This window comes from Pinus tabuliformis, chromosome 8 (genome assembly GCF_031772625.1).
Source record: "Pinus tabuliformis cultivar Carrire ecotype Pingquan chromosome 8, CPIR1, whole genome shotgun sequence".
NCBI classification, from domain to species: domain Eukaryota; kingdom Viridiplantae; phylum Streptophyta; class Pinopsida; order Pinales; family Pinaceae; genus Pinus; species Pinus tabuliformis.
The window spans coordinates 2,073,447,277-2,073,591,455 of NC_142294.1; the positions used below are offsets into that span (position 1 = coordinate 2,073,447,277).

At 38.9% G+C, this 144,179-nt stretch overlaps 1 protein-coding gene across 2 annotated transcripts; it reads right to left on the reverse strand.

The window, feature by feature from the left end:
* Window positions 1-13,016: 13,016 nt before the first annotated feature.
* LOC149244799 (protein LEO1 homolog) lies at window positions 13,017-89,780 on the reverse strand. 2 transcript variants are annotated; one of them, XM_089375005.1, is made up of 12 exons: window positions 89,503-89,780; window positions 88,775-88,891; window positions 88,100-88,425; window positions 87,455-87,578; window positions 87,004-87,192; window positions 61,863-62,039; window positions 15,975-16,106; window positions 15,419-15,598; window positions 14,804-14,935; window positions 14,235-14,348; window positions 13,702-13,950; window positions 13,017-13,392 (listed from the first exon to the last, which is right to left on the reverse strand). In XM_089375005.1, the coding sequence occupies exons 2-12, from the start codon at window positions 88,883-88,885 to the stop codon at window positions 13,264-13,266; spliced, it is 1,863 nt and encodes a 620-aa protein (XP_089231131.1). In that variant the 5' UTR covers window positions 88,886-88,891; window positions 89,503-89,780; the 3' UTR covers window positions 13,017-13,263. The 2 variants fall into 2 exon arrangements, with proteins under 2 accessions (XP_089231131.1, XP_089231130.1); XM_089375004.1 differs by having other exon boundaries at window positions 13,702-13,953; window positions 89,503-89,777.
* Window positions 89,781-144,179: the final 54,399 nt, after the last annotated feature.

Consider the following 144,179-nt stretch of genomic DNA (forward strand, 5'->3'; position numbering starts at 1 on the left):
CCATTAGCCTCATAAAGGTTGCAGGAGCATTCGTCAATCCGAAAGGCATGACCAACCATTCGAAGAGGCCCTCCTTGGATTTGAAGGCAGTCTTCCACACATCTAAGGGTTCGATTGGTACCTGGTGATATCCTGACTTCAGATCGATCTTGCTGAAATATTTCGCCCCCTTTAGTTGGTCTAGGAGGTCATCAATCCGCGGGATCGGGTACCTATTACGGACAGTGATCTTGTTCAGCGCCCGATAGTCAATACAGAGTCTCCACGTCCCATCCTTCTTCTGTACCAACACTATCGGGCTCCCACAGGGCGAAGAACTCGGACGGATGTGACCTTTCTGCAGGAGCTCCTGAATCTGCCTCTTGATTTCATTGTTCTCCAGAACGGAGCGCCGATAAATTGGTCCATTGGGTAGCGGCGCACCTGGGGTCAGATCGATGGAGTGCTTGACTTGACAGTGCAGAGGAACCCCTGCCGGGGAGGTGAAGATGTCTTCGTACTCCTCCACAATCTTGTCCATCTGTAGCTGCCGTGCAGAGGGACCCCGTTTGGAGGCCGCGGCCACTGTCTTCTTCTTCCCTTGAGGGCGTATCATCAGGAAAACAAATTTCCTGGTTTTGGAAATGATCTTACTGCATTGTTTTGCAGTAATCAAAGAGATGGCGGCAGGTGGTGCTACCTCTGGTATCCTGAACAACTTATTTCCCAATGTAATAATAACAGCACGGGGCCTTGATTCATACACAGCATGTCGCTTCCACAAGTATGGTTGTCCTAGTAATACATCACAAACTTCAAGGGGAGCAATGTCACACAATACCTCATCCGTGAAGGGCTTGATGTTGTATGGAAGGCGACACTGCTGGCTCACGCGAAGATCTCGTCCTTGGTGAAGCCACCCAATGGTGTATGGTTGTGGATGTGCTGTGGTCGGTAAGCCCAACCGCTTCACGACCTCTGCCGAAATGAGGTTCTTTTGACTCCCGCTATCAACAATGAACTGTATCGGGGAGCCCTTTACCCACATCTGGGAGTGAAGAGACGCTCCTCCTCCTCTGGATCTTCGGGTTCATTTTTCTGGATCTTTGCGGTAGCAACAGTGGCGCTGGGGTCCGCATCAATGATCTGCTTCCCTTTTTCATACCCCTTATCGGGTTCTGACTCAGAGTCGGAACATGCATCTGATTCTGAAACCTTTAGCTCAGCCACCAGTGACTGCTTGGCCCGACACTCACTTGTGTTGTGAGTGGAGCTCTTATGGAACTCGCACCATTTTCCAGTGTCCTTTCTCGGCTTGCGGCGTTGTTCTTTGCTTGCAGCTTCGGCTGGTTGTCTTGGGCTGTCCCGCCTTGGCTTTGTCCTTTGTTCTGTGGTTTAGGGGCACCTTTCCCCTGCTTTGGATTCGCAGATCCAAAGTCTCGCTTCTTTTGTTTAAACTTCTGCTCGACCTTGACGGCATACCGATATGCTGCACCGAGCGAGGGGATGTTTAGGAACTGTATTTCTTCCTGGATGTACTTGTGCAGGCAGCCACGGTATTTGAGTATCAAATGTTGCTCCGAATCCTTGATACCCAACTTTGTGCGAAGGGTATGGAAAAGATTGGTGAACTCCGGCACGTCTTGGTCCCTTCCCTGCCGCAGCGTGGTCCACTTTATGTATTCATCCTCATAGCTCCCGACAGGGTAGTACTGCTCCTTGATGGCATCCCGGAACGAATCCCAGGTGGGTGCGGCTGAAAATAGTGAGCCAGTACTTTCATCCTTCTGCTCGCAGTAGGTTTCCCACCAGTCCTTGACGTGGGGGGCTGCTTTGAGGAGAGCAAAAACAATCTTTTCCCGACTCGAAAATTCATGAACAGAAAATAACCCTCTAGCAGATTTAACCATTTATCTACGGCATCGGCGTCTATCTGACCCTCGAATATGGGGATTTCAAAATTAACTTGTACCTTAAAGGGTGTGGCGTTTCCAGAGGAGCTGCTGGAAGCCGATGCGCGGCTTCTGGGTAGCCGCTGAAGGATCTGCGCAAAGCTGTCCATCATCGCGTTCCGTTGTCGCTCGAGCGCTTCTTCGAGCAAGATTTTGATGGGATCTCCTGCCCCCTCGTCTTTCTTCTCGTCCGCCATGGGAGGCCGTCGGGATTTGCGAGGCTGATCTTGCAAAGGTTCAACCAGTTCAAGCCCTAACTCCTTATATCCCGACCTTGTTGGGGACATGCAAAGAAAAACAGAGAAAAAGCAGACCGCTCTGATACCACTGATCCGGATTTAAACAGGAACGCAACAAATCACAGAGATAACCATATACACAAAGATGCAGCGGAAATAATACTTCATTTCATTAATAGGAAATATTGAAATATGCTTACAATCAGAAATGGAAATAAACTAGCTAGGGCGATGGTAGCTTATCTCTGAGAAGAGATGTGATGGCTACATGCCTCTGAACTGTGTTACAATGAGGCTCGAAGGCCTATTTATTGTTGAGAAACAATGGAAAACCCTTAACATTCCAAAACCTAACCCTAGGAGATGAAACGCCAAACTGTGGGCCCCGTTTGGGGGTAAGTTGGTACATCAACTTCCCGGGGTCGTAACTTTGGCATATGATCTCCGTTTGACGTGTACAATAGCTCATTAGAAAGATCTATCCGAGCACTATCATTGTTGGAATGGACAACACCAGTCCAGATTCCCCAAAAAACATCGTTTAGGGCCTCAAAACGGCTCCGGAAGTTCAGGACTCGAAAAACTGCTAAAAATAGTAAGTTGTGCTATAATTAAGGAAACTGAAAATGCTGAGAAAGACAATGGTGGGGGTCCAGGTGGACTTGGCAGGTGGCCACTAATATCCACCTGGATCACATACACAACAGATTTTAAAGCACATAAACAGCCAACAATAAATATAGGCATACACCTATAATTTCAAGCATTTCTTAATTCCGCATTCGTTAATCAATAAGACTTGGGAAAATTTAAAGCTTTGGAAGTGGGAGAGGTTCTTGTAAGTTAGACAAGAAGCCTGAGTGCCCCATTTTCAAATCATGGAATAAGTCTGTATCCTTTGACATCTTCAGAATATCCAAGAAAAATACATTTTTCACTCTTAGGTTCTAAAGCTTTATGTTTCTCATCTGGAATATGGGCCCATGCTTCACTTCCAAAAACACGAAAGTGACTTACATTTGGTTTAATTGAGCTCCATGCTTCTTCTGGAGTGATATTCTTTAAAACCTTAGTAGGAGTGCGGTTTATTATGTAATTTGCACAGTTAATTTCTTCTGCCCAAAAATTAAGACTAAGTCCTTTAGATTGAAGCATACAGTTAGCCATTTCCTTTAAGATGTGATTCTTCGTTTCAGCTACACCATTTTGTTGTGGAGTATATGGAACAGTATGTTGCATTTGAATTCCATTCTCAGTGCAAAAGTTGATGAATTTGTTGTTAACATATTCTCCGTCATTATCAGATCTTAGCTTAAGAATTTGATGTCTGGATTGTTTTTCAACAAAGTCCTTAAAGGCCAAGAACATGTTAAATACTTCACTCTTGAGTTTTAAGAAGTATACCCAAAGTGCGTCTGGAGAAATCATCAATGAAAGTTAAGAAATACTTGTAGCCAGAGAATGAAACAACTGGAAGTGGACCACATAAATCACTATGCACAAGCTATAAAGGGGTTGAGGCGTGCCAAGAGGCAAGTTTTTCAAAACTATCCTGATGATGTTTTCCGAGTACACATCCGGAACAAACACCATCTCTGCAAGATACCATTGGAAGACCTGTCACCATATTTTCTTTACATAGATTTTGAAGGGAGCGATATTTTAAATGACCAAATCGCTCATGCCAAAGTTTGTTCACTTCATCATTATGAGCAAAAAATACCGAGGGAAGATTTGATGACCCAAAGTTGTTAAACTTATACAACCTTGTAGAATCATCAACAATGCCAGTAGCTAAAATCTGTCTAGGATCTCTTAGGTCCTTAATTACAACATCGTAAGGTGAAAATTCAACAATTTTACCTTCACCTGAATGAGTTATCTGATATACAGATAGAAGGTTGCAGGATAAGGTTGGAACACATAATACATCATTAAATTGACCATTGTCTATATGAATAGTTCCAGTCCCTACAACACTAAGAGATCTATCATCACCAACATATATATTTTTGGTATTACAATCATTTAAAGAAGAAAACATGGCTTTGTTTTTGGTCATGTGACAAGAAGCTCTAGAATCAATGAGCCACTCATGAGAATTAGAAGAAGAAGATACATTTAGTGCATATCCAGACTGAGATGTTTGACAACCACATGCAGAAAGTGATATTCCTGAAGATGAAGTTGAAGTTGAAGAGTGCTCCAAATGGATGTTATGCTTCTTCATTGCTGCTTCCAAGGCTTCCATCTTCTTAAAGCATTTGGATTCTAAGTGGCCATCTCGATTACAAAAGTGGCAATGTCTATCAATCTTCTTCCCTTTGTTTTTATTTGCTTTATCATTTTGTTGAAATGATTTTTCATTTTGACACTGAAATTGCTTAAGACCCTTGTTTGGTTTAGGACCATTCTTTTTAAGATACGGCTTCTTAGGATTCTTTGAATTTGGTTGTTTTTGGGCGGCTAAGGCTTTCTTAGAAGAGTTTCCAAGATTAAGAAGACCAAGGTGTAAGAGTTTTTCTTGTTCTCTTATTAAAGAATCACAAAAGGCATCAAAGGAAGGGGACTTGTAGTCTTGTCCTTGAGAAATGAAGGCTTCTCTTGTAGAATGGAAGGTGGAAACAAACACAGAGTAGGCTGGTCCCAACTTAGTAGGAATAGAATAGATAAGGTTACCATTTTTTTTCTTAACCTTAACACATTCCAAGAAAAGTCTAAGGGTCTTGAACTTGGACAAAAAACTTCAGTGGAAGAAAAATTATTGGGGTCCAATGTAAGCAACTCATTTTCGAGTTGATGGGCTCTAAGTTCATTTCTAATTCCAAAAACTTTAGTGATCTATTTCATTGCTTCATTAGGAGTATCAAGTTCTGCGATATGGAATCTAAGGTCTAGAGAAATAGACATCCCTATCAACCCACATGCTTGATCTTACCTATTTTCCCATTTGGATGCCTTATCTTCATTTTTCGGTTTGGTTTCTTGGCCTGATGCTATTCTGTAAAGACTTTTACTTCTAAGTAAATCCACAATGTAGGACCACCATTGGAAATAGTTGGTGCTATCAAAAATAACTTGGCATGGACTTTCCATTTTAGCAGAAACTGAAGCTATAGATGTTGAAACTAAGTGTTCCAATAGAAAGATCTCGAAAAAATGGGCTAATTAAAAAAAAACAGCTTCCGGATTAAGAAATAATGGCTTTTTGAAGAAAAGTTGTTGAAGATGTCGACGAAGTGCGAGAATGTGCAGAAATGAATGATAATGTTTTATTTAAAAAAAAATCTGCCCCTTTCCAAACGTAATATAATTAGCTCAACAAAGAGAAAGACTTGAACTCAAGACCTCTATTCTCATAAAGTAACTTTGGACCAAGTGAGCTAGTTTAAAAGGTTAGTAATTTTTGGAAAAGAGGAAGGGTTTTTTTTTTTTTTTTTAGTCACTGAAGCTTTGGGGTGCATGCTTACTTGAGAAAGCTCTTTTTTGCCTACAAAACAAAAACCACAAAACCCAAAATGGACATACCAAAAAAAAAACAAACAAACCTTATGGTTTGAAGTTAGCTTTACTCGGAAACTAACAATTTTCCTCAATGTTTCTAATTTTCCGAGATCACACTAAGGCGCAGCGGAAAAGAGCATACGCATGAGAAAAATCCTTCATTTTTGTTTCTGATTTGCCCAAATCGCACAGAGTCGCGGGGCAAAGAGCATACGCAAAAATGAAAGGTATAGATCCGGTAATAAAAGACAGAGCTAAATAAACTGAAATAAATAGAGAAAAAATAACTTAAAACTGCAAATAAACACTGTATACCTCCAGATCTTAAAAATGACATAGCTAGGGCTACCGGAAACCTTTTCGTGTCAAACAAAAGGGGTTCCTCACTGTAATAGATGCTCCTAGCACAATAGAGCAATCCTCTCGGCCCGAAAGCAGTCAGTAACAGTAGATCTAGGAAATGACAGTGGATGTAGTTCTATCGGCTTCAGATTTGGATCACGAACGGATGCGGCCCTCAAATAGCTCTGATACCATGTAGGAATTTACAGGGTAAGTTCCTCAGACAGAACACCAAAGGACACCACTCACAAATAGATCACAAATCAATACACCAGTATTCTTGACATGGTTAAAACCCTCAAAGAGGGAAACAGTCCACGGCCTAAGCCAACGCGGCCACTTTAGACAATTTATTAATAAAAATTTAAAAATTTACATAAGCTTCTCTCATGAACGGTTATCCTACAAATGACCCTCCATGCTCTTTAAATAGAGATCATGGACCAATCAGGTGTTAAGCCACGGATCAAATGTCGGTAATACCGAGGAGAGAATGAACCGTCGGATCACTATATATCATGACCGTCGGATTGTAAGTTACAAAAGTACATAGTAAAGAAACACACTTTACTTAACTCTACACTAGACCAAGTTATACTTAACTATTTCCTATGTGTCGGCGGAATATCCTAACATTTATTTGCATCTTCTTTAATTAACTGAATGTAACGACCTTATTTTTCTTTCACTAAAACTAGTATTCCCCCGTACGCTTTGCCATTTTATGCTACCTTATTCCATACTGCTAACTTCAAATAATCGTCAAACACAGGAGTTTTGCAACCATCATGTTCATGAGTTTCCGTGAGACAAATTATGTCTCTACCTTCCGCGATAGGCCCTAACGCAAGTCCCCTCATCCAAGGGTAACGTCTACAATTCCAACAAACTAAACTTAGGTAGACCTAGGTAGGATTTGATTGCTACGCAGTTTGGCACATAAGACTCAAATTTGAGTCTTCACCCCTTTTCATCCATGTTGATCTTGTTGTTTTCCTCCCTATCATTGAATTCTCTATTTTTCTTCACTGCCAGCTTGCTGCCCTGTTTTGCTCAGAGGTCCAAACACTGCAATAATTTATTTACCATTGTACAACCATGCCCTTTTCCCTTCATTTCTTGCTGCTTTGATTTTCTCCACTTCTTCACTTCTCTCCTCTTGTTGTTTGCTGGTTAAATCTTCATCTAGGAAGAAGTGTGAATCTTTCAAGAGTTTCTTTTTGCCCAAGAGTTGGTATCTGTCTTGCACGCTTGCCATGGTGACTTTTATGGGTCGAGGCCTCTCTTCACATATCTTCCCCACCCTCCTTGCTTGGCAGATTTTCCCTTTCCAATGCAGTTTTTCTTTTAGAAAATCTCTTATGAAATTGAGAGTACTTTCATTCTTCCCATAATCTCTTATTCCCCTGATAATAAAATTTGTTTCCCTATCTTTTCTTTCTTTGTGTTCTCTTTCATGTGCTCTACAGGAACTTGCATCTTCTTCTTCCTTTGTCCTTATGTAACCATTAGCGTCTTCATCTCTAACTTTGATTTATGTTGCACAGTCTTTCCTATTGTTCTTTTTTGTCTTCTCTTTTGAAAGGTATGTTTGATGAGATACTTGTGTATCTACCTGAGTTGCTTTAGCAATTATCACATCCTTGTTTGCTACTATTGATTCTTTCATGGTTTGTCACTCTGCCTTTATGATTTGCCATTCTTGTTTTCCTGTCTCTAAAGCCTCTTGTAATATTGTTAGTTGTTCTTTTAAAATTCTATTACCTTCCATTAAACACTGATTTGCAACTATGATATGTGAAATTTTATGGTCCCTTTCCTGTTCTTTGGCTTCCAAAATCTCCAGCCTTGTCTTGGCCTTCACCAGTTCTTGGACATAGAAATTCGATGACCAAGTAACAGGTGTAGATGTGGGACTGTAAATGGTTGATTCTTCTTTGTTCTTGCTTGTCTTATTTAGTTTCTTTCTCTGGAACGGTTTTTTTCTTCTTTGTTCCCATTTAAGGCGAGCAAGCTAATGCCTTAAAATGCCTCGATATTGCTTTGCATTTACCCAAATCCACTTTCTTGTTTTCTCTGTTAAAGCAATTTTGACTTGACCTTACTGATTTGTTTCCACAAAACCCTCCTCTCCAACTTCTGTGTTGTTTTCTTCTTGTATGGTTGGTCACTTGTCCCACTTAAGTGCTCCTTTCGGGACTTCTACGGCTTAGGCATGGCCAAGGGCTAACGAATTGAAAGTGGTAGAATTTGTTGTAAGTCGACCAAAAAGCACTGAACAAAGGTCCCAATAAAAAAAAATTACACGCAACACTACATTGAATGCCGAAAACGTTAAACTAGCTCAAAACGATAGCTGAAAACCCTGAAGCAACTCAAAATGACGGCCGAAAACTCGAGAATTGCTCTGGCAGCTGCTGAAAACTTCAATATAGCTTGAATTCACTGCCTAAAATCTCAAAACAAGTCAAAATAGGTTTGCAACATCGACCGCTGCATCAGTTTCTACCACTCTCCCATTTGAAAACTAGTTTAGGCAAAATGATCAAGCCATACATCATATCCTCTTTGAACAAATGTAGCTTGAAAGACCATGAATGGCCACCCGCTGAAGACTGGGGATTCCTTTGTCGTGGCCTCCAAGAGAACTGTATGATCCAAGATAGGGGGGAACTAGGATTAGCCCATTGATAAATTGTTATATTCTTTCTAGGAGGCAATGAGAATAGCATTGGTAAAGCAAAAGTCGTTGATATCCCTGTCCCTGTAAAGAGGGAAATTGAGCTAAGTCTTCTAGGGATTTTGATCTTCTAGCTTTTATTAACCATTTTAGCGTCTTACTCGCTAGTTGCTCCCATACACATCTTCTTGTTGGTCTCACGCAAGCATAGTAAATCATGTACAAGCAATAGATTTGAGATATGAGTGTTATGATAGAACCAAATGACAAAGGTGAAGCTCTACGAACACGAACCGTCCTCCAATTACCCTGCATTCCATGTTTGCTCGTGGCCCATCACGTGCTCCCAACATAGGCAAGCTGCATTTTCTATCACCAGAACAATGACAAGAAACAAATGATTGCATTTGTTGACAGAAGAGTCGATTTCGTTGTTGGATTAACAACTATGGGCAAGGACAAAAGCATAAGGGCAGACCCTGAGCAATAAACCAACGTCTCGGGCTATGTTAATGGCTAAGCTTGCTAATTTCTAAGTCATTCCTTCCCTCAGCTTTGAGAACTTATATAACCCTGCTTGTGAAGCCATGTCGATTTAAGCCAGAGCACGAGATTCCATATGCGCTTCAAGCAAAAGAGGTATGCAATTTACTCCTTTATGAAGATGATTCAAGGGATGAGAATTCAAGAAAGGAAAGTGGAGGTTTAGATGATAAAGAAGATGAAGCCCATAATGCTAGTTCAAGGGATAAGGAAAACTTAGGTTAATATAATAGCAGGTCCATTGTGACCTTCGAATCCCAATGTGAACTAGTAAAGGTCTTGATGAGGGGTATATACAGTGATATCGACGAGTTTTCATGTGTTAAACCAAAAACCAAATGTAGGGACCTTCCCTATCATGCCATTTTTTTCTTGTTCTTCATTTGTTTTTTTTAATAAAATTCAAGATAAAGGCAACAAGTTCTAGATGTAAGAACCAACTCATATTTAACTAAATACCAAGTGATGTGATTAAGATACGACATTGAAAAATAGGTAGTTAAGCAATCCATTTTATACAAGTCAATATTTAACCACATCCTTTATGAAGTCACATATTACTAAAAAATACAACATGGAAAACACATCAATTTGAGATACATCATGAATAATCATAAATTACAATTCAACCATTATAGCATTCACTTTTATAATAAGGTAGTTATAGATACATCAATAATCATATAACTTACTTTATGAATACACAAGGTACCGTTCACTATAGTATAGAATTTTGATTCTCTACTTTGTCGTTGTTTGCGCTCCCTTGCTTTCGTCTGCATCCACGTCTAAAGGATAATGTGTCCCGACTGAACGTTGGTGACTCACTGGTTGACCTCCTAGCCTAGTACCTTGGATCTTTTTCTTCCTCACGAACCCCCGAGCTACAATGGCTTTGTAAGTAGAGGAAGAAATACTAGTCGATGGATGTGAGCACTCCTAGCTGAAGAGCTCCCTCTCTAATCACCTCCACCTCACCAACTCACTATTGTCTTTGTAGTCACAGACAATAGCATTATCTCATCCATCCAACAATAGTGCCAAAAATATCTATTCACCCATAGCATGTTGCTCCTCTTATAGGAGGCTTCATAGGTAACACTTGGCACTTTATGCAAAAATAACTTTTTCTATATGATCAAAGTGACATTATTTTGGGTTCAACTTGGATGGAGACTCTACAAGATGTTATATTGAAGCTAGATCCAATAACACTAGAAAACATGCAAGATCTTTCAAAATTATTTTTTCAAGGAGGTAAAAAATTACTACAAAATATGCAAAAGAGAAGTTGACAAAATTACCATTGACAAGAATGAAAAAGTTTATCGGCTTAAATACAATAGTGAAAAACTACTAACGCAAATCAAGAAGCTTAAGAAGGACAAGAAGTCGTTGGAAAACAAGGTACAACACTTTACTAAGAAGGGTCGAAATCTTCAATTGTAGAAATTCAAGTTGAAGAGAAAGAAATGAACATTGATCTAGTGAATATCTCAACTCAAGAAGAAAAGTCAGTTGAAGAAAAGACACAATTATATGCTGCAGTTCAAATGATGAAAAATCCAAGTGAAGATTTTGTAACCAACTCAACAACATTAGAACTTGAAGTAAATCCGAATATTGTCACACACATGATAAGGGGAAGACAAACCAAAAGAACTCCTTATCTACATCTGAATCACAAGAACAAACATCTCAATCAATCTACGAATATGTATCACTTAGAACAAAAGCAACAAACTTATGTTTTGAAGAATAATGATATGAACACAATCCAATCTAATGATAACAATTTTTCTCAGCTATCAAGTAATTGCAAAGTTCCACAGAAGATTGATTTGAGATGGTCAGATCCTTTCTCAGTTCGACAATTTTATTTATCACTCCATGGATTTTATCAGCGTGTATCAACGAAGATGACAAATCGAAGAATTCCAAAATATGAAAATAGATTATAAAGACAAAGAACAGATGACACGCTCTGCCAGCAGAAAGCTTTGAGAACAAAGTTTTCTGAAGACGAAGTTAATGTTATGAATAAAATTTCTAAAGATAATATAAATTATATAAATTATAATGATTATAAATAATGACAATAATTAGTTATGAAGAGGCATGTCTCTAAGGACATGACCGTTTGTAACAGAGCCTCATTTGTAACAACTTCATCATCTCATATTTCTTATATATATATATATATATATATATATATATATATATATTATCCTATGATGGATACTTTTATATTTCAGATATTCTGAATCTCTCTTATGCATATACGAACTCTGTTCGTAACACAAACCCAATAGGCGTGGGTGGGGCATTTTTGTCGCAGGTTCCTTTGATGGAGGGGATCGCCGGCTAATGTTACAATAACAAAGAACACAGTAACTTCACCAATGAAAGCCCTTAACTTCACCGACCCTATGATGAGGAGGGGGGGGGGTTGATTCTTAAGAGTGCCACCTTACAAACCAACTATAACCTTGCTGCTGCTAGACAAGCTCACAATGAGAAGTGAGAGGACAATAGGAGGGGGAGGGTTGGCTGTTTTTATAGAAAATTGAGAGGTTAAGCAAATTGCCCTTTTTCACTAAAAATAGCCTATAAAATCATTTGAGGTCTGTGAGTGTGGGATCCATGTGTCATGTGCCCTAGAGCAACTCGGCCAGTTCTAAACTGGCACAAACCAGCCCATCAATCCACTTTATAGTCCAGTTTGATACCATGCCCTGTCCAACCGGCTGGTTTGACCAGTTCCGGTTCAGACAGGGCTGGTTTGACTGATTCTGTCAGACCGGGCTGGTTTTGAAAACTATGGTTTATATGCTATGTATTATGTAATTATTATAAAGTATAATTTATATACTATAGTATCTATTTGATGTTATTTATTATGCATATTATATATTAAATTGTTATTTATTATATATAATATATAAGCACATATAAATTTAAATTTTGAAAATATATATGTGAGCGAACCTAATGGTGAATCTTATCTAAATCTCATTGGGAAATTGAAATTCAAACCATATTTTATTGTTGCCGAACTCAAACTCGAACCTGAAACATCTCTCTCAGGTATAAAGATATGCCACATTTCACAGTTAGCATGTGTTTATCAAGAATGGGAATAAAGTTCTATATTATTCAAAAACACAGTCAAAGAAACCAATTTGTCCTAATTGAAGTGAAGTTGATCACTGTTTCATAAAAAGTCCTATTAAATAGGGTAACAAAAAGAAATTTGCTGAGGTTGGTCCTCCATGACAATTTAGATAGCTCACATTGCTGTGGTCTGACATATGATTGCCATGTGGTTTGTCACAAAAATGCAATGTTGCCAGAAAATTTAGGGCATGGCGCACTGCTGAGTACAGTATACTTTTCGTTGCCCAACTTCATTGGAAAGGGATCTTTGGGGAGACAGGTAAATGTTTCCAGGCAGGCAGAAGCATCTGGGATGTCATCAAAGTTACGAAGAATATATTTACTACAGTAATAATGATGTCATGCGACCCTTCATGAGGTGACTAACTCATTCCATTTTGAAGAAGCTGCAGCTTTTAGACCAGAGTCAAATGTAAAAATTTCTGCCTGGCTTGGCATTTTTCAGAAAAGGTGTAGATTGTATTGAGATGGGAACAAAAGTGAGCATGCTAGCTCTCCACTCATGTAGCAGAGCGCGAGGGAATATGTGATCACACTTTGGCTCCAGAATGTGTCATTCCTGATGTATTTTTATCGTTTAGTAAAGAAATGTAAGATGCATTTTCTGAAAATACAAAATTTGCATTTAATTACTAAACATGAAAATACCAAAATTCTCTAAGCATCAAGCATTCATTTCAGTGGATCAAAATATAAATTATTTAGATACGATCCTGAATATCATTAAAAGAATTGATGATTACATTTTTCATACATGAAAACCAACAACGCTACATCTTAATTTATTCTGGTATATTGCCTGCAATTATGAGAAATATATTTTCCAGCATTTTGCCAGATTACTTCATTAATCCTCATCACTCTCGCTAACTACAACCCTTCGGCGCTGAGCAGGTTTCCTGGGAGGAGACTCCTCAAAAGGAGATTCTTCCCTCATGTGCCTTTTTCTGCTGCTACTTCCTCCCCGTTCTTCCTCCTGCAGAGAACAATTAAATCCAAACACCCTATGAATTACTGTACGCAGAGATATATACTGCACCAAAGCACTACAACCATCAACAGAGTACAAACTTGAAAACTATATCTACTAGATGCAAGTAAACCCAGGCAAAGTTGTAAATGAAGCTTCAGTTTCAGAACTGAATGTTACTGATGCTGCCATGTTTTATCAGTTTCTAGAAGAATTAATACCCAATGCACATAATCCAATCAAGGCTTTTGTAACAAGAGACAGGCTCCTTCCAAAAGGAAAAGACATAATGAATTGGGAAGAATAATTTCTTACCTCTGATTCCCCTTCGTCATCCTCCTGCATTTCTTCCTCCTCTTCTTCATCTTCCTCAGGCTCTTCTTCTTCAGGCTCGTGCTCTTCAACTTCTTGTCCGGGCTCCTCATCCTCAAGGCCCTCAGTCTCATATTCAGATGCCTCCCCTTCACTCTCATCTGAGAAAGCTTCCTCAGACTCACGTCTTGAAGGTCTTATAGGGCGTCTATCCTTGGTATATTTAAGGCCGTGTTCCCTTGGAGGTAGTTGCTGCTGAAAAACAAAATAAAAATTGGAAATATGCCATAAATTCTACAAATCTTATCTACAAACATGATAAATTATGACAAAAATGGACTCATGAAAAACTGAGATTCCTGTGTAACTGAGGCTACAGCTCTCTATATACAGAAGCAATCAAAACAGGACTCCATCAGTAGGAAGCTAATTCCCAACCATTGCCTCTTCACCTAAATCAACTTTGTTGCTCTAGTAAGACGAGATTACTTATGAGAAATTAAGACAGAATCTTAAAAAAACACAAGACAACAGACCTTCTTAGCATTGATGATTCTTTTCTCAGCCCTGCCTTCTGCTTCTATTTCCTCTTGGAAGCGACGAGAATGAACTGCTTTGCGATTCTCAGCATATCCACCTGCTTCATCTTCCTATGTACACAAACCAGTAAAGCATTCTTACTAAGAGAAACATAAACAGTAAACATCCAAAAAACAGCTCAAGTGAGATTCTCATTAACTAGGTTTACAAATCCTACAAATTATAGACCCCTGCAAGCAAAAGCTAGTGAGATATGATTTGAATGAAAAGAATATTCTTCTGCAGCAGCAGGAAGACTGATTGAAGTCTGACATAAATTGGCTCAAATTCGATGATTTAGCAAATACAATACTGTAACAGTGTAATTATTTAAATACACAGCATATACCACAATCCTGCCCTTATAAAGGATATTAATTAAAAAATAGAATCTAGTCATTGTTCCTAAATGAAAAACCACAAACTAGAGATATGCTAAAAATCCATTTGCTCAGAACACTTCCAATATATTTCTACCTCCAAAAACCTTGCAGAGTAATAAAACAAAAAAATAATATAGTATCACCTCTTCCAATGCTTCCTCCAAATATCCAGGTGAAAGCTGGGGCTCCCTCTCACGAGCAGGTGTATACTTGCGACTAATTTTTTCCTGTTTCCGATGAAGGTCCTCCCTGCTTCGGATTCTTTGTTCAAGAGCCTGCATGATTAACAAAATTTTCAGTTATAAAAAGTCAACCTAATTGAAATTTCCCATGTGCCTTGTAATAATCACTCAAACTTTGATAATTCCCCTATACACTTCCTTTTCTAGTAGGGTTGGTTCCACACTACATTTTCTTTACACATGGTTCAAATTTGCAAAATGAAAAGGAGACATCATATCTGATGTATAGCATATGCAGAAAATTACAGTGGGTAATATTTTCCATTTGGCCTTCCATCATGATTTGCCAATCAAAAATAAAGATTTGCATATTTTCTATTTTTTTTCTAAATGTTTAGAAAAATGCCAATCTTTTTGTAATATACATGAAAACAAAAACTTCGAAATTTCTGGATAAGAACTCCACCATGTTAATAAAATTAATATTTGCAACCAATGAAGATTGAACAAAGTTTATATACTTCCCAAGAAAAAAGAGCTCCTGTTCCTGATAGCATATTTGAATCAATCATATACCTTTTCTTTCTCCTCTTTCTCTCTTTCTGGATCAGTGTTTGTAATGACATTTTTTACTTTATAGCTCTTCTTATGGCGAGAATCAACAAGAGCAGTCAACAACCGATGTGACTTTGAAGATAAAGAAGATGGCATAAATCTCATCTTATGTAGTAATCGTCCTTGAGACTGTAGGATTCCCTAATTAAGTCAAACAACAGTATAAAATCAAAGTAATCAGTCAAAATGGATCTCAACTCTCCAAAATCCATAACAAGCTCAGCTGACAGGCTTCAAAGAAAACATAGTCAACTACATGCATAAACCGTTCTCATATAAGTTTTACTTTTATTGCTTCTTACAAAATACCAATTAATGAAAAAGAACTGCTTTTGTCGCTTGAATACAGGCAAGACACTGAACAGAATGTTGTGTCACATGTACAATGGAACACTCATAACCATGCAACCGGTGCTTTACTCTGAAGGACATTATATTGAAACCCTTTCTTGGAATGGCAACAAGTTGAAAATATATCAGAACTAAAAACTTCAAGAAAACCCACTAGAGAATATACCTTTCCATGACGTAAAAAGAGATGAGCCTGGTCATGTCTTGCATCTTGAACATTTAGATCAAGCACCTCATTCCCTATAAGCAATTGCAAACTGCCATCTGACCATCTCACAAAGCGAGCATTGCTTTCATACTGCAGTTGAAAATCATTGAATATAAATATAATCAACAAACCCGGATACCAATACTTCCAAGAAAAATGAGATAAAGGACAATTTTCAAATTATATTGCAAAACAAATCATGTGCCAACAATATATTATATATATTACTCGTTTAGACAGCATCATATGTAAAGATAAAATTATAATTTTCATCTGCCAATTCAGAAATGTAACACAGCAGAAAGATTGCATAGCTTTGAAGAATAAGTAGAGTATTCATGGATTTTGCAACAAACAAATTACAGCTCAGACTAGCAACCATAGATTCCAAAGCAATATCATTGCCAAAAACATGGGAAAATGGCATAATAGATAAGATAATTATATTAATCTCCAACAAATGACCACAAAAGAAGGTCAATGAGACTGCAGAGCACAATTATGTCAATACAAGCAGAAGTACCAAACGGTCTCCTATATAAAGAACAAGAAAATAAAGTAGAAACAAAATGTGCATATGCTAAAACAGAAAAACCCTCAACTCCATCCACAGGCCACTGCAGAAAGGAACAAGGGAGTAGGTCATGATCCACTAGATCTAGGTCTCTCTCTCTTGACACTCGAGTTTGAATGAAATAAAACATAAAATAGAATGGTGCCCCCAAGCAGAGCTAGGGGAATATGTGGACCCTCTATTGCATTGTTGTCGGGAAGAAATAACTCGTTGCTAGTATCTAGATGACCTCGACTGTCTACTGGTAAGAGAACCAGTCTAATGATGTATATGAGGTCTCTAGGGAAGGGGAAGGGTCCTTTGGGTTTACATCAATCTGTAGTTTGAGGCAATGTTGTTGTCAGTCTATCTCTTGGTGCCCCTGGCTAATCTGGGGACAAAAAAGGACATAATCCATTGAATAGGATCTAGTCGAGGGGGGGCCTAGAGAATGTAGGCACGAAGATTGAGGGCTTCCTGCATGTAAATGGCTAGACATCTCTAGTTCGAGCATCGAAAGAAACTAGAAAGGGTCTGGATCCCCCTTAATAAGCAAAGAAATCTCCCATGGATCTCATAATAAATGGGGCAACTAAAGATGAAATAATCCTTAGTCTCAATCTCTTAGAGATGGCACTACTGGAAACACTGAGAGGTGTTGGAAAATGCAATATGGCAGCTATTAATTCAATTTTCCTTAACCTTAATACTTGCTTGTGAAGTTTATTATTCTTCTTGTATTTTTTATTAGATCTTTTCATCAAACAAATATCAGGAGAAAAACAATAAAGACAGTGGACACAGAAATTAGGCTCCAAGTCAGCGCTTCCAAGAGAACCAACTTCTAGCTGCAACTTCGACCACAGCTTCTACCTAGCAATTTAATCTTGCAACATCGTTTTGCAATTGCAACCCTGTAGCTGCTACAAAAACCCTAATCCAACTTCTCCAAGAGATCCTTCCTTGAGCAAGACAAATTCTCCAACATCAACAAGGTCAAGACAAAATATTCCTTCTCCCAACAACTTGATACTGCAATTTGTCCTATTGCAATTCGGACCTACAATTTCCGGCCCCCCTTTGCAGCTGCAGAAACCCTAAAACTTCGCACATGTGAGAGAGATAGAGCCCAAAAACATGTTTCCTTCTTTTCTTCTTCTAGACATTCGCTCTCCTTTTCTTCTTGCTTCCCAACTAAAGATCGAACTTCTTCTCTTGAGAATGAACTTGTCAGTGAGTGAGGGAAAAATGAGGTCGAATTGCTTGTATTTATAGCCTTTCTAAGGGGTCAAATTCCCTCCTTTAGGCCAACTTGAAGCTTCCAGAGCCAATTTGTACATTGGAGGTTTCCAGGACTTTCTAGACTCAAAATAAATTCTTTTACAAGATATAATTTGCCCGGAAAGGGGTCTTATAAACATGATGTTGACTCGCTTGACTCATGACAATAAATCCTATGACCTGACAAACCCTAGAAGCGTGAAGAACATGCTTTTATCTAGAAACCATTAATAAAGAGCATGAAACCCATGCTTTATAATAATATCTTTTTTCTTTTCTTCTTCTATTCATTACATAGAATACATATTGAAATGAGTACAACAAAAATTATGAAGACCGAAACTAGTTACATTTCCAACAAGACGGGGGTGAATCAGTATTTCACTTCAATTAGTCCTATTCTATGAGCACTGAATTGAAAACTCTAATCTAGTAAGGCAATAAATTCTAGTAAAGGCAATCTATTCTTAAAGCAATAATAAATCAAGTGACTATAATGAGATTATTGATGTGTGCATATCCAATTAGAAATATTCATGACTAGAAATCTGAGACTACGCAAATTAAGAGAAACTAAGCAAATGTTTTTAATTGTTTTCAGTTTACTCAAGCGTTTGACCTGTGGAAAATAAAGAGAAACAAGCGAGTGAAAAATAAAATGAATCTAGCTAAGAAAGCAAAGCATATAATCTTAAAACAAGACAAAGCATGAATCTAAAGTTTGTGTGTGAAACAAAGTATAAGAAATCGAACAAAAACTATTGTATAGCTTGCACTTCTACAAGGGGGCCTCCTGAGATGTACAAGTATGTGGAGACTTCATATCACAAACTTAAAATCAACACCAGATATTATAGCGACACGATCATAGAGATTTATTTTGTATGAAATGCGTGAAACAAAGTTCTCTTTAATAACAATATGTCTAAAATGTATCAACTTATGCATTGTACATTCGCTTCCAAATGAAGCATTTATATAGAATTTTCAAACTAACAACTCGAGAGTCTGTTGGCTATTATTAGAATACAAATTCAACATCTCAGTTTCTCAATTAAAATAGGAATCTTCCTTCTCAAAATTCGCTATCATAGAAGTGAATCGTAAGAAGACACACTATCAACTTCAATCTTTCAAATCTTCATTCTTGAACCTCGCTCGCTTGATGATAGACCTCGCTCGCTTGATATTTTGACTGCTACAGGTGTGCCATAACTGCTTTGACCGAAGGTTTGACTTGAGAGATGTGTTGAACCTATGAACTTCCACCTGTGGCTAATAGGTAGATCACCATCTTGGCAACATTTGACCATTGTGGATGTGCTCCAGCTGATTTAAAACACATGGGATCCTATAGAACCTTCGAATCAGCTGCAAAATGTTAGAGGAGCTATAAAATATGCACAATTTGGTAGCTTATGTCTAATCAAACCAATTTAATAAAGCAAAATGTATAGATTTGAGATGATAATGGACATTTACCTTATTAATGTATTTGCATGGCTCATCTAACTCTTAACTCATGGTAGAAGTATAATGGTATGAGAAAACATGACAAACATGGGTGAAAATGAGAGATAAACTGTCAAAAAGAAGGCAATTTTGGAGGCTCAACATTCCCCCATGCTCAGGGTTTTGCATGTCCTCATGCACCTATGGTTGAAAAAAATCCAAAATTGCAGTGATGTTCTTCAGAGAACTACTTCTGAAGCTTGAACCAAAACATCCAAATTTGATTGTATTCCTTTGCTCTTCACATTCACTAACCATCTTGGTTTCTTCATTAGCAACTTAGCTCATAATCCCTTGATCTTTTGTTGCAATATCTTGTTCTTCTTAAGCTTTTGAATCTTCTTATATCAATAACATATAAGTAGAAGCATTGTCTCACTCTATGCCTTGATCAATTGATTTTCATCTTTTATATGATTATTCAATAATTCAAGTTCAAATATCTCTTACTTCAATGTTTTAATAACTTCTTGTTCCTTAGGAGAAGGAATACTTGTTTCTAGTTCAGATTGATCAAAAACTAGAATGTCATTATGCAATTTTGGTTCAAAATGAGACTTTACCTTTTCTTGTTTTGTTCCTTCCTCCAGTGATTCAAAGTAATCATACTCTTGTTGCTAGACAACATCTACCTTTGGAGTTTTTCTTGTAGAAGATTTTGGTGGTACCTTTGTCTCTATCTCATCAATCTGTATACTTGAACTGGTTTGTCTTGTCATGCTTCTCGTTAACCTTTTGTTCTTCCTTTTTTGTTGCTCAAACTCCATTGTTTCTTGGTCGCTTTTCCTTTTAATACTCATGTTCTTTGGCGGATCTGCTTGTTCAATTTCACTGTCTTTCTTCCTTATAAAATCCTCTGGTCCATTCTTCTTTTGTGCTTGATTTCCTTATTTCTTCTTTTGTGCTTGATTTCCTTATTTCTTCTTTAGTCTACCCCTGGAGGGTTTTGTTTGCATTGCCAGTTCTTTGAGTGTGATATCTTCCTCCATGTCTTCAATATTATGAACCTTTGGTTCCATTACACCTTGGAAACCAAATATTCATTTTCATTAACTGCTTGTTCAGGGTTAGGTTTGAGGAAACCCTCCTTCGACTTCTTTTGGTTTTCTTGAATTTTTCCTCATCTGAACTTTCAATAAAATGATTTCTCACTACGAAGTCTTTCCAATTATAATTTTTAGCCTTTAATTCCACCTCAACAAGTATCTTGACTAAACCATGATGATACATAGCTTTGTCTATGTTTCTTGAGTCTTGTTCAATGTTAAAAGCCATCTTCTTTAGACTCCACATGAGATAATGTAAATTCAATTCCTTCCCTTTTATAAAATGCATCAATAACCGGGCGCGATAAAACAATAGGGTTCCATATCTTCCTTCACAAGTAAGAAACTTTTGCAAAACAAACAATAGCTTTCGCCATTTTTATTTTAATGCAAAGACTGGAATGCCCTTTTTAAATGATGAAGTATCCATACCTGGGTTATGCAAGAAAGACTTCCACATTTCATCTTTTATCCTCTGATTCTTGAACCAATGTTCACCATTTCTAGGGAGCTTTGTCGCTTTTGCTATAAACGATTATGTCTACTTTAATCTAATATCCCCAATTTCGGCTTCGACCCCATCAAATCCCTGTGCAAACGCTCCAGTCACCTCTATGTCATAACCCTCAAATTTCTCAAAGAATTTTAACCAACTCACTTTCTGTAACTGCTTCTTGACTTTTGGATAGGCAACCAGGAATTTTGCACCCACAGGCTCATGTTGGATGATGACTCCCATTGTTGTGAAAGAAGTCTCGCCCTTGAATTTCCTATTCAACAATCTATTGCAGGGATCAATGGAGGAAAATGGGTGGTGAAATGAAATTTGGTAAGGGATGATGGTTTTTAATGGAAACGAGCAATTTTGGTGATGATATTATGATAGGACTCTCACTTTTAAATCATAATTTACCATAAATCATGTAGATATGATCCTCTAATGTCGATATGGGCTTTGGAGCTTTGAACTCTCCAGATAGAATAGGAAGATTTTCTAATATATGATGAAACAGAATGATAGCGAATGATTTATAATAGGTGTCATCATTGAAACATATGAACCTTTAAAACTTTTACAATCAATCCATCAACTCAAATATCTATAGTTTATACTTTAATAAAATTGATTGGCTATTCAAATAGTTACCTTCTTGCATTACCTCACTTTTGTGCTTTGATCTTGCTCTGCTTGCAAGTCCAAAGTAATTTTTTGATGAATCAACTACGAAATGTTAGTATTCTTTAAAGATTTGCTTCAATTCTTCAGAATACTTTTTGTTGCTAACGCTAATAATGTTAATAATCACTGATGATGTTGATAAATGCTAATGAATTTCTCTTTAAAAGAGAAACAAATTCTTCAAATTGATTTATTTGAACTGAAGATTTATTTTGCAAAGAAAGGGAAAAGAGAAAAGTAAAAAAGGAAAGGGAAAGGAAAATCCAAGTTGCCAAAAAGATTTGGTTTTCAACTAGGATTTTCTGCATAGTGTATGCCAGCAATGTTGGTTTTCATAACTATGCTTTTTATTATTTCTTTCTTTTTTTTAAATTATTATTATTATTATATTATAAAGAAATCAAGTTTCTTTTGGTAGAAGAGGAGAAGGATCCCCTTTTCCTACCAACTTCAAATTAGAACTTTCTTGCAGACTTTGAACAAATTCTTCTCTTATTGAGGGCTTATGATATAGCTTTAGTCTATGCCCATTGTTAAGAAAAGTGGTTCATTTTTCATCAACGGTCTTACTTCAGACTACTCCATTGTCAAAAAAAAATTCTATCTCATAGGGACCCAACCAATGTGTTTGAAATTTCCCTTGAAAAGCTTTAACCTTGGAATCAAAGAGGAACCAATCACCTAGTTTGAATTTTTTGACTTCGATGAATTTATCATGCCATCTTGTCCTTTGTTGCTAGATTATACTTGTCCTTTGAATGGCATCTTGTCTGATCTCATCCAATTCATTCAATTGTGCCAATTTTTGCTTTTGGGCTTCAGAAAGATCTAGCCCCAATTTTGTTGTTTTCTTGTAGGTCTCCACTTTGAATTCGCTACTGAGCTCTCCAGCGGATCATCTGCTACTGAGCTCTAGGTCCATTGGCTTGTGGATGATATGGAGTGGATTTGCAATGCCTAATCTTGTATTGTTCTATGATCTTCTACACTAGCTTGGACGTAAATTCTGCACCATGATCTGTTACAATTTCTCTTGGAACTCTAAAACGAGTGAAAATATTCTCAAAAAGAAATGTAACAACAACATTTTCAGTTGCAAAATTTAGTGGCAGTAACTATTAGAATAATGCTATTTAGTGATAAATGCAATGCTCATTCTTATTAGTTGTTTCTATTTTGCAGTTGCTTAGAAGAAACTGGTTGTTTCTATTTCCTAATAGAAACTTGATGTTTCTATTTCTGTAAATATCTCTGTATTACTCATTGAGCTTCATTTTGCTCATGTAAATTAATTCAATTCATTCATTGATTATGGTATCAGAGCTTAGGTATTTTTCGAAATAATTTTTCATTATCTGAAAAATTTTGCTTCATTTCGAAATAGCTCTCTAGGAATTTGGAATTTTTTTTGGGCGTTGTTGACCTCTACTGGTCAACTACCCATGCAGTGCACCCCGTTTTTCTTGACAGAAAGAAGCAGCACCTGATCAGCATGACCGTGCCATCCTGCCATCATCAGCAACTTGATCATTTTTTTTTTTTGTAAACCCAGTCTGCATGTATTAATTGTAAATAATCTTAGCAGACATGAGTCATGTATGTAATTTGCCTAGGTGGACCTAACTTTCTGATGATAATCTACGTCCCGGAAGGTTTTTTGTCTCACCGATCCACGGATCGGCAGAGTTTTCCTTCAAACCTGACCCCAAAGCCGGGATTGATTTTGTCATTAGAACTTTAGGAGAATCCTAGTGTGTTGATCTGCTAGATTATCGTTGTGTCGCAGAACTGGGTGTTTTTGTGAGGGTCTGTATTAAATGGGTTTGTCCCTTAAGATGTATTTTTGTAAAAAATCATGATGTAATGTGTCTTGAGGGTCGAGAAATGTTTTAAATCCCCTCATGAGTCCTAAGTTCTAGGTCCTAGGTGATGTTTCCAACGGCTTAGTTTGATGATCCATCTTAAAATGAATTAAAAAATAAAAAATTGAATAAAAATAATAAAATAATAAAAAATTAAAAAATGAAGCAAAAACCCTAACTAATAAAATAATAATATTTTAAGTTAATAAATCGACGGATGAGATCAAGAGATGTCTTGATCCTCATCAACGGTCGAGATCAGTTCTACATGGATCACCCAAAACTAGCCGTTGGGATCATTTCCTTTTTATAGGGTCTTAGGGAGTCATTTGAGATCATCTGATCTGTGAGTCTGTACTGAAAGCTCTCTTGTAATCTGATTTCTGATTAATAAAGAAGACTTTGGGGTTCAAACTGGCTGGTGTTACTCTCTGGGATTGCTGTGAGATCTTTAATTTTCTGCATATTCAGTTTTCAGCCATTAATCATAGCTTGTTTTTTTTGAGTAGTGTGAGCACAGGTATCTTGTTCACCTGCTAGGGTTTGAGGGCTGCTAGGGTTTCTGAAATAATGGCAGGTATCTCCATTATTTCCTGAGACCTAGCAGCTTTCTCTCTCTCTTTGCTGATGGTTGCTTGAGATGTGCAGGAAAGCATTTTTGAGGGAAATTTTGTGGGCGTTCGGGGAAGTTCTCGGCTGAACCAGCCAACTCCCGCAAGCACTTTCTGTGCAGAGCCCAACTGATTGTTCCCTGGGTTAATCATTAAGGGTTTATTTTCTGTTTTACATGGAGAGATTTTCTTTATGATTCACAGTGAAGTTCAAATTTTCTGATATTCTGAAAGCATTACTGCAATTATTGTTAAATCTGGCTGTGTAGGGGCCAAAATCTGTACATTAATTAGCTGTTCTAGGGTTTCAAGTTTATTTTTTGGCAGTCTTCATTAGGGTTTCTTCTGAAGATGCGATTAGGGTAATTTTTTGAAGGGCTTTACTCTGAAAATTTGCATATATCTGCCGAGAATTTGTTGTCTGGCTTTCAGGGTTATTGTACTGCTGCCCTGAGAATAAATGTTTTTGGGAGCTGGCAATAGCAGGAATTGTTTTGTCACCGAGTAAAAGGGACCAGCGCTAGATAGTGGAGCTCCCATCCGCCAATACTCGAAGCTGCCAAGTGTGTTAAGGGGAAAACATATCCATTTCTGCGGCTACCTGTCAGACAAAAGGAAATATATACATATATATCGCTGAAGCAAACGAGGAATTCCAGCGCAGTGGTTTCCAGGAAACCCAATTCGACATTTAAATGGCCATCTGCGTAACTACTTCATGACGTGGATCTGGCAGCATCAAAATTGTTTTTAGAGTTATATGAACTCAGCCGACTCGTACTCCTCACCGCCATTTGCTTTTCAAATACCCGCATGAGATTTTGTCAAAGCGTTCTCGGTCCAGGGAGTTTGGCGTTCGATCTGATACAGCTCCTCTGCTCTCACGGTTTCATCCCGTCACCAAGCCAGTCCAAATCATCCAAATCGAAATCATTTGCTGCAGAAACTCCTCAGGTGAATTGAGCGTTTTATGGTCATATAGACGTATTGCGGCTATGGTGAAATCGATTGACTGTGCTCTGCGTGTTCTCAAGCCCGCCGGATCAGTTCATTGTTCATAACGTCACGATTTTGGGCAAACCCGTGGAAGCTCCAGGTAACAAAACCAACTTCTATTCGATCCTCAACCCCTGCAATCCGTCCGCTGTCATTTCTCTCGGGTCAGGTATGCTGCGTATCGATTCATTTTTGTAAGCGTGAATGAAGTCCTGAGAGGTTACGGCTCAGTGTTTTTTTTTAGTTTTTGGTAGATTGTATTAATTTTTGACATTACGCTTTTTTAATATTTACATAGTTCGTGAATCTTTTAGATTTAAATTTTAATTGTGTTTAGTGTAGTTACGTTTTAGTCATAGTTTTTAGTTAGATTTTATTTCGTTTTGTTTTAATTAAGTTTTTAAATGTTAGCGTTAGTGCTTTAAGTTAGATTTTTAGTTTAGACTTTAGTATTTAGTCTTTAGATTTTATGTTTATAGTTTTAGATTTTAATTATTTTAGATTTTAATTTTAGACTTTAATATTTAGTTTTTTTAGATTTTCATTATTATAGACTTTAAGTTTTGTTTTATTTTTGATTTTTTTCGAATAAAAAATAAAAAATGAAAAAAATATATATTTTTAGTTTTAATGATTAGAATTTAGCTTTAGAATTTTAACCCTTTTTTTTGGATTTTTTAAAATTTCCATAATATTGAAAAATTAAAAAAAATAAAAAATAAAAAAAATAAAAAATAAAAAATAAAAAAATTCGAAAAAATATAAAATTTTCGTGGAAAATTATTTTTAATAGTCTCAGTGGTTTTCATGTTATATCTTTCATGCTGGGATCTAAGTTTTCAAGCCGAGATGCGAAATTGATATCTGGTTAATGGTTTATAATTCTCGTGGTATTTTAAGGCATTTATCTTTTAAAATTTTCAGTTGCTGGATATCGTTTTGGTCATTCTAAGAGCATTGTGATTTCGCTGATGATAGATGATTGTTGTTCATGGTCCATATCTTTTTTATATCATTTAACAAGTAATCGTTTTAACCACAATCTCTTAAGGCACTGGTCTGCTAAATTAATCAAATCAATCAAGTGCTTTTTCATATCGTATCTCGTGTCTCCCAACCAACTGGTCGACAGTTGGTCTCATCATCTCACAGGGTCTACCCCCCTTAGCCGCGGGAGATAGGCTTAAACGGAGGGATCGGGGTTCAGAGTGACAGCCCCCGGTCCGAGCGTTGTCGTGCCAATCCGCGCGACAACATTTTTGGCGCCGTTGCCGGGGATACTTTTTCTCGGTGTTTCAACGACTTTTCATGCATCTTCTCATCTTCTCATCTCTCATTTGAGCTGGCAGATTCAATATTTTGCATCTTTTCATCACGTATCAGCAGTACCTCTTGGGTTTGTTTCTTGTTTGGGTGGCGACTCCATTTTCTTATTTTTTCCCAGACAAGAAGCCTACCACATATCTGTTTGTTGACTGCTTCTCGGATCTTAGAATCAGATTCATTGTTCAAGTGGCGACTCCACTTCTTTCATCTTTTGATTTTCTTGAGCAAAGATCTAGTTCTATCATCCCTTATTGTTCATCATGGATTATTCGTTTAAACCATGTCGTTTTACTCACCGTCTCCATGATTTTCCGGAGGAGGCTCTTCCTGAATTGCCTATTTTTTCAGATGGTGATCCAATCGCTACTAAAAGGCATATTGACTTGTTTATTCGCTTCATGATCATATATTGCAGACCCCCTCAGTTTCATCATGGTGATATCAAAATGCGTCTATTTGTCCTTTCTTTAGAAGATGATGCTTTGAATTGGTTTAACAATTTTCCTAAGGATTCTTTCTCTTCTTTGGCTGATATTATCAATGCTTTTGAAGATAGATATGGTTATCCAAACAGCTTGCCTTCTTCCCCTAAAATTGTGCAACAGAATGTAAGTAATTTGATAGGAGGTCCAGCTGAAAGATCCCAGGACGATTCTTTATGTCAAAATGTGTCATCCACCGAAAATATTGCAAATCAAGTTCATGAAAAAGAAGAGCAAAACCAAATTATACGAGATCTAATGATGCTGGTAAGAAATATGGAAATCAATCAAACTAATTATGTCAATGATGTGAAAACTTTATGCACTCACCTGGAGAAACGTGATAGAGAGATTGAGGTCACGCAAAACCAGCATGCTAAGGAAATTGAGGCCATAAAAACTAATTATGAAACAGAAATTAGAATCATGCAAAGCAGGTTGTCTATCTTAGAGGAAAATATGGTGACCATGAAAGCTGATCATGATAGGGAAATTGACTCTATGCAAAACAAGCTATTAACCATGGATGAGGAAATGACCATCATGACGCTCAACCATAATAATCAAGTGGCTGACATGCAAGCGAACCATAAAGAAGAAATAAATTTTATACAGCATTGCTTGATGGACATAAAGGAAAAGAATGTTAAAGTAATAAAAGACATGCAAGAACACCATGCCAGACAAATCAGTGATATAAAGGTTCAACATTCTAGTCAGATGGATGCCATTAGAATACAAGTTCAAAGGTTTCAGCGATTGGAAGATGAGAGAAACCAGCTAACATCAACAGATCAGGAGCCTTCTCATTTGCTGCAACAAGATTCATCTTATTATTGGGAGGTTGTTGATTCGGTTGAAAGACGGTTGATTGAGGGTGATCCGGACAGACTTAAGAATGATAGAGATCAGATGCAAGATGAAGAAAGACATAGCATGCATATCTTACATACTTCATCTGATAGCTTTGAAACAGAAAGTACCAGGTCATCAGTAATTCAACCTGCCAGAAAGAAAAAGCGTAAGAGAAAGAAGATGAGACGAAGATTTGATGCATCAGACGGCCGTGAGCAGCTTGATTTTCGGATAGGAAGGAGTCCTACCATATGCAAAATTGGACATGGCACATCCGACAAGCAGCCGACAGATTTGCCTGAAAGCAGGCAAATGCTCAGTATGCACTATATTGAACACATCTGATGCCGTGAGGCATTTTTGTATTGTATTTCTAACTCTACTCCTTGTCTTTTCAGCATTTCATTTCTGTTTTAGGATTAGATTTACTTTTCATGTTATTAGATAGTTAATAAATGAAGAGCTTTTATCTTTCCTGTGCTTAATGTATATGCTGATTTATGGATGGACGCTACTTATTTTTGTGTTGTATGGATGCAGATTCTGGATTCTCACATTCCTGCAAGCAGCAATGTGTCCCCAAGTAGAGCCAGATGTTGACCTCTACTGGTCAACTACCCATGCAGTGCACCCCGTTTTTCTTGACAGAAAGAAGCAGCACCTGATCAGCATGACCGTGCCATCCTGCCATCATCAGCAACTTGATCATTTTTTTTTTTTTGTAAACCCAGTCTGCATGTATTAATTGTAAATAATCTTAGCAGACATGAGTCATGTATGTAATTTGCCTAGGTGGACCTAATTTTCTGATGATAATCTACGTCCCGGAAGGTTTTTTGTCTCACCGATCCACGGATCGGCAGAGTTTTCCTTCAAACCTGACCCCAAAGCCGGGATTGATTTTGTCATTAGAACTTTAGGAGAATCCTAGTGTGTTGATCTGCTAGATTATCGTTGTGTCGCAGAACTGGGTGTTTTTGTGAGGGTCTGTATTAAATGGGTTTGTCCCTTAAGATGTATTTTTGTAAAAAATCATGATGTAATGTGTCTTGAGGGTCGAGAAATGTTTTAAATCCCCTCATAAGTCCTAAGTTCTAGGTCCTAGGTGATGTTTCCAACGGCTTAGTTTGATGATCCATCTTAAAATGAATTAAAAAATAAAAAATTGAATAAAAATAATAAAATAATAAAAAATTAAAAAATGAAGCAAAAACCCTAACTAATAAAATAATAATATTTTAAGTTAATAAATCGACGGATGAGATCAAGAGATGTCTTGATCCTCATCAACGGTCGAGATCAGTTCTACATGGATCACCCAAAACTAGCCGTTGGGATCATTTCCTTTTTATAGGGTCTTAGGGAGTCATTTGAGAGGATCTGATCTGTGAGTCTGTACTGAAAGCTCTCTTGTAATCTGATTTCTGATTAATAAAGAAGACTTTGGGGTTCAAACTGGCTGGTGTTACTCTCTGGGATTGCTGTGAGATCTTTAATTTTCTGCATATTCAGTTTTCAGCCATTAATCATAGCTTGTTTTTTTTGAGTAGTGTGAGCACAGGTATCTTGTTCACCTGCTAGGGTTTGAGGGCTGCTAGGGTTTCTGAAATAATGGCAGGTATCTCCATTATTTCCTGAGACCTAGCAGCTTTCTCTCTCTCTTTGCTGATGGTTGCTTGAGATGTGCAGGAAAGCATTTTTGAGGGAAATTTTGTGGGCGTTCGGGGAAGTTCTCGGCTGAACCAGCCAACTCCCGCAAGCACTTTCTGTGCAGAGCCCAGCTGATTGTTCCCTGGGTTAATCATTAAGGGTTTATTTTCTGTTTTACATGGAGAGATTTTCTTTATGATTCACAGTGAAGTTCAAATTTTCTGATATTCTGAAAGCATTACTGCAATTATTGTTAAATCTGGCTGTGTAGGGGCCAAAATCTGTACATTAATTAGCTGTTCTAGGGTTTCAAGTTTATTTTTTGGCAGTCTTCATTAGGGTTTCTTCTGAAGATGCGATTAGGGTAATTTTTTGAAGGGCTTTACTCTGAAAATTTGCATATATCTGCCGAGAATTTGTTGTCTGGCTTTCAGGGTTATTGTACTGCTGCCCTGAGAATAAATGTTTTTGGGAGCTGGCAATAGCAGGAATTGTTTTGTCACCGAGTAAAAGGGACCAGCGCTAGATAGTGGAGCTCCCATCCGCCAATACTCGAAGCTGCCAAGTGTGTTAAGGGGAAAACATATCCATTTTTGCGGCTACCTGTCAGACAAAAGGAAATATATACATATATATCGCTGAAGCAAACGAGGAATTCCAGCGCAGTGGTTTCCAGGAAACCCAATTCGACATTTAAATGGCCATCTGCGTAACTACTTCATGACGTGGATCTGGCAGCATCAAAATTGTTTTTAGAGTTATATGAACTCAGCCGACTCGTACTCCTCACCGCCATTTGCTTTTCAAATACCCGCATGAGATTTTGTCAAAGCGTTCTCGGTCCAGGGAGTTTGGCGTTCGATCTGATACAGCTCCTCTGCTCTCACGGTTTCATCCCGTCACCAAGCCAGTCCAAATCATCCAAATCGAAATCATTTGCTGCAGAAACTCCTCAGGTGAATTGAGCGTTTTATGGTCATATAGACGTATTGCGGCTATGGTGAAATCGATTGACTGTGCTCTGCGTGTTCTCAAGCCCGCCGGATCAGTTCATTGTTCATAACGTCACGATTTTGGGCAAACCCGTGGAAGCTCCAGGTAACAAAACCAACTTCTATTCGATCCTCAACCCCTGCAATCCGTCCGCTGTCATTTCTCTCGGGTCAGGTATGCTGCGTATCGATTCATTTTTGTAAGCGTGAATGAAGTCCTGAGAGGTTACGGCTCAGTGTTTTTTTTTAGTTTTTGGTAGATTGTATTAATTTTTGACATTACGCTTTTTTAATATTTACATAGTTCGTGAATCTTTTAGATTTAAATTTTAATTGTGTTTAGTGTAGTTACGTTTTAGTCATAGTTTTTAGTTAGATTTTATTTCGTTTTGTTTTAATTAAGTTTTTAAATGTTAGCGTTAGTGCTTTAAGTTAGATTTTTAGTTTAGACTTTAGTATTTAGTCTTTAGATTTTATGTTTATAGTTTTAGATTTTAATTATTTTAGATTTTAATTTTAGACTTTAATATTTAGTTTTTTTAGATTTTCATTATTATAGACTTTAAGTTTTGTTTTATTTTTGATTTTTTTCTTTTTGAATAAAAAATAAAAAATGAAAAAAATATATATTTTTAGTTTTAATGATTAGAATTTAGCTTTAGAATTTTAACCCTTTTTGGATTTTTAAAATTTCCATAATATTGAAAAATTAAAAAAAAAATAAAAATAAAAAAAATATAAAATTTTCGTGGAAAATTATTTTTAATAGTCTCAGTGGTTTTCATGTTATATCTTTCATGCTGGGATCTAAGTTTTCAAGCCGAGTTGCGAAATTGATATCTGGTTAATGGTTTATAATTCTCGTGGTATTTTAAGGCATTTATCTTTTAAAATTTTCAGTTGCTGGATATCGTTTTGGTCATTCTAAGAGCATTGTGATTTCGCTGATGATAGATGATTGCTGTTCATGGTCCATATCCTTTTTATATCATTTAACAAGTAATCGTTTTAAACACAATCTCTTAAGGCACTGGTCTGCTAAATTAATCAAATCAATCAAGTGTTTTTTCATATCGTATCTCGTGTCTCCCAACCAACTGGTCGACAGTTGGTCTCATCATCTCACAGGGTCTACCCCCCTTAGCCGCGGGAGATAGGCTTAAACTGAGGGATCGGGGTTCAGAGTGACAGCCCCCGGTCCGAGCGTTGTCGTGCCAATCCGCGCGACAACAGGCGTCATAATTTCTACGTTGCAAGAGGTTTCGTTCTGATTAGCGCAGTAATCGAAGGTTTTTTCCGCTCCTATCTCCAGTGCCTGAAGGATAAGTCGTGGGGATCGAACCTGGGAGTTTCATTGTTTGCTGTATAGGCGGTATTCCTTCTTTTTCCCTCAACTCGCTGCTTAATTCGCTCAATTGTATCATTGGGTTCAATATCAAATCTCGATTTCTTTTTTTCTGCAAGAGTGCGCCCTTCTTCTAGCTGTCTCCTCGCAAATATTAATCTCTGTTGATCTGGAGGGATAGCTTACGGGATAGCTGTTGATTTTATATTATCAACGGTATCGTTGCATCGAGAGTGATCAGTCTTTCCTGTGATAGTCTTCGCATCTGCCAAATTTCCGAAATCAGTGTTCCAACCAGTCTTTAGTTCGCTGCCGTCTGCTGATCCCTTCGACAGTCGCCCCTTGCTGACTTCTCCATCATTTCGAAAATCTGTATGCAATTTTAATCTTTCACCAGTGGTTGTTGTTTTCCTTGGGCGACTCACCCGTACCGGCGATAGGCTCGGACCCACATTCGTAATCGTAGTTGTGAGGCAGCTCGAGAACACTTCGATGGAATATCCAGGGGTTCGATCTAGGTGCGGAAGATTATAGATGGGCTCCCACTCTCATATTCCTCGTACCTTGACTATGACTTGCGTCCATTTATCAGCAATCGAAACAAGAATGAGGATAGAGGGGAGTCTATCCAATCCTACTTCATGAGGATTACCGAAATCAAGAATGATCTTCTATCTATCGGAGAAGTTGTTGTTGACAATGAGCTCACTCTCATCGCTCTTGGAGGTCTCACAAGAGCATGGGATGTGTTTAACACCACTATTCTTAACAATGACAGGATTCTGAGTTTCGATGAATTATTGGCTAGATGCACACAAGAAGAGACAAGGATGATGGAGAGAGACAAGCCTTCAAATGGAAATGAACCTACTGCTTTCTCCATTCATGCAAAGAGGAAGAACAATGTTGGTTCAAAAAGACAAGGTCAACGATTCAAGCAGGGATTCAAAGAAGAAAGAAAAGGAAGGTGCTACAATTGCAACAGGGTTGGCCACTATGCTAGAGAGTGTCCTCACAAGCAGGATACTCCACAGGATGACGACAACAACAACAACAATTTCAAAGGCAATGGAAATCAAAGCAACAACATGTTCAACAATAAAGGAAAGAGGAATTCTCCCGCTACTCGATATGGTAATGGTCGACTTCCCAAAAGGATGAGAAATTTTAGGTATGAGGAATCTAATGTTGTAAAAAAACAAAAGGAATTTTATCTTATTTCCGCCCTCACTATTGCCTCTCCTCCGGATACTCTGGATCATTGGTTGATTCATAGTGGAGCCTAAAGGCACTTCACTGGGTACAAGGAGGCCCTCTCAAATTTGATTGAAAAGAAGACTAATTTGGAGATCATACTTGGAGACAGTGCCACCTATCCCGTGAAAGGAATAGGGACTGTCACTCTTCACTTAAATCAAAGTCAAACTCTTCATCTACAAGAAGTATTGTATGTACACGATTTGAAGAAGAACATGGTGTCTATTTCTGCAATGGAAGATAAAGGCTTCAAGGTAGCATTCATTGATGGAAAGGTACGCATTTGGGAAAGAAAACCTAAAGATGCATTTACACTTGGACTTAGGGTTGAAGGTCTCTATCAAGTTGGAGGAAGTCCTTTGGGAGCTTTGACTTGTGATACTTCTCTTCAGTCTGAATTATGGCACCAGAGATTCGCCCACGTTCATTACAAAGCCTTATCGGGGTAAGGAATATGTTCACAGGTATGCCTGAATTCAACATAGATCATGAAGGTGTTTGTCAGGGTTGTGTAGCTAGAAAACTTACAAGGGGACCATTCCCTTCAAGTGAAAGTCAAACTAGAGACATCCTTCAATTGGTCCATTCTGATCTATTTGGTATGTTGCCCATAACATCATTAGGAGGATATTTATACTATTCAATTTTTGTGGAAGACTTCTCTCACAAAACTTGGATCTACTTCTTGAAGAAGGATGAAGTGTTCAAATGGTTTTGTTCTTTCAAATCCTTGGTTGAAAATCAAACAGGGAAGAAGATCAAGATATTGAGGACCAACAATGGAACCAAATATGAATCAAACGAATTCAATGACTTTTGCAGAGAGGCTGGCATTAAGAGGGAGACAATCGTTGCATACACTCTTGAGAAAAATGGTGTTGCCAAAAGGAAGAATCGAACAATCGTGGAAGCCACCCATGCTATGCTCCATGATCAAGGTCTACCGAAGTTCTTATGGGAGAAGTTACCAACACTGTCGTGTATGTTCAAAATAGGAGCCCGCATCAAGCATTGGATCCCAAGACACCTAAAGAAGTTTTCACTGGTAAGAAACATGATGTTTCTCATTTTAGAATATTTGGTTGTCCCGTGTATTTTTGTTAAAGTTGGCAACTAGGGCCAAGCTCCATATGGGTCACGTTATTTATGATAGTTGATATTTTTCTTGGATTCCTCTCTCTGAGAGGTGTAGGATTGATCTAAAGATCATCCAATTCTGACATGTAAAAATGAATATATGAATTTATTTGTATTATTGACAAATTGTCAAGGTCGGCCAGCAAGCAAAACAAGCATTTTAACCCCCAACTCATCCTCAACGTTGCATATAAAAAGAGGAGACCATCAAGTCATTATTTCATCATATCATCTCATGATCTCTCTCTCCACTCGTTTGGGTATGTCTTCTCCAAAGGAGGACTTGGTGGAAAGAAGGATCTCAAGCCCTAGCCGCAGCAAGAAGTAGCCCTAGACGCAACAAAGAAGAAGCCCTAGCCGCAACAAAGAGGAAGCCCTAGCCGCAGCAAGAAGGAGCCTTAAGGACAGCGTGGGAATTTCGGTTTGTTGTAGGTGACAGCATGGTGAAAGAGGCTGCTCTAGGGCATGGGTTTAGGTGTGTTTGCTAGGTAGGGAAGCCACAACCACAAGGAGAAGAAATTCGTTGAAGACAGGTCAACATAGAGCTGGATATGCATGCGGTTGGGTGTTGGCAAGTGCAATCAGCTAGGCTGAGTTCATGAAGCCCTGATGATGGATCCCAGTTGGGATTTGAAACGTTGACGAAAAATGGTTTTTGTTGTCGCGCGGATTGACACGACAACGCTCAGACCGGGGGCTGTCACCCTGATCCCCGGTCTCTCCGTTTAAGCCTGTCTCCCGCGGCTAAGGGGGGTAGACCCTATGAGATGATGAAGACCAACTGCCAAACAGTTGGGCTGGGAGACACGAAACACGATATGATAAGCACTAGATGGATTTAGAAGTTAAAAAGACCAGTGCCTTGTGGAGAAAATATTTAATCGTTAGATTGTCAGATGCTGCAACAATGTAAACCATGCAGAGCAAGCATTTATCATGAAAGCTAGAATGACACCGGATATCAATTGAAACAACAACGATTACCAAAACGAGAGAAGACGCTTAAACGATGATCCAGGGATTAAAGCTTCAAAAGATAAAACTTGATTTTAAACACTAGCCAGATATCACATTTACGTAGCAAAATTTTTTAAATGGTCATTCAAGCATACGCAAGTAATAAACATTAATCCCACATCATAAAATTTCCCGAGAACAACAGCATCTCGCTGACAAGAAAATTTTCCAATTTTTTTTTTTTTTATAAAAGAAAATCAAACAAAACCTAAGAATTAAAAAAATAATCTAAGCCAATTTTTTATTTTTTTTTAAATAAATCTTTTTATTTTTTATTAATTTTTTATATTAGAAAAATCCTAAAAAAAAAAGGGAAAGCGATTTATTATAAAAATTAAAATCTAACAAAAGTTAAATCTAAACACTAATTAAAATATAAAACAAAACTATGCAAATTTTAAATTTTAAATCTACGTTAAAAATGAAAAAGGCAAAATCGCATTTTTATTTTCATAATATAATTTTAAAAGAAACAAAAACAAATCTAAAATCTAATCCTAAAAACATCATAACGTTAAAACCAAACCTAAAATCTAAATTTAAGTAACCTAATGTCACACAAAATCTAAAACAACGAAAATCGATTTCAAAACAATGGCACTCTACGACTTACCATAGCCGCATACCTGAAGGGAAAACAATATTAACTTAGCCGCCGAAAATGGAAACCGAATCACCTGAGCATTTGCTCACGGGCTGAGAAGACTTTTGCAGGTGATGGCATAGCAGGGTTTTGCGTGATCGAGGGTAAACGTTATGCATACAATGACCAGATGCGTAGAGCATCAAAGCCCTGTCAAACACCAGCCATAACGTCTTTCTGATGCCCACGCTGAAGACTGATGCGACTGGGGCTTCCACGCGAAATATCCACAGCTGTTTCACTGCTCAAGCTGGCCACTGAAATTTACATGTGCTGCAACCGCTGATGAAAATTTCGATGCCGTACGAGAATGCATAAAAAGACCAGAGCATGACCTTCTCCAAGGTAATGCATGAAAAGGATTTGCATAACAATTTTAAATGGCGTGATCGATTTGAAACAAATGTATGAACAGGACTTGCGTAACAGCCTTTTTTTTATGGCGTGATCGATCTGGGCTTATGGCTGGACGCCTGCAATGATAAATTCAACACGTGAAAACTCTTACCAGAACCCTGACTGCGAGGGAAATAAATCCGTTGATTTCTTTGGGGGATTTCACGCTAATCACGTCTGGAACCACCGTCGCAAAGACCACCCTTTGGAAAAAAAAAAAAAATTGCACAGATATATGAAACGATGTATAGTTTAGGCGATGCTTGAAAAGGCTCAGAATGGCATTAACAAACAGTTGATGCATGTAGCAGAATAATACGATCCTCCGAAAGATAGAAAGTCTTTGAAACAGTAGGGCTTCTCACAGACTTATGCTTGGCAAACCCTTGAAGAAAAACCCGGCTCCTGCAAGTTGCAAGGAAACAAAGCACTGATGATATATGCCTCAGACCGAAAACTGAAAACCCTAAACCCTAAATGAAGACTGCATAAAGCAAAAATTTGAAACCCTAGATCAGCTTGATTAATTTACAGATTTGGCCCCTTAACAGCCAGATTCAGCAATAAGAACAGAAATATTTTAAAGAATAAAAATTTCAGGTTTTCACTGTGAAGAACTTCAGAAAATCTCTCATGCAAATTAGAAAAATAAACTGAATGATAGACCCAGGATCAAATCCGACTGGGCTCAGCAAAAAATGCTTGCGGGAGTTGTCTGGTTCAGCCGAGAACTTCCCCAAACGCCCGCTAATCTTCTTTAGTAAGGGTTTTCTGCACAGCTCAAAACAACCATTAGTAAAGAGGGCAAAAATGCTGCTAGATCTCAGAAAGTAATGGAGATACCTGCCATTACTTCAGAAACCCTAACAACACTCAAACCCTAGCAAGTGAACAAGATACCTATGCTCACAATACTCTACAATTAGCTATTATTAATGGCTGAAAATAAAATATGCAGAAAATTAAACAATCTCACAGCATTTCCAGAGAGTAACACCAGCGAAATTTGGACCCCAAAGTCTTCTTTTATTAACCAGAAACAGTTTACAAGAGAGCTTCTTCAGTACCAGACTCACAGATCCTCTTATCTGAAATGACCCCTAGCACCCTATTTAAAGGAAATGATTCCAACGGCTAGTTCGAGTGACCCATGTCGAAATGATCTCGACCGTCGATGAGGATCAAGACATCTCTTAATCTCATCCGTCGAAATTGTTAACTTATTATTAAAAATAATATTTTGCATGCATTCACTTAAAATATTATTATTTTATTATTTTAGGGTTTTTGCTCTATTTTATAATTTTTTATTATTTTTTATTTATTTCATTTTTTAATTTTTTAATTTTTATTTATTTTATTATTTTATTATTTTTATTTATTTTCTCAAATGGATCATCGAACTAAGCCTTCGGAAACATCACCTAGGACCTAGGACTTAGGACTCATGAGGGGATTTAAAACATTTTTCAACCCTCAAGACACATTACATCATGACTTTTACAATTTACATCTTAAGGGGACAAACCCACTTAACATAGACCCTCATAAACCACCCAGTTCTGCGACACAACTATAATCTAGCAGATTAACACACTAGGATTCTCCTAAAATTCTATTGACAAAATCCATCCCGGCTTTGGGGTCAGGTTGAAGGAAAACTCTGCCGATCATGGATCGGTGAGACGAAAAACCTTCCAGGACGTAGATTACCACTAGAAAGTTAGGTCCACCTAGGCAATTTACATACACGACTCATATCTGCTAGGATTATTTACAATTCATACATGCAGATTGGGTTTACAATTAAAATGATCAAGCTGCTGATGACTGCAGGATGGCACAGACACGTCGATCAGGTGCAACCCCTTTCTGCCAAGAAAAGAGGGGAGGTACTGCATGGGGAGTTGACCGGTAGTGGTCAACAGTTTTCACTATGGATTCTCCGGTAACTAAGTTAGAAGATATAAACCACAGATGTCTTAGAAACGTTGACGAAAAATGGTTTTCACTGTGGATTCTCCGGTAACTAAGTCAGAAGAAGATAATGTTGTTGTTTGGGATTGTTTGGGTGACATTTGTGAAGGCTGAAAGCTACAGCAAGTTGTTGTGCTAGGCTGCAGGCCATAGCACACAGCTGGAGGTTGTGTTAAGGGTTGTCATGGGTGGACAACACCTTTAGGAGGCAGCGTGGCATGAGAGGAAGGTCTCCAAGGTGGACCGCAGCCCTACAAGGGCTTGTTTGCTGACTGTGTGGTGGAACTAGGGCTGCAGGACATGCCCTAACCAGGAGTGCAACAAACAGCAGTGCAAACAATGTTGCAGCAGTGTTTTGTGGAGGGCTGCTGGATTGATGAACTCCTCAAGGGTATGTCACAGCTCTCTTAGGGACTGTTTGGAGACTGTCAAGGGAGTTTAGGGCTGCAACAAGTACCCTAACCAGAACAACAATCAACAGCGGAATGAAATCAGAATTATGAGCAGTGTTTTGGGCTGATTGAGCTTACTGTTGAAGGCCGAAGTTGACTGGGCTTGACCGAGCTACCTAGAGGAAGATTTCCATCCTTTTTGATCAGCATTGACTTTTCTGGTCTAGGCTTTACTGCTGCTGTTATAAATTATCAGATTTGTAAATTTGTACTCTCTCTGCTGAACTATTGAAGAATATAAGAAGAATTGATCAAGGGTTTCCCCACATTGGGGTTTGTCCCTGGCTGGTGCCACATCCTGTGTCCTCTTGTCTTGGCTTGTCTTCTATTGTATATGTTTGTGTTTTATCTGCATTTTACTATCATGCTGATCTGATTGCTAATCTAAATATTGATATTGGGCTAATTAAGAAATTCAAGTAAATTTCTCTTAAGCATAGAACATACCAAAAATTAACATGGTATCAGACTGAGGTGAAGACAAAGCCCAAGCAAGAGTGAAAGAGCAATCACCAAAGACAGTTGGACAAGGACAAAGGCTCAATGGGTTCCTCATCCCACTTCCCTGCTGAAGACAAGCTCTATGAAAAGTCTGACTATCATGGATGGAAGATGTCTCTTGATCTGACATTGTAAGAACAAGAAGTGTTGGATTATGTGAAGGGTAAAATCCCTGAGTCTCCTTCAAATGCACCGGCTGCTATAAAGAACAAGTACAACAAGGTTGAAGGCAAAGTGAAGCAAATTATCAGAGATTACATTGACAAGCGCCTGGTGGCCTACATCTTCGATTTGAACAACTCCAAGGAGATCTACGACAGATTGGTCAGAATGTTCAAGGTTAGTGATGCAAATCAAATTTTATTTCTCAAAAAAAAATTGAAAAATATTAATAAGGGCAAGGATGAGGATATTTAATCCTACTTCTTAAGAATCATTGGGATCAAGAGTGATCTTCTGTCGATTGGAGAGGTCATTCCTGACAGGGAGCTTACTATCACTACCCTTGGAGGACTCCCACCAAAGTGGTATATATTTAAAACCACTATTCTCAATAATGATCGAATTCTGAGATTTGAAGAATTGATGTTGAGATGCATTCAAGAAGAGACAAGAATGGTGGAGCAAGAAATGCCTTCAAATAGAGGCAACCCCACTGCTTTCTCCGCTCATGCCCAAAGGAGAAATAATGCAAAGTCTAAAGGTCATTTCAATTGAAAGCCCGGATCTAAGGGTGGAAGGAAGGGAAGGTGCTTTGTTTGCAATAAGTTTGGCCACTATGCAAGGGAGTGTCCAAATAAAAGGGACACATCACATGATGATGATCACAACCATTCCAGGGGCAACTTCAACAACAACAATCAAAGGAATGGCAGGTTCAATGGCAAAGGAAAAAGGAATGTGGGACATCAAGGAAATGGTCAACCCTCCAAGAAAGCAAGGAACTCCAGGTATGAAGAATCAAATGTTGTTAACAATAAGCAAAAGGAGTACTATCTTATATCGGCCCTCTCCACTACCTCTCCTCTGGACACTCTGGGAATTGGCTAATTGATAGTGGTGCCTCAAGGCACTTCACCTGATACAAGGAAGCTCTCTCTAATCTGATAGAGAAGGAGACAAACTTGGAGATTATTCTTAGGAGAGCAATGCCACCTATCCCGTGAAGGGTGTAGGGAATGTTACCCTTCAATTGAATCAAGGTAACACGATTCATTTACAAGAAGTTATTTATGTACCTGATCTCAAGAAGAACCTGTTGTCCATTTCGGCAATGGAAGATAAAGGATACAAGGTGGCATTCATCGATGGAAATGTACGTGTTTGGAAAAGAAATTTTAAAGATGCTTTTACTCTTGGGTTCCGGGTTGACACTTTGTACCAAGTTGGAGGAAGTCCATTGGGAGCCATGTCTTGCGACACATCTCTACAATCTGAACTATGGAACCAAAGGTTTGCCCATCTTCATTATAAGGCTTTTCCCGATGTAAGACAGATGGTGACAGGTATGCCCGAGTTCAAAGTAGAGCATGAAGGTATATGTCCGGGATGTGCCGAAGGAAAACTTACAAGGGGGGCATTCCCCTCAAGTAATAGCAAGACCACAGATATATTGCAATTGATCCACACAGATATATCTGGTATGATGCCCGTAAACTCTTTGGGAAGATACTTATATTATCTCACCTTTACGGATGACTATTCTCGCAAGACTTGGAAGGATGAAGTATTCACCTGGTTCCATCACTTCAAATTCTATGTGGAACAATCAAAGGGGTTTGAGGTTCATGACCTGGAATCCCATGTATGCACGTTGAAGAAGGCTCTTTATGGCTTGAAGCAAGCACCCCGAGCTTGGTATGAAAGGATTGATAGCTATCAGATGAAGCTGAGATTCACTAGGAGTGAAGCCGATCCGAACCTTTACTTTAAGGTTGAAGATGATAAACCTCTCATACTGGTACTTTATGTGGACGACCTCTTTCTGACAGGTGCAGACCCTCTCATTCACAAATGTAAGAGGGAGTTGGCTTCCGAATTTGAGATGAAGGACCTAGGACTGATGCACTACTTCCTAGGGTTGGAGGTCTGGCAAAAGCCAGGAGAAATTTTCCTATCTCAAGGAAAATATGTTGTGAAGATATTGGAAAGATTTGGGATGGTGGACTGCAAGCCTGTGACTACCCTGATGGAACTTAACTTCAAGAAGTTATGTGGTAGTGTTGCCGGACCTGTATTGGGAAATGCTTCTGAGTATCGTCAACTCATAGGAGCGTTGATGTTCTTGGTGAACTCTCGTCTGGATATATGTTTTGCAGTTAATATGTTGAGCCTCAACACACACATTAGATTGGTGCCAAGAATCTTCTGAGATATCTTCGGGGCACAATCACTCATGCACTGAGATACACTATCGGAGATGTGAGGCTGCATGGTTATTCAAATGTTGCTTGAGTCGGCAGTGTGGTGGATCGCAAGAGAACTTCTAGGTGTTGTTTCTCTTTGGGTTCTGCTTCGATATCCTAGATGAGCAGGAAGCAGAAGTCGATTGTCTTGAGCCCCACTGAGGCCGAATACATGGCAGGCCTCCTGTGAAGTTCTCTGATTGAGGAAGCTCTTCAGTGAGTTGTTTGGACATGTGTTGGATACCACCATGATCCTCTGCGACAACCAGAGTGGGATCCGATTAGCAGAGAATCCTGTATTTCATGATCGCTCTAAGCACATAGATATCAGGTACCATTTTATCCAGGATATGGTACAACGAGGAGCAATAAGGCTCTATCACATTGGGACCGATGAGCAGGTCGCCGACATTCTGACAAAGCCCTTGGGAAAGGTCAAATTATTGACTTTCCGAGAACAACTAGGAGTCATGGAGAGACCCTCTTATGAAGGTCCTGTATGATATGGACATTGAGCTCTGGGAGCTCCGGGGGGGCTTGGGGTACTTCTTGGAGAAATGAGCAACCATAGGGTGAGTGGTTCAGCCTTCCCCTAATGGTTTGCTGTGTACAGGGTGAGTGGTTCAGCCTTCCCCTGTGATACCCTGTGGCGACATGTAGGCAAGATGAGTGGTTCATCCTTCTCCTGTTGAGACATCCTACCCATGCAGTCTAGGACTCATGGGAAGTACCTCTCATCTGGCCAATGAGTAGGGAAATGAGGATAGGGACCATAGTACTACCGATGGACACATCGTGTACTACTATACTCCCTATGCTAGGATGATATTGATCTGGGATCAATTGGAACTGACTTCGGGTCAGTAAGAGTGGTATGACACACTCTATTGGAACTGACTTCGGGTTAGTAAGAGTGGTATGACACACTCTCTTTTATTTGGGACTGACTTCAGATCAGTAGAGAATGGTATGACACATTCTCAATCACTTCTTCTTCTTCATGGTTCAGCAAAGCAGAGCAGTGCAAAGCAGTGCATTGATGGCAAAGATAGTACCAACTGGCAGATGGCTTAGCAGATGGAGATCTCCCTAGTTGAGAGGGAGTGTTAAAATTGGCAACTAGGACCAAACTCCATATGGGTCACTTTATTTATGACAATTGATACTTTTCTTGGATTCCTCTCTCCGAGAGGTGTAGGATTGATCTAAACTTGATATCATGCCATATAAGAGTAGTGAGGCCATCTCTTTGAACTTAGGAAACCATGATACGACGCTTCCATAATCTGATGTAATTAATAATGTTGCCATACTTTTGCAACGCACCTCAGGAAGCAACCTATGATGGTATCTTCAGGGCCATGCTAAGAGAAATTTACTTCACACCCAATTGCACTCAATGATTGATGCACGACGACTGCTCATTTTCGACAACAATCTCTCCATGCTAATATTCTTTCCCACAACATTAATTCAAATAATGAACGTTGCATACATTTGGTCAAATATCAACAATAATGTTGTGAATTAATATCAATGTTGCTAGTGTCATGAAGAATGCCTCAGACTACAACAATTTCATCAGCCATGAGAAGCGAATGTATGGCCTACGACCCAGGCGCTTTAGCAATGAAAATTTCCCCAAGTATTCAAAGAAGAGAACATTACAGCTCTATTAGAATAATTCTACACGTCCATCAACTCTAGTTTGATTAATGTATCGACTCCTCTTTTCTTTTTCCCATATTGACTTCCTTGACTTCCTTGCTTCCTTGCACATGCAAATCCTTCTGTCGAAAACCACCATGAGAGCATATCTCTACACCAAGCATAGATCCTCATGAGAATTTGAAGTTAAGCAATGACATGCAGTAACACCACCCACAACAAGTGCAACGCCAATGCCACCAACATATTCACCAAGATATTATTCACCAATGTTGGACAAACGTGGAAAACGCCTTTGCCAATATATAATGTAAAATTGCACTCCAGCTTATCCATGAACAAGGAGGGTCTTGTCTTCTTGAGTTGAAATAATCTGATAGCCAAGTCTGTAGATACCAGCAGTAGACAAATTTGTCAGCCACTTATACATGGTATGCAGTGGTGAACGCACAGACAAATGCCAATTGTTTCGTTCACCACCATACATGGGGATGCGAGCTCCTACAGTTGGGTCGTTGAGGGGCGCACAATTTGGTTGCCTGTCCTACACAAATCTCATAAAACTAACGTGGCGATCGAATTGTTTTTTGTATGTTGTTGTGTGGCAATAGTTGTATTTAGGGATAGAAAAAAAAACATGGCAATGGAGGCTGCGAATATGTGGAGGGCAAGGAGCAGGCACAGCAGCGTTTCAAGAACATGGAGGGCAGGGGACGACGTGTTCTCCAGATCCTATAGGGATAGGGATGACATGGACAACAAAGAGGCCTTGAAGTGGGAGGCCTTAGAGAAATTGTCCACTTACGACCGAATCCACAAGGGGATTATCCATATTGTTACAGGTCATCATGAGGAATGTTAAAAGATATCAGCCGCAGAGCTAATTGAAAACAATAATATGGAAGCAATTATGGATTGACCAACGCTGCAATTATGCATTAAAGATTGACCATTATGCATTAAAGATTAACCATTTAAAAACCCCTGCATAAAGCCTTATCATAATAAGAACGTTGCAATAATAAGAACGAATTGCTACATAATAAGAACGTTGCTTCATGAAATAATATATGGATTCAAATAATCCATACACTCTCCAAATTAGGGCATAAAACCCTAAACAATGTTGCCAAATTCTGCAAACAGAAGATTCAATGTTGTGCCAATGTATGAATTGTTGTTGCAATGTATAAACGGCGACATAAAATATCCTACAAAGCACTGGTAAACCAAAAAAAAAAATGGCACCTTATCGTGCATATATATATATATATATACATATATATATATACATATATATATATATATACATATATATATATATATATACACACACACACATATATATATATATATATATATATATATATATATATATATATATTTTCAACGTAAAGAATATAATATTCAAAGCCATCTACACCATACCATAGACACCACTCCATATTAATCTAATCTCTAATGTGATAAATGAAAATATACAATGCCTTCCTTCTTAAAACATCGATAGGAATAATGGTCCTTCTAAGCGAGAAATATGCAACCATATTCTTCATAATGAGGTATCCTCATAGAGTCTGCTTCAGCCAGCTACCATAATGTATTCCTGGTTCACTATACCTCTGACATCTTAATTCTAACATTCGCATTCTTAATTAACGTTCCACAGAGTAGCATTGTATCCAAAAGCTATTTTTGGTGTGAATCCCTCCACTGGTCTACTGTAACTTTGTCACTTCAATAACACTAACGCTCAAGTCTGCATAGTGAAATGATTTTGGTTTGTAACACTTCTATGACCAATGTGATGGTGGATGCCAGATTATGTAACGTTCGTTGTCATATTTCATTAGTAATATTCACATGCATACTCTCAAGTGTGAAAATTTCTAGATAGAAATCCAACTGCAGTGACTGATATTATTTCTTCTACTTATTAATTCATAAATAAGTTATTCATAGTGTTTCTATAGCAAATATTGAAATAAATTCTACTGTAGCCTTCGCAATTAAAACACTGAGGAAAATAAATGCAAGGAAAAATACTAGCACAAGTAAAATCACTTGACATAGTTATTTTTGGAAAATTGTCCCCGGAAAAACCCAATGCGGGAAAACCAGTGCAGCAGATGAGGGTTTCTTTATTAATCTTCAGCAAAAATCTCATGTACAAGATACAACCAGTAGAATAGAAGAGAAATCTCTATGAGAAATTTACGAACAGTTCTCTCACACTTCCAGGCGAGATTCTGATCCAGAAGAGGACCTGATGCCCCTTCTGCTTCTCACTGCATCTGCTTTTGCATGAGGACTGCGCAGTCCCAGCGTCAGCCTCTATGTTGTCCCTCTGCATCACAGCTTCTGCAATGTCCCTTCTCTACTTTGTGTCTTCTGCTCTTGCACTCCCGACTGATGCTGCTACCTTCTCTCTCCTCCTCACTTGCAACTCTCCCTTTGAATCGATTTCCTCTTGCCGAACTTCGACCAGTGAGAAAATCAATTTTACTCAAGTAACTGAGTATTTCCCTGGTGTGTTTTCTAAATGCCCATCAAAGTCCTTATAATCCTCCAGTTGAAAACCAACGGCCCAAATTAGATTTTAATCAATGGCTCAAATCATTTGGACTCGATCTATGTCTTCTTCTAGAAGTTTCACCCGCAGTTTAGATTAATACCCTTTAATTATTTTAATTCCCTAAGTTTAGACTTAGGCCTCTATTAAAAATAATTAATCATTTTAATAAAACAATCTCTGAGTGGAATTTCCCAAAACGATTTCTGGGTATTGTGGAATACATATGTCCAAGCCTCCCTGCAAATTTTGAAGCTTAGAGCGCAACATCCGATGCTACCAAAAATCAATACTCCCTATTAGCGAGGAATGTGCTCTAGTAATGCAACATGTTGAAGCATCACCCTGTTCTGTAAGATCTCCCTCTGCGCTATTGATGTCTGACATCGTTGCCCACCAACTACTGCGCAAATGCTGCATTCGTACTGCTTCTGACTTTGCCACTGCCAACACTGCATTTGTACTGCAACTTTTTGCTATTGCAACTGAGAAACCATCTGTTTCTGCTACTGAAACGAATTCTCTACCTTACCCATCTGCTCCCTGAACTAAATGAACTTAGCTCTTCCTAGAGCTTTTGTGAGTACGTATGCTACCTGATTTCCTGTGGAGACATACTGCACCTGTACTGCCCCGCGATGAACAAAGTCTCTGATAAAGTGACATCTAATATCAACGTGTTTCGACCAATCATGAAATACTGAATTCTCAGATAATTTAATACAACTCTGATTATCACAGAAAATACTGGTCGCCTCCATCTTTTTCCTGAACAGACTGACAAGCAATTTTCTAAGCCATATAGCTTCACACGTAGCTGTGTTGGCCGCCATATATTTTGCTTCTCTTGAGCTTAGATCTACCAACTTCTGCTTCCTACTACACCAAGAGATCATTCCTCATCCAACACTGAAGCAATACCCGGAGGTACTTTTTCCGATCTACTGAACTACTTACCCAATCTGCATCTGTGAATCCATTTAATATGACGTCATCTTCTCGGGTGTATTTCAACTCATATCCGACTGTTCCACGCACATATCTAAGAATGTACCTAGTTGCTGCCCAATGCACCCTTTTCGATTCCACCATGAACTAACTAAGGGTGTTGATAACAAAGCAAATGTTTGGCCTAGTGTTGACCAGATACATGAGCGACCCAATGAGTTGTCTGTACAAGGTGGGGTCCACCTCCTTGTCTCCTGATGCATCTATTTTCTTCCAGTTGGTGATCATGGGCGTAGCCATGGGCCGACAATCCTGCATTCTGAATCTCTTCAGAATCTCTATAGCATATCTTCCTTGTCCAAGGAAGATCTCCCCATCCTTCTGCCATACTTCCAACCCTAGAAAATAATGCATCAACCCCATATCCTTCATGTCGAATTATGCTTCAAGATTCTTCTTGCAGTCCTTTATGAGCCTAGATGACCTTGTTAGAAACAAGTCGTCCACATATAGTACCAGAATAAGTGGCTCATTCTCTACCATTAGATAGTAGAGATTGGGATTAGGATCACTCTTGACAAATCCCAACTTCTGCAAGTAACTATCAATCCGACCATACCATGCTCTGGGTGCCTGCTTGAGCCCATACAAGGCTTTCTTTAACCTACATACATGAGTTCTCTTCTCATGAGTTTCGAAGCCTTCAGGTTGTTCTATATACACCTCTTCTTCTATCACCCCGTTCAAGAATGTTGTCTTGACATCCATCTGGTGAATCTCCCATCCCATTTGAGCTACTAGGGATATAACATATCTGATAGAGGTATATCTGGCTACTGGGGCGAAGGTCTCTTCATAGTCTATTCCTTCTTTTTGTGCGTACCCCTTTGCTATGAACCTAGCCTTGTACTTCTCTATACTGCCATCTGCAGCATACTTGATCTTGTAGATCCATCTTGATCCTACAACTGATCTATCCTCTGGCCTAGGTACCACTTCCCAGACATCATTCGTCATGATAGAACTATAGTCTTCTACCATGGCACCACCCATATTTGGTGTTGTACAGCTTCTTGAAAACTAGTGGGTTCTTCAACCTGTGCTACCAAGGCTTGGTACCTGTCAAGATGTCTATGCTGCCTTTCCTCGGTTCTAGGAGCTCCGACAAACTCCTCTGCGTCCCTCAATGTCTGTCATACTTCTCTACTAGTTCTGCCACTGGTGGTGGGAGGCTCGATCAAATCCCCCTCTTGTTCTTGTTGTTTCACCTGCTGAGAACTACTTAGATTTCCTTCTTCTGATGAAATACTCGTATTGGTCACTCTGCTAGTTCCAAGTGTCTGTCCTCCTGCTTGTCCTCCTAATTGGCCTCCTTGTTTCCCCTGTTACTGTTGGACTAAAGGAATATCTATTGATGATCTTCTGCTGGCATCTCTCAGGATTTCCTGAAAGCTCTATCATCCATGAACTTCGCATCCTATCTTACTACAATCTTCCTACTACTAGGAATGTAGATTATGTATGCTTTCGAGGTCTCACTATATGCTACGAGGTACCCCTTTTCTGCAATCTAATCCAGTTACTACGCTTCTCGTATGGAATGTGACAATATGCCACACTTCTGAATATTCTGAGATGACTGACTTCCGGCTTCTTCCCCGTGAAAACATCTTCGGGCGTTTTCTTCCCCAAATCTTTGTGAGGAGTTCTATTCTGGATATACACCGTTAGGTTACAAGCTTATGGCCATAAGAATCTATGCAAATCCTGATCATACAACACAGCCTTTGTCGCCCCAACAATAGTTCTATTCAATGTTCCACCAAGACTCTGGTGTGGGGAGACGCGGGTGCGGGGAGGGGCATAGGGGGGACGTGTGGGAGTACCCTCAAATTTTAGGGAAATTTTGTGGGTGCGGGGAGACATCGAGGGTTTATAATTTTTAATGTTGTATATATATATATATATATATATTTCAAGTTCAAATTCATTGTTCAATAATGAAAGCAGAATATTAAATAGACTAATAGTAATATGGATAACAATACATTGAAAATTGAAATTTGATCCACATAAAATTTAAACTCATTATTGAATTAAATAATGACATACATTGATCCATCCTCATCATTCATTTTGATACATACATCATTCATATGACATACTCATTATTCATCCATACCATGAGATTCAATAATGAAATATTCAAATACATTGATCCATATCATTCATCATTCAACATTCTACAATCTACATTGATTTAAAAATTAAATTCATCATTCAGCATTCTAGAATCTAAATTGAAAGAAAAACTTACTAGTATATTACCATATACTATATACTAGATACTGAAGTTTTGAGGGGGGCGCCTAAACGCACCTCTTTTGGGGAGTCTCGTCCCCCACACTGGGGAAACCCACCCCCTTGCGTCTCCCCAAGACTCCCCAAAAAGGGTGTGTGGGGAACGCACCCCCAATAGACTCCTCGCCCCGGGTGCGTGGGATGCGAGGGGTGCGTGAACCCGACCCTGCGGGATGCGTCCCTATGGAACACTGGTTCTATTCTTACGCTCTGCTACTCCATTCTGCTCCGGATTATATGGAGTTGTCCATTCTCTTTTGATGCCTTCTTTTGTGCAGAAACCTATGAAGTCTTTGTCCGTATATTCTCCACCATTATCTGAACGCAATACCTTTATCTTTTTCCCTGTCATGTTCTCAACGAGAGCCTTAAACTCTCTGAACCGATCAAAGACCTCATCCTTGGTCTTTAAGAAATAGATCCAAGTTTCCCTAAAGTGATCATCAATAAAGGTGACGAAGTATTCGCCACCACTAAGAGCTCTTGTGGACATTGGACCACAGATATCTAAGTGTATCAATCCCAATACACCCTCTGCTCTGTTTTTACTCCTGGAAAAAGTTGCTTTAGCGTACTTCCCTAGTACACATCCTCTACATATATCATCATGCTCAATACTAAGAACTAGAACTCCTGTAACAGTCTCTCTGAGCATCCTCAGTGCTCCATGGTGTAAGTGTCCCATTCGCCTGTGCCATAGCTCATTCAGTTCCTTTTCACCATTAAGATTGTTGCCTATTAGTGCCATTGGAGACTTGAGCTGCAACCTATACAATCTGTTGCTTCGAGCTCCAATTTGTCTCTTCTTCTTCCAGCTTGGATGTTTGACATATACTTTCTTTCCAATGAAGTATACATCATATCCCTTGTCCTGTAACTGGGACACTGAAATCATATTCATTCCTAACTCGGGCACATGCAAAACATTAGTGGCTCGAATGCTGGTTCCTGCTTCTGTCTGAAATGTTATGGTGCCTCTCCCTACTAGAGTACACTTCGTTCTGTTTCCCACAGTAATCTGGAAGTCCATTTTCTCTTCTTGATAGCTAAAGAAATATTCTCGTACTCCAGTCATATGGGCTAAAGCCCCACTATCAATGTACCAAACATCTGTTGATGTTGAACTTGCCAAACATGCAAAGTCTTCTTATAATCTAGAAGACAATCCAGAGACATCGTGACTTTCCATCCTTCTTTGTGCTTATTTTCCTATCTGAGGCTTTTCTACCCCAGCAACTGCTGGAAAATATTTGCGTCCCAGCTGAAGATTTGCTCTACAAGAAAAAATACATTGCTCCCTTCTACCTCTGGTAAGCTTTAATCTGGAGATCGAATTTCTCTATCGACTCACTCAAAGAAATTGATTTCTCCTTAAAACTTTGTCCTTCTTGGCCTTCGAACTGCGTTGCCTCTGGGGTTTGGAATTCTTGCCTCTACAATAATTTCAAAATTCATTTCCTCTCTGCTTCTGAGCTCTTTTGCTTACGTTCTGCGCTCCGATACCATGTGAATATTCTAGATAGAAATCCAACCGCAATGACTAATATTATTTCTTCTACTTATTAATTCAAAAATAAGTTATTCACAATGTTTCTACGGCAAATATCGAAATAAATTCTACTACAACCTTCACAATTAAAATACTACGGAAAATAAATGCAAGGAAAAATACTAGCACAAGTACAATCACAATGACAGTTATTTTTGGACAATTGTCCCCAGAAAAACCCAATGCGGGAAAATCGGTGCAGCAGATGAGGGTTTCTTTATTAATCTTCAACAAAAATCTCATGTACAAGATACAACCAGCAAAATAGAAGAGAAATCTCTGTGAGAAATTTACTGACAGTTCTCTCACACTTCCCAGCGAGATTCTGATCCAGGAGAGGACCTGTTGCCCCCTCTGCTTCTCACTACATCAGCTTCTGCGTGAGGATTGCGCAGTCCTAGCATCAGCCTCTGCGTTGTCCCTCTACTTCATAGCTTTTGCGTTGTTCCTACTATGCTCTGCGTCTTCTGCTCTTGCACTCACGACTGATGTTGCTACCCTCTCTCTCCTCCTCACCTGCAACTCTCCCTCTGAATCGATTTCCTCTTGCCGATCTTCGACTAGTGAGAAAATCGATTTTACTCGGTAACTGAGTATCTACGTAGTGTGTTTTCCAAATGCCCATCAAAGTCCTTCTTATAATCCTCCAGTTGAGAACCAACAGCCCAGATTAGATTCTAATCAATAACTCGGATCATTTGGACTCGACCTTCGTCTTCTTCTAGAAGTTTCACCCACAGTTTAGATTAATACACTTTAATTCTTTTAATTCCTTAAGTTTAGGCTTAGGCCTCTATTAAAGATAATCAATTATTTTAATAGAGTTGTCTCCGGGTACAATTTCCCAAACGATTTCTAGGTATTGTGGAATACATGTGTCCAAGCCTCCCTGCAAATTTTGAGGCTTAGAGCACATTCGATGTTACCAGAAATCAACATCAAGTTCATCCATTAGTGTACCTCTGGATCTCTGTCCACCTAGCATTTCTCCTTTTTGTGTAACGCACGTAAACATGCTTATTTTGAAGCAGGCGTTATTGCACAAAGAGCCAGTAGTCTAGCCCACCAAACATTCTACCAGCCACAATTGAAGAGAAGTTTTATGCAATAATCAACTACTATCATAGGACTTGTAGAGAGATGTTGCCCCCTTAGTTATAATCTATCAGCTATTATATTTTGCCATTCCTTGTCAATCACATCATTTTTTATAGTTTTATTTTTTGGCTTTTGACTATCTTCTTCTTCCTCGTTCTCAGAATTTCAAGTTGTTTCTTGTATTCAAAATAGTGAAGTCCAACGTGCAGTTCCAGTTCTTGTGCTCGTTTCCTTTCAATCAAACATACTCTTTGTTCCAAAGAAAAACTGAAAGTCCATGGTGTCTTTCAAATGTAAAATCATAGCTAACACCTCTTGCCTGGTATATAAGAAATTGCAATCGTTCTCTCCATAACCAATACCTTCACTGCATCCCCTTTTCATAAGTGGTCAATGATATGCATTGAGTCCTACTCAAAAGCTTCTCTTTTCTGAATTATTGAGACGTCAACTATGTCTCCAAGTTGTTAATTAATACAGTAAATTTGTGCATTTATAAGTCAAGTCATCGAAGCCTACATCCTTCACACGATGAAGATTCTTAATGCTTATTATATCTGTTTGAATGATCGTTGTACATAGAGTCACATATGCCTTCATTTGTTTTATTCACATGCTTAAAGTCAGAGAGGGATTATTTAAATGTTTATTTTATTTTAACCAACATTTCTTGTCTCATAGAATATTAGTTTTCGTTGTCACTCTGTGCCTGGGAAATAAAAGTCATGCATTCACCAAATTTCTTGCAAATTTGTTGTCATTGAAACACCATTTTTGGACCAAATCGTAACATATCCTATTCATGCTTTGACTGATGAATCAAATAATCTCTTTTTCTTCATGTACATGAAATATGCACCGCAAGAGTAAATTTGATATTTTTCAAGATGTGTTGGGCTTGCACTCCCCTTGAGATGTTGTTGCTCCTAAATGAATTCTTCTTTTACTTTCTTGAGCAACTCCCCCTAAGGTTATGATGACTTCATTTTGATATTGAAGTCTTAAGCTGCTCCTTTTTCTTCCTCTTCCATACTTTAGTTGGTCGCTTTTTGTTGTTGTCTACATTTCCTTTTGGCTCATTGTCTCGTCTGCTTGGTTTTGCTTCCATCATTTGTTTTGAATCCTTTAGAGTATTTGTCAACATGCAATCTTTGGCTTTGTGGCCAAGATTTCTACATACATAACATTTTGCGTTGCCAAGAAATGAAAGAAATGGTGTGCTCCTTGTTGAGTTCATGCTTTTCTTTGTGTACAATTTGCATTCAAACGATTTATGTCCAAATTCATTACACATATAACAATTACCATAGAAAGAGTTTATGTACTTGGTTTCTAATGTTCTCATTTGTTTGCTTGCTCAATAGTACCTTCTTGTTTGTTGCATCTTTTGCTGAATAGTCTTGATTTTCTTGTTCTTACAATATGCTATTATGTGTCCAGGTTCATGGCAATGGAAGCATGAGATATATTCTCTCCTTTGAAATTTTCCAAATTTGCTCAATTCATCTCTAGGAGCAAATGACCTTCTTGTATATGACCATTTCTTCGCCTTATTTTTTGGTTCTTGATGTTGTTGCTTGTTTTTATTTGTTTCTTTACAAAACATGTTGTTGTTGGACTCTTCTTTTGTAGGTCTTTTTAGAGTTGCTTCATTATCTTTTATGGCTTCCTTTGATCTACTGCACTTTTCTGAGTTTTTCATAGAGACAACCTCCTCTTCTAGCTGCTTACACAACATTTTCTTTTCATCTAACTCACTTTTAGCTGAATTAATCTCGACCTCTAACCTTGCACATTGTACCTCTTTCTCCTTTATCTGACTATTCATCATCTCTTCTATTCTTCTTGCTTCTTCAAGTTGTGTCCTTAGGCTAATGATTCCCTCCTTGTATTCATGCTCTCTTTCATCACATATCTGCACCAATTTCTTCAAATCTTTGTTTTCATTCTTCAATCTTTCTATTTCAGTCAAGGCTATGTCAAGCTTGGCTTGTTCTTCAGTTGTCTTTTCTTCATGGCAATAAGGTCCATTCACACTAGCAGAGACCTCATTTAACTGAACACTTTCTTTCTGACAGGGTTTTTTCTTCTTCCTCTTTCTCTTCTCTTTTTCTGCACTAGTCTCTCCTTCATGAATAAGCTGCAATCTATCCCATATTTCTTTTGCAGATGTTAAATCTATTACTGTATCAAGATCCTTATTATGAAGATTGTTAAACATAACACATTTTGCCTTAGCATTCCACTGTTGTTCTTGCGTAGAGGGGGAGTCTTTACAGTAGCCATCACATACAAGTTTCCATACACCAGGTCCATAAGCTATCAGTTCAGATTTTACCTTATCTCTCCATTCATGAAAGTTTGTTGCACTCAACATAGGTACACTTTGATAGTCCATGACTCAACCAGACCTACCTTCAAGCTATTAGGCTTATACAAAAGGAACCCGCTCTGATACCAATTGATGAAAACTTGACTAAACTAAGAGGAGGGGTGAATCAATTTAGTATATTCATGGACATTAAAATTCTTTTCATTAAACTCATTAACTAAAACATTACATGAGCAGCTTAACAAATAATGACCAGCAGATTGAATATGTGAACAAGTAATAAGCAAACCAAAACATCACATCAGCACATAATAAAAACACATATTGACACCAGATATATGTGGAAACCCATAAAGGGAGAAAACCACGATTTTATTATTGTTGTGATGCAAAGGCAAGCTCCTACTCCTTATTACATCTGATTTTTTGTAGGCTCCAACCTATAGGAGGTTGCTACCTCAATTTTTCTGCAAGCTACAACATGCAAGGAAGCTCCAACTCCCATATGTTTTCTGCAGGCTACAACCCACAAGAGACTCCTACTTCAACCAGCTCCAACTGGATATTCTACATGACATCTTCTTGTAGGTATCAACATCCTGCATGCAGATTGACACATCTCCCATAGATATCCATTGTCAAGGGTCTCTATCTTTTTCTGACTTCCATAAGAGTCTTCACATCTTTCTGAGAGATCTTCTAGTCAAATCTTCTTGGACTTCGGATGTTGAATGCCTTCTTCCTTCATTGCATATTATTCCAATCTCTTCCTTTCTTTTATCACACATTTTATTCCCAGGAGCTTCCAATCATAGTTCCTTGATTGTAGTCAGCTTCCTCATGATTCATATGAGAATATATATTATGTTGATTTCATCTAGTGCGACTTGTGTTTTTGCTGCAATCTTTCGGAGGAGGAGATCCTTTCTTTTCTTGATCATATTTCCTAGGATGGAAATAGTGATCCATATTATCTGCAACCATATGACTTTCATAATAATCTATGCAAGCATACATACCTCATCTTTCTTTTGGTCATTCAGACTTCTTGCAGCAGCTTCATTCGAAAGGACTTTATCCTTTAGACCTTCTTTCTTGTTATGTCATCATACAATCATTCCTTGAATCTCACGAATTGGAATTCCTGATGAAAACCTTTGCTTCCTTTCTACATTGGGGAATCCTTTGATGAGAATTCTATCAGAGAAACTTGAGGATGTTTCACATCCTCACCCGATGGATGTTTTCTTCTATGATGAACCCAGTCGATGGCTACCTCTGCTTCTATAAGTATTAATGAGGTTTCCTAAGAGCTTCCTATTCTTTGTAATCAGTAGGATTTGCACCAAACATACTTATGTTTCCCATGTCACGAGCTATTACTTCTAATGCTTCTATTACAATTCTTCTTTCTAATATGATGCATCCTATCTTATTTACATTGCTTCATATCTATAACTTACAAGTGAAAGTACCTTCTAGAGAAGAAGATCATCTCAGTCATAGTAGAGATCTTTTACTTCTTCATTCTTAGGCTTCTTTGACTCGGGTTCTTTCACTTCTTCAGTAATGTGTGCTTCTTCCCTATTCCTCTTGTCCTTACTACAATTAGGACAATCTATTTTATAATGCCCAAGTTCATGACATCCATAGCATCTTATCTTATCCATGTTCTTCCTTTTCTTTGGAGGACCGAACTTTCCAAATTTTCCTTTTCTTCTTGTCATTGTAGCATATGCTTGATTCTGCTCACTTGGTCCGACATCAATCTTTGCCTTCAGTCTGGTTTCTTCAATCTTACAGAGTGACCATAGATCTTGAAATGAAGTCTCTTTCTTCCCATATAGACTTGAAGTGAAGTTACCCCATTCTTCCGATAGTGCATTTAGTACCACTATGGTCATCTCTCGATCAGACATAACTTCTCCTAGTTCTTGTAGTTGATCTCGAATTTTTGATATCCTCATGAAGTATGAGGCTATTCCATCTTGGATATCTTCATTTTGTAGATTTCTTGCCTTAAGGAGATTACTTCTCCTGCAGTACTTACGGAAAACAACTCTACCAGTTTGTCATATATAGCTTTTGCATTCTCCAATTTTGATACATATGGGATTAGAGAGTCTTTTATAGATTCTATAAGAATCCTTTGGGCTCTCACTTCCCCCCTCATGTATCTAGCATGAGCTTGAGTATCTTCTTTGGGGGTCGGGTTACTGAACCCTTAATGTGATCCATGACCTCATTCTCAATGAGATTTAGGTCAACCCTTTCCTTCCATGCAAGGAAATTTACAACCCCAACCAATTTATTGCTTCCCTTGAAAAAGACATTTTGATATCATCAGATATGGTCATAGATAGACTTGTAAGATTGTTGCTTGCTTCCTCTTTAATCTCGATGTTTATAGAGGGCCTTCTTCTTGAGTGATTGATGAGAGAGAGCTTGATTCACAATCCTTCTTGAATTGAAGAGCTTTCACTCCTTTGATGATGTGATGATATCTGAAGTGCTTCTAGGGTTTTGGTCTTTCTTTCTGCCTTCTTCGATCTAGGGTTTCTTTGATGTAGATCTTGATCTCGTTGATAGCCTTCGACTTGCTTTGATGCCTTCTTTGAAGATTGATTCTTGTGTGTCAACTTGCTTTTGACTGCCCCTTCTTGTCTTCAGCACCTAAGCTCTGATACCATGTTGAGAAATCTAGGGCATTCAAAGTTAACAATTTCTCTTCTTGATAATTGCTTGTGATGCACTTTTACTTCTTATCTTATAGTCTTTTCTTTGTTAGCTTATTAATGTGTTCTTTCATCAAGAAAATTACCAAAATGCATAATAAAAGACAAGTGACACAATATGTAGGCTTCTCCAGCCAAGGCCAAAACCTCTCACCTCTTGAGAGGAAAACCCGATCAAAATTCTTCTTCTAGATCTTCAATTGATAAGTACCAAGACCATGACACAGACCCTTGACTATAGTCTCCTCTCAAGAACTTTGTCATCAACCTTGATGCTCTGCCTCTTCCCTCCTTTGCCTTTCCTTTTGATCTGAAGACACTTCTCCTCGACTCCTTCTAGAGAAACTCGGTCTCTATCTTTTCCACTGCTTCTTCTCAACTTCCCTACAGAATCTCGGTCTCTAGGTCTTCTCTAGTGAAACTCGGTCTCTAGGTCTTTTCTAGAGAAACTCAGTCTCTACTTTGATCACCCAGAAGAGTCCTTCTCTTGCTGCCCCAGAAGAAGCTTTGCTTCCCTAACTTCACATTGCCCAGAAGAAACTTCGCTATACCCAGAAGATAGTCTTCTAGAAGAAACTTCGCACTTCTTTTTGTTGCTTCTTCTTCGCACTCCTTTTTACCCTCTCTTCGCACTTTTGTCTAGACCGAATTCAGGTCGAACTTCTTGTCCGAATTGTATATGACCAAATGAGGTCGAGTTGGGCTATTTATACACTTCTTCACTTGACCTTTAGGCTGACTTGACAGCTGGAGTTAGGCCGACTTTATCTAGCAGCTTCTTCATCGTTTGTAGGCCGACTTGAAGAGGTTATGTGACAAGTTCTTGGAGGATACTTTACCTAGACAATATTGACCTTTTACAAAGTGTAACATGACTTCATTTATATGACAATGACTCTCAAAACGAAAGAGGCGATTTCAGGGAGAGATTTTCAAATATAATTCTATTCTAATTGGCCAATGGTTTGATCCTAGGCAAGGCAAGATCTTCTCTTCAACAAATATGTCTCGACCCAACAGAGATTCTAACACCCAAAAAATGAACTAGGCGGCTCACTACTTGATGTTTTCCACCCCTACAGTTATTCCACATAAAAACTCCATTAATTGTGTCCAAATATGCCACCCTTAACCCATAAATCAGATTGGCAGACTATTGACATTCAGAGTCAAGCCTTCGAATCCCCCCTTTATTTTCCTCCATGCATTTAATAAGATTGAAATCTCCCCTTGTAATCCAGAGTTCAACTAGTTGCAGCAATTTAATTAAGCAGAGGTTGGATAAAAATGCTGCCTTTTCTGCTAGGAGATGAGGTCCATAGATAGCAATCAAACCAACAACCTCCTTGGTTCCAATATATCTAAATCTACCTGATAAAATAAATGGGCAAGCAATCCAGTCTAGGAAAGAAACCGCAAGAGGGTTCCAGAGGATCGCAAGACCTCCAGCACTACCTTTAGCATCCAATGCCATAGATTCAGAGTCTTTCCAACAACACAATGCAATTTCTTTAACCTTCTCACTTGAGATCTTTGCCTCCTGCACATTACAATTTCAAGGAGTTCTTTATTTATCCTATCCTTAAGATGCCTCTACTTACCTCTGCTATTGAGGCCGCAAATGTTCCATGTGATGATATTCATTGAGTTGAGTTTCTAGAGAAGGAAAACACCTCTGAAAGCACAAACACCTGCCCAGAGTTGACAAGATGTTCTCCTACCGTTTGGATTGATTCTTTAATAGTTTTACACCCTCTTTTTTTGTTTTCTATAATTGTTGTCCTTTGTCAAGCCCAATCTGGGCTTGAGTTCCTGATCCCTTGTTAGCCATTCCCTTTTCCCCACCTCCCAGTCTACCTTGGCTTTGCAATTTTTTATAGAGCTCTTAAAATTGGTGCTTTTGTTGCTCCGGGATAAACCTCGAATCCAAATGTTGCCATTTCGCTAGCATCCTAGCCAAAATTTGTTCCTCACTGCTGAGGATTTCCACAGTCTCCTCGGTTTCCATTCTCTCCATTTCACCCATGGGTATTTCCCATAGTTTTAAAACTCTGACTCCGACTCCGACTCGGCCGAGGATCGACTCCGACTCCGACTCCGAAATGGTAATGACTCGGTCGGCTCGATTTCAATGACTCGGTCGTTGTAAAAAATACATTAAATATTTATTTTTTTATAAAAAAACATAATTTTAAAGATTTTAAACATAATTTTAGAGATTTTCATTCATGTTTCCAAACACACAGCATTATAATATAGATGGAAGACAACATATGATCAAAGTAGGCTCATGAACCAATCCATTATATCAAAATGGTACCCAATGGCAATACATAGTCAACTGTCATACATGATCAAAGACTCAAAACAAAAAACACATAACCAAGGAGGCTAGAAATGGCCTCTACAACAAAAGTAAACTGCAACCAGACTCCAGTACTAGTACTACAGCTACTGGCTAGTAGCTACTGCCAGAGGAGCCAAGATCATGTCGATCAATCTCTGGATCATCATCAGAGTCAGACAGGGGGTCCATGGCTCCTCCTCATCATCATCATCTCCAACTGCAGCTGTAGAAGTGGTACCACTAGCAGGCTGTGCAACTGCAGCAGATGCAAGCTGAGATAGAGTAGATATGCGGCTGCGCTTCTGTCGTGGCTGAGCAGAGGAAGCACCTACAACTAGAGTCCTTGCTGGTTGTGAGACTAAGGATGGTGGATTGGGATCTGCATTCAATTGAACAGCATATTCAAGTTCAATTGATGTCTCGATATCTAAATCTAAATCAAGATCCTCATCAAGATCAAACTCTGCTGGACGACTCTCCACTACCCAATCTAATGTTGGATCAATGTCTTCCAACACAATGGGATCTAAATCAGGTCTTTTGTTCAGCAAATGGTTTCGTCTGAGCCGGAGGTTGTATTGGACATAAACTAGATCATTTAACTATTTTTGATCCAAACGGTTTCTCTTCTTTGTGTTACTTGGGAGCAAGAGCGAAAATGGGAGCGGGAGCAACATTTTCAGAAGCTCCTGGTTTGGGAGCGAATCCCAAAGGAGTTCGACAACCAATGTCACTAACATCAAGGTACATAGAGGGATTGGTGCTCTTGATTAAATACGAGTTCCATACCCTAATACATGACAAAATTCAATGGAAACATTGCAATCCTCCAATCCTGAAATCCTGAAAAACTGATAAGTCTGCTGGATTTTGAATGAAATCTAAAATTCTACTTTCTCCATATGAAATCCAATGAGGCCGAAACCACTCTCAAACATCCTGAGTCATTTCATGGTAATGTTAAAAATTTAAGTAAAAGGATGAAAATGAAGATTAAGGAGAATGTCACTTTTACTTTAAGAATTTAACATTACCATGAAATTTGAATAGCATATCAATAGTAGAGAGCATTTGAGTGTGTTAAATAGGGTTTGGGAGGGGGAATGGACCCCAAATGACATTTAGCAAATTCATATAACACCTTGGAGTCCAAACCAATCAGAAATCACCTTAAAAATCCATTAAAAAAATATTAAATTGTTGTTTAACGTGTTCTGGGCCGGCTTTTTGTGACTCGGCCGAGTCATAACAGAAACGGCCGAGTTGGCCGAGTCATGGCTGACTCGGCCAAACGTACCGTTTCAAAGGCCGAGTCATGGCTGAGGGTATCGGCTCGGATCAACTCGGCCGTTTCGGTATCAAAACGGCCGTTTTTTAAAACAATGGTATTTCCCCTCAATCCAAGATTTCTAATGGGGCCTCTAGGGCTTTTCTCGTAGGCGTAGCTTTCGCCTGGGGGATATCTCCTTCCTAATCTAAGTTTCCTGCATATTTGTTTCCAAACGGGTTTTTGTTTGCCGTCACTTTAGTTGGTTAAATTTTAGGGTTTTTTCTCTTATTGACCACTTTTTGCAACCTTTCAGCATCCTTCTTTGCTGCAGTTTCTTGTATTTCATCTTTATTTCGCAGACAATCACGAAAAAAATTGCCCATACTCATGGCATCACCTACACAGAACCGACACATGCTCATGGTCCAGAGGTTGGCACCATACCTCGTCATGACAATCAATCTCTATTGATTCTAGCAGAGGCTGTGTTATATTCATGTATACGCAAATCCTAGCATAAGAGGAATAACAACCTCTCTTGGTGACATCTGAAATCTTAACAAACATTCCAATGGAAGTACCTATTCCAGGTATTCCTTATAGAATCTCAAGATACCAAAAATCTTCAAGCAAAGAAAACAGTCTCACCCAAATTGGAGCCACCAATAATTTTTCCTTCTATGGATTGTAACACTCCTCTCAGTACCGCATGAACAAACCGGCATTATTAAAGAAATATTGCCTGTTTTCAAAAATCCAGGTCCTGTCCCCCGGATTAGAGAATATCACCGTAAAAAAACCCTTCGCCCTCAGTTTCAACTCAATATGGCCCTTGGGTTGCCATTTGTTCTTAGATACATTTAACAAGATCCCTCTCAGTCGATTAGATCCCTTTGAATTTGCAGATGAGTGCATGATTTTTAATATACTGATGGTACCCTTCCAGCTTATTGTTTGGAACCACGTACTTAAGATTGCAGCAGCTTTAGGAAGGCATCTTCCCTTGAGACGGGATTTCCATTGAGCTCCGAGAACAGGCTTTTCCTGGCTGCTGCCATTTCCCCTGCTAGTGCCTTCTCCATTTGGATTGGACTGGTGATCCCCAGTCACCACAGCATTATAGGAGGGGGGCTGCCACCCCTCCCCAGGTGCCCACTTATGGGTTCAATCAGTAATGGTAGCAATACTAATCACCTTAAGGCAAAACTGAATCAAACTGGAAACTCAGTTCCGTCAGCAGACGACAGATGATTCACAAAATCCTTCGGAGCTCAAAGATGTGACTTTATCTCACTGGCACATGTGAATTTTTTTCCCGATTATGAAAATTAACAAATGATTAACAAAAAAAATTAATCTGCTTGCCTATTTTGCATGCTGTTACAATGTTATAGTCAGTTAGGCTCTCACAATGACTCTAACAATGATTTCACCTTTGAGATACTGAATATAATCTTTTTATGGAAAAAAATTGGCAATATTGTACTTACAGTCATGGTACCATTACGATTCTGGACCTTCCTCCAGCACACTATATTATCTTCCAATCTAATCCGTTTCTTAGTTCCAGATTCATCTGTCTCAAAAGTTTCCTCTTCAACAAATGTCTTCGGGTCAAACGGTTTTGGCTCAATTCCCATGATATTTGACACTCGCACAATATTCATCTGTTACACAAACCAGACTATGTACAATCAAGAAACTTGCAAGAGAGGAAAATCATTAACAATGAGAAAACACTAAAATAATGCAACAAAACCACACTAACAAAGGAAAATGAAGGAATTTCTCATTTAATTGTAAATGATGAAATAAATTAAAATGCTGAATGGTGATAACACTTCTGCCTTTAGTTAGTGTAATGAGTTTAAAAATAAATCAAGAAACTCGGCTACAAGCTCTAATTACAGAACCATGCCAAAATACATTCAATTGCAGCAGACTTCATCTTAGATATGATAACTAATGAACCAAATGGCATATTATATTAACAGGTTAATTCACAGTGGTATGTAAATCTGTAAGCTTTCAAGCTCCAAATATTTTGGCTTTCCAGTTCTTTCACTTCATGCAATACAGAAGTTGCTCTTCAATGAAATAAATTCCTTTGAATAGCAGGAACACTTATACCTCCAGAAGCCAGTTGAAGAACAGACTTCAAAGAATCATCTCAAGATTCGCAACTATGCTTAGAGTGATATTTCACTTCATGTCCGCCAGTTGAACTTTAAAGGAGGCACGAAAGGCCACACAGGACCAGAGGGAAAAGGTGTCATAAGGAATTCTCAGGGGTTTTCAGTAATTACATATTGCAACGGCTTAGAAAAAACTTCAACATACAAAGCAGAGATAACAGCAATAATTGAATGACTAAAGCTAAGAATAAGCTTGGGAATTGGAAAGGTTATTGTAAAGCAAAAATTTCCCCTATTTCTGAATATTCATGAGCAACCATCAAGGAAAATATAAAAAAAATCAATAGACTTTGTAAACATGGCATAGAAACTTCTGATTCAGTATGAGGATTTAATAAAAAATAAAAGAAGAGGAAGATCTAGTTTAACACCTAGAGGCTAGTTAGGAAAGCTACAGTGCAGGGTCAATGGCCTTTGGCTATCAATTAGAGGCAACAAGATTTGGTTGTTTAAGACTCGGGAAATTTTTTATGAAGATCTCATTCTTTGCCAATAGATATTATGTTGTTGGGTTCAAAGAACGTGAGCAGAAGGGGGGCTATGAGAGCGGACTCGTGGTTCTAAGGCAGAGTGGTTTTCTATTTATGAATCAGTTAAAGAATACGAGGCACAAAGTGGCGATGAGTGTATATAGGAGGTTCACATGTTGGCAAAGGAAGACCAAAATGGAACAGTGTGTTGAAGTTTCTAAGTTTACTTAGTTTAGAAACCCTTCATGCACTTTTTTCTAATTTATTCCTACCTACTTGTTATTTTTCTTTAACAAGTTATTTACAAAATAAATACGGAAAATAAACACCAATGCATGCTCAACATATTACAGATCGCAACTAAAAGAAACAAGAACAAACACACCACATGACACCATTATTTTTGGATCAATGTCCCCAGAAAAACCCAATGCAGGAAAACCGGTGCAGCTATATGAGGGTTTTCTTATTAAGCAATATCAGAGTACAATCTGGGTGCCGAAACTGGTCTACCCAATGGAGAATATCCTTAGCAGCTATACCTCACAGTTTGAGAGAAATCTCCTGGCTGAAACCCTGGAAAATCCTTCCAGCAACACCTCAGCACAAAACCGCTCTACAACCCTAGCGTCTGCCCAATCTGGACTGCTTCAACCCCTCTTTGTCTCACGTTGGCCTTGCGCCAGCTTTCTGGGCCTCTACGTCAGACACGCTGGCCTCTCTGGTGCTCTGCAGAGCACTTGGCTACCTCTGCGTGGCCCTGCGTGAGCCTTTGCTGGCTCTGCATCACTCTCCTTGGCTGCTGTGCTACTCTCCCGGCACAATCTCTGCCTTCTTTGTTTCTCTGTACTCAATGCCCCTCAACTGCTCTCCCAATCACTGATTCTATCTCTCTTAGCAAACCCCGCTCTAGAGAATAGAATGATTGATCACTCTGGTGTCCTCTCCAAGTGACCCTCAAGCCTCCTCTTATACTTTTCCTGTTGACATCTCAACGGCCGAGATTAAGTCCCTAATCAACGGCTAAGATTAGATCTGGCTTGATCCATGTCTTTTGGACCATTCTAACACAGATTCATATTAATACACATTAATATTTTATTTTCCCTAAGTTTAGACTTAAGGACTCCATTAAAAATATTAATTATTTTAATATCTCCTAATCTGTTTAGAATCTGTCCAAACCCTTTCTGGGTATTGGACATCTCATGTGCCCCAACCTCTCCACCAAATTTCATGGCTAGAGCACATCCGATGCTACCCCAAATCAACACTCCCTCTTAGCGAGGACTATGCTCTAGCAATACTCCTCATTGAGTATTACTCTGATCATCCGGCATCGGTACCTGTGCTGATGCTAGGCCTTCCTACCCAACATCCTCTGCACTACTACCTCCTATACTGTTGCCCATGGTTCTGCCACTGCCACTGTTGCATCTGTACGACAGCTCCCTCTGCATCCATGATGTTGCTGGTCCTTCCTCCCAACACTGCATTCGCATTGCACCTCCTCTCATCAAGCTGCATCATGCTGCCCACTGTTGCATTGCAACTCAGTTACTGAGAAGTAAGTAACTGATCTCCCAACAAACCTCCCTGTTGGGCTAGAAACATCCACTGATGCTAAAGCTCCCTCTGCCGCTAACAAGTACTCCCTTTCTGACCTCTGCGCTGTTGCAACAACTCTCTTGCATCTCACACCATTGCACACCTCTGTGCCTTCCTGCACTGGTGCAACACTCCTATGCCTCTCACACTGCTGAGCCTACTAGCTCTGCACTGTCTCGAGACTCCTGCACTATAGCTCTCTTTGTCACTCAAAACGCATCCATCTCTACCCACTCAGCCAATCCTGCTACTCCTCGTCGGGGCTCCCGTAGCAAGGTCTAATCCAAGAGGTTTGGTACCTCAAGGATCCTGCCCCTCATCGCCTGTAGTCCGCCTGACTACAACTCGATATCTCCCCACTTCCACTCAAGTGGCGTGTGTGCACTCATGGCACAGTCATCGTCTGTCAAAACTTCCTTCTCTGCCCATGCTGGCGCTGCCTTAGTCTCAGAAGACTCTCCCTTTCTCTTCTTCCTTGGGCTATGGGTCGCATAATGACCCATCTCCTCACAATGAAAGCACTTGATCTTGGAGAGATCTTTCTTCTTCCGCTTCTCCTACTTTCCCTCAAATGTTAGGCCACATCCTCCTCCTCCTGCTGAACTTTAATCCCTTTGCTGCTGCTACCTGTTTTCGACTGCCGTCTGATCTCTTCCTGGCGAAGAGCCGCCCACATCTCATCCCAAGGTAGGAGAGTCCATCTGCCCAAGAAACTTTGGACAAACACTTCACAATCTTCTGAGACAACATTCAGGGTTGTCCTCACCATAAGTTCTCGATCCGGTGTCGCTCTTATAGCAGTCAACTGGTCTTGGATCTCATTCAGTTCTCCAAGGAAGGTGTCAATCAATTGACCCTTCTTCATGTGATACAACCTCATCTGATTCTCGAACAGCATTCTTCTCTGCACAAAAGTATGCTGGTACAAGTTCTTGAGAGCCTCCCACATCTCAACTGTTGTTTCCTTCTCGGCTATATGTGGTACCACATGATCCTTGACCCCGTCAAGGATAATGCACTTGGCCCTCGCCATCGCCTCTTTGTACCTTTCATTTTCATTGGGGTCGACTGGGACAACTATAACCTTCAAGGCGAAGTTCTTAACACGATTCCTATCAAGCACTGATAAGATTTTGGCCTTCCAGACTGCGAAGTTCGATGCTCCGTCCAATCTATCCAGTCTCTTACCCCGTGTAGTGCCATGACTCTCCTTTACTTCCCTCCTATAAGTTCTCTGTTCCACTCCTCTGAGTCTCTACTTCCTGTCTGGAAGTTCTCTTCTGGACTCCCTCTAAGTCCTGATTTCCCTCCTGGAAATCCTTCTGTCGCTTGTCGAGATGCCCCCTACTCTGATCGTCTTGTGCAACTGCACTGCTAATCCAAGTTCCTTGGCTAGAAACCTTCGGTAACAACTCCTCTGGCCCTACTCTGCCAGGTATTGTTTTGACTACAATACCTCACCAGCTCCACTCTGCAATATTTCTGCAGCCTTCTAGACTCCAGCAACTGCCTCTCTGTGAACTGCGTCAACCCCTCTCTGCCTCACGCTGGCTCTGCGTCACCCTAGATGGATTTGCGTCAGCCCTAGGATACCCTGCGTCAACTCTCTGGCCCTCTACGTTAGCAACGCCGGCCTCTCTAAGGCTCTGCACAGCTCCTGGCTTCTTCTGCGTGGCTCTAGCTGGCTCTGTGTCACACTTCTTGGCTTCTGCGCTGCTAGAAACAACTTTTGTCACCTCAAGACTGTTATTTTCTGCTGCTATTGCTCCACTCTATTGATGTCTTTTAGTCCTCTTGTGATCTGCAATCACGCTCCGATAACATGTTGAAGTTTCTAAGTTTACTTAGTTTAGAAACCCTTCATGCACCTTTTTTTTATTTATTCCTACCTACTTGTTATTTTTCTTTAACAAGTTATTTACAAAGTAAATACTGAAAATAAACACCAGTGCATGCTCAACATATTACAGATCAGCAACTAAAAGAAACAAGAACAAACACACTACATGACACCATTAGTTTTGGACCAATGTCCTCGGAAAAACCTAATGCGAGAAAACCGGTGCAGCTATCTGAGGGTTTTCTTATTAAGCAATATCAAAGTACAATCTGGGTGCCGAAACTGGCCTACCCAACAGAGAATTTCCTTAGCAGCTATACCTCACAGTTTAAGAGAAATCTCCTGGCTAAAACCCCGGAAAATCCTTCCAGCAACTCCTCAGCACAAAACTACTCTGCAACCCCAGCATCTGCCCAATATGGACTGCGTTAGCCCTTCTTTGTCTCATGCTGGCCCTACGTCAGCCTTTCTTGGCCTGCGTCAGCGCCAGGAGGCCCTACGTCAGCTTTTTGGGCCTCTGCGTCAGACACGCTGGCCTCTTTGGTTCTCTGCGCAGCACTTGGCTACCTCTGCATGGCCCTGCATCACTCTCCTTGGTTGTTGCGCTGCTCTCCCAACACAATCTTTGCCTCCTCTGTTTCTCTATACTCAATGCCCCTCAGTTGCTTACCCGATCACTGATTCTATCTCTCTTAGCAAACCCCACTAGAGAATAGAATGGCTGATCACTCTGGTGTCCTCTCCAAGTGACCCTCAAGCCTCCTCTTATACTTTTCCTGTTGACATCTCAACGGCCGAGATTAAGCCCCTAATCAACGGCTAAATTAGATCTGGCTTGATCCCATGTCTTTTGGACCATTCTAACACAGATTCATATTAATACGCATTAATATTTTATTTTCCCTAAGTTTAGACTTAGGGACTCCATTAAAAATATTAATTATTTTAATATCTCCTAATCTGTTTAGAATCTATCCAAACCCTTTCTGGGTATTGGAGATCTCATGTGCCCCAACCTCTCCACCAAATTTCATGGCTAGAGCAAAGGCAACCACCCCAAATCAACACGGTGTGATCATTTGAAGCTCAATGGAAACCAGACTTAGCTAATCCAGGCCAATGCCAAAAAGGCTTCAACAAAAAGCTCTAATTTTTTGCAAGTTATAGCGCCTACACAAAAGGGATATTGATAGATGAATAATTGATCAAGAATATGAGGTTTCCAAAGAGAAAAGAACAAAATTCATCGATGTGTTAGAAAAGATGAAAAATCAAAAAGAATTGTGTTGGGATTAGGATTGTCGTTACCACCAAAACCCACAGGTGTTAGAAAACGGACACATCACCAAAGTTAGAGGATCCTCGATCGGCAGTTAAGCACATGTCATGAAACACATGGGGAGCGTTGCCAAGTCCAACAATCTCCCTGTCAGCACGAGCTAGGGGTGCTTTGAAATTGAGACCTTTGGCTTTGATACCACTTGTTGGAGTCGCGATTGTCGTTACACCAAAATCTACAAGTGTTAATAAACAGATGCATCGCCAGAGTTAACGGATCCTCGAGAGGCGGTTAAGCACAAGTAGCTCTGCCAAGTCCAACAAATCAATTGTATTTTGGGTATCTTACATTCTATTGAAGAAATGGAGGGGGAGTACCTCCGATGATGCCCAATAAAGGTTGCAACACACACTGACAAAAGTTGAGTAATTGTGAAAGCAGAAGCACAAAAATGCATGTTGGGCCTTGCATCAGCATGGATCTGAGTTGGACATTTGCGGATATAACAGGCTGAAGATGCAATGTTTAATTACTGGGAGGGCAGAGTCACTTGAGCAATTTTATACCAAGTTGAGCAGATCAACCAAAAAATATCGAGAATTGCAAGAGAGAGCAAGGACCAAATGAAACCAACTAGGAAACCCTAATGCTGCATTAAAGCAAAAATAAGCCAGCAGAAGTGCTCTAGAGAAAGAAAGCACAAGTGCGCTAGAAAAACATAATGAAAAGAAAATGCACTAGGAAGAAAAATAACACATGAATAATAGAGCACCACTTTATGTTCTAAGTCACCAGATTCGCCGAATTTTATCCATTAAATTCGAAATTCGGCGATTTTCATTGGCAAACGAACATATTCGTTCGAGTTCGCCGAATTTAATGGCGAACTCGAATTTCAAGTCGAATTCGATTTTTTGTCGAACAAAATCGCATGAAATTCGTTTAAATTCGTTGAAATTCCATTAAATTCGTTTTTTTTTTCGCGCGCCCGCGGGTTTTATTGTTCCTGTTTGGGTTTCATTGTTTCATTGTTTCATTGGCGCCGGCGGTCCAGACTCGTCACTCAGCAGACTTCACGACTCGTAACTTGTAAGGGCTTGTGTTTACCAGTCTCCATACCGACTCCTGGATCTGAAGCTTCAGAACGCTGTCCAGTCTCCATACCGATCGGCGATAGGCGATACCGGATACGTAGTTCAGTTATTCTAAAACAGAACAGAAACAGCTATAGACGAAAACATGATTAACTACAAATTTACAGGCAAAGAAGCAGCTTTTTCAAGATTATATTTATTGTCCCCTCTTCCGTTTATTTAAAGGCAGCATTAAAGTTGTTAAACTGCCCCCTATTTAATATGAAATAAACTGAAAGTAAATTTCAACATGAAGTTGTTTGTGCCTAAAAGCCAGGCATGTTGTAGGATTTCCAGGGTTTACATTTATTGACTTTCCTCTCATTTATTTAGTAGGCAGAATTAAAGTTGTTAAACTGTCCATATTCAATCTGCAACTGCAAGAAAGATTCAATAGGCACCCATGACTCCATCCATGATTCGCTAAACTAAAATGAAGCAAACTACCATAATACTAAATAACAAGGACATGTTTGACCGTCACTGATTCAGATCAGTAACATGGGCAGAGGTTACTAAGTCAAATCAGTGATATGAGGAGAATTTACTGGTACAAATCTGGTTGCATAACAATTTAGTTTTTGTAAGCAGGGCTGTGGTCCAGTGGTAGGTCGATTGATAATCACCAATGACAATTGTCAATAACAGAAATAAAGCAGTTTGTACTGTTTCTAAATCAAGACTTTAAACGCATTTGAAGTTGCCATACCATTTCTCATATGCATATGATATATCTGTCTTTAATATACATTTTTTTTTTCGAATTTCTATATGTCGAATTTTATCGACAAAATTTTAGTTGCCGAACTTTATTCGAATTTCATGGTCCTCGAACTCGAACTCGAACTCAAACCTGGTGACTTAGTTTATGTTGCCTGTAGAGTAAATTACTTATATAAGGAGAGAATGAGTGATCACAAGATATCTGAAATTATAAATGAGAGTTGTGTATATAATATATATACACCATTGAAGAGTAGACCATTTTTCCCAAGAGCAGTTATGGGCCCACATTGACTAGGTCAGCAGCCATAATCAAACCTAGAAATACAATAAATGAATGTTGACTAGGTCTGGTTTGTCCAATCCTAGAAATACATAATATATTGATTACAATATGATATTGATCGTGGCTAAAACTGAAGCTTACACCATTCTCAACAGGAAACACAGAAGTAATCAGCTACAGCCTGCTACTCCTCTCCTTAACAGAGGTATCCAAATGCATGTTGATGAACAGGAGTGCTTTGTTGATGTGGCAATGCATTCTTTGGACTGCTGGTTTCATTTTGATTCCTGGGCATTTTCACCTTTTTCAAGGCAGCTCATATATCCCGAGGTTTCAGTCACACCTTCCAAAGTATTTTTGGGCTATATATGCATACATGGACATCCTTATCACATGCTACGTGGAAGAGTGAAGAGTGCTCTTCCAAAATTGCATCTTTGAGCCTCCTTTCATTATTTATGAGGGCCAACCTGTCTCTTGAGAGACCATGACAACTATGGGGGTAACTTGGATGACATGGATGGTTCACTTAGGTGACATTTTGAAGTATCAATGCTTGGAGAGAAGATGTGGCACTTACCTCAAACAATTAGGATGGTGTGGACATGACAACTTGAAGACTAATGAGCCAAACTTAAAGATCAACCCCATTGTATTTGGATGTCAATATGGCTGTTTGAGGGTTTCATGGCTAATTTTTGACTTGGAAAATCATCTCTATGCTTCATGGAGGTCCCTTGACCTAAGATATGACTATGGGCACTCAATTTAGACCTATTTTGAAGGTAATGAAGCATCATATTACACCTTTATGGAGCTGTTTTGGAAGAGCAGCCCCATTTGGAGGCTTTAAGTCAGTATTTTGGAAGATCGATTTGCCTTTTTATGAGGTGGCTTGAACATTGTTGAAAATAGTAGCGAGAAAGGTTCCTTGATTTGTGCCTTAATCAGAGGGACCTCAACGAGTTTCTCCTTGACATGCTCGAGTTCCCTATAAGTTAGACGAATTCCTATAATTTATGATTTGCTCCTAAAAGTTAGGATGAGTTATGAAGCAATGAGTTATGATTTGCTCCTAACTAATGTACAAAAGTGGAAGGCCGAGTTTATTGTCTTCTAGTGTGAGTTAATTTGGGAAAAGGACAAGTGATTGAATCTCAAGTTCTAGAATTGAGATGAGACGAGTTGCATGAGTTAGTTCAAATCAATTAACTTATCAATCACAAAACCAATTTCCTATAATATACTTTGTCAAATTTAGCCATTTGAATTGCTTATAAGGAGGAACAAAGGCACAATTGTATTCATTCTTGAGCACGAGTTTTCTGTTTGAGCTTGTGAGAGAGCGAGTCAAGCAGGAGGCTTGTGCGAGTTGATAGAGGGAAGAATTGCCTTGGGAATGCGCTAGGAAATAGGAGGAAATTCCTACGAAATAGGAGTTCCTTGTGCGCTAGGAAATAGGAGGCTATTTCCAGGATTTACGCAAGGATTTCGGGCTCGTTCAGGCAAGGCAAGAAAGCAAGCAGATCAAGGGTCTTGCAGATTTGTTCAAGCTTAGTTCAATCAAGGAGATCATTGTATTCTCTATTGAAACAAAGTAGTTTTGTAAGAGATTTATTGCTCCAAGCAAGGAAAGAGCTTTCCCAGTTGGGTTCCCTAGAAAAATTGTGTTGTTGAATTGTGTGATTGTGTCTTTATTTCTGTTCCTATTCCGCTGCAAAATAAGTGGAGAAATTATGTGTTTGTATGAAAAGAAATTAGTTTCACATTGTTCATATTAGCTGTTGCAGAATTTCGTGGATGCATGTTGATGAACAGGAGTGCTTTGTTGATGTGGCAATGCATTCTTTGGACTGCTGGTTTCATTCTAATTCCTGGGCATTTTCACCTTTTTCAAGGCAGCTCACATATCCCGAGGTTTCAGTCACACCTTCCAAAGTATTTTTGGGCTATACATGCATACATGGACATCCATATCACATGCTATGTGGAAGAGTGAAGAGTGCTCTTCCAAAATTGCATCTTTGAGCCTCCTTTCATTATTTATGAGGGCCAACCTGTCTCATGAGAGACTATGACAACTATGGGGTAACTTGGATGACATGTATGGTTCACTTAGGTGACTTTTTGAAGTATCAATGCTTGGAGAGAACATGCGGCACTTACCTCAAACAATTAGGATGGTGTGGACATAACAACTTGAAGACTAATGAGCCAAACTTAAAGATCAACCCCATTGTATTTGGATGTCAATATGGCTGTTTGAGGGTTTCATGGCTAATTTTTGACTTGGAAAATCATCTCCATGCTTCATGGAGATCCCTTGACCTAAGATATGACTATGGGCACACAATTTAGACCTATCTTGAAGGTAATGAAGCATCATATTACACCTTTTATGGAGCTGTTTTGGAAAAGCAGCCCCATTTGGAGGCTTTAAGTCACTATTTTGGAGGATCGATTTGCACTTTTTATGAGGTGGCTTGAAGATTGTTGAAAATAGTAGCGAGAAAGGTTCCTTGATTTGTGCCTTAATCAAAGGGACCTCAACTAGTTTCTCCTTGACGTGCTTGAGTTCCCTATAAGTTAGACGAATTCCTATAATTTATGATTTGTTCCTAAAAGTTAGGATGAGTTATGAAGCAATTAACTAATGTACAAAAGTGGAAGGCCGAGTTTATTGTCTTCTAGTGTGAGTTAATTTGGGAAAAGGACAAGTGATTGAATCTCAAGTTCTAGAATTGAGATGAGACGAGTTGCATGAGTTAGTTCAAATCAATTAACTTATCAATCACAAAACCAATTTCCTATAATATACTTTGTCAAATTTAGCCATTTGAATTGCTTATAAGGAGGAACGAAGGCACAATTGTATTCATTCTTGAGCACGAGTTTTGTGTGTGAGCTTGTGAGAGAGCGAGTCAAGCAGGAGGCTTGTGCGAGTTGATAAAGGGAAGAATTGCCTTGGGAATGCGCTAGGAAATAGGAGGAAATTCCTACGAAATAGGAGTTCCTTGTGCGTTAGGAAATAGGAGGCTATTTCCAGGATTTACGCAAGGATTTCAAGCTCGTTCAGGGAAGGCAAGAAAGCAAGCAGATCAAGGGTCTTGCAGATTTGTTCAAGCTTAGTTCAATCAAGGAGATCATTGTATTCTCTATTGAAACAAAGTAGTTTTGTAAGAGATTTATTGCTCATTCTTCTATCAATAAAATTCTCAAGCAAGGAAAGGGCTTTCCCAATTGGGTTCCAGAGAAAAATTGTGTTGTTGAATTGTGTGATTGTGTCTTTATTTCTGTTCCTATTCCGCTGCAAAATAAGTGGAGAAATTATGTGTTTGTATGAAAAGAAATTAGTTTCACATTGTTCATATTAGCTGTTGCGGAATTTCGTGGATGCATGTTGATGAACAGGAGTGCTTTGTTGATGTGGCAATGCATTCTTTGGACTGCTGGTTTCATTCTGATTCCTGGGCACCTTCACCTTTTTCAAGGCAGCTCACATATCCCGAGGCTTCAGTCACACCTTCCAAAGTATTTTTGGGCTATACATGCATACATGGACATCCATATCACATGCTATGTGGAAGAGTGAAGAGTGCTCTTCCGAAATTGCATCTTTGAGCCTCATTTCATTATTTATGAGGGCCAACCTGTCTCATGAGAGACTATGACAACTATGGGGTAACTTGGATGACATGTATGGTTCACTTAGGTAACTTTTTGAAGTATCAATGCTTGGAGAGAAGATGTGGCACTTACCTCAAACAATTAGGATGGTGTGGACATAACAACTTGAAGACTAATGAGACAAACTTAAAGATCGACCCCATTGTATTTGGATGTCAATATGGCTGTTTGAGGGTTTCATGGCTAATTTTTGACTTGGAAAATCATCTCCATGCTTCATGGAGATCCCTTGACCTAATATGTGACTATGGGCACTCAATTTAGACCTATTTTGAAGGTAATGAAGCATCATATTACACCTTTATGGAGCTGTTTTGGAAGAGCAGCCCCATTTGGAGGCTTTAAGTCACTATTTTGGAGGATCGATTTGCACTTTTTATGAGGTGGCTTGAAGATTGTTGAAAATAGTAGCGAGAAAGGTTCCCTGATTTATGCCTTAATCAAATGGACCTCAACTAGTTTCTCCTTGACGTGTTCGAGTTCCCTATAAGTTAGACGAATTCCTATAATTTATGATTTGTTCCTAAAAGTTAGAATGAGTTATGAAACAATTAACTAATGTACAAAAGTGGAAGGCCGAGTTTATTGTCTTCTAGTGTGAGTTAATTTGGGTAAAGGACAAGTGATTGAATCTCAAGTTCTAGAATTGGGATGAGACTAGTTGCATGAGTTAGTTCAACTCAATTAACGCATCAATCACAAAATCAATTTCCTATAATATACTTTGTCAAATTCAGCCATTTGAATTGCTTATAAGGAGGAACGAAGGCACAATTGTATTCATTCTTGAGCACGAGTTTTGTGTGTGAGCTTGTGAGAGAGCAAGTCGAGTAGGAGGCTTGTGCAAGTTGATAGAGGGAAGAATTACCTTGGGAATGCGCTAGGAAATAGGAGGAAATTCCTAAGAAATAGGAGTTCCTTATGCGCTAGGAAATAGGAGGCTATTTCCAGGATTTGCGCAAGGATTTCGAGCTCATTCAGGCAAGGCAAGAAAGCAAGCAGATCAAGGGTCTTGCAGATTTGTTCAAGCTTAGTTCAAGCAAGGAGATCATTGTATTCTCTATTGAAACAAAGTTGTTTTGTAAGAGATTTATATCTCATTCTTCTATCAATAAAATTCTCAAGCAAGGAAAGGGCTTTCCCAGTTGGGTTCCCTAGAAAAATTGTGTTGTTGAATTGTGTGATTGTGTCTTTATTTATGTTCCTATTCCGCTGCAAAATAAGTGGAGAAATTATGTGTCTGCATGAAAAGAAATTAGTTTCACATTGTTCATATTAACAGTTGCAGAATTTCGTGGATTTTCTACATGGTATCAAAGCAGTGAAAGATTTGATAGATGGCCACAACAGAATTGAGAGATCAAGGTAGACTTGATGGCGCCTCGAACTTTGGTGTTGGAAAGTTTGGATGTCATTCTTGTTAGACAAGTTTGGACTGAAAGATTATGCAGAAAAAGGTATTGCAAAACCTTTAGATCCAAACTAGTTACGGCAGTTCCAAAGGGAGATGTCCAAGCCAAGATGATGATCCTAGATGGAGTTCAGGATCATATAGTTCTACATGTTTCTGGTAAGGATACCGCAAAGGAAATGTGGGATGTCGTAGTGAAGTTATATGAAGATCCCTCCAAAAATCGTAAAATGATTCTCAAGGAAAAGTTGAGGACAACCAAGATGCAAAGGGTGAGAACGTAACTTCCTATCTCACCAAAGTCCAAAACGTTCATGATGAGCATGCAACCATAGGGGAGAAACCAGATGACAGAGAACTGGTGCAGGTTGCTATAAACGAGTTTACCAAGGAGTGGGCTACCTTCGTTCAAGGGATTACTGAACGAGATAAACTGCCAAATTGGGAACACGTGTGAAGTGATTTCACTCAGGAGTAGCTCAAACTCAATCTTTTCGAGAGCAGCAATGGCAAGGGGTCGAAGGTTGAGAAGGAAGAGGAGAATTTTGCTATGTTCCACCAAGACTCCGGTGTGGGGAGACACGGGTGCAGGGAGGCGTGTGGGAGTACCCTCAAATTTTAGGGAAATTTCGGGGGTGCAGGTGGACATCAAGGTGTATAATTTTTAATTTTATATATATATATATATATATATATATAGATATTTCAAGTTCATATTCAATAATGAAAGCATAAATAGTTAGGGAATTTAGACTTCTGTGATCCATAACATTGTTAAGATAGTCTTCGGCAAAATCACATAACCAATCTTTTGTCAACGCGTTTCGAACCAACCAGTGTGGTTCATCGTCAGGACAAGTTGAAGAACCAATCTGGCTAAGCTAGATTAAATAGAGCGTGCAGAGACTCCAACAGCTATAATGCTAACGGCTAATTTGACCTAATGACCTAGTCAAACTACTAAAATAGTTAACTAATATTTCTAGAAATAGGTAAATAAAAGAATTCATTTGTTAATAATATTAATATTTTAATCATAATGGTCATTATATAATATATATTCAATGATTTAATATTATTCAATTATTATTTAAATAAAAGAATAATAAATTAATTTAAAAATAGATATATTATTAATATTATTTCGAATCTTAAGAGTATAATATTAATATTTTAATTATAAAGGTTATTATATAATATATATTCTAAATGATTTATTATTATATAATTATATTATCAAATAGTTATTATTAATAAATGGATATATTAAATAATTAAATTTTATTTGTTAGTTTAAAATAGATATATTATTAATAATATTTCAATTATTAAGAGAATCTATAGTATAATATTAATATTTTAATTATAGTGGTCATTATATAATATATATTAATTGATTTACTAATATTCAATTACTATTTAATTACACGTGCATGGTAATAAATCACTACTATTATTTTTTTTATAACTAAGTTACATTAGGTAATTATGTAATGATTACTTAATGGTCCATTGGTAAGTTAGTTCTTCATTATTTTAAATACAATGGTCATTAAAATAATAAGTTATATAAATTAATATATGTTTATTAATACTCTATAACTACTAACTAATTAGTATTAATAAACATATATTAATTTATATAGCTTATTATTTTAATGACCATTATATTTAAAATAATGAAGAACTAACTTACCAATGGACCATTAAGTAATCATTACATAATTACCTAATGTAACTTAGTTATAAAAAAAAATAGTAGTGATTTATTACCATGCACGTGTAATTAAATAGTAATTGAATATTAGTAAATCAATTAATATATATTATATAATGACCACTATAATTAAAATATTAATATTATACTATAGATTCTCTTAATAATTGAAATATTATTAATAATATATCTATTTTAAACTAACAAATAAAATTTAATTATTTAATATATCCATTTATTAATAATAACTATTTGATAATATAATTATATAATAATAAATCATTTAGAATATATATTATATTCTAACATTTATAATTAAAATATTAATATTATACTCTTAAGATTCGAAATAATATTAATAATATATCTATTTTTAAATTAATTTATTATTCTTTTATTTAAATAATAATTGAATAATATTAAATCATTGAATATAAATTATATAATGATCATTATGATTAAAATATTAATATTATTAACAAATGAATTCTTTTATTTACCTATTTCTAGAAATATTAGTTAACTATTTTAGTAGTTTGACTAGGTCATTAGGTCAAATTAGCCGTTAGCATTATAGCTGTTGGAGTCTCTGCACGCTCTATTTAATCTAGCTTAGCCAGATTGGTTCTTCAACTTGTCCTGACGATGAACCACACTGGTTGGTTCGAAACGCGTTGACAAAAGATTGGTTATGTGATTTTGCCGAAGACTATCTTAACAAAGCATAAATAGTCCCGGGAGCGGCTCAATTGGTTAATCCGAGAAATGTGAAATCGATGAAACTCTAAATACCCAGGTTCAAAATTCAAATCCCCCCTATTGTGACCCAGTCTACGGGGAGGAGGACATATCGTAGCTCCCCAGAGGTCTACTAGTAGTTACTTTTCAAGCGAGCTACTGGGTTCCTCTGGGTTACAAATAACAAAATAATGAAAGCATAAATAGACTAATAGCAATACATTCATCCACACATAAAATTTAAATTCATAATTAAATTAAATAATGACATACATTGATCCATCCTCATCATTCATTTTGATACATACATCATTCATATGACATACTCATCATTCATCCATACCATGAGATTCAATAATGAAATATTCAAATACATTGATCCATATCATTCATCTTTCATCATTCTATAATCTACATTGATTTAAAAATTAAATTCATCATTCATCATTCTAGAAGAGCTTGATGGCAAGGAAGAGAGCACAGCTCGACAGCAGGAGAGCATAGCTCGACGGCGGGCAAGAGAGCACAGCTTGACAGCGGGCAAGAGAGCACAGCTCGATGGCGGCAAGAGAGCACAGCTCGACGACAGCAAGAGAGCACTCAGCAAAGCTCGAAGACGAGCAAGAGACTTTGGGAAATGAATAGGTAAGTTAACCTCGGTAAATTTTAACTTTTTAATTTTTAGTTTTGTTTTATTTTTCATATTTTATTTTTAAGTTTTGTTTTATTTTTTTTTTTTAAGTTTTTTAATGTGAATTTTCAAAAATTTTATTATTGAGTGTTATTAGACAAATTCGAGGGGGGGACGCCCAAAAGCACCCCTTTGGGGAGTCGGGTCCTACACACAGAGGAAACGCACCCCCTGTGTCTCCCCACGACTCCCCAAAAGGGGTGCATGGGGAAACACACCCCCAAACACCCCCCTGTCCTGGGTACATGGGGTGTGAGGGGTGTGTGCACCCGACCCGTGGAACATTGGAATTTTGCTCTTGCAGGTAAGGCCAAGGGCAAGAAGGACCAAGGAGAGGCCAAGTCCAATCAGAAGGGCAAGAAGAAGGATCTAAGCAAGTGTTGAAATTTGGTACCGGAGGACAGGTGGTTCCCTTAGGCTTTGATCTTTGGCCTAGGGAAAAGTGTCCAAAAGAATTTAATTTTTCTCCTAAAGTGACTTTATAATTTTATAAAGTTAAATCTAATTTAAAAGTGACTTTAAGTGATAAAGTTACTAAGTCTAATTTTAAAGTAAATGAAAAATTAGAAAGGAAAAGTGACTTTGGAAATAAATGACTAAGTGGGTCTTTATTAAAGTGGGGTGAATTAAAAAATAGAAAGTGAGATTTAAATGAGCATTTAATCTCAGCCATTGATCTAAATCTATTTCAACCATTGGATTTAGAAATCACCCAAAAGTCACTTGGAGTTATATTAAAGGAGGAAAAGATCATTCATTCTTTCATGAGCAGATTGGGAGAAGGAGAGCAAGAGAGCAAGAGAGATTTTTGAGCAGGGAGGAGAAGGAGACAGCAGCTTGGCACACATTCCAAGGCAGCAGTTGAGCAGATTTGTACAGCTGATTCAGCACATAGTGAAAGACAGATTTTTGCACAAAAATCGAGGAGCAGTTTGCTGATTTTTCTGCACACAAAACGGAGGCCGTACAGCATTTATTGCTGTCCTGTTTGCTGTAATTTCCAGATTGCTGTGAGGCACGGGAAAGGAGATAAGTTGTAAATTTGCTTGCTGATTTTTTGCTGAATAATTCTCACTGTAAAAAGGCAATTTTCAGAAATAAAGAAGAGCTCTCAAACTGGTTTTCCCCAAGAGTTGTAGGGGGTTTTTCCAGGGTCACGTTGACCAAAAATATCAGTGTTTTAATGTGTTTTAATGGCTGTTTTTGATTGCTGATTTTTAATTCTGCAATTTCCAGCATTCTGAAAAATTTCCAGAATTTGTGTTTTCAGCAATATTTATTTTTTTCAGTCTGTTAAATGTATGGTTATGGGAATGGGCATTTAACTACATGGGAGAAATAAGGAGAAACTGAAAACCTAGGTGGGAAAACAGAAATTTCTACATGGTATCAAAGCTTGAGTGCTGAAAGGCAGTTTGGGACAGCAAAAGGAAAAATTACAGTTGCTGATTTTTCACTCAGAAAATTCCAGCAAGCTGATTTTTTCATAAACAGCAGTTTTATCTTTACTACAGCAGTGTTATTTTTTCAGTTTTAGGACAGCAGGATGTCATTGGGATTGAGGGTGGAAGATAGGCTGGATGGGCATATAAATTACAGTGTTTGGAAGGAGAGAATGCAGAGTATCTTTGAGGAGGCAGAAGTCTGGGATATCATGGTGCATACCGCACAGAACCCTGTTGTTGTGCCCACTGATGTTACTTAGTTGGCTGAGTATAAAAAGAAGAACAATAAGGGTAAGAGGCTGATTCTAGACGGAATCAAAGACCATTGCATTCCTCATGTGAAAGGAAAGAGCAATGCCCATGAGATGTGGACAGCATTGTCCAATCTCTACCAGAGTACCAATGAGAACCGGAAGATGGTCCTAAAGGAGAAGCTGAAGAACATTAAGATGGGGAATGATAGTGCAGCTGGATATCTCACAAAGATTACCAATGTGAGAGATGAGTTGGCAGCGATTGGAGAGGCCATTCCATCCACTGAGTTGGTGCGTATTGCAGTGAATGGCCTCCCCCGTTCATGGTTGAACTTTGTTGATGGGGTTTGTGCACGTGAGACCCTTCCCACATGGGAGAGGTTTTGGGATGATTGCATTCAGACAGAGATCAGGAAAGGACAGCTTGGGGCAGCCAAGCCAGTTGAGCAGGATGAGGACGTAGCACTGGTGGCAGGAGGCAAGAAAGGCAAAGGAAAAAAGCAGGCTTCCACAAGCAGTGGTGGGGGCAAAGGCAAAGGTAAAGGTAAACAGGGGAACACACAGAAGGACTATTCCAAGGTGAAGTGTTGGAATTGTCAAAAGATGGGACACTATGCAGTTGTGTGTCCGGAGAAGAAGAAGAAGAAGGGGAAGAACCAGAACGTGGCAGCTTCAGCAGAGATTAAGGACTTTGCTGGTCGTTTTGACCGAGAGTTTGCGTTCACTACGTGTGAGTCCTCTAGTGCAGGATCACTTGCCACACAGGTTCAGAGGGAGCATGCTTTTCCCTCGATTAGCGGAGCATCTTCAGGTATCTGGTATGTGGACAGTGGGGCTTCGCGTCACATGACAGGAGTCCGTGAGTACTTCTCAGAGCTTTCAGAGAGTGGCACTGATATTGAGGTAGTACTCGGTGATGACAGAGTTGTTAGAGCAGTCGGGGTGGGGACAGTGACATTTCAGAGGGAGTCCAAACCTCCCTTGAAGGTGTCAGAGGTTTCTTTATGTGCCAGGGATGAGGAAGAACCTCATATCCGTCTCAGCTTTGGAGGATAGAGGATATGACGTACTGTTCAGGGGAGGACAGGTGTTGATGTATCCCAGGGGCACTCCAGCTGATTCAACTAGAGTGATAGGTGTACGCCATGCAAAGGTGTACAAGTTTGCATTCCAACCCCTTTTGGCATTGAGCAGTAGTACCGACAACAGAGCTAGCAGTTCTGAGCTGTGGGAGATTTGGCACCGCAGGATGGGACATATGTATCATGGAGCCTTGAGGACATTGCGGGAGATCACTACAGGTGTGCCAGATTTCAGTATTGATCACTTTGATACTTGCAGAGGTTATGCGATGGGCAAGTTTGCCAAATCCCCTTTTCCCAGCAGTGACAGCAGAGCGACGGGGATACTTGATTTGATTCATTCCGATGTGAGCGGTCGGATGTCTCATGTTTCCTTGAGTGGATATGAGTACTATGTTTTATTCATTGATGATCACTCTAGGAGGACCTGGATTTATTTTTTGAAGACCAAGAGTGAGGTCTTCAAGCGGTTTCAGGAGTTCAGAGCTCTTGTGGAGACTCAGACAGGTCGAAAGATCAAGTCCTTGAGGTCGGACAATGGAGGAGAGTACACCCTTGGAGAGTTTGTTGACTATTGTGCGGAGGCAGGCATTAGGAGGGAGTTCACTGTTCCTTACAACCCCCAGCAAAACGGGGTTGCAGAGAGGAAGAACAGATCCATCATAGGGGCTGCCAAAGCCATGTTACATGATCAGGGGTTGTCATTGTTCTTGTGGGCAGAGGCCTGCAACACAGCTATTTACTTGCAGAACAGGAGTCCGCATCATGCCTTGGGGCACATGACTCCGGAGGAGGCTTTCTCTGGGAAGAAGCCTGATATTGGTCATCTTCATATCTTTGGATGCATAACATACTCCTATATACCCAAGGAGAAGAGGACCAAACTAAAGCCCACCGCAGAGAAGAGTATCTTTGTGGGCTACAGTGAGACCTCAAAGGCCTTTTGGATTTACATTCCTGCACAGAGGAGAGTTGTTGTCAGACGGGATGTGAAGTTCGAGGAGGACAGGGCCTTTAGGAGGTCACGGGAGTTAGAGTATCTGGATCAGCCAGACCCTCAGCAGCAGTTGAGTCAGTGGCAGGGATCCAGTGGGCAGGGATCAGGAGGATCCGGAGGTACATCTATGAGGATGTCAGGTCCATCAGTGAGCAGTGGCTCGCCGAGCCAGAGGGGTGGTGCTCCGGGCAGCATGCAGAGCAATTCACAGAGCAGTTCACTAGGGAGTCCACTGATGGACAGTTCACACGGGTGACGGTACCTCAGCTTCTACAAGTTCAGGTGCAGGCAGGAGGACAGCAGACAGACAGTCAGGAGTTCAGGCTACTGATGATGATGAGGAGGAGGAGTTTCATTCTCCAGTGGGAGAAGTGCGCTCAGGGAAGAGGAAGCCCAAGTGGCTTCATGACACCTTGAGAGATGCCACATCTGTTGCTGAGCCGAAGAGGCTGGTCAGAGAGAGTAGACCACCTGAGAGGTTTTGTAGCTATATGGCGACGGTTACCAGCATCCTTGACTCTGAGCCTTCTAGCTATGAGAAGGCAGCTAGCCAGCAGGTCTGGAGAGAGGCCATGCAGGAGGAGTATTCTTCTATCATGAAGAATGATGTTTGGGAGGTGGTGCCGAGGCCTGAGGGCAAATCCGTGGTTACTTCCAGATGGCAGCATTGAGAAATTCAAAGCGAGGTTTGTGGCTAGAGGGTTCTCCCAGGTAGAGGGAGTTGATTATGAGGAGACCTTCGCTCCCGTGGCTCGATATACTTCGATCCGCTCCATTATATCGATAGCAGCAGAGATGGGTTGGAAGATCCACCAGATGGATGTGAAGACCGCATTTCTCAATGGCTTCATACAGGAGGAGGTGTACATTGAGCAGCCACAGGGCTTTGAGGTGCATGGAAAGGAGTCCCATGTGTGCAGATTGAAGAAGGCCCTTTATGGCCTGAAGCAAGCTCCCAGAGCTTGGTACTCCAGGATAGATACATACTTGCAGGGGATGGGTTTCACAAAGAGTGAGGCAGATCCGAACCTTTACTTTATTGTGATTAGTGAGGAGCCTCTCATTCTGGTGCTGTATGTGGATGACTTGATCATTACAGGTGCAGAGAGACTCATAGAGCACTGCAAGAGAGATCTTGCGGTGGAGTTTGAGATGAAGGACATCCGCTTGATGCATTACTTTTTGGGTTTGGAGGTGTGGCAGGAGGAGGGGCATTTCTTCCTGGGGCAGGGGAAGTATATTGTGGACATCCTTAGCAGATTCCACATGGAGGATTGTAGACCCATGTCGACACCGATGATCACCAACTGGAAGAAGCTTCATGCTTCGGATTCCGAGTTGGTGGATCCCACATTGTACAGGCAGCTGATTGGTTCCTTGATGTATTTGATCAACACTAGACCAGATATCTGTTTTGCAGTCAACACGATGAGTCAGTTTATGTGTGAGCCTAGGAAAGTTCACTGGGTGGCTGCAAAACACATTTTGCGGTACTTGCAGGGGACAGTGGATTATGGTCTGAACTACAGGCAGGGAGATGGAGTGAGATTGGCAGGATACACTGATTCTGATTGGGCAGGTTGTGCTTCTGATAGGAAGAGCACTTCAGGGTGCTGTTTTGGGTTGGGTTCAGCAGTAGTGTCATGGTTCAGTGGGAAGCAGCAGTCAGTAGCACTGAGTTCAGCGAAAGCAGAGTATATGGCAGTCAGTCTAGCTAGTTGTGAGGCTATCTGGCTTCGCAAAATGTTGTTTGGCTTATTTGGTCAGCCGTTGAGACCTTCAGTGATTTACTGTGATAATCAGAGTTGCATTAAACTCACGGAGAATCCAGTATTTCATGACAGGTCAAAGCATATCGGCATCAGATATCATTTCATCAGAGACTATATTCAGAAGGGAGCTGTGAAGCTTGAGTATATTTCCACTGATGAGCAGGTTGCAGATATCCTTACCAAAGCCTTACCACGGGGCAAGCATGTCTACTTCAGAGACAAGATGGGTGTGGTGAGGAACACCTTCCTCGGTAAGAGGGAGTGTTGAAATTTGGTACCGGAGGACAGGTGGTTCCCTTAGGCTTTGATCTTTGGCCTAGGTAAAAGTGTCCAAAAGAATTTAATTTCTCCTAAAGTGACTTTATAATTTTATAAAGTTAAATCTAATTTAAAAGTGACTTTAAGTGATAAAGTTACTAAGTCTAATTTTAAAGTAAATGAAAAATTAGAAAGGAAAAGTGACTTTGGAAATAAATGACTAAGTGGGTCTTTATTAAAGTGGGGTGAATTAAAAAATAAAAAGTGAGATTCAAATGAGCATTTAATCTCAGCCATTGATCTAAATCTATTTCAGCCATTGGATTTAGAAATCACCCAAAAGTCACTTGGATCACCCAAAAGTCACTTGGAGTTATATTAAAGGAGGAAAAGGAAGAAAAGATCATTCATTCTTTCATGAGCAGATTGGGAGAAGGAGAGCAAGAGAGCAAGAGAGATTTCTGAGCAGAGAGGAGAAGGAGACAGCAGCTTGGCACACATTCCAAGGCAGCAGTTGAGCAGATTTGTACAGCTGATTCAGCACATAGTGAAAGGCAGATTTTTGCACAAAAATCGAGGAGCAGTTTGCTGATTTTTCTGCACACAAAATGGAGGCCGTACAGCATTTATTGTTGTCCTGTTTGCTGTAATTTCCAGATTGCTATGAGGCACGGGAAAGGAGATAAGTTGTAAATTTGTTTGTTGATTTTTTGCTGAATAATTCTCACTGTAAAAAGGTAATTTTCAGAAATAAAGAAGAGTTCTCAAACTGGTTTTCCCCAAGAGTTGCAGGGGGTTTTTCCAGGGTCACGTTGACCAAAAATATCAGTGTTTTAATGTGTTTTAATCGCTGTTTTTGATTGCTGATTTTTAATTCTGCAATTTCCAGCATTCTGAAAAATTTCCAGAATTTGTGTTTTCAGCAATTTTTATTTTTTTCAGTCTGTTAAATGTATGGTTATGGGAATGGGCATTTAACTACATGGGAGAAATAAGGAGAAACTGAAAACCGGGGTGTGAAAACAGAAATTTCTACAGCAAGATCAAGTGCTTCCATTGCCATGAGTTTGGACACTATGCCACTAAGTGTCCTAAACGGAAGGAGTCTAGTAAGGATCATATAGTTGCATCAGCAAAGGTAAATGCATTTTTTCCCAGTTTGAGAAAAATATTTCATTGATAGCTTGCATGGCAAGCTCGAAAAATAGCAATATATGGTATATTGATTCAAAAGCATCCTTCCACATGACCGGGAACAAGAAGAGTTTCAGCCACCTGAAGGAGAAGGACATGCAGTTTCAGATTGAGCTAGGAGATGATGGTCAATATGCAGCTAGAGGAGTTAGTACTGTCAATTTTCAGAGGGAGTCAAGTAATCCTTTTAATCTTAGAGATGTTCTCTATGTTCCAGGATTGAGGCAGAATCTTGTTTTGATAGCTAACCTTGAGGACAAGGGATATGATATCATCTTCAGCAGAGGTAAGGCTTACCTCCAACACTAAGCTAGACCTAAGGAATCATGAGATATAATATTATTTTATTGTAAAGGAAGTTTAGCATCATTTATATAACAAATGCACTTCCTTAATTGTACTCATGGTTGGATCTTGGAGAGCTCTCCCTTATTGAAGCCTAATCAATATATCTTTCCTGGAGCATTTATGGTGTTAAGGGTTCTTTCTTTATGGATGAATGTTGTCAACTATTGAAGCTTTTCCTACATGATTTTATTTTGGTGCATGAAAATTAAAGGTGGAACGTTCAAATCTTCTATGAGCCTTTCAAGATCAATCCATTGAAGGATAACTTTATCACTTGGAAGGAAGAAGTTTATGTTTTGTCTGCATTCTTCCTTTATTAATTTGATGAACATTTAATACCATGCTTTGCTCTTCCTTGTGGTTCCTTGGTTGAAGTATTACGCGATTTCATCAAGTCATAGTTGACTTTGGATGGTGAAGGTTGCCTTCCATTGAAGCCCCTTCTTGTAGACCTTATGTTCATTGTAGATGTTATTTGGTTGAGAGATTGTTTAGCCTTGTGGTTCTAGTCTCAAATCCTAATTCCTGAAGGAAATAAGCCAACTCCTTGGAGGGTTTTCTCCTTCACCTCATTGCCGTTGGATTTAGCACTGATCTCTATGTCCTTCCATCACTTATTATAGCATAAAGTGTGAGAAAGCATTGTTATGAGCCCAAGAGCTGTATTGTCAGAGTATTGTTATGATGTTTTGACATTAAGTAATTGTTGTGTTGCATGTTTTCAGCTGAATAGAGTTTAGTCATTCTACAAATTGTTGAGCAACACAACCTTATGGTGTCTTCTGTTGAGAATTTCTTGTGGTGATCATTTAAGTATTTGATGTTCATTCAGATTTCAAGTCCTTCCTGTGACATGCTAGCACTCGCACTTGTGGACACAAGCAACTACACGCAACAGCAGTTGGGGCCAGGTGCAAGTCCTGGGTGACTTTGGAAGAATAGATACCTCCCATTCGCAGCTGCTTAGCTAAAAAGTCACCAAAATGGCTTGTGCTAATGGATACCTCATAAAGCTAAATATGGGAACATTAACCTCAACCATGATAAGAGGAAGTTTGTTCAAAATAAAAACCTATAACAGATCTTAGTTGTCTACAGTGACACAGACATCTGCTGTTGTTGTAACAGAGAAGAACAGTACAACACTTTAATTAAAAAATAAAAGCCAGTGGATTTTGACTGCCTCTTAAAGAGACCAATATAAAAGATTAATGTGAAAATGACCACTGTTGTTGATAAAACTCCAAGTATTTTGAATAGCGGTGCACAGTCCATGAACTGCATCCACTTTTGAATTTCCAAGCACAAGAGAAGAAAAGTGGATCCAAGTTGCACAAAAGGTGAAAATCTGGACTAGGTAAAATTTATGCCTGACAAAACATCTCTGATGATTCACCTTGTCTGGTTGACCTGGAGGTGGGCGTAATGGAAACTCCAGCTCTAAGGGAGGACCTACTGGACTAGGTAAAATTTATGCCTGACAAAACATCTCTGATGATTCACCTTGTCTGGTTGACCTGGAGGTGGGCGTAATGGAAACTCCAGCTCTAAGGGAGGACCTACTGGTTTCTCTTTTTGCCTTTGCTCGTATTGTTGTTCTTCTTCTGATTCATACTGATCCACTTCATCGTGTATTATATCTTCCGGATGTAATCCCCTTTGTTCACTTCCTCCCTCCTCTGAAGCAGCCCTCTGCAAATTAATAAAGAAATCAATTTCATTAAACATTATTTATACCACCATGCAGTTTAGTGATGAAAATAAATATGGTATTATAGAAATAAGACGTGTCAATGGGAGTGCTGGCCAAACAGTTCCAATCAGTCTAGACTTTAACCTATAAGAAACATTATTAAACAAAAGTGGAGACAATCCTTACTCATCATGTTCTAACAATGATTGAATATAATATTTGATTATATTTCTATCATGAGTTGAACATCTTTGTACTTACACCCGCACTTTGCTCTGGACTATGCTGAGCAGCATATTCTGGTTGTTCTTCCTCATCAGAATAACCAAAAACATCACGCATATCTGCTGCTGAACGAGTTACGTGGTGACCATCACCTTGATCACTGAGTTCCACAAAGAAAATAAAATTTATGTCATAGAAACAAAATGAAGTGATTTATTCATGTCTGATTTTGGATCACAATATAAATAAGAAATAGTTATTCTAACTAGTAAAACACAATGTCCAGATGAAAATCTAGCCTTTATACTAGAAGGAAAGAAAATGTCCTGATTAAATCAAGTTGAGTTCTGCATAAATTCAATATAGCAACCAGAGACATCTAGCAATGTACTTGAATCTAGTTCATTGTTACATTATAGTGACTTATCAAAAATGACAACCTGCACCAGCTCTTGTTATATGGATAACCAAATACCTGGATAGATGAGAAACATGTCTGGACTCAGACAGAAAGGAAGCAAAACAAAAGGAATAAGTTTTAGCCTACTATAATATCTTCTTCCTACAAAAGCTGGAGGCATACGATTTAAAAAACGGCTTCCTCCACCAGATGATTAGGCAGACAGTAACAGTAGCGACATTAAATATATGCTAAATTGAAATGTGCAAGACTTGAATCACCTTAGTTCTCTGACTTGTTCAACTTCTCCATCCTCATCCTCTAGATCTTTTTGTTCATGAGATCTTTCAGAGACACTTAGACTGATTTCTTGTCTTCTACTGGTTGCCTCTCTTGCATCATATCCTTCTGCATCACTCTCTGCTTCCTTTCCTTCACTCTCAACCCTTTGATCGCTAGTATCTCTTTCTGGTGAGCTTCTAACCATTTTTTCTTCACTCTCTTCTCTTTCGGGTTCGGTATCTGCTCTTTCTCCTTCACTTTCAACATCAACTTCCCCTTCCCCTTCAACGTCAGCTTGGCCTTCAGCTTCCCCTTCGCCTTCATCCTATGATGCAAGTTACATTACCAGAAGCAAATCCATCAGGCTCAGTTACACGTGATAAGCAAAGCATAGAGGGGAAGATATGATATTATATGAATTGAAAAGGAAAATAAATTGCAGATTTCAGACCTCTGTCAAATCCCAGAAGTTAATATTGGCATTTATTAGGTCTCTAAATCCAAGTCCATAAAACTTTAATATGGTTCAAACAAAGCATTTCTCGGATTTCCAATCCCTGATAGCACAGGAGCTTTCTCTAATATCACCCCACATTTTGAGCATTCGACAGACTACAGGAACACAGGAACAAATAATGAGTATGATAATAATTTGTAGGTGCAGATTAACTCACGGAAACATATGCTGATTGTCGAACAGCTTCTTGCTCGGAGTCTACTTCATCCTCTGATTGGTCTTCTCCAAACAAATTCTGCATCATTTCTTGGCGTCTCTCTTCCCCCATGATGGCCTGTTTCATGGATTTTGATATTAATATACTCAGAGAAGTATAATACACAAACTTCCATCGCAATCAGTCCTTCCAAAAAACAAGTCCTCTACGAGATCCTAGCAACCTTGACAACTTGTAAACTAAACAAAAGAAAAATAAAGATTTCTAGCGAGCTTGACAACTTAGTAAGACCTTGAATAATAAATGTTTTTAAAAAAGCTCCCGAGGACATGGAATCTATCATTCTAAAAAATAATATTAACAGGCCATTCTATTGACGCATAAGGGTCAATCTCGGAACGCATTTGTAGTAGAAGCCCAAATGCCTATCGAATATGATACCAAGGACTATAAGAGGCAAAAAAATCCCAAGGTAATGCCCATTGTATACAGCGCATGTAAAAAAACATTGCCGGAGAGTTTCTTATAATTTCATTTCACCAAAAGCCCTCTGATTTTGTGCCTCAATTAATCATTTGCATGCAATTCAATTAATGTTGCCCACATTTTTACAGTCTCGATTAATTCAATAAAATCAATAGCTCACTTATTGTAGTTTGTGAAGGGACAATCCTTCTGATAATCTTCGGAACAACAAAACACTACATTGGTTCTGAAATAAAGCACACCTCGTATGAATAACCCTCCCGGCCGAGGGAAATGGGCGAATCCTCGGCGAATGAGGTGGACCTTGATTGTTTGCTTGAGGTTAGTAAAGCACGCTTTGATGGTTTGTTTGCAGATAGTAAAACACCCTTTACTTGAAGTTAGTTAAACTCTCGCAGGTTTACAGAAATTCACGGACCTGAATATCTGTTCGGAATTTCGTTTTTTTTAATTGTTTTTGGAAATCTGGAATCCAAAAACCTTCCCAGTCCTTACCTTTATTTATTTATTTATGTTCGAATACCATGGTTTATTTAACTTTTCAATTTATGAGCTGGATCATGTTTTTTAACTAAGCTTCCGTGCGAAAAAAGATTATGTTTTTTTAACTAAGCTTCCGTGCGAAAAAAGATTGAATCGACGCTCATCTCAATTCTTCGTTCATATGTCCGCACCCGTACTTTCTACAAATGAAAGTTTCATTATTTGTGGTTTAACACATGTTATCGATTTTTTTAATTGGTTATACGTGAAGTGAAAATTTCATTATTTGTGGTTTAACGATGGTTAATGATTTTTTTTTATTGGTTATATATTTGTTAGAAAGAAGAGAATTTCATAAGGGTGGAAAAAGATTATGTTTTTTTAACTAAGCTTCCGTGCGAAAAAAGATTGAATCGACGCTCATCTCAATTCTTCGTTCATATGTCAGCACCCGTACTTTCTACAAATGAAAGTTTCATTATTTGTGGGTTAACACATGTTATCGATTTTTTTAATTGGTTATACGTGAAGTGAAAATTTCATTATTTGTGGTTTAACGATGGTTAATGATTTTTTTTTATTGGTTATATATTTGTTAGAAAGAAGAGAATTTTAGAAGGGTGAAAAGTATTATAGAAAAAAAAAAAAAATGAATAAATAATAAAAAAAAAAAATTATTTTAATGTTCACAAGGTTAAAGATAGTCTATGGGAGAGATTGCTTCTTCATGATGCATTTTGCCCTTTTTCTGTGAAGCTTCACAATAAATGCTCCCAGCTTTTCGACAAACCCCTCGCTAAATAAATTATCCCTAGAGCTAGCTGCTAGCATATCTGCATAACTTTCCCTGTTGCCTTTGAAGGCCTCACATTCTAAAATGAAATATTTTTCTGTTTCCACTTTTCCGAAAGAACAAAAAATGCATACCCTTTCCTCCCACACTTCCTTTGGCCTTTTCCAGCGCCCTGTTTCACAACTGAGTTGATGAGAATTAGTCCTTAACTGAGCAATAAGAATTTTGGCTCTGCAAGAAATATTGGCCTCTATGTATGCTTTTGGTTGATGATTATGAGTGGGATTAAACACTTCAATATAGTAATTTTTCTTTCTTCCTAGCTCCTTTATCCAAAGTACATGTGTGGAACTTTTCCATAACAAAAGCTTTTATCTCTTTGTTGTTTATGGGACACGCGTTCAAGCAAATACCCCATTTACTAAACCATTTGTTATTTTGGTGCATCCAAGTTTTTTTGCTCTTGCACAATCTATCATTAAAGACAACCTTAGGCCATCTACCCTCTTCCATTTGCTCAATTTTTTTTAAATACCTTACGACCTGCACCATAGCAATTGCTTCAATAGGAGCAGTCCATGTTTCACTTAACAAGATATCATAAGGAACTGCGCTTTTAATCTTAAATTTGTTTGTAATCAAACGCTTCTAAATTTTCTCAATTTGTTTCCACTGCATGTCGGAGGTACTACTAGCCCACAGTTCACAAACATAGAGAATCACCGAAATCACTAGAAGCCCAAAAAGAGTTTGAGTGGTCTTCCAGTCCCATAACTCTGCCTCTCTACACCTATTTTGAAAAGCATAGAATGCTTTCCAACCCCCCAAAGTTCTTTTCTTTCTACAACCATTCCAGCTTAGATTTTTGTTGAAGTCAATCCCAAGGTATTTGTAATCCGCAACTTCTTCCAAAATGTTGCCTTCAAAGTATAACTTATGCTGGTTATGTTTTATTTTCTTAGAGAAGACCACTACTTTCGTTTTGTTGATATTGACTTGCATCCCCACACTTCTACAAAAATGCTCAAGGGATAGTAAGTGCTCTTGCAAACCAAGAGCCAATTTAGCAATCAGAATAAGGTAATCTGCATACAAAAGAAGCCTTATAACAAACTTGCACGATAGATACCATCACCCCCTTGCAAATTTAACCACTCCTCAAGCTTGTCTATATATAAAGCAAAAAGGATAGGAGACAGTGGGCAACCTTGCTTGACCCCAATATCGCTTCTAAAACTTTCAGAAATGCCTGTTGAAGTTCTAATTTTGACTTTCACATCTTCATACAGCCTATGCATAGCTGCTCTCAAATGTTTAGGAACCCCAAGTTCCTCCATTCTCTGCCAAAGTTTATCCCTAGGAACCGAGTCAAACGCTTTTCTGAAATCAACAAAGCAACAAAAGACTTCTTCCTTTTTCTCCCAAACTTTTTCAATGATGTGCCTTAAAGTTATGCAATGATCAACTGTGGAATGTTTAGGTCTAAAACCTGCTTGCCCTTTAGCACGCTTATCTCTTTCTTCTGCCCACTTGCTAATTTTGTTTTCTAGCATGCAAACAAAGGGTTTATCATGATGGTCCTATAATTGGAGGGAATATTGACGTCACCGCTCTTGAAAAGAGGTATTTCCAAACTAGTTGACCAATCTATGGGAAGCCCTTGTTGTATGATGTTGTTGAAGATTTTTGTAATGTGAGGTGCAAGAATCTTTGAGCCCCACTTTAGATATTCTGCTTGGAGTTCAGCTAAGTCTTTTGCTTTTCCAACACCCAACTTCTTGATACCCATCTCTACCTCTTGTACTGTGAAGAGTTCAGTATCAATGTTGACCAAGGGGGGAGGGTCAACCTTGGGAACCTACTCATAGAGTTGTCTTGCATAGTCAAACCATTTAGAAGTTGTAATATTATTTCCAATTTGTGTCTTTTTCTATTGGAGTTCCTTCCAAAATAATTTGGGATTATTTTTCCCAAGGAAGATTAGTTCTTTCCTCCTTGAAACCATGAAATCAACCTTTTTCTTGCTTAATAATTGCTTGTATGATTTGAGCTTTATGTTATCCTTGTTTGACTCTTTCCACATTCTCCTTGCCTTTTTGCATTCCTCGTCAAACCAAGCATTAACCGGAAAGCAATTTGTTTCAGACTTCTTAATTTTTGTTCTTTTGCACTTTGTAAGTGCGCATTGAATTAAATGTGTTAATTCATGACTATGAAGGCCGTGAATTGTAATTTTCTCCTTCTCACATAGCCTCTCTAGCGTCATTTTGAAGGTATTACAATTTTCTGGCGTCAAAAGAATTCTGCCCTGTGGGAGATTTTGTTGGACATGCTGAATTTTTTACTCTAATTGTTTTTTTCCAATCTAAGAGAAACATAAATAAATTGGCTTGTGATCTAATTTCAAATCCCACGGCTGATCTCCAACCAAAACTTCTTCAATTTTCTCACACAAACCATGCAAGCAAATTACATAATCTACCACACTTGCTCCATTGTAAGTATTGCAAGTGAAATTACCAAACTTTTCCCATCTAGTCAAGCCATTACAAATGACTAAATCAAAGGCCCCACATAGAGTAAGCAATTGTTCACCAAAGAGATTGCAGCCCTTGTCCTCTGAAATTCTTTCCCACTAATGATTACTTTCTTCTGTAAGCCAAATGGGGTCACAATCATCTTCACAACAAAGAATTCTAGCTCGCTCACTTGCAGTCCTAGCATTGAAATCAACCACTATAAGGACTTCACCTAGCTACGAATATGTTGCAATATCCGCTTTTAAAGCTACAAATGCGTCTTTGTGGTCAAGCCCTCTACCTTTGTAGATTTTTGAAACCTGTGGTGCAAAATAGCATGTTGCAATTCTGATGTGGTTTCCATTTCTGATACTGTAAACCAAATGAATTGCTTATCTGAGTCTTCTTTTTCTAACTAAATAAGACGACCTTCTTTCTCCCTTACTAAAACCGTGATACCCCCGTTCCCTTTGCCATTCCTTGCTACCTTGTTCCACACTGCCATCTTCCAGTATCCTCCAAACAAAGGTGTCTTGCACCCTTCATGCTCATGTGTTTCTATGAGGCAAATTATGTCTCTATTTTCCACAATAGGCCCTAACCCAAGTCCTCGTCTCCATGGGTAACCTCTGCAGTTCCAACAAACTAATCTTAAGGAAACCTGGGTATGACTTGATTGCTATTTATTTTGACATGCAAGACTCACATTTGGGTCTTTGTCCCTGTTTTTCCATAACGACCTTGCTTTCTGATTTCCTGTTGAAGAGTTTGTTGCCTCTTCTTTATTACCATCTTGCTGCTATGTTCTGGAAGGATGTCCAAATTGTGCTATCACAACTTTGCTTTATAAATCCATGCTCTCTTTCCTTCATCTCTTGTTGCCCTAACCTTTAAAATTTCCTCTTTTCTTTCCCCCTGTTGTTTTACAGTTAAATCTTCTTCTAAGAAAAAACAAGAACCCCTCAAGAGATATTTCTTGCTTAGAATAATATATTTATCACGCAAGTTAGGCATAATGACTTTTATGGGCCTGGCTCTCTCCCCGTTAAACTTACCCACCCTCCATGCTTGACATATTTGTCCTTGCCATAGCAACTTGTCTTTCAAGAAGTCTCTTGCAAGGTCAAGAGTACATTCATTTTTCCCATAGTCTTCCACCCCTTTAATAATTATGTTTGCTGCCCTATTTTGTCTTTCCTTGCCTTCATTATCTTGCATGTTGTCAACCTGAATATTTGTTTCTCTTTTCTTATTAGCAGAATTTCTAATAACTTGAGCCCAAGTTTTGGAAACTCAGGTGGAATCTCCTTTTGTTTCTTCTCTTGCGTTCTCTTCATGGTTGTTTATTTGGGCAATCATTTTCCCTTTATCCTAGGATGATTTCACATTCACAACCTTTGTACTTTCCATTATAGATTTCTTTATGTTTTGCACATCTGCCTTCATGCGTTGTCATTCTGTCTTCGTATTTCAAAACAGATGTAGAGAGGTAGAGTTGTGGGATTGGAAAATGATTAAAGTGTTTTTTGGACTCCTAATTTATCTAGTGATATTACATGGATGTGAACTGTGGGCTAGTAGCATCCCTGTTTCAAAATGGAAACAAATTGAGAAAATCTAAAAACGCTTGATCATGAGCAAGTTCAAAATAAAAAGTCTAGTTCCTTATGAGATAATGTTGAGTGAAATAGGAGCAGTTCTCATCGAAGCAATTGCTATGGTGCATCTTATAATGTATCTGAAAAGAATTGAGCAAATAGGATTTTTTTAATTGGTTATAAGTGAAGTGAAAATTTCATTATTTGTGGGTTAACACTAGTTAACGATTTTTTTTATTGGTTGTATATTTGTTAGAAAGAAGAAAAATTTAGAAGGGTGGAAAGCATTATATGCATTTCAAAACAGATGTAGAAAGGCAGAGTGATGGGATTGGAAAACAATTAAAGTGTTTTTTGGACTCCTAATTTGTCTAGTGATATTACATGGGTGTGAACTGTGGCCTCGCAGCATCCCTCTTTCAAAATGGAAACAAATTGAGAAAATTCAAACATGCTTGATCATGAGCAAGTTCAAAATAAAAAGTTCAGCTCCTTATGAGATAATGTTGAGTGAAATAGGAGTAGTTCTCATCGAAGCAATTGCTATGGTGCATCTTATAAGGTATCTAAAACGAATTGAGCAAATGGGAGTAGGTAGATGGCCGAAAGTTATCTTCAATGAAGGCATGAGTGAAAGAAAGAAATCATGGACGAGACAAAACAATAAATGGATGCAAAAATAGAGTATTTACCTTAATGCATGTCCCTCAAATAGCAAGGAATTAAAGAATTTTGTTATGGAGAAGTTATGTAAGCGTATATGGGCAAAAGAGTTGGGTAGAAAGAGGAAGTACTATGTTTAAGAATTCAACCCCGCTTGTGATCTCCAACAAAAAGAGTACATTGGAGCTAGCATTTCGTGGAGAGAAAAGATTCTTATTGCTCAATTAAGAACTAACTCACATCAATTTCGGTGTGAAAAGGGACAGTGGAAGAGACCTAAAGAAGCTTGGGAATAACAAGTGTGTGTTTTTTGCACTTCTAGGGTAGTGGAATCGGAAAAGCATTTCATTTTGGAATGTGGTGCTTTCAGAGACATCATGGACAGTTATAGCAGTAAGTTAGCATCAATTCTTTGGCATTGTCTTTTCAGTGAGGGGACTGTTAGAAGATTGGGTCAACTCATCATCAATTTGAGTAAAAAAAGGGATTGAATTGCAAAAGACAAAAGACAAGGAGGAGAGTAGTCCCATAGACTATTTTTAGTCTCGTGGATGTTAAAATAGCATTCATTCATTCATACTTGAAGTGAAAATTTCGTTAATTGTGGGTTAACTCGGGTTAATATGTTTTCTTGGGTTGGTTTCTTGGAAAACCAAGAGGAAGAAATAATTTAAACGGTTTTTTTGGGTTGGTTTTTTGGCCTTTTTAGAAGAAGAAATTTTAATGTTAACGAGGTTAAAGATAGCCTATGGGATAGACTGCCTCACTATTGGATATCGGGATTTAGCCTTTGCCTATGAATGAATTATATTTTAATGTCCACGAGACTAAAAATAGTTCATGGGACCACCAACATCTCTGTTTTTTTCCTTTTGCAATTCAATCATTTTCTTATTCAATTTGATGATGAGTTGACTCGACCTTCTAACAGCCCTCTTGCTGAAAAGATAATGCCAAGAGACCAATGCTAACATATTACCATAGTTGTCTCTATTGTCTCTGAAAGCATCACATTCCAAAATGATGTTTTTCTGATTCCACTACCCCAAAAGTTCAAAAAGTACACACTCATTCTTCCCAAACTTCTTTAGGTCATCTCCACCGTCTCATTTGACATCGAAGTTGATGCGAGTTAGTTCTTAATTGAGCAATAAGATCTTTGCTCTCCGCCGAATGTTAACTCCAATGTACTCGTTTTGTTGGAGATCACAAGTGGGGTTGAATTCCCCAACATAGTGCTTCTTCTTTCTACCCAACTCCTTTCCCCATATACGCTTACAAAACTTCTCCATAACAAAATTATTTAACTCCTTGCTATTTGTGGGATAGACATTGAGGTAGCGTTATGAAACCAGCTCACAAAAAGATAGAAAAGATAGATCAACGCCTTAGAAATCAACCTCTTCGAGGGGGCAACCTCCTTTACATTACACAAATGAACAATTCTTGGATGATACAAATGGCAAGACCTCCTTTCTATATATAGGAGCCTAAGGGGTCATAATATAATCAGAGCCAACATAACAATAATAATGTAAGGGCACAACAATAGCGATAGTGGGCTTCTATGGGGCACAACAATAACAATAGTGGGCTTCTATGGGGCACAATAATAACAATGTAGGGACTACATGGGCACAACAATATAATAAGGGGGTTGCACTAATAACAATAAGGGGTTTGCACTAATAACAATAAGGGGTTACACTAGTAGTATAGGGACCTAACAGGTAGATATTCCATTTTTGCATTTTTTTGTTGTTTTGTCTCATCCATGTTTTCTTTCTTTCACTCATGCCTTTATTGAAGATAATTTTAGGCCATCTACCTACTCCCATTTGCTTAATTCTTTTTATATATCTTATGAGACACACCATAGCAATTGCTTCGATGGGAGTTGCTCCTATTTCACTCAACATTATGTCATAACAAACCAAACTTTTTTATTTTGAACTTGCTCGTGATCAAGCATTTTTGGGTTTTCTCAATTTGTTTCCATTTTGAGACGAGGATGTTGCTAGCCCATAATTCACACACATCTAACATCAATGGAAAAACTAGGAATCCAAAAAGCACTTTAATCGTTTTCCAATCCCATAACTCTACCTCACTACATTTGTTTTGAAGAGCATATAATGTTTTCCACCCTCCTAAAATTCTCTTCTTTTTGCAATTCTCCCAATTAAGCGTTGTTGAAATCAATCATGAGGTACTTGTACTCATTTACTTCTTCAAGAATGTTGCCTTCAAAGAAGAATGTATTTTGGCTATGTTTCCTTTTTTATAGAAAATCATTATTTTGGTCTTGTTGGTATTGACTTGCATCCTCACTACTCTAAAAAAATGCTCTAGTGCATATAGGTGCATCTGCAATCCATGGGTTGATTTAGCAATCAATACAAGGTCATTAGCATATAAAATAAGCTTTATCACAAACTCCCCCAATTGAACACCATCTCCACCTTGCAGATTTAGCCACCTTGCAACATGACAATGGGTGCTCTCAATTTCTCAAGAGTCCCCTCGCGAATAAATTGTCCCAAGAACTAGTTGTCGAGATATTTACATAATTGTCTTTGTTGTCTTTGAAGGCCTGACATTCTAAAATGAAATGTTTTTATGTTTCCACTTTTTCAACAGTGCCAAAAACACACTCTTTCTCCCCATACTTCTTTTGGTCTTTTGCAATGTCTTGTTTCACAATGAAGTTGATGAGAGTTAGTTCTTAATTGAGCAATAAGAATTTTGGATCTCTTGAGATTTATGAGATATTGGCCCATATGTGCGTCTTTTTATGATGATTATGAGTGGGATTAAAATCTTCAATATAGTACTTTCTCTTTCTCCCTAACTCTTTATTCCAAATACACTTGTGGGACTTATCCATAACAAAAATCTTTATCTCTTTATTATTTGTGGGGCACATGTCTAAGTGAATACCCAATTTACTAAATCATTTGTTATTTTGACACATCCAAATCTTCTTTGTTTTGCATAATTTGTCATTGATGACAAGTTTAGGTCGTCATCCCTCTTTTATTTGCTCAATTTCTTTAATATCTTATAGGTTGCACCATAACAATTGCTTCAATAGGAGTAGCCCCCACTTCACTTAGCAAGATATCATAAGGAATTGAACTTTTGGTTTTGAACTTATGTGTAACCAAACATTTTTTAATTTTCTAAATTTGCTTCCACTAAATTTTCTAATATTCAAATATTAATGTAAAATATTTGTTTATTATTACTATTTTTTTTAGTTTGTTAGGTTATGTGAGTCCTGAGGTAACAGGAACACCTAACTTGTGGCTTCAATAGCTGCGACCTAGGGGCATATAGGCCATCAAAATCACCCGGGGATCACACCCAACTTGGGCCACACTAAACCTTAGCATGGTTGGACTACACCCCACCCCACATTCACCCACTCTTACATGCCTACTAGGGTAAACATGAGCTGAGAGTTATTATGCAGGACCCAACTCCCAAGATTCAGTTATGGAAATGGGGTATGCTTAACCAGAACACACTACAAACACCCAGGAAGACATGATCACACAAATATCAACCTAGTTTCACTAGTGATCATTTTCCCTGAGTTGTAACCATTCTCTGACCTAATTCACTTCCCAAGCACACACATACAGGCATGTTAGTGCAGCCGGAGGACTCCAACCGCATGCACAACCCATCCTTTATGCGGTTGTGGCTGAAATTTCTCAGATATAACAGTGCGGTCACAGAATTATGCTCAATACCAATTAACCACTCCTAAACCAAACACTGAATCAAATCATCCAATCATTGAACAAACCAAGAGTCATAGAATATTGAATCACCATAACCAGATCATACCAATGCACAACACTCATCAATATACCAAGCTATAAATCAATCCACTAAGTAACCAGTCATGCATAAATATAATAGCCATTCTATCATCAACACAGTTAGTGTAGACCCTTATCAAATCTACTTCAAAATGTATATGCGATTGTTCTAAAGTTTAAAACCCGAGTGTTGGCTCTCTTGGCTGCCAATTAAATTTATGAAGTCTACCATAAAATTAAATTTAATGGTTCATGTAGTGTTGGCTCACTTGGATACAAAAGTTTGGATGCCAATTAAATTTATGAAGTCTATATTATTTTTTATTGTCTGTTAATGAAGTCTTGATATGTTTGGTTGTGGATTGGTATTGATCAGTTATAATGTTGCATAAGTGTGATTGGGTATGGTTCAATGATCTGTGATTGGTTCAATACTTGATTCAGAAGGTTGGTTCAGTGTTACAGTGATTTAGTTTTTTAAATTGACATATCGAGACTTCATTGACAAACAATAGCAAATAAAACAATCTTCATAAATTTAATTGGCATCTAAACATTTGTATCCAAGTGAGCCAGCACTGCATTAACCATTAAATTTAAATTTATGGTAGACTTCATAAATTTTATTGGCAGCCAAGTGAGCCAGCACCGATCACCTCCATGCCCTACCCCCTCAAAATATAAATCCATAGTATCCTAATAATTCAACATTGCTCCCATTGGCTAGGTCTAACTCTAGACTTTACCGGTGATTTCCCAGGGGTATGCATGCCTTAACATGTCTTACAATCGTATGCCCATTTACATGAAATAACATTCAACTCCATAATTTATTTTTTTTTGTTTTTAAATTTTTGTTGTCATAGCCCTTATGCCACCTATCCTCATGCTTTGGTGCACCTGCTTATGCTAGGTACTTTCGCATATTGCTTTATCATAACTATCATTCTATGCAATTTTGAGAGCATATGTTCTAAAACTCCCCATACCAAACAAATTACATTCCAAGGCAATTACCTCGATTAATCATTTTGTAAAACAACTTGCAAGCATTCTCCAAAGGACCATATTTTATGCACACTACTTTTGTTAAAAAATTAACATGCGTGCTCCACTCTTTGTCAAACACTAATCTCCAACAACCAAGGCCATTTTCATAGTCACTATCGATCCTCACAGATCCACGAGTTCTGTTATGTTGAACATCTCACCCATTACTCATACCTATTGTGTATGAATAATCAACACAACAAATAGGTCTTCTTGTTTGCATAATATATCCTCTTTTCTAGTGTTGAAACCATACATTCTCACAGTGTTGTCAGTGCTTCCACTAAAACCCGATGCATCATCATAAAAATACAATCTAAAGTCGCACATGTATCAAATTTACTTCAGAATGTATATGCGATTGTTATGAAGAAAACATGCATATATGCGCGCTTCCTTTGCATACAACCTGCGTACAAATCTCAAATCACTGAACATTGAGCCATTTAACTAATTGAATCACTATAGCACTGAACCAACCTTTGAATCAAGTACTGAACCAAACACAGATCATTGAACCATACCCAATCACACTTTTGCAACATTATAACTGATCAATATACTAATCCACAACCAAACATATCAAGACTTCATTGATAGAAAATAGCAAATAATATACAATTCATAAATTTAATTGGCATCCAAACATCTGTAAACAACCCAGATCAAGCAACAATCTAAAGGCAAATTATCTCAGTATATATATGTGACTATTGTGAAGCATATTCACATATGTACGTGACTATCATGAAGCAAACCAACATACAAATCTTAAATTACTAAATCAAATTCTTCGTTGATACATGGCAAACCCATATCTTGTGCATATACTGTCAACATCACATATTGTTGCACAATCAGATCATACCATCACTATAACCACACATTTAGCATTGTTAGTTACAAATACATAAATAGATCAAGCAAGTTATTCATTAGTATTCACTGCACTTTTGTATCTATCAAATCACATATCACTACACAATCAAATCATACCATCACTATAACCACAAATTTAGCATTGTTAGTTACAAATACCTAAATAGATCAAGCAAGTATATTCATTAGTCTTCATTGCACTTTCGTATCTATCAAATCTGAGCCATCTCCTTACTTCTTGGTGCACACCTATTCTAGATCAAATCACCAGGATCCAAAATCTATCGGCATCCAAAGCTCAACCAAACAAGGAACCCACTATATCATGGCTATCCAACAAATGGCATAAGGCAAGGTTGTACATGACTGTCACTCCAGGCAAACCCCATGCCAATGATATAAAAAATTACTAGCAAACCAATGCATGAACCATGCATTCAAATCCCAGCAAGATAATCACACATGCAAATTGTTACCCGCAAAAAATTCTCTTGCTAGATGTGTTAGTTTTTATAGCATTGTATGGTGTTTAGTCTCGAGACTTTGTGGAGAGGATAAAACACATGAGATCTCTAAAACCATAAATTGTTTATGGAAATTCAACCTAGAAATGTCTCAATTAAATTAATTAGCCATCATTTAATTTTTCCTAAGTCTAACTTAGGAAAAAGGGGTTAATTAATAGAAATTAATTGAGAAAGTTGCGAGTTATCTAAAAACTCACACGGATCAACTCAGATATAATCTCAACCATTGATTAAGTTTTAATCACATCCATTGAAGTCTCAACTGGAGATTATAAGAAGAAGTAGATGGGAAGATGGAGGATACACTTTGGAGAACACTTGAAGGTGAAAAGCACTTGAGAGTGTGACCAATTGCAGATATTCAGTGATCTAGATAGATTGATTCTCCAGTGCAAGTGATTCAGTAGGAGTGATAAAATCAAAGATCGAGTAGAAAAAAGTCAGAAAGGCAAAGACAGTGATTCGGAGGAGGATTTCCAGTCCTGGAAGAAGAAAAAGTGAGTGACTGAAGCATTCCACAACACAGCTATCCCAAATCAACTGCAAGGGTCACGTGGAATTTCCTTACGGGTTGCAGTTACGGTCGCATGTTTTCCTAATACAACTGCAAGGATCGCATGGGTTTCCCCAACACAACCGCACAGATCGATTAGAAGCTGCGAAGGGCTACACAGAGGTAGGACAACTAATTTTCAGAGGTCAGGGTTTGCTTGTGCAAGGAGAGAACCTTCTCTCCAAATATTTTATGCCAGATCTTGCTGATTGGATAGCAAATTGGGCTTCCAAAGATTGTACTCTGAATTCACTGCTACATAATAAAATATACCCTCAACTGCTACACCGATTTTCCCACATTGAGTTTTTTCGAGGACTTTTGTCCAAAAACAATCGTGTTAATTTTGTGTTTGTGTTAGCATTTCTCAGTTCATATTTTGCTTCCTTAATATTTTATTTTTTGTGGTGAAGAAATTGCAATGTGATTAATTCGGTATTAATTAGAAAATTAATAAATTCTTAATCAAGTAGGAGAATTAATTATAGTTGTTGCATTTCAAGGGAATTTTCACATGATATCAAAGCTTATTTGATGGACATGAAGCTCAGAGGCAAAGGGAAATATTTATGGCTCAGAGGGAGTTGCAGTACAATTTTTTTGGAGGGCCACGCAGGTTAGATCAAAACAGCCATGAGGAACCTCGCGAGATTTTCTTGTACACATGCGTGGATCGCATGAGTTCAAACTGGACAACTACATGGGTATGGAAAAGTCGCGAGTGCTGCACAAAAATGACTCATATTTTCACAAAGTATATTCTTGTGTAAGCACAAAAGGTTTGCAACAGTTTGCTAGAGAATATTCAGTGTCAGGTGGAAGAGAAAGTGCACACACAAAGGGAGAATTTTTTATCTCACTTTCGAGTATTGCATAAATGGCCACAGTCGGGCTTAGAGATCAAGACAGGATGGAGGGAACCTTCAAATACATCATCCAGAAGCCTAGGATGTCCTTCCTACTAGATGAATTTGGATTGAATACCTATGGAGAGGATGTTGTGGTAGTATCATATGATGTAGATCAGTTGAAGGAATATAGGAAAGAGATGGTAAAGGCGAAGCAAATTATCTTGGATAGAGTCCGGGGCCATATAGTTTCACATATATTTAATAAGAATACTGCCAAGGAGATGTGGGATGCTCTCACATAGCCATACAAGAATCCCCCCGAGTAGTGGAAGATGTTCCTGAAGGAGAAGCTTAGAAACATCATGATGTATACGGGTGAAGGCATTGATCCCTTTCTCACCATAATTCAGGAAATCTAGGATCAGCTTGCAGCAGTTGGGGAGGTGCTTCAGGACACAAAGCTTGTACGTTTGGCACTAAATAGTGTCTTAGAGGAATGGGAGATTTTCGTCCAAGGAATTTTAGGGCAAGATACCCTGCTTAGGTGGGATAGCATGTGGTCGACTTGCAATAGGAGGAAATGAGGTGAGCTCTAGTAAATAGCTCCATCAACGGAAGCACCAACAAGGGTTTGGAGGGCTCAAAGGAAGAAGAAAATATGGCCCTTGCATCAAAGGGTCCCAGTAGGGGACAAGGGGAGAAGAAGAAGTACCTATCTAAGGTCAAGTGCTTCAGGTGTGGTGAGTTTGGCCGCTACAGTACTTAATGTCCTCTCAGGAAGAAGAATAAGTATGAGAAGCAGGACCAAGCGGTAGCATCTACAAAGATAGACAAATTGTCCTCCAAGTTGGAGGACTACTTCGCCATGTTTGCAGCTATACCTCTAGAGAGAGGTGGGGCAACACATAGTTATAATCCCATAGATGCGCAGAGTTTGGGTAGGGTCCATTGAGGTATCCTCCTCATCAATCATTACCTTGCTATTGGGGCCCACAATATTTAGTAGCAGGATGATTCAGTGTCGGTGATGCAGTCATATTCCCGAGTGATAATTACTTACTAATTAGAGTCAAGTTCTGAGGAGCACAAAGTAGTGTTGACAACAGAGCAAGAGGCTCAGTTGTAGAGTCAGCAACATCGCAAATTCCCAGTGGACAGTGCAGGGGCTAGCAATAGTCAGATGCTTAGGAGACATATGTAGCATAGAGACACAATCGATTCAATATTTCGGTTGGTTCTCAATTGCAGTAGTTGCAATAACAACAACAACAATTGAGAGGGAGTTGCAGTGCATATGCATAGTTGGCAGCAATATAACAGTATTAGCAACAACACAGATGCAACATCAAAGTTGCACATTAGTTGTTGGGTAGTCGCAGGCAGTCACAGTGGCCAAACATCAATAGTGTGTATAGAGGGTGATGTAGAGACAAAGTGTTGGAGTAGTTTCAGCACTAGAGCACATTCCTCACTAAGAGGGAGTGTTAGTTTTTGTAGCATAAGATGGTGTTCTAGTGTCGATACTTTGTGGAGAAGCTAAAACACATGAGATCTCCAAAACCCAGAAATCATTTATAAAATTTAACCTATAAATGGCTCAATTAAAGTAATTTTCCATTTCCTAAGTCTAACTTAGGAAAATGGGTTAATTAATAGAAATTGATTGAGAAAGGTGTGAATTATTTAGAAACTCACATGATCATCTTAGAGATAATCTCAACCATTGATTAAGTTTTAATCATGGTCGTTGAAGTCTCAACTAGAGATTATAAGAACAAGTCAATGGTTAGACGGAGGATACACTTTGGAGAACACTTGAAGGGGAGAAGCACTTGAGAGTTGATCCCAAAAAACTTTTCCTTGTGATGCATTAAGGAATTACATATTAAGCTTGCGTTTAACCATGAAATTACAAGTGCATAAAAGAAGAGGAAGAGAGGAATAGCAAGTCACGCATAGAAGACACAGGATTGATATCAAAGTTCGTCCAGGAGGTACTACGTCTCCGAGCCCTGCTCGAATTAGTGGGGAGGCCCTGTTTTCATTAGATGGCAAAATAATGAAAGTACATCAAAATCAAAATGACGACCTTATACCTCCAAAATTGAAGAAGCCTGAAAATTGCAGATCTCTGATGGAGAAACGAATAGCACTGTTGAGTTCGTGGCGTCGAGAAATGCTGAAACCATATAAAATTTGTCGAAAATTGACAAAGTGAAAATCTGGCCCCCTAGAGAAATTGCTCAAATCATGGTTCTGCCACCTGTAATGGATCTGCCTCGAACTACGTGCGTGACCTTCTCCTCCTCGCGCACTAAGAAAATAAGTTCATTTAAGGTTTGGAGGGCGGATCCACCAAGAAGGTGGTTGTGGCGCAATGACAATTATAAGCAGTTCATTGAGGAGGGGTCGGGTGGTCAAACCCCGCCCCTCCCATTTAATACATTATAGTTTTGATGTTTTAATTATGGGGCGGCAGGTCCACTATTTTGGTGGCCCGCGCCCCTTTTCCCGCCGACGATCGCTGCGTATATAGGAGGTGGAGAGTTCGGTGGCGTTGACAGCCCGCGCCCCCACCATTAACATAAGAGTTTGTTTGAGAGGGCTCCGGGGGTGGCAGGGTAATGGCCGCCCACCCCTTATTAAGGTTTTGGTTACGTTTGGTGGTTGAGAGAGGGCCGACAGGGTCATGGCTCGCCACCCCAAAATTATATATATATATTTTTTGTTTTATAAAAGATCCATGGCCGCTTTTGAAAAATCGGAAAATTAGTCGAAGGAGACAAATTAAACATGCCACAAATTCACCCGGAATCTGGCCCAGGTTGGCCAAAATTCGGTGGCCGGGTTTTGTCCAAATTGTTGCCTCCTTGAGCCTGCCCAGTGACCCAAGTCAACCTTGAAATTTGACTTCTCCTAACTTTCACATACAGACTTGGTTTGACGAACTGTTTGCACCACTGCGATCATGATGACAAGATCTTCAACATGAGCCTAGTTCGAGCACAATCCAAACATTTGATTTTTGACCCTTCCTGAGTCCTCTTGGACTTCTGCATGTGTCTGGAGCCACCTGGATCAATCCTCCCGTGGACCACCGTGAATGGGGTGGATTCATTTGTTGAACATGTTCACCTTTCGGCTCCTCTGACGATGTTTCCGGAGCATGGAGCATCAGACACGTGGTTTGTTGGTGTCTCGCTTTGTTGCAAGGACTACAATGATTCTTTTTCCTCCAAACTTTCGGGGCCGCCTTGAGGCGCTTTCCCCTGGTGTTCCTCCGATAAGTGTTCGTGGATCCCTCACTATCGTTGGAATGTGAGGAAGGAGTTTCATCGTATGTCGTTGGATGTTTACTAGCTGTATTGGAGCTTTCTCCCATTTCCCTTCTAGCATATCCGAGTCCTGCACGATGCAGCATTTCCTTAACTTCGATGGGGTTTACGATGCCTTGGCCTTTGATGCCGAGGCCCTTTCCCTAATACCCCATTTTCTTCAATAGTTTGGATCCAATCCCTATAGTATGTTTTTCAAAAGTAGCGAATTCATCATCATGAAAATCATATGAAATCGGAGAATCATTTTTTACCTCTAGATAGCGATTCTGCGGCTTTTCCAAGGCTGCATCCTTGGCTTGCAACTAGCGTAGTAATCTTTTTTTTCTTCCCTTGACTCCTGTAGAAGCCCTCTGCTTGGATGTGGTGGTTGATCTCCTCAATTTCTTGGAGTCCTGCTACGGGAAGTGCCCTTTTCGCTATGTTTATTGAAACCCTTGACTCATTGCCGGAATCAGACCCCAAATCTATGGGTCCTTCTGCCACGATCCCAAGGGTTGCAAACATCATTTCATTTCTGGAATCAGACCCCAAGTCAATGGGCCTACCTCGTGCAAATCTCGGAGCTGTGACCTTCTCGTCTTCCTCTGACTCGGAATCTTGGTTTTGCTACACGGTGGTGACGACCTTCTGCTTCCCCTTTTTGTCATTTATTTCAGGTTTCATCTCAGGGTGCAACTTCCAGAAACTTTCTTCGTCATGCCCCTCTTTCTCACAATGTGTACAAGAGGGCTTTGCTCCCCTTCTCTTGGCTGCTGCGGTTCTCTTTGGGTGGTCATCTCGTCCATGTGTTCCCCTGTTTTCCAGATGAATGGCCTTTACACTGGCCGAGTCAATGGTAGTAGGTTCAAACAATAATAATGAATGTCTAATGTACCTATGTAATGATCCAATATACTTAGTTACGACTTTAGGTGAGTCAAGTGCAATGCCCAAATTAAGTGCTTGTTTTCTAAACTCCTCGGTAAAGCTCTAAACATCTTGACCTCTGCCTTGCCTTAAGTATTGCCAATCCATTAAGGCTTGTTGCTTATAACCCAAGGGATAAAATTGTTCTTTTAATGCAGAAATGAAACTAGGCCATGAGGAAAGAAGATTACCCACACTCTTACTGCTTCGCAATTTGCTCTCCCACCAGACAAGAGCGGTGCCACTCAACCAAAGAGAGGCCAATTGAATCTTTGCCTCTTCCTCTTCGATTTGCTGAATCCTGCAATAGATCTCAATTTTCCTAATCCAATTATTAAGCTTTTCTGCATTACTTTCACCATTATACATGGGCAGATCAAATTTGACATCTAATTTAAAGAAAGGTTTCTTAGATGCTCCCCTTGAATTTCTATGATGATGGTGATGAGAGGAAGAAGAGCTTTCACTCGTGGAAGGAGAAGGAGGGGGTTCTTCTCCACCATTTCCATGCACTGAACCTTGTTCTTCTACCTTTTTCCCTTCTGCTTTCTCTAGCCTTGAAAGCAATTGACCGACATTTTATGCCATTGTATAGAAGGTTTTGCAGAAATTAAGTTCCTCTTCATAACGAGCCTCTTCATCTGCCATGCTTCTCCTTCGATGTGCACGCCCCGCTTCAAGATCGAAAGACTTTAGTTTCTCTTTGCCTCTTCGAAGCCTGTTTCTTGTTAGCATACAAACATGCAATTCACATCTACAAGGACCAGCTCTGCTACCACTGGATCCCAAAAATCTTTTCCTTGTGATGCATTAAGGAATTACATATTAAGCTTGTGTTTAACCATGAAATTACAAGTGAATAAAAGAAGAGGAAGAGAGGAATAGCAAGTTACACATAGAAGACATAGGATTGATATCGGAGTTCGTCTAGGAGGGACTACGTCTCCGGGCCCTGCTCGAATTAGTGGGGAGGCCCTGTTTTCATTAGATGGAAAAATAATGAAAGTACATCAAAATCAAAATGATGACCTTATACCTCCAAAATTGAAGAAGCTGGAAAATTGTAGATCTCTAATGGAGAAACGGATAACACCGTTGATTTCATGGCATCGAGAAACGCTGAAACCATATAAAATTTGTCGAAAACTGACAAAGTGAAAATCTGGCCCCCTAGAGAAATTGCTCAGATCATGGTTCCGCCACCTGCAATGGATCTGCCTCGAACTGCATGCGCGCCCTTCTCCTCCTCGTGCATTGAGAAAATAAGTTCATTCAAGGTTTGGAGGGCGGATCCACCAAGAAGGCGGTTGTGGCGCAATGGCAATTATAAGCAGTTCGTTGAGGAGGGGTCGGGTGGTCAAACCCCGCCCCTCCCATCTAATACATTATAGTTTTGATGTTTTAATTATGGGGCAGCGGGTCAACTATTTTGGTGGCCCGCGCCCCTTTTTTCGCTGGTGATCTCTGCGTATATAGGAGGTGGAGATGGCGGTGGGGTTGACAGCCCGCGTCCCCACCATTAACATAAGAATTCGTTTAAGTGGGCTCCAGGGGTGGCAGGGTCATGGCCGCCCACCCCTTATTAAGGTTTTGGTTACCTTTGGTGGTTGAGGGAGGGCCGGCGGGATTATGGCCCATCTGCCCATAATTAAATATTTTTTTGATTTGATACTTTGGGTATGGGGGGTTGGTGAGGTTGGTGGCTCGCCACCCCAAAACTATATTTTTTTGTTTTATAAAAGATCCATGGCCGTTTTAAAAATAGGAAAATTGGCCGAAGGAGACAAATTAAATAGGCCACAAATTCACCCAGAATTTGGCCCAGGTTGGCCATAATCCAGTGGCTGAGTTTTGTCCAAATTGTTGCATCCTTAAGCCTACCCAGTCACCCAAGTCAACCTGAACTTTGACTTCTCCTAACTTTCGCATATGGACTCAGTTTGACGAACCATTCGCACCACCACAATCACGACGACGAGATCTTCAACATGAGCCTAGTTCAAGCACAATCCAAACACTTTGATTTTTGACCCTTCCTGAGTCCTCTTGGACTTCTGCATGTGTCTCGAGCCACCTGGATCAAGAGTGTTGCCAGTTGCAAATACCCAGTGATCTAGACAAATTGATTCTCTAGTGCAGGTTATTCAGTAAGAGTGATCAAGTCAAATATTAAGTAGCAACGTGTCAGAGGGGCAGAGATGGAAATCTGGAGGAGGATTTCCAGTTCCAAAAGAGGCAGAAGTGAGTGACTGAAGTAATCCACAGTGCAGCTGGCCCAAACTAGCTGCAAGGGTTGTGCAAAATTTCCTGACGGGTCACAGTTATGGTTGTGCGAGTTTTCCCAGTATAGCCACAAGGATAAAATGATTCGCGTGAATTGATCAGAAGCCGCAAGGGCCTGCGCAAAGGTTGGAAGACCAATTTTTAGAGGTTGAGTTTTGCTTGTGGAGGGAGAGTACCTTCTCGCCAAATATTTTATGTTAGATCTTGCTGATTGGATAGCTAGTTGGGCTTTCAAAGGTTGTACTCAAAATATATTGTTGCATAATAAAATAAACCCTCAATTGTTGCACTGGTTTTCCCACATTGGGTTTTACTGCAGACTTTTGTCCAAAAACAACCATGTTAATTTTGTGTGTGTGCTAACATTTCTCAGTTCAAATTTTTACTTCCGCAATATTCTATTTTTTGTGGTGAAGAAATTGAAGTGTGGTTAATTAAGTATTAATCTAGAAAATTAATAAATCGTTAATCAGTTAGGAGAATTAATTCTAGTTGTTGCATTTCAAGGGAATTTTCACAGGTTGCTCTTTTCTTTGTTCTCTTTTGTCCTTGCTAGCTACTGATCCAATTCCTCTTGTGTTATGTGCTTGTCTCCTACTTGTCTTGCTTGTTCCTTGTGTTGTAGTGTTCTCTCTCCTTTTTCCTCATTTTCCCCAAAGAGAATACCAAAATCCATTTTTTTTTTCCTTGCATGCATATTCTTTGATTATTTTTATCCTTTTATTGTCTCTTCCTCTTCCCCACTTGCTAAAGTAGAATTTCTTTCATTTTCCCCTTATTTCTTTTGCTTTCTCCTCATGTGCTTACTGCCCTGTAATAATTAATTTGTCATTTATTGTCTCTTGCCTCTTTCCAATGCTAGTTTCCATATCCAATAAATAATTAACACCACAAGTGGATTCCAATGTAATGTTTTTTCCCCTCATTCAACTTGGAATACGTGTCCCATTACCTTGGTTTGATTTTTGATTTTATAATATCCACACATTATTTATTTACATGGAAATTTAACCGGGGTTGTTACAAACCCCTCCCCTTTGGGGGAACACCATCCTCGATGTTCTATGACTCTTTTGGAAAGACAAAATTGTTGAAAACATGACAAACATACTGCTTATTGGAGCTTTATAAACACAACTCGATACACTATTTTCAATGATATATATATATATATATATATATATATATACACATATGTGTATATATATATATACATATGTGTATATATATATATACACATATGTGTATATATATATATACATATGTGTATATATATATATACACATATGTATATATATATATACACATATGTGTATATATATATATATATATATATATATATATATATATATATATATATACACATATGTGTATATATATATATATATATATATATATATATATATATATATATATATATATATATCTAAGCACATTTGCTTCAACCAACAAATAAAGAAGGATATAATGCCTGCATCTGATCAACCATCTCCCATGTAGCTTTCTCAGGACCAAGTTACTTTCATTGCACTTTAACGTTCTCTATTGCTCGACTCTGGAGCATGAGCTTCTTCCACTGCAAGATGCATTGAGGTTCTAGCTAGAACTCTCCCTCTGGTTCCATCTGCAATACAGATCAATCAATCACATGATCAACATCCAGTACAAAGAAGAGAAACACGAAAAACATCATAGATTTTGTAGCTTTATATTAAATTAATGGTTTAATTATATTAATTAAATTATTGGTTTAATTAATTAAATTAAATTAACCTAATTAACTTAATTATATTAATTAAATTAATTAAATTAATGGTTTAATTAATTAAATTAATCTAATTAATTTAATTTAATTAATTTAATCTAATTTAATTTAATTAATTAACTATATTAATTTAATTGATTTAATTAAATTAAATTTAATTAATTTAATTTAATTAATTAAATTAATGATTTAATTCTTAAATAAAAAGAAATGAATTTGGAGTTAATATTTTGTATAATAATTTTAATTATGTATAATAATTTTAATTATATCAAAAAAAAAAAAATCAAATAATTTAATTTAATTTAATTTGATTTAACCTATGAAATTTTTTAATAAAAGTAAAAATTTAATGTAATAGAAAATTAAATATAAATTTAGTGGAAAAAAAAAAAAATTCAATTAGTATGAAAGTTTTTAAATAATTTAAAAATTTTTAATTTAAAAATTAAAAGGAGAGAAAATTTTTTAATGATATTTAATAAAGTCTTATTGATTAATAAAATAATAATAGAATTAATAAAAAACTAATTTAATTAATAAAAAGAATTAATCAAATAAAATTTATACAAATAAAATTTAAAATAAAATTATATCATGTGTCGGCCATTATATAATATTAGGGTTTTTAGTGTATTTATATCCAGGTCGCTTGCTCTCTTCTCTCAATAACAATTTCTCATTCATATTCTTTCTGTTTTGTCCTGATGATGGACCCCCTTTGGGGTTTGAAACGTTGGCAGAATAAACAAGAAACTGTGGATAATCCGGGTCATGAAGCTACAATCATAGATTTTCACTGGTGGAGGTAAAGCAAGCCCATATGCCACTAGCTCAATCCTTTCAAGGATTTTAAAGGGTCCACAATTGCGAGGTGCCAACTTGGCACATGACCCAATATTCAAAGAACTCTTCTTGGGCTTGATACACAAATACACATGCTCTCCAACTTGAAACTCCTTGATTACTCTATGCTAATTCACATAACTCTTATGCCTATCTTAAGCTGCTTTCAAATTATTTTGATAACTTGCATCTCTTGCTCCATCTCTTTCAACATATCAGGTCCAATCAACACCCTGCTCATTGGATCACTCCAGCTAATAGGAGTATTAAAACTCCTCCCATATAGAGATTCAAATGGACTCATTTTCAAAGATTCTTGATACCCATTATTATAAGCAAACTCCACTGATCCAGGTGGCTCCAAAAAGACACACAGGACAAAGGTGGCTCAAAAATCAAAAGTGTTTGGATTATGCTCAAACTAGGACCAGATCGAAGACCTTGTCGTCATGATCGTGGTGGTGCGAATGGCTCGTCAAACTGAGCTCGTATGCGAAAGATAGAGCTCTTCAAAGTTTGACATGACAGGGAAAAAGTGGGGCCCATAGCATGCCACATGGCATCCCAGTAAGCAGGTGGGACCCACATGGCAGCCCATCAGCCTTTGACACTTGGCATTCTCTCATTTGTCTCCTAAAACTGGCATAAGAGACAAAATCATAGAGAATGGTTAATGAATAACCATATAACGAAATGTGCCAATATAGTTATTAAAATAACTATATAAAAATAATAAAAACACATAGTTTCGGGATTGGCGGCAACAAACCCGCCAAACCCTTTGAACAACCTCATAAATCATAATCGCATTTCTATATGGGATCGGGATCGGCGGCAATAACCTCCGTCGAACCCTCCACAACTGCTGTAACACTTAATATGTTATATATATATATATATATATATATTTATTGGCCGATCGCCGAATTACAATACTGCAACCGCCGTAACTTCCGATCCCCGATATAGATAGTGGCGGGACCTCACATTTCACGCCGATACCTTCATCGTGCCGATCGCCGATAAGAGCGATAGCCGATATGGATATCGGCGGAGTCCCGAAAATCGGGCCAATATATGCGCCAGTGCCCATTTTAGTTGCCAGTTGCAACTTCCGATCGTCGATATGGATTAATGCGGGGTTTAAGGGGACTGCCGCCTTATTTCAAACATATATATATATATATATATATATATATATATATATATATATATATATATATAGATGGAAGAGGCAGAGTTTGGTCCCCCGACGTCTCCTCAACGACTCCTATTATTTACCATTAGGCCAACGACCTATACGTTGAGAAATCCGCCGATGAGTTTTTTTATAAACTCAGACTTTTGCCTTTGCGTGCAGTTCGAGGAGCAGAGAGGCTACAGGCACAAATTTCGAGGTAGAATGCAAGCACAAATTTCAAGGCAGATTAATTAATATTTTAATGTAGGAACCGTGAATTTTGTTGGAGGGCAAAGTTCTCACTTTGTCAGAATTTGACAAGTTTTATATGGTTTTTACACCTCTCATCACCACGAACATAATGGTGTTGTTTGTTTCTTCAGCAGTGAGACATCCACTTCTTCAGATGGCCCTTGGTTGTGAGGTATATGATGTGTTCATGTACTTCTTCTTTCTGCATTATATTGTACAGATCCATGATTGATCTTGATGCAAGATCTTGTTTATTACATGTTGTCATGATTCCTTGCTTCATGTTATGCAGAATCTTTCATATGATGTACTTTCTGTGATAATTCTTCATGTTATGTTTTGATATCCCTTATTGTATATTGCTGGGATACTCTTGTTGTCGTCATGCATGTGTTTTTCTTTGACATCCCTTTTGTGCCATGTTGGCGGGATGCGCACCATGCTTGTTTTTGTGTCATACTGATAGGAGTCTTTTGATTGAGAGTTCTAGCTGTGGAACATCTCTTAGAGCCACTCCTGCATGAGGGCATTCTTCCTTGTATGATTGAGACATCATCTCTGTGTACATCATCTTTATTGACAACACATAATGTAGCGGCCTACACCATCTTGACACCGAGGCCCAGAGACGTAGTCCCTCCTGGACGAACTCCATTATCAATGGCTTATGTTTTCATGTACTGATGATTGTTATGTTCCTATTCTTTACAGTCTGTAGCTGTATTTGTTAATGTTCTTTTAAAATGCAATTTTAACACATCACGAAAGTAAAAGGTCTTGGAAGGGTCCTTCTTCACACCTGGACCCGGATCAAGTGGTATCAGAGCAGGTTTTAACGTTGATATGAATTGCATCGTGAACAATGAAAGAGGATGAAAGAGCAATGCTTAACATTTCCAAGAAGGTGGAAATTATGTATAAAACTCTACAGAAAGAAATAGAGGAAAAGGAGCGATTACAACTTCAGTTGAAAGCCACAGAAGAGGCCATGAAAGAACCAAAGCAAGAAAAACATAATCTTCAAACAAAGAATGATGAATTGAAGATGTGTCTACATGAAGAGAAAGAGGAGAAGTAGAGTTTGCTACTACAACTGCAAGCAAAGGACGAGGCCTTGGAAAAGCTATAGTGAGACCCGTGTGAGGTAAAAAGTAGTTCTCCATCTTCATGTATGTTCCCTGATGATGATTTTTCTGTGTTTGAAAATCATACCACAGGAATTGGTTCCAAACTATTGAAGAGAATGGGATATGAAGGGAAAGGCTTGGGCGTTAATGGCCAAGGCATTGTCAATCCCATCAAAGTAGAGGAATTACCCCATCAGGCAGGACTTGGGTATGTCAGGAAAGAAGTTGGGGAATTCGACCCACCAACAACGAATGATGAGAAACCCTCATCAGTTCTTTCCAAATCGAAAGAGAAGGTAAAAGATGTTGATTTCCTTTTGATTTCATCTTCTCATAGTATGATGTCTGTTGGAGATTTGGAGATCCCAATTATAGGGACAAATATGAGGATCCTTACAAAGACAAGGCAGGAGGAGAAAGAACTTGGTGCTAACAACCAAGGCATAACTCGACCTTTGGAGGTTGTGCATGAGCATCGATTTGCAGGCTCGAGATACACTAAAGGAGAGTGCTCAAAGGTGTCAAATTCGTCCGAGACATTGTCAAGGAAAGAGAATGATGGGAAAACATCCCCATCATCCCATGGTAGTTTCCATCGCAGGGAGAGAGCTGAGGCAAGCCCTCATCGCCATACTGACATCAACGACATCAAAGGAAGGTATAGTCACTTTTGATCTTCAAATGTTCATTTTGATTATGATCATGTTGTTAATAATGAACGAAGACAAAGGCATCGAAAATCATGCACTTTTTGTGGCATACCTAACCATACCTTTTCCAAGTGTTGGAAAAGAATGACAATGCTCATAAGGCGTGAAAGACCCTCTCAACAAGATGAAAAGAAACTGGTTAAGCAGATATGGAGGAAGAAAGCCTACTGCAATTATTGCGATAGAAATGGCCATCAAAGAGCCACTTGCTGGAAGCTCCATCCAGAGCAGCGCCATAAAGACAAAGCGTCGGTGCGTGAAGCAAGAAGAGCAGTTATTCGACAAGCAAAACCACCTCAAGGAGGTGACCCATTCACGTTATTCAGTGAAAAGTGGTTTTATTGACATGATGTCATTTCATGGTCATTCTTTGTAAATCATTTGTTGCATTTTAAAAATGTGAAAGTGATGATGTATTTCCATCACTTGGTCAACAACAATGATGTCTGGTCATGTTTTGATTCGTATTTTGAGTTGCATGTTAAAACTCTGAAAGTGATGTTATGTTTCCGTCACTTGTCAAACAATAGTGTCTAGCCTTATGAATGTAAATCATGTGTTGCATTCAGGATGTGTTTTCCATCACTTTTGAAGCAACCATGATGAGTTGGCCTTGTTGTCATAGCCGGAGTATTACGTCCATCTTATTGTAAACTTGACCACCAAGTATGAGTTATAAACTCATGGAAAGTATGGGACGTTTGAGTCTTTAGTTTGGTCATGTAATTCAAAGCATGTCATTTGCAAAACAATGCACTACAGGTGGCAAAAGTAGCAGGTGTCGGTTTGTCGCTTAAGGCTCCAAAGAACAAAGGTGAAGGAGATGGAAGTGAGACCTTTTCAGGATGCTTGTGATGCAAACAGGGTACAGATAGAGATGCAGATTATTTTTCATGCTTTTGGAGGACCAAAAGCTCCTCAGTGGGGAGGATTGATCCAGGTGGCTCCAGAAAGACACACAGGACAAAGATGGCTCAAAAATCAAAGTGTTTGGATTGTGCTCAAACCAGGACCAGATCGAAGACCTCGTCGTCCTGATCGTGGTGGTGCGAACGGCTCGTCAAACTGAGCTCGTATGCGAAAGATAGAGCTCTTCAAAGTTTGACATGACAGGGGAAAATGGGGCCCACAACATGCCACATGGCATCCCAGTAAGCAGGTGGGACCCACATGGCAGCCGGTCAGCCTTTGACACTTGGCATTCTCTCATTTGTCTCCTAAAACTGGCATAAGAGACAAAATTAGAGAGAATGGTTATAATGAATAATCATATAACGAAATGTGCCAATATAGTTATTAAAATAACTATATAAAAACAATAGAAACACATGGTTTCGGGATCGGCAGCAACAAACCCCACCGAACCCTTTGAAAAACCTCATAAATTGCTGAATTACAATACTACCACCACCGTAACTGCCGATCGTTGATATAGATATCGGCGGGACCTCACATTTCGTGCTGATACCTCCGTCATGCTGACTGTCGATATGGATATCGGTGGAGTCCCGGAAATCGGGCCGATATATGCGCCAGCGCCCATTTTAGTCGCCGATTGCAACTGTTGATCGCCGATATGGATTAATGCGGGGTTTAAGGGGACTGCTGCCTTATTTCAAACATATTTTGGTTTATAAAAGGATATATATATATATATATATATATATATATATATATATATATATATATATATATATATATATGGAAGAGGCGGGATTTGATCCCCTGACCTCTCCTCAACGACTCCTATTATTTACCATTAGGCCAATGGCCTATATGTTGAGAAATCCGCCGATGAGTTTCTTTATAAACTCAAACTTTTGCCTCTGCACGTAGTTCGAGGAGGAGAGAGGCTGCAGGCACAGATTTCAAGGCACAATGCAGGCACGAATTCGAAGGCAGATTAATTAATATTTTGATGCAGGAACCATGAATTTTGCTAGAGGGCAAAATTCTCACTTTGTCAGAATTTGACAAGTTTTATATGGTTTTTACACGTCTCATCGCCACGAACACAATGGTGTTGTTCGTTTCTTCATCAGAGGTCTGCATTTTCCAGTCAGTTCTAGGATGCATGTGGAACCATGATTTCAGCGAAAACAGGGAGCAGAACCATGAGCCATGAAATTTCCCCAAGGAGGTAAAATTTTGACATTTCAGAATATAGTCAAGTTTATACTTGTTTTTCATGGTTTTCTGCAGGGATCGCAATGGTGAGATGAGATTTGTCATCTGAGTTGCAGATTTACAATCCATCCATGGAACAAAATCTTTGAGGAATCTCGGGGGAATCTAGAAGATTCCTTGAGCCTAGAATTCTCAACTTCTTAGAATTCAGATTTTGGACAGTCGATTCAGCACTACTCGACGCCACAAGTCTAATGGTGGCTTCAGATTTCTTATTCTCTCATTTATTCTACTAGTCACTTTTGTAAGTGCCAGTGCAGATGTCCACATTCATGTGCGAGCAACCATCTTCATGAGATCGATACCTTGAGAGCATTGGCTCGAGCAGCTTCAGCAATGAGACATCCACTTCTTTAGATGGCCCTTGGTTGTGAGGTATATGATGTGTTCATATACTTCTTCTTTCTGCATTATGTTGTACATATCCATGATTGATGTTGATGCAAGATCTTGTTTATTACATGTTGTCATGATTCCTTTCTTCATGTTATGCAGAATCTTTCATATGATGTACTTTATGTCACTCTTCATGCTATGTTTTGAGATACCTTATTATATGTTGTTGGGATACTCTTGTTGTCGCCATGCATGTGTTTTGCTTTGACATCCGTTTTGTGCCATGTTGGCGGGATGTGCACCATGCTTGTTTTTGTGTCATACTGATAAGATTCTTTTGATTGAGAGTTCTAGTTGTGGAACATCTCTTAGAGCCACTCCTGCATGAGGGCATTCTTCCTTGTATGATCGAGACATCATCTTTGTGTACATCATCTTTATTGACAACACATAATGCAACGGCCTACACCATCTTGACACCGGGGCTCGGAGACGTAGTCCCTCCTGGATGAACTCCATTATCAACGGCTTATGTTTTCATGTGCTGATGATTGTTATGTTCCTCTTCCTTACAGTCTGCAGCTGTATTTGTTAATGTTCTTTTAAAATGCAATTTTAACACATCACGAAAGTAAAAGGTCTTGGAAGGGTCCTTCTTCACACCCGGACCTGGATCATCCACTGGTGGAAGATACTCCTCCCACTTCCTTTGTTGATGCATGACATACATCCTCAACATATCCTCAAGGATCCTATTAATCCTCTTTGTCTACCCATTTGTTTGCAGATGATAAGTTGTATTGAAAGCTAGCTTTGTCCCCAAGCCTGCAAACAATTCCTTCCAAAACTTAGAAGTGAACTTGGCATCTCTATCTAATATAATCCTCTTGGGAACTCCATGCAACCTCACTATCTCCTTAATGAAGATTTGAGCCACTTCACTAGCTGAATTAGTAGACTTTACTACAATGAAGTGAGCTACCTTGCTCAACCTATCAACCACAACCATGATGGAGTCATGCTACCTTGATGTCCTTAGAAATCTTGTAATGAAATCCATGGAAATAACCTCCCATTTCCATTCTGGAATCGGAATATGCTGCAACAAACTAGCTGGATGCTTGCATTCAACTTTCCCCTGTTGGCCATCCAAGCACTTAGCAACAAACTTAGTCACCTCTTTCTTCAAATTAGGCCAATAGTATAAGTTCTTGATAGTTGTCAAAGTCTTATGGTATCCTGGATGACCTAAATATGGCTTGACATGAAGCTCGCTCAAAATAATATTCTTTAATTCACTACCATCAGGCACATAGATATTGCTTCTGAATCTAACCAAGCCATTTACTTTGAGGTGGTACTCCTCATCTTATCACCCTCACCTCGTTGTTGTAATCTTTGCTTCAGTTGCTGGTACCTCTCATCATGTTGCCCTACATGTAAGATCCATTCCTTCAAATTTGCCCCATAAGAGCTGACAACTAAAATATGATTCACCTGTAGTCTCCTACTAAGTGCATCCACAACTTGGTTCTCTTTACCTATGATATACTTGATTTCAAAGTCAAACTCACTAAGAATAGCCAACCATATAGCTTGCCCTTAATTCAAAATTGGGTTGGTCAAACAAGTACCTTAGTCCACTATGGTCACTCATCAAAATGAACTTCCTACCAAGGAGATAATGTCTCCACATATTCAATGCACAAATGATAGTTTCCAACTCAAGATCACGAGTCACATAATTATGATCATGCTCATTCAGGTTTCGTGATTCATAGCAAACCACTTGCCTTTCCTGCATTAGGACTCCACCAAGTCCTTCCTTCCATTTGTACATACCACAAACTCCTTATCAAAATCTAGAATCCTTAAAACGGAAGCATTGGTAAGCAATTACTTCAATTGACCAAAGCTAGTTGCACACTCACTAGTCCATTCAAACTTCTTTCCTTTCCTCTACAAAGATGTGATGGGATAACCAATCTTGGAGAAATTCCAGATGAACCTCTTGTAATAACCTATTAGTCCCATGAATAATATCACCTCATTCACATTCTTTGGAGTTGGCCACTCTATGATAACCTTAATCTTTTTTGGATCCATTGCTACCCCCTCCTTGGAAACAACACGTCCCAAGTAATTAATCTGAGACTGAAAGAAACTACACTTATTGAACTTGGCATACAACTTATGCTCTCTCAACAACCTCAATACTATTGTTAGGTGCTCTGCATGCTCTTCCTCGTTCTTTGAATATACCAATTTATCATCAACAAAGATTATCACAAACTTATCCTGGTAAGGGTGCGACACATTATTCATTAAACACAGGAAGGTGGTTGGAGCATTGTTAAGACCAAAAGGAACCACCACAAAATCATAGTTCCCATACCTTGTACAAAATGTGGTCTTATAGATGTCTTCTTATTTGATGTGCACAGGATGATATCCTAATCTCAAATCGATCTTTGAAAATACTATACATCCCTTCAGCTGGTCAAATAAATCATCAATTCGAGGCAATGGATACATGTTCTTGATGGTCACCTTTTTCAACTGCTTGTAATCAATACACAATCTGAGATTACCTTCCTTCTTCTTTAAAAACAACACTGGTGCTCCCCAAGGAGATATACTTGGTCTTATGTATACTTTATCAAGCATCACTTTAAGATGTAACTTTAGTTCCACCAACTTGGGAGTGTTCATCCTATATGGTGTCTTAGGTGTTGGTATTGCTCTTGGCATCAACTCAATAGAGAAATCCACTGCCCTATGAGGGGGAAACTCTATAATATTTATAGGAAACACATCCTAAAAATATTGTAGGATAAGATACCTCCTCAAAACTTTACCATCCTCATCATCGAACCCTTTTTTGGTGTAAATATGCACTACAAATAACAAACATCCTTTTCTGTGGTTGCGCTTAGCTTGCATGGTTGTAACCATCCTCACTAATGTAGGCTTCTGCTTTCCCTTCAAGACTCTCTTTTCTCCAGATTCATCCAGGCACTCAATGTCCTTCTCATAACAATCTACCTTGGTCTTGTGAATAAATAGCCAACCCATACCCAAAAGCATACTATATGCACCTAAAGGAAGCAAATTCAGGTTTGTTGTTGTACGCATGCCATTAAGCTCAAATGCACAAGATTTCACCCAAAGATGAACTCTTCTCTTGGTCCTTTTTTTTTTTTTTTTCCGAAGAAAAAGCGAACCTTTTATTGAAATAATAAAAGTTACATTGTATATGCATAGCATTCCTTTGCTGTTATGGGGTAGTCCATACAGCTGCTGCGATCAAAACTATCCTTCCTTTAAGAAGGACCACCTGTCCATGAGAAAAAAAAGCTAAAACCTGTTCAAGCCTTAAGCTTTAGAACTTTCCCAGCCATAGTCTATAAGAAATCCTCCCAAAAAGGGCGTAAAAACAGTCAAAATGCGGGTCTCCTCAAGAGAGGAAAACAACCCTTACATATAAAGATGTTTAGCTGAAAAGTTTTGTAGTTTTGTGTTTTCATTTTTCAAAATTCAAAAAAGAGACAAAAAACAGAAAACAACTGCATCCATGTATCTAAATATGGGGAGGGAGCTCTGACACACGGATCTGTCCGTGTTCTTCTTCTACGATTTTCCAGCTGCCCAGATTCTGCTGCAAACCTTCCTTAGAAAGTTTGTCTGCTGTATCATTGCGATCCCTGTATATATGACATAAAAAGAAACTGTTAAAAGAAGTTTTTAGATCCTGAATTTCTTCAAGCAAAGAATTTAATATATAATTTCTGCACGTGCTTTGACCATTAACCCAGTTAATAACATTTAGAGAATCTCCGAAGATCTGAATCGTGAAAATGTTCCTTTGGATGAGCCAACAGAGAAGGAGTTTTAAGGCAGACAGCTCTGCAAAGTTGTTGGATCCTGTTCCTAGTCCGACTGAAGCTTTGTAAGACTGATATGCGTTTACATGTATGATCATTCCTGCACCTGCCCTATTGTTCTGTGAGGCCCCGTCAAAATATGCCCAGGGGATGCCTTCTTTTATTTGTTCTGCCCTGATCTATCTTGGTGTTTTGTTCTCCTCTGGTTCAGGGATATTTGAGTAGATCGAAACGCTTTGGATTGCTATGGATGATGCCTGGGTTTCCTTGTCTTGAAAAATACTCCGGTTCCGGGCGATCCATACCCCCCAACAAATGATAAGAGGTAAGTTCCGCATGTTGCCTTCTGGATATTGATGCCACCATTTGTCCCAGGCTTCGTGCAGATTCCCTCCAACCCAGTCCATCTTTTTGTTCATCAATTTTTCTGCCTCCACCCATACATTTTTGGCTCTTCTATTGGTCCTTGTAGCCAACTGCACCAACCAAAATTCTACATGCACTTCCTCGTCTAAACGACACTAATCCACTAGTTCAGGACTAAAAAACTATAATTTGATCCTAAATCAATCAAAATGGAAACAAATTGATCACAAAGCTTACCTTCCATCTTGATGATGGATGCTTGGTGGTCTGTCTGCCTGTTATCAACAGCTGCATGAATTTGAGGAATGCTTTGAGCTACATCCCCAACTACATGCACCTCCAAAGCACTCTAGATCAAAGTCCTGGTTGTTGGAATCACAATTTCCATGAGACCAAAACTCGCAGGTGTTATTCAATGATCACATTGCCAGAGATAAGGATCCATGAGAGGTGGTTATTCCATGTCATGAAACACAAGGGGAGTGTTGGTTTATCCAATGTCCAACAATATCCCCCCCAATGTGAGTTGGATGTGTATTGAACTCGTGACCACTTGTTGGAATCACGATTGCCGTTAGACCAAAGCCAATAGGTGTTAGTCAACGAATGCATCACTTGAGATAAGGATCCACGAGAGGCGGTTAGTCCATGTCGTGAAACACACAGGGAGCATTGGTTTATCCAATGTCCAAAATTGGATCCCTGATATTATGGACAATCCTTCTTGCAATGGTCTCTACCACAAATCCAATACTTCAATGGTTATCTACCACTACCTTTATTCTGCTACTCCAGAGGCCGAGACCCATGTCCTTTATTAGCTATATTGAACATCTTATGAGGAGCCATATTTTCCTTCTCCTACATCCTGAGATCTTCCTCACTTCTTGAGCCATTTTCCCTTATTCTCGCTACCGTTCTAATAACACTTGAACTCAAGCTTTGACTGTTCATAGCAATGCTTCAACTTTCAGATGGCTTCCTCCAATAATTGAGGCTCATTAAACTCAATCATGTTTTTAAATGATAATGGAAATCAACTGATGAACCTTTGGATCTTTGCTTTCTCATCCTTGACACAAGGAACATACCTCAATAACTTTAGAAATCTGGTTGTATATTCTTCATCTAACATGGAACCCATCCTAAGCTTATAGAATTCCTTGGTCTTCCCATCATAATACCTCTCAGATAGGTACTTCTTTCTGAAGATTCTTTCAAATTCTTCCCAAGTCATCTTCTCTTCCCTAATTCCCCTGACATGCTTGACATCTTCCCACCAGATATTTGCTTTTCCTTTGAGACTAAAAGTAGCTATCTTGCCTTTCATATTCTCTGAGCAGTTATGAAATCTAATTTTTTTTCTCATTCCAAGTAGCCATGCTTCTGCATCTTCTGATTTTGTCATCTCACCATCAAAAGTAGGAGGCTTGGTTTTCTTGAATTCATTTGGAAAATACTCCTTCTTGCTCCTCTTATGATGATGTTGGTAGTGATGGCGATGATGTCTCCTATAAGTATATCTAGAATAAAATCCAAGCATACTAGCCCTCTTCTCAATTGTACCCAAGAGTCTGCCACTCTTTATTGTATCATCATGGTTCATCCTATACTTTTTTTGAGACTAGCTTCCATATGCTGTATTAGCCTTTTATTCCTGTCTATATCCATGAGAAATCCCCAACTTTCCATGTTTCTATTTCAAGAATAAATGCATTAACCTCAACTTGCTTTTCTTGAGCTTTTGCAAGCCTTTTTTGTCCTTTAATCAACCACTCATTATCAAATTTACAACTTCCGATCTTTGCTCTCAAACTTCTTAATGTGTCTACTAGATCAGGAGAGTCTCCCTCTCTCTGTTGCTCAACTGATTTCCCCCATTCCACTAATTTATCTTCTAGGATGTGTGGGGAGTCATATGAACTAGACTTAACCATTTTTCCCTTCATCTCTTGGCCTTCTATTTTCCTACAACATAGCATTGTTAGATAAACCAAATGAAAGGGCATAACCAAAAGCATTACCTCAATTTATTGTTGGTGAGGACATTGCATCTGCACAAGTCAATCCAGTTTAACACGACACATAATAATATCAAGACCATATCAGTTCATGCATGAATAAAATAATGACACCAAAACTGCAAGAACATCATGTACATGGATATAATAGAAATAACAATAAAATAATTGACGTGCATGCATGTCATTCATATAGATTTGCATAACCATTTGCATTTACCCCAAGGTCCAATGCTGTGAACTTGCTCTGATACCACTCTATAACACCCCACCCCACATTCACCCACTCTTACATGTCTGCCAGGGTAACACATGAGCTGAGAGTTACTATGCATGACCAACTTCCAAGATTCAGTTATGGAAATGCGTCAGCTTAACCATAACACATTGCAAATACCTAGGAACACATAAGCACACAAATATTACCCTAGTTTCACAGGTGACCATTTTCCCTAAGCTATAACCATTCTCTAACCTAATTCACTTCCCAGCTACACACATACAGGCCTATCGGTGTAGTCATATGGCTCTATCCGCATGCACAATCCATCCTTCGCGCTGTCATGGCTGAAATTTCTCAGTTATGACAATGCAACCACATACCTCTATTCTACAATTTTAGGGCCAACACTTAACCAATTGTCCTGAACTATCTAAAAATCTGGAAACAAGGTTCCTGAGTCTTCATGCTCTATTCCTAAGTTTTGTTCTTGCGCAAACTTGTCTCATACAAGTTATTCATTTTTGCAAACATATTGTAACCAAGGTGCCTATAGTCTTGGATGCATAATTTGTTCAATGTTTCATTAATTATGCCAAAGATTCACCAAGGAGGCTTACTGCCCTCTCAAGATAGTTGCAATAGACTAGGTTAGCTCATACATCCATATAAAACACCTAAGAGCCTATCAATCATGAGCAAGATCAATAACAAGAAAATTTCATATCATAAGAAATATACATTCATGTAACTTGCACTTAACCAGTAAAGGAGCCATGACAAACCAGTCACATGAGCAACACATTAAAACAAAACTTATGCTCATTGATCTTCATTAAAGAATAACACATATTAACATATGCATAGTACTAACAAAGTTAGAGACTTCCATGTTTTGCCTGACCATAGATTGGGCTGAACCAATTCTTTTTGTCCACCCAATCACCCCCGTGCCATATTCCAAGCTTGAATTTTGGATCACATGGGATTAAGCAAAACATAACCAAACAAGGTATCCAAAGGAAAACCACCTCCACCTTCAAGGCACCATGATTTCATCAAAACTACTCCATAAATCACCAAAACTAATACATATTTGGATGCCCTAGAATCTCTTCACCATACCCAAAGGAATTTTCTTGTCTCTACCCACCTATCAAAGGCTTACCCAAAGAAAAGCATTTCCACCTTCAACCTTGGGATTTTCCTAAGACCACCTCAACCAAGATCCAAAATCTATCGACATCCAAAGCTCAACCAAATAGGGAACCCACTACATCATGGCTATCCAGGAAACAATATAAGATAAGGTTGTACATGACTATCACTCCAAGAAAAATCCAATGCCAATGACATAAAAAAATGACCAGCAAACTAATGCATGAACCATGCATTCAAACCCTAGCAAGATAATCACACATGCAAACTATTACCTGCAAGAAATCCTCATGTTCGTTGTTCTTTTCTCTGTTCTCTTCTGTCCTTGCTAGTAGTTAATCCAATTCCTCTTGCACTCCCTACTTGTCTCATGCATGTCTTGCTTGTTCCTTGTGCTGTAGTGTTCTCTCTCGTTCTTCGTCTCTTTTCCCAAAGAGAATGCTAGAATGTTCTCTCTCTCATTTTTTTTTCTTCATCTTTCCTTGCATGCATATTATTTTACTATTTTTATCCTTTTCTTTTATCTACATCTTCTATAATTTCTAAAGTGGAATTTATTTCATTTTCCATTTATTTCTTTTGCATTTTTCCTCATGTCCTTGCTGCCCTGTAATAGTTATTTTTCCATTTATTGCCTTTTGCCTCTCGCCAATGCCAATTTCCAAAGCCAAATAATAATTAACACCATAAGTGGATCTCAATGTAATGCTTTTTTTCGCTCATTCAACTTGGAATACATGTCCCATGATCTTGGTTTGATTTTTTCTTTTATAATGTCCACACACACACACTTACCATTGTGAGGGAGACGTATAATTTGGCCCTTGCATCAAAGGGTCCCAATGGGGGACAAGGGGAGAAGAAGAAGAAGAAGGACCTATCTAAGGTCAAGTGTTTCATGTGTGGTGAGTTTGGCCACTACAATACTCAATGTCTTCTCAGGAAGAAGAACAAGTAAGAGAAGCAGGACCAAGCAGTAACATCTACAAAGATAGACAAATTGCCATCCAAGTTGGAGGAAGACTTCATCACATTTGCAGCTATACCTCTAGGAGAGAGGTGGGGCGACATGGAGTTATAATCCCAGAGATGCACATAGTTTGGGTATGGTCCATTTAGGTATCCTCCTCATGGATCATTACCTTGCTATGGGGGCCCACAATATTCAGTAGCAGGATGAATTAGTGTCAGTGATGCAGTCAGATTCTCGAGTGATAATTGCAGGCTGAGTCAGGTGTTGAGGAGTGCAGAGTAGTGTTGACAGTAGAGCAGGAGGCTTAGTTGCAAAGTCAACAACAACGCAAATTTCTAGTGGACAGTGTAGGGGATACTAACAGTCAGATGCTTAGGAGATAGGTGTAGCACAAAGAAACAATTGATTCAATATTTGGGTTGCTTCTGAGTTGCAGTAGTTGCAATAACAACAACAACCGTTGAGAGGGAGTTGCAGTGCAGATATAGAGTTGGCAGCAGTATAGCCATATTAGCAACAACACAGATGAAACATCAAAGTTACACAATAGTTGCTGGGTAGTGGCAGGCAACGATAGTAGCCAGACTTCAACAACATGTATAGAAGGTGACGTAGAGACAAAGTATTGGAGCAGTTCAACACTAGAATACATTCGTCACTAAGAGGGAGTGTTAGTTTTTGTAGTATCAAATGGTGTTCTAGTATCGAGACTTTTTGGAGAGGCTAAAACACATGAGATCTCCAAAACTCATAAATTGTTTCTAGAAATTTAATGGCTCAATTAAATTAATTAGCCATCATTTAATTTTTCCTAAGTCTAACTTAGGAAAAGGGGTTAATTAATAGAAATTAATTGAGAAATGTGTGAATTATCTAGAAACTCACACAAATCAACTTAGAGGTAATCTCAACCATTCATGAAGTTTTAATCGTGGTCGTTGAAGTCTCACCTGGAGATTATAAGAAGAAGTTGATGGGTAAACAGAGGTTACAATTTGGAGAACACTTGAAGGTGAGAAACACTTGAGAGTGTGGCCATTTGTTGATACCCAGTGATCTAGACAAATTGATTCTCCAGTGCAAGTGATTCAACAAGAGTGATCAAGTCAAATATTGAGTAGCAAAGTGTCAGAGGGGCAGAGATAAAGATCTGGAGGAGGATTTCTAGTTCCGGAAGAGGAAGAATTGAGTGACCAAAGTAATCCATAGCGCAACTAGCCTAAATTAGCCGCAAGGGTTGTATGGAATTTATGAATGGGTCACATTTATGGTCGTGCAAGTTTTCCTAGTAGAGTTGCAAGGATCGCGTGAGTTTTCCCAACACAGTCGCACAAATCGATCGGAAGCCACAAGGAACTGCGTAGAGGGCAAACGACCAATTTTTGGAGGCTAGGGTTTTCTTGTGGAGGGAGAGTACCTTCTCTCCAAATATTTTATGTCAGATCTTGTTGATTGGATAGCCAACTGGGCTTTCAAAGATTGTACTCATAATATAATATTGCATAATAAAATAAGCCCTCGGTTATTGCATCGATTTTCCCACGTTGGGTTTTACCGTGGAATTTTGCCCAAAAACAACCATGTTAGCTTTGTGTGTGTGTGCTAGCATTTCTCAGTTCATATTTTGCTTTCGCAATATTTTATTTTTTGTGGTGAACTTAATTGCAGTGTGATTAATTTAGTATTAATCAGAAAATTAATAAATTGTTAATTAGTTAGGAGAATTAATTCTAGTTGCTGCATTTTAAGGAAATTTTCACAGGCTTCTCTTTTCTCTATTCTCTTTTGTCCTTTCTAGCTACCGATCCAATTCCTCTTATGCTCCTTCCTTGTCTCTACTTGTCTCCTACTTGTCTTGCTTGTTCCTTGTGTTGTAGTGTTCTCTCTCCTTTTCCCTCTTTTTTCCCAAAGAGAATGCCAAAATCCGAATCTTCTCTCTCATTTCTTTTTCTTTTCATTTGTCCTTCCATGCATATTCTTTGATTATTTTTATCCTTTTATTGTCTCTTCCTCTTGCCCACTTGTTGAAGTAGATTTTATTTCATTTTCCCCTTATTTCTTTTGCTTTTTGCCTTGTGTCCTTGTTGGCCTGTAATAATTAATTTGTCAATTATTGTCTTTTACCTCTTTCCAATGCCAATTTCCATAGCCAATAAATAATTAACACCACAAGTGGATCCCAATGTAATGTTTTTTTTTTTTTGTCAGCTTGGAATACGTGTCCCATGACCTTGGTTTGATTTTTGCTTTTATAATATCCATATATTATTTATTTACATGGAAATTTAACCCGGGGTTGTTACAAACCCCTCCCCCTTGGGGGAACACCATCCTCGGTGTTCTATGACTCTTTTGACAAGACAAAACTGTTGAAAACATAACAAAAATATTGCTTATTGGAGCTTTATAAACACAACTCGATACACTATTTTCAATTATATATATATATATAGCGAGAGAGAGAGAGAGAGAGAGAGAGAGAGAGAGAGAGAGAGAGAGAGAGAGAGAGAGAGAGAGAAGCACATTTGCTTCAACCAACAAATAAAGAAGGATATAATGCTCACAACTGATCAACCATCTCCCTTGTAGCTTTCTCGGGTCCAAAGTAATTTCATTTCACTTTAACTTGCTATATTGCTCGGTTCTGGAGCATGAGCTTCTTCAACTGCAAGATGCATTGAGGTTCTAGCTAAAACTCTCCCTCTGGTTCCACGTACAATACAGACCATTCAATCACATGATCAACATCTCGTACAAAGCAGAGAAACATGAAAAACATCATAGATTTTCACTGGTGGAGGCAAAGCAAACCCATATGCCACTAGTTCAATCCTTTCAATAATTTCAAAGGGTCCACAATAGCGAGGTGTCAACTTGGCACATGACCTAATCTTCAAGGAACTTTTCTTGGGCTTGATACGTAAATACACATGCTCTCCAACCTGAAACTACTTGATTACTCTATGCTAATCCACATAACTCTTATGCCTATTCTGAGTTGCCTTCAAATTATTTTGATAACTTGTACCTCTTACTCCATCTCTTTTGACATATTAGGTCTAATCAACACCCTGCTCACTAGATCACTCGAGCTGATAGGTGTCTTGTAACTTCTCCCATACAGAGCCTCAAATGTACTCATTTTCGAAGATTCATGATACCCATTATTATAAGAAAACTCCACTAGTGGAAGATACTCCTCCCACTTCCTTTGTTGATGCATGACATACATCCTCAACATATCTGCAATGATCCTATTAATCCTCTATGTCTGTCCATATGTTTACAAATGATAAGTTGTATTGAAAGTTAGCTTTGTCCCCAATCTTGCAAACAATTCTTTCCAAAACTTGGAAGTGAACTTGGAATCTCTATCTGATATAATCCTCTTGGGAACTCCATGCAACCTCACTATCTCCTTAATGAAGATTTCAGCCACTTCATTAGCTGAATTAGTAGACTTTACTGCAATGAGGTGAGCTACCTTGCTCAACTTGTCAACCTAGTCTCTAGGCTTTACTGTATATCCCACCATACAATGGTCGAGGATTCTTAGGTCTAATCAATGTGAAAATATGGAAATTCCAAATCCTACTACAACAACTGATAATCTTCTATTTGTTAATTTACTTAAACAAATTATTTGCAGTTGTCTACGACAAATGTCGAAATACATACACTGCAATTTTCTCAAGTTAATTACTCCAAAAAATAAATGCAAATAAAATACTAGCATAACAATAACACATTAACACAATTGTTTTTGGACAATTGTCTAAAGAAAAACCCAATGTGGGAAAACCAGTGCAACAGATGAGGGTTTCTTTTATTATTCTTCAGCAAAATCTCATGTACAATCTACAAATAGCAGAACATAAGAAGAATCACTTAGAGAAATTTTACAAACAAATTTCCCCACTCCACAGTGAATTTCTGACACCTGAGAGGACCTATTTCCCTCACGCTAGCCACATTGCTTCACCCTCTACACAGTGACTGCGTTGTCCCTATGTCACTGCCTCTGCGCTAGTGATCTGCGTCCCTCTTTTGCGCTACCTCTTCCTGTTGTTTCCTACACTCTCGATTATTGCTGATACCCTCTCTCTCTCACCTGTAACTCACCCTTTGATTCGATTTCCTCTTGCCGGACTTCAGTTGGTAAGAAAATTGATCTACTTGGGAAACTGAGTATCTACCTGGTGTATCTTCCAAATGCCCGTCAAAGTCCTTCTTATAATCTTCTCGCTGAATAATCAATGACCCAGATTAAATTCTATTCAATGGCTCAAATCATATTGACTTGATCTCCATCTTTTTCTAGAAGATTCACACTCAATTTTATTAATACCCTTTAATTATTTTAATTTCCTAAGTTTAGACTTAGGCGTCCATTAAAAATAATTAATTATTTTAATAAAATTGTCTCCGAGTGGAATTTCCCAAAACGATTTCTAGGTATTCAGGAATACATATGTTCTAGCCTCCCTGCAAATTTTGAGGCTTAGATCACATCTGATGCTACCAGAAATCAACACTGCCTCTTAGCAAGGAATGTGCTCTAGTAATGCAACCTGCTAAAGCATCACTCTGACTCAGTATCATCTCCCTCTAGGTTGTTGATGTCTAACATTACTGTCCGCCAAATACTACACAAATGTTGCATCTGTGCTGCAACTGCCTCTCATCTGTTGTTGTTGAACTAAGAAATCATTTGTTTCTGCTATTGAAATGGGTTCTCTACCATACCGTGTACTCCTTGAACTGGGTGAACTTAGCTCTTCCTAGAGCCTTTGTAAGTAAGTCTGCTACTTGATCTCCTGTGGGGACATACTGCAGTTGTACTGCCCCACACTGAACACCATCTCTGATGAACTGACATCTGATATCAATGTGTTTCGACTGATCATGAAATACTGGATTCTCATAGAGTTTGATACAACTTTGAATATCGTAATAAACTTTGGTTGCTTACATCCTCTTCCTGAACAAACTCACAAGTAGTTTCTAAGTCATATATCTTTGCACATAGTTGTGATGGCTGCTATATATTTTGCATCTACTGAGCTAAGAGCTACCGACTTCTGCTTCTTGTTGCACCAAGAGATCATTCCTAATCCAATGCTGAAGCAATACTAGAAGGTATTTTTTCGGTCCATTGAACTACCTGCCCAATCTACATTTGTGAATCCTCTCAATCTGACATCATCTCCTCGGGTGTATTTCAACCTATATCCGACTGTTCCACGCACATTTCTAAGACTGTTCCTAGTTGTTGCCCAATGTACCCTTTTCAGTTCACCATGAACTAAATAAGGGTGTTGACAACGAAACAAATGCCTGGCCTAGTGTTGACCAGATACATAAGTGACCCAATGAGTTGTCTATACAAGGTGGGGCCTACTTCCTTGTCTCTTGATGCATCTATTTTCTTCCAATTGGTGATCATACGTGTAGCCATGGGCCGACAGTCTTGCATTCTGAATCTCTTCAAAATCTCTATAGCATATCTTCCTTGCCTAAGGAAGATCTCCCCATTCTTCTACCAATCTTCCAACCCTAGAAAATAATGCATCAACCCCATATCCTTCATGTCGAATTCTGCTTCAGGATTCTTCTTGCAGTCCTTTATAAGCCTAGATGACCTTGTTAGAAATAAGTCATCTACATATAATACCAGAATAAGTGGACCATTCTCCACCATTAGATAGTAGAGATTGAGATCAACATCACTCATGATGAATCCCAACTGTTGCAAGTAACTATTAATCCGACCATACCATGCTTTGTGTGCCTTCTTGAGCCCATATATGGCTTTGTTTAACCTGCATACATGAGTTCTCTTTTCATGAGTCTCAAATCCTTCAGATTGTTTTATATACACCTCTTCTTCTATCACCCCATTCAAGAATGTTGTCTTGACATCCATCTGGTGAATCTCCCATTCCATTTGAGTTGTTAGGGATATAACGGGTCTAATAGAGGTATATCTAGCTACTGGGGTGAAGGTCTCCTCATAGTCTATTCCTTCCTTTTGTGTGTATCCCTTTGCCACAAACCTAGCCTTATACTTCTCTATAATGCCATCTGCAACGTACTTGATCTTGTATATCCACCTTGATCCTATAACTAATCTATCCTCTGGTTTAGTTACCACTTCCCACATATCATTTGTCATGATAGAATTGCACCCTTCTGCCATGGAATCCACCCAAACTTGGTGCTGTACAACTTCCTTAAAACTTGAGGGTTCTCCAACTTGTGCTACCAAGGCTTGGTACCTGTTATGTTGTCCATGCTGCCTCTTGTCGGTTCTAGGAGCTATGACAAAATCCTTTGCGTCCCTCAACGTCTGCCATAATTCCTTGCTAGTTCTACCGTTGGTGGTGGGAGGTTCAATCAAATCCTCCTCTTGTTCCTACTGTTCCATATGCTGAGAACTACCTGGATCTCCTACTCAAGCGAAAATATTGTTGCTGGTTACGGTACTCAATCCTGATATCTGTCCTCCTTCTTGTCCTTCTTACTGCCCCTGTTGCGGTTGGAATAATGGAACATCTGTTGACTGACCTTCTGCTGGTATCTCTCGATATTTTCTGAAAGCTCTATCTTCCATGAAATTTGCATCTCGTCTTACTACAATTTTCCCACTACTTGGAATGTAGATTATGTATCCTTTTGAGGTCTCACTATACCCTACGAGGTACCCTTTTTCTACAGTTTGATCTAGCTTACTATGCTTCGTGTCTGGAATGTGACAATATGCCACACTTCTGAATATCCTGAGGTGACTCACCTCTGATTTTTCCCCTGTGGAGACTCCTTCATGTGTTTTCTTCCCCAATGCGCTGTGAAGAGTTCTATTCTAGATATACACCATTGTGTTGCATGCCTCTACCCATAAGAATCTAGGCAAGTCCTGGTCATATAACATAGCCTTTTTTGCCCCGAAAATCGTTCTATTCTTCTTCTCTGCTACTCCATTCTGTTGTGGATTGTAAGGAGTTGTCCACTCTCTTTTGATGCCCTCCTTTACACAGAAATTTGTGAATTTTTTATCTGTATATTCTCCACCATTATCTAAATGTAATACCTTTATCTTTTTCCCTGTCATGTTTTCTATGAGAGCCTTAAACTCTATAAGCCGATCAAATACCTCATCCCTGGTTGTTAAGAAATAGATCCAGGTTTTTCTAGAGTGATCATCAATAAAGGTGACAAAGTACTCACTGTCGCTAAGATATTTTGTGGACATCGGGCCATAAATATCTTAGTGTATCAATCCCAACATGCCTTTTTCTCTTTTTTCACTTCTGGGAAAAGTTGCCTTAACGTATTTCCCTAGTACACATCCTCTGCATACATCATCATGCTCAGTACTGAGGACTAGAACTCCTGTAATAGTCTCTTTGAGCATCCTTAGTGCTCCATGGTGTAAGTGTCCCATTTGGCTATGCCATAGTTCATTAAGTTCCTTTTTACCATTATGATTAATGCCTATCAACGCAGTTGGAGATTCGAGCTGCAATCTATACAATCTGTTGCTTCGAGGTCCAATTTGTCTCTTCTCCTTCCAGTTGGGATGTTTGACATACACCTTCCTTCCAATGAAGTATACATTGTACCCCTTGTCCTGTAATTAGGACATTGAAATCAGATTCATTCCTAACCCTGGCACATGCAACACATTAGTGGCTTTTATGCTGGTTCCTGATTCCTTCTGAAACGCTATGGTGCCTCTCCCTACTGGAGTACACTTCGTTCTGTTTCCCATAGTGATCTGTGTTATCACCTACCGCCTACACCTACCTACAAGTTAGTGAGAAAAGCCTTCAACCCCACAAGGTGTGGTTAGTAGCAGGGAACTCAGAGAAGGGGTTGTCACACTAATCTCAACTCTCTCTTGTTGGAAATACTGAGGGGGGGGGGGGTGAATCAATATTTCTTTTTTTTAATTGTTCTTTTTATCACCAAAACATTTATATATGGAACACATAAATAGATAGCTGGAATAAATGCTTTTATTAACACAAACAATGCAATGAAATAGATACAATATATAAATGGTTGCAATCAGTTGCCAAGCACCAACTTGGACTTTTGTGAGGCTCCAACCTCTAGAGCACCAACTCTGTTTTGCCAAGGCAACAGTCCTGGACTTAGGAGCACCAACTCCCAAGGATTCCAATCCTTTCAGTTTTGAGGCTCCAACCCCGCGGGCTCCAACCCTTTATGATCAACTGTTATAAATTGTTTTTTTGTAGTTCTTTGCTCCCAAGCCTGCGGAGCTTATGCTTCACTCCTATTTTCCTGATTCTCCTCCCTCTACCTGAACTTCGACTTTCTCTTGCTCTGATTATATGCACACCAAAACCCTTTCCTTGTTTTTCCTGTTTTATATGTTCCTGATGCCTCTGACTGTTGGTTTCCGCGTTCCGTTGGCTCTTCGGCTTCCTCAACACTCGCTTCAGCTTCCTCTGTGCTGGCTTGTCCTTTGGCTTCCCTCTTCTTCATCGCTTTGGCTTCCTCTGCGCTAGTTGGTCCTTCGGCTTCCCGACTTTTCAGTTTCCTCTGCGCTGGCTTGTCCTTCAGCTTCCCAGCTTTTCGGCTTCCTCTGTCTTTTTGTGTTCACCAACACTTCAGGGAGACGTTGATTCAACAACGAGGACCGAAAATACTCAGAGAAGATTGTTGCACATTAAAAAACTGTAACAGAGGCCCTTTTTAATAATAATGTGCATCCAACGGATTTCATTGTTTACGGAGAGATTTTATTGGAGGGATAATACCAACGAGGAGGCCCCACCTGCCACGTCACCATCGGAATCACAATCAGCTTTCTTCATCTCTATTGAACTATCAGAACCCAAATTATAAGATTTTTTGTCCCAAAAACCCCGGGCAACACAAATACAGAAATACACAGGAAATATATGAAAATCCTGACCAAAACGCTTAAGGGCGGACTTCAAAGAACTTTACACCTGCATCTATAACTGCTTCGGTCCACCTTTGGTCGCTATCGCGAGCCCACCGTCGATCGACGAGATCCTTAATCCAACGTTCGATATTCATTTTCGGGTGGCCTAGAAGTACGGAGGTTACCTGCCCGAAGAAAGCAGTTTCTCTCTTTCCTCCGCCAGCCATGCGTCACCCATTATATGGGATTGGGCAGAGCCAGCCCAATACCATTTACCACCTAAGGCCCGCCCAAAATCCCACTTACGGAACTTAAGTACTATAGGGCCACTTCTAAAAATCCTTTCAGGTTCGGTCTTTATCGCTTCAGGGCTTTTCCTTTGTATTTCGGTTTTTACACCAAAACCCGCCAATACACAGAAAAACCATTTATGCGTGGAACTTAAAATTTATAAAGTCAGGTTTATAAAAGCCATCGGGTCCACCTGTGTAATCGCAATCGACAGTAGCATGTGTTATTGGCCCCACTCCTTTGCATCGCGACGATGCGATATTGCGATCGCCGATCATCGTAATCGCATGTCACATGGCCCTGGGGGTCTTTCCCTTGCCTCGTGGCATCGCCGACGCTGATCCACCGATATATATGTATTTTCCACCTCCGACAATGTATTTCGAAATATACACCCTTTTCCGCCTCCGATAGTGATATTGCATATATATGTGTGTGTGTGTGTTTTTGGCCTCTTTTAACTCTTCCGCCTCCTTTAACTCTTTTGTGGCATATATTGCTCCTAATAGTGTATTCTTTGGCATACCTTGCTCTCGATATGGCTCCTCCTGAGCTTCGATAGCTCTGTTTTGCTCCTCCGATAGGTTCTTCTTAGGCATATATATATGACATATATATATTGCTCCTCCTGTAGCTCTGATAGCTCTGCTTGGCTTCCTCTGGCTCCTAAAATATTGCCATATTGACATCAATGACAATCTATGTCAACAATCTCCCCCTTTGTTATTGATGGCAATATTCTTCTTCTATCCCCCTTTGACATCAATGGCAAAGGATTGCATACAGACTCCCCCTGTTGAACTGCTCCCCTTGTAGAACTGCTCCCCATGTCCTACAACATATTTATGAATGAATTTGAGTGATGCTAAAGAGATAACCCGCATCTTTTGACGAAGATGTTCAAATGCTTCTCGAGGAAGAGGTTCTTAGAAAATATCAGCTATCTGTTCCTTAGTATCGATACATTCCAAGATGATGTTTTGTTCGGCTAGTTATTCACGAAGGAAATGATACTTTATTGGTATGTGTTTGGTCTTTGAGTGCATCGTTGGATTTTTTCTAAGACTGATAGCACTTGTGTTATCACAATAGATGGTAATTGGTTGATCTGTACCTATGTTGACATCATTTAGAGCTTCCTTCATCCATAGTATTTGAGTACAACAGTCTGTTGCAACTATATACTTGGCTTCGGCCGTGTTTTAACTATATACTTGCCATTTCTTGAACTGTTTGGTTTCTTCTTTCAACTACCCCATTCTGCTGGGGTGTTCTGGCAATAGATAATTCTCTTTTAATTTCATGTATTTTACAGAACTCAATAAATTCTTTTGATGTGAATTCTCCCCCTCTATCTGTTCTGAGGCACTTAATCATTGTATCCTTTTCATTTTCTACAAGAGCTTTAATATTGTTAAAACACTCAAATGATTGAGATTTATATTTTATAAAAAAATCCACATCATTCTAGTATAGTCATCAACAAACAAAACAAAGTACCTTTCTTCTTGGAGTGCCTGATTTCTAGTTGGTCCACATAAATCGGCATGGATGATCTCCAAAGACTTTGATGTAGAGAACTCCTTGGTCTTGTGGTTGGTTCTGGTTTGCTTTCCATGTTGACATGGACCACATATTCCTTATTTTGGTTTGAATAACTTTGGAATGTCTCATACAACTTTAATTTTGTTGATATTGATCAAGTTCTCGAAGCTTGTATGTCCAAGTCCCTTGTGCCACAACCAACTTTCGTCTGTTTGACTTAAGTAGCATTTATCTTCTTGAATCTTGTTCAGAATGTAAATGTTGTCTGGTTTTATAACTCCTTTCGCCACAAGTTCCCCTAAGGAAGAGTTCCTTATTTCACAGTCTTTGGTGCTAAAGACAACATTATGTCCTTGATCACAAATTTCGCTAACACTCAGGAGGTTGTGTTTGAGCCCATTTACTAGCAGAGCATTTTGGGATTTTCCTTTTCCATTGATAAGAGTAACAGTTCCTTTTCTAGCAATTCTAGTAGATCCACTTCCAAAGGATACTTTTCCTTCCTTTTTGCTCAATAAGACAAACTTCCTTTTGTCCCCTGCCATGTGTCTGGAGCACCCACTATCCACAAACCAATGATTTTCATTATTTTTGAGCATATAGAACCAGGCCACATTTATCCGTGTTGGGATTCTCACTACTTGCTTTTCCTCTTTTGAGTGAGCAATCTTGTTCATAGTGTCCATTATTGTAGCAGAATGAGCAAATCATATCAAATTTGGTCAAGGGATCAAACGAATTGTAGGTCTTGATTTGTTCCTGCCTTTTTGGGCCATATGGTTTGATTACTTGATCCTTTAGTTTTGGTGTTTCATTCTTGCAAGCCATGCAATGTCTATCTTGATGACCAAAGTTTTTACAATGGAAACAATGTCCAAGAAAGATAGTTTTGTACCTATTGTAGTAGCTACGGTTTGAATCAACTTCCTTCCTTGGAATTACTCCCGCTTCATTATTTGGACTTGAGATGGGTCTTTGATGGAATACTGGTTTGTATCTATTGTAATATCCATGATTCGAATCCACATTCTTCTTTGGAGTGATTCTCTCTTCATTCTTTGGATTTGGGATGCGCTTTTGATGAGATACTCTTTCTTCTTTTGGGTTGCTGGAAAGTGCATTGGCATAACTTTTCGCAGTATTCTTAGCGCTTGATGATTCTCCTTTAAAACCTATTTCAGATTTGTCATGTTGAGGTTTTTGACTTTTTAGGAAAGTCTCAAGTATTTGAGAGCTTTTCCAACCCTTTTTAACTTGCTCCAATTCCTTCCTCAGAGATACTATTTCGGCTTCACGTTCTTTGCAAGTTTCTTCTTTTTCTTTTAGATTTTTTTCCAAGAGATCTTCCCTTCTCTTTGTTTCCTCGTTTTCTACCTTGAGAGAAATGATTTTGTTCCGTGATTTATCATTTTCCTCAATGGCACTTATTAACAACTCATCTACATTTCCTTCTAGCACTGAGTCATTATCATTTGTGAATGCCATGAATAATGTTTCTTGGCTTTCAGCATGGTCACTTTCTTCATTTGATTTCTTTTTGATGACTACAAATTCATCTTCATCAGACTCATCTTGCTTAGAGAAGAGGTTCTTCTTATTGATCCCTTTCTTTTTGTATATCATTCTTTTAGAATTTTCTTCATCATCACTATCATGCTTATGAGGACATTTTGCAGCATAATGACCTATTTTTCCACATTTGAAGTAGATAAGAGGGTACTTACCTTTTAGCTTAGATCCTTTCTTCAGCTTTCATACAAATTGTGCCAATTCGGATTCCACATCGGAGTCATCACTACAGTCATTCCTTTCTTTCCCCTTCTTTGATTTTGAAGCCTTGAATGCTGCATCTTTGGAGCTTGGGCCACCTTTTCTCATCTCATAGGCAGTGAGGATTCCATGGAGTTCATCCATCTTGAGAGTATATAGATCCTTTATTTCTTATATGGCGCTTATTTTGGAGTCAAATCTATCTGGAAGAGATCTTAAGACCTTTTGAACAATGGTGCTTTCTTCAATCTTTTCGTCCAATCCTTTAAGAGAGTTGACCAATTCAACTACTCAGAGAAAGTATTGTAGGAATTTACAGGGTAAGTTCCTCAGAAAGAATACCAAAAGGACACCTCTCACAACCAGATCTCAAATCAATACACCAGTATTTTTGACGTGGTTAAAACCCTCAGAGTGCAAGGAGGGAAACAGTCCACGGCCTGTCCCAACGTGGGTACTACAGGCAATTTATTAATCAAAGAATGAAAATTTACATAAGCTTCTCTCATGCACGGATTACCCGAACAATGACCCTCCATGCGCTTTAAATAGAACTCATGGACCAATCGGGTGTCAAGCCACGGATCAAGTGTCGATAATACCGAGGTGAGAGTGAACCGTCGGATCACTACATATCGTGACCGTCGGATTGTAAGTTACAATATGTACAACGGTAAAGAAACACACTTTACCTAACTCTATACCTAACTCTAAACTAGACCAAGTTGAACTTAACTATATCCTATGTGTCGGAATATCCTAACATCCCCCCTTAAGAACAACTTGGGATATGATTGAAGGATTTACAAATATGACACAATAGGAGAAGGAAGGAGGCACTAGAGCCTATCCCCCCTTAGTGACAACTTCCTGAACTCCGAGCATATATCGAAGTTTAGTGAACTTCGCCTCTGTGAGAGCCTTTGTGAAGATGTCTGCAACCTGATCATCTGTTGGACAATATTGCACTTCAAGAACATGGTCATGAATGAGCTTTCTGATGAAGTGCATGTGTAGTTCGATGTGTTTGCTGCGCTGATGCTGAACTGGATCTTTGCATAGCTGAATGGCACTTTGATTATCACACCAAAGTGTGGTTGGATGCTGCTGCTCAAAGCCAAACTCTGATAGGATCTGACGAAGCCACAAGGCTTCCTTACTAGCTTCCACGGCACCACGATACTCTGCTTCTGCTGACGAAAGAGAAATGGCAGCCTGTTTCTTACAAGCCCATGTAATAGGTCCTGAACCAAGAGTGAAGACATAACCGGCAGTAGACTTCCGATCATCAGGGTCACCAGCCCAATCAGAATCAGTGAAACCAACTAACAAAGGAGCTGCTTTGGCACTGTAATGAATCCCAAACTGTACTGTACCTCGAACATAACGAAGTATTCTTTTGGCTGCTTTCCAATGACTTTCACGGGGGTTTTGCATAAAACGAGCAACAAGGCCAACAGCAAAGGAAAGATCAGGACGAGTATGGGTTAAGTACAAGAGTTTTCCTACAAGTTGACGGTATAAGGTAGCATCAACTTCAGGAGAAGTACAAGAGACTGAAAGTTTGACTCCAGACTGAAAGGGAGAAGGGGCTGGCTTACAGTCTTCCATGTGAAAATGACGAAGAATATCACAAGCATACTTGGACTGGGAAAGGGAAATACCCTCCTTGGATTGCAAGACTTGAAGACCGAGAAAATAGTGTAAGTGTCCTAAGTCTGTCATTTCAAATTTCTTTTTAAGGATAGACTTCACATGGTTTATAAGGTTGGGATCACTACCAGTAAGGATAAGATCATCAACATAAAGAACAAGGATGATAAGAGAGTCACCCACTTTCTTGGTGTAGACAGTATTGTCAGAATGACACCTAGAAAAGCCAGATTCTAAAAGAAAGCTATCCATTTTGGCATACCAAGCCTGAGGAGCTTGCTTGAGACCATAAAGGGATTTTTTAAGTCGACACACAAGGCTGGAGTCTGTTTGTATGAAGCCAATGGGTTGTTCCATATAGATTTCTTCCTGCAAGTCCCCATGCAAGAAGGCAGATTTAACATCCATCTGATGGACTTCCCATTTTAAAGAGGCAGCAAGGGAAAGAACAAGGCGGATAGAGTTCATTTTGGCAACAGGGGCGAAGGTTTCAGTGTAGTCAATGCCTTCAACCTGTGAAAAGCCCTTAGCAACAAGACGAGCTTTATGTTTATCAATTTTGCCATCTGGTCCATACTTGGTTCTGTAAACCCATTTACATCTTACAAGTTTTCGTCCCTTTGGTAGAGGAACAAGATCCCATGTATCATTTGTCATCAATGAATGATATTCTTCATTCATAGCTGCTTCCCAATGTGGATGGCCTGAAGCTTCTGCAAAAGTGTCAGGATCATGATTTACTGGAGCTTGAGCCAGTAAAGAAGAGGCTCTTTCAAACTGAGAACGTGTACGTCGCTGATCTGTAGGATCACCGGCAAGATCACCTGCTGCATCTCGAGTAGCACGGACCCATCTTGGAAGTTGAGGATCCTGAGAAGGTGGGGGAGGAATGTCATCCTCACTTTCATCATCTGAAGAAGAAATGTTTTCAAAAGTAGAAGAGATAGGAAGAGGTGGCACATCCGCCGGACTAGGCTCGCAGGCCGATTTATTTTCATCAAATTTTACATCTCTTCTAATGATAACATTTTTGGACTTAAATGGAATAAGTCTATAACCTTTTACATCTTCAGAATATCCAACAAAAGTGCATTTCTCACTCTTAGGTTCTAAAGCTTTATGCTTTTCATCTGGAATATGGGCCCATGCTTCACTTCCAAACACACGAAAGTGACTTACATCTGGTTTAATGGAACTCCAAGCTTCTTCTGGAGTGATATTCTCTAGAACCTTAGTAGGAGTGCGATTGATTATATAATTTGCACAATTAATTGCTTCGGCCCAAAAACTAAGACTGAGTCCTTTAGATTGCAGCATACAATTAGCCATTTCCTTTAAGGTGCGATTTTTCCTTTCAGCTACACCATTTTGTTGTGGAGTGTATGGAACAGTATGTTGCATTTGAATTCCATTTTCAGTGCAAAAGTTGATGAATGTGTTTTTAACATATTCTCCACCATTATCAGTTCGTAGCTTAAGAATTTGATGTCCAGATTGTTTTTCAACAAAGGCTTTGAAGGCCAAAAAAGTGTTAAATACTTCGCTCTTGAGTTTTAAGAAGTATACCCAAGTGCGTCTGGAGAAATCATCAATGAAAGTTAAGAAGTACTTGCAGCCAGAGAATGAAGCAACATGAAGAGGACCACATAAATCACTGTGCACAAGTTGTAAAGGGGCTGAGGCGTGCCAAGAGGCACGTTTGTCAAAACTGTCCCGATGATGTTTTCCGAGTACACATCCGGAACAAACACCATCTCTGCAAGATACCATAGGAAGACCTGTCACCATATTTTCTTTACATAGATGCTGAAGGGAGCGATAGTTTAAGTGACCAAATCGCTCATGCCAAAGTTTGCTCACTTCATCATTATGAGCAACAAATACTGAGGGAAGATTTGATGACCCAAAGGTGTGAAACTTATACAACCTTTTGGAATCATCAGCAAGACTAGTAGCTAGAATCTGTTTAGGATCTTTTAGATCCTTGATTACAACATCATGAGGTGAAAATTCAACAATTTTACCTTCACCTGAATGAGTTATCTGATAGACAGATAGAAGGTTGCAGGATAAGGTTGGAACACATAATACATCATTAAACTGACCATTGTCTAGATGAACAGTTCCAGTCCCTACAACATTAAGAGATCTATCATCACCAATATATATATTTTTGGTGTTACAATCATTTAAAGAAGAAAACATGGCTTGATTTTTGGCCATGTGACAAGAGGCTCCAGAATCAATGAGCCACTCATGAGAATGAGAAGAAGAAGAAGATACATTTAATGCATAACCAGACTGAGATGATTGATAATGACATGCAGAAAGTGCCATTCCGGAAGTTGAAGTTGAAGTAGGCTCCACATGGATGTTATGTTTCTTCATTGCGGCTTCCAAGGCTTCCATCTTCTTAAAGCATTTAGATTCTAAGTGGCCATCTCGATTACAAAAGTTACAATGTCTATCAGACTTCTTCCATTTGTTTTTAGTGGTCTTATCATTTTGCTGAAATGATCTTTCATTTTGAGGCTGAGATGGTTTAGGACCATTGTTTTGAGGATATGACTTCTTAGGATTCTTTGAATTTGGTTGCTGCTGGGCGGCTAATGCTTTCGTGGAAGAGTTTCCAAGATTAAGAAGACCAAGGTGTAAGAGTTTTTCTTGTTCTCTTATTAAGGAATCACAAAAGGAGTCAAAGGAAGGGGCCTTGTATTCTTGTCCTTGACAAATGAAAGCTTCCCTTGTAGAATGGAAAGTGGAAACAAATACAGAGTAGGCTGGTCCCAACTTAGTAAGGATGGAATAAATAAGGTTACCATCTTCTTTCTTAACTTTAACACCTTCCAAGAGATATCTAAGGGTCTTGAATTTGGACAAGAAATCTTCAATGCAAGAAAAATTATTAGGATCCAAAGTAAGCAGCTCATTTTCAAGTTGATGGGCTCTAATTTCATTTTTAATTCCAAAAACTTTAGCAAGTTTTTCTAATGCTTCATGAGGAGTCTCAAGTTCTGCAATGTGGAATCTAAGATCAGGAGAAACAGACATCCCTATCAAACCACGTGCTTGATCTTGTCTATTTTCCCATTTTGCCGCCTTGTCTTCATCTTTTGGTTTCTTCTCTTGGTCTGTGGCTATTCTGTAGAGACCTTTACTTCTAAGTAAATCTCCCATGTAGGCTACCCATTGGAAGTAGTTAGTGCTGTCAAGAATGACTTGGCATGGACTTTCCATTTTTTGAAGAAAAACTGAAGCTGAAGATGCTGAAAGTAAGTGGTCCAATGGATAGATCTCGAAAAAATAGGCGGTTTTAAAAAAAACGGCTCTGAAAAAGGCTTCCGGATGAAGAAGTTATGGCTTTTTAAAAAAAATTGTTGACGATGCCGGCAAAGTGCGCGAATGTGCGGGAATGAAAAAATCCGCCCCCACAAAATGGAGACTT

What these genes read in the sequence shown, in the direction of transcription:
- LOC149244799 (XM_089375004.1), bottom strand. Translation starts at nt 88,885, where the DNA reads ATGGGGGAAGAGAGACGCCAAGAAATGATGCAGAATTTGTTTGGAGAA. An exon ending in GTCCAGAGCAAAGTGCGGGT is followed by an intron (nt 87,193 to 87,454) that starts GTAAGTACAAAG and finishes ATTAATTTGCAG; the next exon opens with AGGGCTGCTTCAGAGGAGGG. An exon ending in TGGAGGAAGCATTGGAAGAG is followed by an intron (nt 14,349 to 14,803) that starts GTGATACTATAT and finishes TTGTGTACATAG; the next exon opens with GAAGATGAAGCAGGTGGATA.